At 38.5% G+C, this 144,179-nt stretch overlaps 1 pseudogene; it reads right to left on the bottom strand.

Annotated features, from left to right (window-relative positions):
- Positions 1-26,815: 26,815 nt before the first annotated feature.
- Positions 26,816-27,929, bottom strand: LOC129150612 (mitochondrial fission regulator 2-like; annotated as a pseudogene).
- Between the last annotated feature and the right edge of the window lie 116,250 nt (positions 27,930-144,179).

The raw sequence follows: 144,179 nt of genomic DNA on the forward strand, positions 1-144,179 counted from the left end.
ATTTGCATGTTACTCTATTATTAGGTAGGATGAAATAAACTTCATGGAGAAAATAATAATTTATGTTTAAGGTAGGACTTGAAAGAAGGATAGGAATTAGCCTGACAAATATTGAGAGTGAATGGGTATAAGGAATGCAGCATCATTCAAGTACAGAAACAGTATGTATAAATAGCAAAGCTAAGAGGAAAGAGAGAATAGAAGACCAGGAATGAGTGAAATGTATGAGACATAAGGCCAGAAAGAGAAATATGAGACAGATCTTGCAGCACTTTGTAAACATTAAGTTTTGAAATTCATTGAAGGATAATGAGAGTCTTTGACTATCATTAAGTAAGAAACTGATATGATCAGCTTTGTCATTTATTGATGTCATTTTGACTGTAGTGTGAGGAATGGATTGAAGATATTCAACCAAGGAAGGACACTAATGATGTGAACTAGAGTTGAGGCAGGGGAATGGAGAAATACAGATGGAAATCAGATAGAATAAGATAAATCCAGCCTTGGTGATGGATTTACTGGGGGTGGAAGAAGGGCAGAGAGAAAAAAATAAATTGAAGAAATAATGTTCAGGTCTGTGACAGGTAGAAAACTTTCAATATCATATAATAAGATGAAAAACAAAAGGAAAGGGATAGGTCTCAGGCCAAGAGAAGGATTCAATAATTGTTAGATGTGCTGAATTTGAAACATATTTGTGACCTCCAGGTGAAGATATCCAATAGGTTGAGCTATGGGGGTTTCAAACTCAGGAGTGAATGGGCTGGGACTGTGGATTTGTTGATCGCTGCAATGCTACATATACAGGATAATTAAAGCCTTGGAAACAGACTTTTATATAATATTTTAAGTAAAATGTTTATAAAATGTTTGAGGAGTGGAAACCATTGATACAGTGATCCCAGTGTGAACAAAACAGGCTTTTGTGTGTAAGATTGATCATATTTTTTAACATAAAACTGTTCAGAATTGAGAGATGGCATTAGATAAATGTTTACCTGAAAGAAATTTAAATGAAACAAATCTTGCATGTGTAGAAAGTTTTCAGTCTTTACAGTTTCTCATTTACAGAGCTGTTTCTCAGATAAGAGACCTTACAATTTTCTATAGAATTCACTAAAAGGCTTTTAAAATGAAATAGTATCAGACAACCCTTCTGACATGAGGGAAAACATACTCAAGAACTAGGAGAGGCCCTAACCGGTATGGCTCAGTGGATAGAGCATCGGCCTACGGACTGAAGGGTCCCAGGTTCGATTCCGGTCAAGGGCATGTACCTTGGTTGCAGACACATCCCCATTATGTGCAGGAGGCAGCTGATCAATGTTTCTCTCTCATCGATGTTTCTAACTCTCTATACCCTTCCCTTCCTCTCTGTAAAAAATCAATAAAATATTTAAAAAAAAAAAGAACTAGGAGAATTAAAAGTAGGTGACTAGCAGAAAGAAAAAAAGAAGAAAAAAAATAGCAAAAGTAGGTGACTGGAAAGCATGTGCAAGTAGAGTGATGACAGAAAACCAGTAAAGGATTATCTCCTGGACAGGCTGATGCCTATTCTGATGGGCTTGTGCCCCATAGTATGGATGGCTAACCAAGAAGTGTTTTGCTCTGTATTACTGATGAAATGTTACTCTAAAGAAATGGAAGCTTAGCATTGTAGGGCAGAATTTTTCAACCTGAAAGAACTTTATTATTGTCAACTGACAAGAAAAAGAGTTCAAAGTACTTAGAACCCTTGAAGAGATAAAAGGGAAGGAAAATAGAAAGAGTTAGGAGATAAAATTGTTATTTCTAGAAGAAGGATGATAGAGTTAGGTATATATCAGTGACTATAAAATGTTCATTGTAGGCGTTAAAATTGGAATTAAAACAAGCATACTGATATGCTTACTGCTGCCTGAATGGCAAGTGCACCTAAATTTGCAAATGAGATAGGCTCAAATCCTATCACAAGTTCTCTGTGAAACTAAGAATTCTGTTTTGATTGCTACTCTCTATTCACATCTGGCTGTGATTTTTAGCTTTTGCTGAATTCTCCTATTCCATTTCTGCACAGTTGTCTAGTGCTGACTTAATTGGGTGCATACAATTATCTTTGTTTCCTCTTTCTTATATTACAAATAATACTACCGAAAAGAAATATCAGGAGCTGGAGACTCAAATATAACTATAGGAGATACTAAATAACAGCGTTCTATAGAAGATAATTTTCAAATGACACCCAAATTCCCAGCTCCTAAGAAAGGCCTTTAGCCCCATCTGTCTACTCAAGCATCAGACTCCAGCCATACTGTTCTGCCTTTGCTCTTCCTGCACAACACCAGTTTTTTTCTCATTTTTGATCTACTGTATCTTGAGAAGACTGTTCATTTTTTAGTAGACAACTTAGCTAAACATTTTATGATCTCCTCACACCTTATGTCCATGAACCCTCAGTTTGTAGTCATAAAAGACTTAAAAAATACTTCCCTAATCAAAGGAAGTTACTTAAGAAAAGTGAACTTTGTCCCTGGCTGGTTTGGCTCAATGGATAGAGCGTCTGCCTTTGGACTGAAAGGTCCCAGGTTGGATTCTGGTCAAGGGGCTCGATCCTCAGTAGGGGGCGTGCAAGAGGCAGCCAGTCAATGATTATCTCATCATTGATGTTTCTATCTCTCTCTCCCTCACTTTTCCTCTCTGAAATTAGTAAAAATATATTTTTAAAAAAGAAAAAGAAAAGTGAACTTTGATATGAACCAGTTAAGATAGAGTTTTTACCCAGTAAACTCTCCTTTTAGTGGGCATAGCTCTTAACTCAGCTTTCGAACCATAAGTATATGAATTACCAGAAAGCCTTCTCAATTCTCTTCATTTCTGTTCTATTGGGTTTTATCACAATGCTTACCACACAGTTGATGCTTAAAAAATATTAGGAAGATAGATGAAAGAATGAGTGATTGATCTCTATATATAAAAGGCTAATGTGCAAAGTGTCCCCTCAGGAGTTCGACTGAGAGACCGGGAGTTCGATCGCTTGCTATGATGTATGCAGACCACCAGAGGGCGGCTCAGAATGAAGGAAGGCCATGGCCAGCAGCCAGAAGGCCCCGATCGGCCCTGATCACCGTCCAGGCCTAGGGACCCTACCCGTGCATGAATTTCGTGCACCAGGCCTCTAGTTGATTAATAAAACAAGGCATTGATAAATGTCCTTTGGGGATATTAGAAGAACTCATTCAGTGTAAATTATTACAGTACATTCAGTTTGCATTTTTTTTCTAGAAATCAGAGAATATGAGAATGGCAATTTTGCTGATAATGCTACATATATAGCTGCAGCATAGGTTGTATCTTGTAATGAAAATTTTTGTACTAGGGACAGTAATTTCACTGAGTACAGAGAGCTAGCTCAGTTTTCATACTGATCATTTAATCTATGCAGAGTGCCTACATTATCATATAGACACGAATATAAATGTGGGACTTTATTTTGGAATTTGAGGTAATCCTGGCATTTGATGTAGTCAAATGAAGGTCTCTGAAGTCCTCTCATTAGCATAACAGTTAATTGCTGCTCTGCTCTTACCCAAAGGACAATTTTAAACAAATTAGTAACCAACTGCCTTTCTAAAATCAGATTCTTCCAAATATACATATGAATGTTGACTTATGGAACTCCTAATTCTCCAATTTCTCATACAAGCTTTAGAAGCCTGTTTTTCTCCTTACAATTAACCTTGACTTCCTATGCCTGCAGTTTCTGTCAGATCTCTGTGTTTAACTTAAACATGGTTCTTTAGTCAATTTTGCCCCATTGTTTCCTTACCTACCAAAACTACCTGCTCATATACTTTCTTGTCTTCATCTGCTTTCTAACTCTAACCACTATTCTAGTAACCCCCTGGTTTATGTGCCTCTTCTCCTTTTTCTTAGGTCTCTATTATCCTCTTCCTTATATTATTTTTCTACATAATTTTATATTTATTCTTATCTAAATTTTAACTTTTTCCTGCTTACTTGTTTTTTATTCATTTTTTTCTTCACAAATAAACCACCACCTAATACTAGTGGCAGAAGTGGTTCTGAACACTCTGTTTCACTAGAAGTGAAATTATTTAATAGAGCACATAGCATACAGATTACTTGAGAAATTAAAGTATAAAAGGATCAACCAACATTATTAATATAATACATTTCAATAGTTGTTGTTAATAAGCTTTGGTTCATAATTCTTATTACTTTACTAATTCTGAAGTAATGTATGAAAAAAAAGAAATACATATGAAAAATATTACATGTTTAATTTCAAATATATAACACTTAGGGAAATGTTAATAACACAATCAACTAAAATTTTGAAAGCAGTTGACGCTTCTAATGAAACATTTGTTTTTCAATATATATTGTTTGATAATGTCAGGAAAATAAAGCTCGATGCTTAAATTATTGATAAGAAGTTAGCAATACTATTAGCCTACTTAAGGGGATTTCTGGAGTTCTCAGAATTTTACAAAAATGAAAGGTGTGAACCATTTGTGTTTCATTATGAAAGTAAACAGACACAGCCACTTTAGATTATCTATATATACAAAAGCCTAAGCAACCATTACGAAGGAACAACCAGTCGCTATGTCATGCACTGACCACCAGGGGGCAGACGCTCAAAGTAGGAGTTGCCCCCAGCCCGCAGACCCCGATTGCTGATGGGGGCTACCAGCAAACCTCCCAGTTCCTCCCACCAGCCAGCAGGTCCTGATTGCCCAATCGGGGATGGGCCCCCAGGATGGGACAGGGAACCAGGGGGGGGTGGTGGTGGATGTGGGCAGCAAGGGAAGGAGGAGGGGAGGAGGCAGGAAAACAGGGAGGTGGGGAGGTGGGGAAGCAGGGAGGCGAGGAGGCAGGGAACCTGATCGGTCCTGATCACAGGCCATGCCTAGGGACCCCACCTGTGCACAAATTTCATGTACTGGGTCTCTAGTCTTTTTATAAAAATACCAAAGATTATAGGAACTTGTCCTAGATAACAATAATTTAGGAGAAAAACACATTAGGGTATCTATGTACTGTGGAATAAATCTTTGATTTATGAAAGGTTTTATGAAAACACCTTCTTTTATCAAAAAGGCAAATAACAATGTCCATTTCAAAAGGACATTTTCAAGGGAATTGTAATCCATTGTTGTAGTTGAGCACATTATTGTATGTGCATGCTTTTAGCTCAAAATATTTTAGTTACTAAAAATGTACCACATTCTGCACCTGCTAATATTCCACTTTTCTGCTAATTCCTCTTAATTATATTTCTTTAATAAAAAGCTTTTTACTTCTACATTTGTGGACAAAACTGTCACTACCATATTTAACAACTACTCCTTAAGACACAGATTAAGATCAGGAACAGTTAAATAAAAGTAGTTTTAATATTATAGAGTCAATCAGGATTTGCTGAGGAGAAAGATCACATGACCGATATTTTCTTGTTTTTCTTACATTATTATTATTATTATTATTATTATTATTATTATTATTATTGTTGACAGTATTGCAGCTATCCCCCAATTTCCTCCATCTTAGCTCCCCTCCTCCCAGGTCCTGCTCCATGCCAGGCCTATACCACACTATTGTCTATGTCCATTGGTTATGCATATATGTATATAAGTTCCCCAGTTAATCACTCCCCTCCAACTTACCAGACTCTAGCCTTTCCTCTGAAATTAGCCAGTCTGTTCTATTCTTCTAGGTCCTTGGATCTATTTTATTCATCACTTCATTTTGTTCATTAGATTCCACATATGAGTGAGAACATGTGATACTTATCTTTCTCTGGCTGGCTTATTTCACTTAGTATAATGCTCTCCAGGTCTATCCATGCTGTTGTAAATGGTAAGAGGTCTTTTTTTTTTACAGCTGTGTAGCATTCCATTGTGTAGATGTACCATAGCATTTTTATCCACTCATCTACTAATGGGCACTTGGGCTGTTTCCAGATCTTAGCTATTGTAAATTGTGCTGCTATAAACATAGGGGTACATATATTCTTTCTAATTGGTGTTTCAGACATCTTAGAATATGTTCCCAGAAGTGGAATCACTGGGTCAAATGACAGTTCCATTTTTAATTTTTTAAAGAAATTCCACACTGTGTTTCACAGTGGTTGCACCAGTCTGCATTCCCACCAGCGACATACTAGAGTTCCTTTTCCCAACATCCTTGCCAGTACTTGTTGTTTGTTGATTTAATGATGATAGTAGCCATTCTGGCAGGTGTGTGGTGAAAACTCATTGTAGTTTTTAATTTGCATCTCTCTGATGACTAATGAAATTGAGTATTTTTTCATATGTCTATTGGTCATCTATATGTCCTCTTTGGAGAAGTATCTATTCATGTATTTTGCCCATTTTTTTAAACTGGATTTTTTGTCTTCCTTTTGTTGAGTTGTATGAGTTCTTTATATATGTTGGAAATTAAACACCTATCAGATGTATCCTTGGTGAACATGTTTTCCCATACAATGGGTTCCTGTTTCATTTCAATGGTTTCTTTTGCTGTGCAGAAGCTTTTTCGTTTGATATAGTCTGTTTGTTTATTTTTCCCTTAGTTTCACTTGCCCTAGGACAAGAGAAAATTGTGCTATGTGAGATGCCTGAGATTTTACTCCCAGCAAATAAAAGTCCTGGACCAGGGAAGTTTTACCAAACATTCAAGAAAGAAGTAACACCTATCATCCTCAAACAACTCCAAAAAAGTCAAGAGGAAGGAACACTTCTAAGCTCTTTTTATGAGGCCAGCATTATGCTAATCCCAAAACCAAATAAATACAGCACAAAGAAAGAAAATGACAGGCCAATATCCCTGATGAACATAGATGCTAAAATCCTCAACAAAATTCTAGCAAATTAGATCCAGCAATACATTAGAAAGATCAGACACCTTGATCAAGAGGAATTTATTCCCTGGATAAAAGACTGGTGCAATCTCAAAATCAATAAATGTAAAACATCACATAAACAAATTGACAGACAAAAATCACATGATCATATCAATAGAGGCAAAAAAACCAACAACATTCAATAAAATCCAGCACCCATTTTGATAAACACTCTCAGCAAAGTGAGAATAGGAGACCATACCTCAACATAATAAAGGCCATATATGACAAACCTACAGCCAACATTATACTCAATGGGCAAAAATTAAAGCATTCCCCTTAAGAACAGGAACAAGACAGAATGTCTGCTTTCACAACTTTTATTCAACATAGTACTGGAAGTCCTAGACACAGTGATCAGACAAGAAGAAAAAATCAAAGGCATTGAAATTAGAAAGGAGGAAGTAAAACCGTCATTATTCTCAAATGACATGATATTGTACTTAGAAAACCCTAAAGACTCCTCCAAAACACTACCAGACTTAATAAATGAATTCAGCAATGTAGCAAGATACAGAATTAACATCCAGAAATTGATGATATTTTTATACACCAGTAATGAACTCTCAGAAAGATAAACTGAAAAAAAAAATCCCATTTACCACTGCAATAACAACAACAAGAAAAATAAGTTACCTAGAAATAAACTTTACCAAGGAGGTAAAAGACCTGAACTCAGAAAGCTATAGAACATTGAAAAAAGCAATAGAGAAAGATAAAAACAAGTGGAAGCATATACCATGTTCATCAATTAGAATAATTAACATCATTGAAATGTCCATACTCCTCAAAGAGTAGAACAAATATTCGAAAAGTTTGATGGAACCAAAAGGACCTGATAACTGCAGCAATCTTGAGACAGACAGAAGGACAAATTGGAGGCATCATAATTCCAGATCAAATTATACTACAAAGCTGTTGTAATAAAAACAGCCTGGTACTGGCACAAGAACAGGCATATAGATCAATGGAGCAGAACAGGAACCCAGAAATCAACCCAAGCCATCACAATTAGTACTTGACAAAGGAGGCAAGAGCATACAACAAATTAAAGATAATCTCTTCAATAAATGGTGCTAGGAAAATTAGACAGGTACATGTAAAAAAATGCAACTAGATCACCAACATACGCCATATATAAAAATAAAATCAAAATGGATAGAAGACTTCAATGTAAGACAAAAAATAAAAATCCTAGAAAACATAGGCAGCAAGATCTCTGACCATTGTTTTTGTTTTTTGACATGGTATTTATTAGTAGTAATATGACATATACAAAAGAAAGTCAGTGGTTTGGAAGGTTTCTTTAATACTGTATAAATATTACTTGCTAACAAGAGTAAAGAATTTTGCAATAATTAAATAGCAGAGAGTCTGATTTTAAGAAAACAAATAATGAAATAGCAACAAAGGAAAATTTACCCAGAGAGAAACCTAGCACATTTTCAAATAAGCCATTTGTTATTACAGAGGAGGTATTTATAAAACAATTCCTAATATTTTTATGTTGTCAATGTATCTGGCTATCAATTGCTAATGACATGTCAATTGTCACCCTATCATTCACTTACAGGAAATACTTTTTCTTTTTTGGCATCATTTATAGCAGGTTTTTGGGGTGTTTGTTTTTAGTGTTTTTCAATTCTTTACCATATGTGCAAGTATAAATTGCCTTTCAATTATTTATTGGTACTCATTGGTGAATTCTCAGTCATTATCTTCTGAATATGCTCTGTCACATTCTCTTTATTATATCTGGCTCTATCTATCTGTGTTAGGGATTCTCATTCTAAACTTGTCTCTCAATTCTATATTTTTTAACATATTCACCATTTATTTATATCTTTGTATATATTAACATCATATATACATGTATCAAATCATCACATTGCATACCTCAAATTTACACAATCTAATATCTCAATAAACCTGAAAAAAATATAAATCGAGAATACTTTATTTATATAAATTTCTTCTCCATTATATTAAAGCAGGTTTTAATTTCACATTTAAAAATTTCCTGAGGTTTGCTTTTGTACTTTTACAAATCTACTTGAATATTTTAATTAATATTTTCAACAAGTGATCTGGCCATTTGTTGAATCTGCTGACTCATCTTATTATTTCTGCATTACTTTCTCTTTCCTCGCACCCTCTCTCTAATCCTCCCCCTCCGCACTCCTGCTCTTTTTCCTTTTTATCTCTCTGTCACTTCCTTCATCTCTCTCTTTCTTTCTTACTTTTTCTCTTTCTCACCTCATGTTTTTTGAATTTTAATTTGTGAAAATTATTTGATGTCTAAGTTGAATGCACATTCCTTTAACGACAAAGAATTTGCTTTTAACACTTCAGCTTCCACGGGACATGTAACACAGAAACACTTTTTTTTCGGGTTTATTGAGATATTAGATTGTGTAAATTTGAGGTATGCAATGTGATGATTTGATACATGTATATATTATAAAATATTTGTGACAATAAGATTAAATAAGACATACTTCATCTCACATAGTTACATTCTTTTGTTGTTGCTATGGTGAAAACATTAAAGCTCTACTCTCATAGCAACTTTCAAGTATAAAATACAGTATTGCTAATTATAGCCACCAAACTGCACTTTGAACCTTGGATTCCAGGAACTTATTTATCTTATACCAGAAAGTTTCCACCCTTTGAACAACTTCTCTTCATTTCCCCAACCCTTCAAGTTCTGTCAACTACCATTCCACTCTCTGTTAATAATAAACTCAGTAGTTTCAGATTCCACATATCTACATTAATAAAATAGAAATATGCAAATTGACCATACCTTTGTGATACCCACCAGCCAATCAGGAGTGAGTATGCAAATTAACCCAACAAATATGGCAGGTTAATTTGCATACACAGGCACCAAGAGGCCAGGGGCAGGGCAGAACACCCCACACCAGCCGCTCCCGGCCTCTGGGCAGTGTGGGGAGGTAGAAAGGCGGCTACAACCAGAGCAAAGGCGGTGCTGGCAGCCAGGGGAAGGAAGGCCCATTCTTGCATGAATCGTCATGCATCGGGCTTCTAGTCTATATATATAAAAGCCTAAGTGACCGAACGACCAAACGACTGGTCACTATGATGCGCACTGACCACCAAGGGGCAGATGCTCAACGTAGGATCTGCCTACTGGTGGTCAGTGCGCTCCCACAGTGGGAGCGCCACTCTGTTGATCAACAGGCACCAGATGCCGGGTTCGTGGCTGGCAAGCACAGCTGTAGCAGCACAAGCCTCTCCCATCTCCACAGCAGCGCTACTCAGCAGCAGCAGGCGCAGCGGGGCCAGGATGAGCGGGAGAGGCACAACACTGGCCCAGGCTCGGGCTCCTCTCTCGCTTCCTGCAGCTTCACACACTACTACATCCCTGGGGGATGTAAGACTGCAGGCCATGGCCTGTGGGGATCAGGCCGAAACCGGCAGTCCGACATACCCCGAGGGGTCTGGACTGCGAGAGGGTGCAGGCCATGCTGAAGGACCCCACTGGTGCACGAATACATGCATCGGGCCTCTAGAAAGATAATACAGTATTTGCCTTTCTCTGCCTGACATTTCACTTAGTATAATGCCCTCAAGGTCCATCCATAGTGTCACAAATGGCACCATTTCCTTTGTTTTTATGTCTGAATTATATTCCATTTGCACATATACATATGCATAACCCATTCATGTGTCAGTGAACACTCAGTTGTTTTCATGTCTTCACTATTGTGACTGATGCTGCAATGAACATAGGATATAGATATCTTCTTAAGATAATAATTTTGCTTCTTTTGGATATAAACTCAGAAGTAGAATTACTGGATAATATGGTAGTTCTAATTTTAAATTTTGAGAAACTTCCGTACTATTTTTCATAGTGGCTACACCAATTTATGTTCCCAATCAGGGCTCCCTTTTCTCCACATTCTTGCCAACATTTGATATCTCTTATCTCTTTCATGACAGCCATTCTAACAGGAATGAGGTAATATCTCATTGTGGTTTGATTATATTTCTCTGAGAATTAGTCATGTTGAGTATATTTTTATGTATCTAATTTGCCATTTTTACATCTTCTCTGGAAATGTGTCTCTTCTAGTCCTATGCCAATTTTTAATCAAATTAGTTTTCTTTTGTGTTTTTTACTTTGAAATTGTTGTATGAGTTACTTATATATTTAGGATATTAACACCTTATTAGATATAATTGTTTACAAATATTTATCCCATTCCATAGGTTGCCTTATCATTTCATTGATTGTTTCACTGGGCAGAAGCTTTTTTTTGTTTGATGTAGTCTCACTTGTAGATTTTTTCTTTTGTTGCTTCATGGATTCAAAAACACATGAATCAATATGATATGAGTAGTGGTTATTCAAAAGGAACATTCAAAATCATATGGAAGATGAAACAATACAGTGTCAACTAAACTATACAATTGCCATTATTCTTTTTCCTGCTTCCAACCAAAAAAAAAAAAAAATGATAACTGAAAAAAACACACATTCACTTGTATTTTTTAATGCATTCATGTGAAGACATACATAAAGCTTTATTTCTAATGATAAGCACTAATTTTTTTAGAAAATAAAAATAAAGACTTAAAGTACAAAATATAAGTTACATTCTATTTTATTTAAAGGTATATGATTTTTCTTAAGAGCTGTTCTGTCAGTGAATAAGCATTGTAAAAGTTTATGTGATTAGTTAAAAAGAAGACGTAAGATAATAAATAACCCAGTTGAATAGATAAATTGAAACATACTTTAAGCATAAAACACAATTCAATTCAGTAGAATGCTTTTATCTATAGATCTAGAGCAGTGGTTCTCAATCTTTCTAAAGCCGCGACCCTTTAATACAGTTCCTCATGTTGTGGTGACCCCAACCATAAAATTATTTTCGTTGCTACTTCATAACTGTAATTTTGCTACTGTTATGAATCATAATGTAAATATTTGTGTTTTCCGATGGTCTTAGGCGACCCTGCTAGCGGTTCTCAACCTGTGGGTTGCAATTCTAGAGGATGTTATGTTTTTCATTAAATCTGCTATTGACTACCAGGAATTTATGTTTGAAGGGTGTAGCCATGTGTAGATCATGCTATACATTTAAAAAATAATGTTTAAAAATACCTATTTTTTTTCTTTTTTAACTGAAAAATTTGAATCAATTTATTTTCTTGCCTTAATGATAAACTGAAAAACTCATGTATTAAACATGCCTTGCTTTATATGTATACAGTGTGGGGCAAAAATAGGTTTACAGTTGTTTGTATGGAAAATAATACAAAATAATTAATAGTATAAGAATAAACTGTGTTTTGCATACTCACAACTGTAAACCTACTTTTGTTCTAACCTGTGTATATATCAGTTCAAATTATTTAACTGCTTTGTATAATCACAGTGAGCATTACTATTTTTTTAAAATATGTTTTTATTTATTTTAGAGGGAGAGAGAAAGGGAGAGGGGGAGAGAGAGAAATATCGATGAGAGAGAATCATCCATTGGTTGTCTTCTATATGCCCACTTCTGGGGATTGAGCCAGCAACCTGGGTATGTGCCTATACCTGGAATCTAACCTGTGACCTCTGGATTCATGGGATGAAACAATTGAGCCACATTGGTCAGGGCTGAGTGTGCATTATTTTGCAGTTCAGTTAAAAGTGTGTATGCTTTGGAAACAGACAGGTTATTTTTTAAATAAATATTTATTATTGAAAATATTACATGTGTGTCTCCTTTTCCCCCCGCATTGACCTCTTCTAAAGCACAACCATCCCCACCCCAAGCCTTCACCACCCTATTGCCTGTGTCCATGGGTTATGCATATATGCATATATATAAGCTCTTTAGTTGATCTCTTCCCACCCACCCACCCTCATCCCGCCTTCCCTCTGAGATTCCACAGTCTGTTCCATGACTTTATGTCTCTGGATCTATTTTCATTCATCAGTTTATTTTTTAAATCTAAATCTGTCATTTAAAATTGTGCCATGTTGGACAGGAAATGTAACTTCTCTATGGTTCAGTTTCTTCATCGATAAAGTACAAATCATGAAATCTATCTCACAGAGTTGTCAGAATAAATTGGATAGAATATTGAAAACACCTAGTAAGTCTATTTGACTGAAATTATTAAAATATGTTTGCTCCTTTTCTTTAATTCATTATTATATTTTTGCCCCTTCTTCTCACACATAATTGCTCAACAGTACAAAGTTCAACTGCCCTACATTGTTCACCATTAGCTGTAATTTCTAGTCTCTATGACTTGGATTAAGACAGTACTTCACAGGCAATACAGAGACAACTCTTGCTTCAACTTCAAGGGCCATCTTTAAAGTGTTTATGCATCACTTTTACTCCCTTTCCTTAAATAATTCATTTTCCTCTTTGTCCTCCATAACCATCTTTGAGCATTTATCACATTCTTGCACATACTATAATTATGCTTGTAAATTTGTTTCTTTCAGCATAATAAATCACTAAAATAACAAGAGTTGTAGGAAAAACTAGGGAATACACATTCTTATATATGAGCATTAACTATAATTTTGTTTCTGTGCCTTCCAATAGAATCCTCCAATAAAACCAGTAATTTTTAAATCATTCCCACTAAAGGACATAAAAGCTTTTAGCATTGTGTTTACTATACAGAGAATGTCCACTAATGTAAGTTATTATTTAACAGTCATTAGAGCCAATGGGAGGCAGCATAGCTAGCATTTATGAGATGTGACTCTGGCGCAGTCTAGATTTGAATCCCCAGTTTGTCTACTTTCTGAAAGTGTGAAGTTACTATATTTATAAAATGGGATAATAATGCCATCTTCCTCATAAGATTGTTATAAAAATTCAATTATTAATTGCAATGACATTAGACAAATAAGTAGAATATAGTAAGCCCATAGTAAATAGGAAATGCCTAAAAGTTATACTTCTGGAATCATATTGTTCATCTGAGTTGGTTAACTGCAAGTATTAATTGAGATGGTGTTTGTATATTGTCTAGAAAAAGGTGAGCTCTGAATACAAAATAGTTGCTGTCATTATTTTCTATTAAAAAACAACAACAACAAAAAAAAAAACACCTTCTTACCTGCTCCATATTGTTTGTTTCTGCCACTGTGCATTTTGAGAAAACATTTTTCATCATTGTGTCTTATCTTCCAGTTATCAGAGTATGACATAATTTATAAGAATTAAGCTCCTTTTCAGGAATATTTAACTTTTAATACCTGAAATTTAGCTTCTCAAAGGCATATTTTTATGCTTATGTTCAAAGTAATTAAGTAAGCTACCTTTGAGACTGAGCAAAGCAGATTCAGCTGCCCATGTCAGTGAAAGCCAAACGTTTGAGAAGGTGCTGGTGTAAAGGAAAGAGGCCTATTCAGGTGCCAACTTCGATGAATGGGTGGAGTCCTGTCTCAAAGACCATCTCCCCTGGTCTTTGAGAAGGGAAAGGGAGGGAGACAGAGACACATTGATAAGAGAAAGAACCATCAATGAGAATTGAGTCCACAGCCCAGAATTGAGCCCACAGATTAGGGTAAGAACCTCCTCCTGCACCATCCTGGCCAAAGGCGTAGACTCCCCAGCATTCCCAGATTGTCTAGAGCAGTGGTCAGCAAACTCATTAGTCAACAGAGCCAAATATCAACAGTACAACGATTGAAATTTCTTTTGAGAGCCAAATATTTTAAACTTAAACTTCTTCTAATGCCGCATCTTCAAAATAGACTCACCCAGACCGTGATATTTTGTGGAAGAGCCACACTCAAGGGGCCAAAGAGCAGCATGTGGCTCGCGAGCCGCGGTTTGCCGACCACGGGTCTAGGGTAACATCTCCAGCTAAACAAATTCCTAGAAGAAACACTATTTTCTCAGCACTAGTCACCTGAAAATAGGTAATATATAATCCTTGAGTACAGTCAATACCCTGACACTTTAAATGTATGTGTATGGTAGCAGCAAGTTTCTTTTTCAATTATTTTAGGTTAATGTCTAGAAAGAAAATCACAAATAAAAATATAAACAATTTTGACATATAAAAATTGAATTACTTATTCTGTATTAATGGTGGCAGTTATATAGGATTCAATTGCCAAGCAATAATCACAGAACCTGCATTGGCTGATTTTTCTCAGTGGTTAGAGCGTCAGACCAAAGCAGGGGTCCTCAAACTTTTTAAACAGGGGGCCAGTTCACTGTCCCTCAAACTGTTGGAGGGCCGGACTATAGTTAAAAAAAAAACTATGAACAAATTCCTATGCACACTGCATATATCTTATTTTGAAGTAAAAAACAAAATGGCAAAAACACCCGCATGTGGCCCGTGGGCCGTAGTTTGAGGATGCCTGGTAAAGGGTCACTAGTTCGATTCCTGGTCAAGGGCATGTACCTGTCTTTCTCTCCCTCTCTTTCTCCCTCCCTTCCATTCTCTCTAAAAAATCAATGGGGAAAAAATATCCTTGGATGAACAAACAGAGATTCACAGAAGCCAAGATAACATTATTTAAAAATCCAGTTTATTGGAGGGAAAAAAAAATCAACATAGAAGTGTTACCAGAGAGCTGTCTGAGTTAGAGGGGGATCTCCCCTCCTTGGCTCTTGTCACCCTCACAAGAAAAAATTCAGACAAATAACAAGAAAGAGTGTTGAAGCAAAGGAAGCCAATTTATTAAGAAGCAAGGCAAGCAAACTTATTAAGAAAGCAAAGCAAGTAAATTTATTAAGAGTACACTTGGCATAAAGCACAAGTGGGCAGCTCAGCTAGTCTGAGCTCCCACCTGGTGGGGGTTCAAGGGTTTTATTATTTTTCCCCTTATTGGTTTCATGGCTCCCCTGCAGGATAGTCTAGATTTCAAGGTCCCCCTTTTACATTTTTTGTGGCTTTCTGTCTTACACACAGACCACCCAGCATGTTTCTCCCTGAACTTTTGAAATTTTCAGCTGTGCCTGAATTTTAATCTATTCCTCACCATGAAAACCAGAGCATCTGTGTTCCTTACTTTAAAAAGAGCCATCCCCTTTTACCAGCCAGCCTCCTATGTTTGCATATTGGGATAAACCAATCCCTATTAACCTGGCAGAATACTTCATTTACATAAAGAGGACCAGACTGAGTACAGCATTTACACCCTGAGCCTTTGTAATCCTGACTTTTTTTTTTTTTTTTTTTCCTGAAGTACACTTTAGGTTGCTATCTGAATCTGTCTCTTCCATTTGCAATCTCTGACCCCAAACAAATGTTTTTTTTATTTATCTTTTAGCTTAAGCCTCTTTCTTGGTTAACACTTCAACAGTTAATTTAAAATTCTTTCACAACTCCCAGACTTTAATCCTTCCCCCTGCCTTTCAACACTCCATCTCACCACCTCCTCTGCTTTCCTGAGAAACACAAGTCATCGCAATAGAAACTCAGTTCTCTGCTTATTGTTGGCTAACTCCAGGGTAGATCTCTGACGCTCTGGAAGATTCTGAACTGTTGAGTCTACTTGTTGTCTCACACATATTTCTAATTAACTATTTAAATTTTACCTTCCTTTTAGTATTTAAAGACCATAACTAAAAATTAAACAGGAGCTTCCTATCTTTACTTTTCTCTCCAAATAGTGCATTATATCATTATCCTTTCATACTAAACTTTTTTGAAAAATTATTTCTATTTATTATCTATTGTTAAAGAAAAATCCAATGACACTTCTTAAAGCATGGTAAGGAAGACTTTATGGGGGAGGGGGGCACTATCATAATAAGTATAAGGAACACTGAGATAAAATCTTGTGGTGTAGCATGGGGGAGAGATTGGGCTCAAATTGGAATATAGCATGGGCAATTGAAAATGTATAGCCAAAGAACAGGGTGGGGCCATTGGGTAAAATATTACTAAGAGCATGTATCAGGGATAAGGGAATTCTGGCTAAACTGACTTAACAGAATTCTGGTGAACAAAGATCAAGGTAATCACACATTACCTGGGGGGATGGTAAAGAATGAGGAATCTGATCTGCTATCTTAGGTGACCAGATATTGAGGATGGGTGAAATGGGGAGCAGGGGGTGGGGGGGGGGGGGGGGACAGTCTGGCTAAAATGACTTATCAAGATTCTTGCTAAAACTGGATTTTATTTTATTTTTTAAATATGTTTTTTATTGATTTTAGAGAGATAGAGAGGAAGGGAAAGGGAGGGAGACAGAGACACATTGATGAAAGAAAGAACCATCAATGAGAATTGAGCCCACAGCCCAGGAATGTGCCCTGACTGGTAATGAAACCTGTGACCTTTTGGTGCAGGAACTGACCAACACTGGCCAGGGCTAATGCTGGATTTTAGAAGGAAGTACACATATGGACCTAGGAGAAAGTTCAGAAGCCTGAGTAAAATTTAGTCAAGCAAAGAATATTGTCACTATCTCCTTATATTCTCCTCATAAGAACTCCCCTAAAAACTTAATTTACTTCATCAATCTACAGAATTTACTCTTATAATGACAAAAATGACCTGCATGTATGAAAATCTAATGTAAACTTAATGAACATTTTTCATTTCTTACTCATTTATTTCCTCCTTCTTAAAATTCTTTTGTAATGGATAAGGACAGCATAGGTGATTATAGAAACAGGGTAAAGACAGCTTTACCCAGCCCCAGCAGAGACAGAATACTTCCGTATCTATGTATAATCAGTCTAGCCCTGTGTGGAGCAAACCCACATCCTGGTAAACTAAGTTTGCAGAGGCTTGAACTAAAAACAGGTGGCAGCTAGAAGATTTTTTATGAGCTACTTTTCAGCAGAATAGCTTTTAGTTAGCCCCCCTGAAACGGAATCTGGGGATATATATTATCGGGGTTTAGCAGAATAGATTTGCTAAGTTTTGGGGGAACTGATTCCCCCTGAGCCAGCAGTGCGGCATTTGGAATGAAGGTGAACTGCATCTCCCGAGGGCTTGCTGGTTTGTTTCCTGGCTTTTGGTGACTTTGCCGTCAAACTTTCTCTCCTTGATCTTCTCTGGATTTTCTCCTGTCTGGACACTCTTTTTGTGTCTCATAATGATATTTTTATTTTTTAATTTTTACCCTTCCTATTAATATTAGTTATTCAAAGCTCAATTTTGTGACATTTTCTCTATGACTACAATTATACTCTATGTGTAAGTGCATAGCATCCTACCTAATAATAGACAAATATGCAAATTGACCATACCTCCGACACACCCACAAGCCACGCCCACCATCCAATCAGAGCGAGTATGCAAATTAACCCAAACCAAGATGGCTACAGCCACAGAGAGCAAGATTTCCTAGGTAACAGAGGAAGCCAAGCTTTCCGCCTGCCCTTGCCAGGCCTAAGCCTCCACTCAAGCTACAAAGTTTCAATAATAGAAGGTAAACAAATTCAAACAAATGGTGGCAGAATGGAGCTTGAGAGAGCAGGCCAGGGTTGCCGCCGGCAACAGGGGAAGCAAAGCTTTCCACACACCCTGGCCAGGCTCACCCGCTTAAGGCTACAAAGTTTCAATTATAACCCCAACAGAAATGGCTGCCAGCCTCAGAGGGAGCCCCAGGCTTGGCTCTGTTCCAGGCTACAAAGTTTCAATTGTAGAAGGAAAATAAATTCCAGATATCAGGGACTCCACTTGGGTTGCCAGGGGTCGTGGCCGGCCTGCAAACCACCACAGGCCCCTCGCTCAGGCCGCCCTATGCCCCAAGGGAACCCCCACCTGATCTGGGACAATCTTCAGGGCAAACCAGCTGGCCCCCACCCCTGTACCAGGCCTCTATTCTATCTAATAAAAGAGTAATATGCAGATTGATCATCACTGCTACATACAATATGTCTGCCCCCATGTGGTCAAAGATCCTGCCCCCATGTGGACACAAGATGGCCACCACAAGATGGCCAGCAGGAGAGGGCAGTTGGGAGGCACCTGGCCTGCAAGGGAGGGCAGTTGAGAAGGACCAGGCCTGCAAGGGAGGGCAGTTGGAGGTGATCAATCCTGCAGGAGAGGGCAGTTAGGGGTGACCAGGCCAGCAGAGGAGGGAAGTTGGGGGCAAACAGTCTGGCAGCAGAGTGGTTAGGGGGTGATATGGCTGGCAGGCAAAAGCGGTTACGGCCAATCAGGCAGGCAGGCAGGCAGGCAGTTGGGAGCCAGCTGTCCTGAATTGTGAGAGGGATGTCCGACTGCCCGTTTAGGCCCGATCCCAGTGGGATCGGGCCTAAACGGGCAGTCGGACATCCCTTGAGGGGTCCCATATTGGAGAGGGTACAGGCTGGGCTGAGGGACAACCCCCCTCCGTGCACGAATTTCATGCACTGGGCCTCTAGTACATTTATATCTATAGATTACCTATCCTTTTAACATACCTTGGTAAATAATAAGCCCTATATTAAAGTTTTCTCCTATTGTGGATATTTGCTTATTTTTAAGAGGCTCTCCTTAGTACCAGAACAACAGAAGCAGAGGGCACAGGGGAAAAGGCTCTGCAAAGGTATTAAAGTGTTTATTTATTTTCAGGTTCAGATTAGTTATGTGACCTTACACAAGCAATTCAGCCTCTGCTGACCTTATCTGTTCCCTTATCTATATGCAAATGAAGGATCTGCATTATTAAATAACTTTAAGGTCTTTCCAACTCTGAAATTTTATTATTCAATTTCAGCCTGGTGGGCTCCATGATCTAATATTGATATCGATAAGTAAAATGTCACCTTATATTGTAAACCACTGTAAGTCATGGCATTCATATAAATAATAGGAAATGCATTTAATGTCCATGAAGAGTTATAATTGCTTTGATGATCTTAAAAGTATACTTAGACATTTAGACATATATTTGATCAGAGAAAGGAAGAAAATTTTAAAAAGAATATTTGGAACAAGTTAAGAGGATGGGGAAATTGCTTAAGAGTGGAGAAAAGATGCAGAAAAAGGTTATTCTGTGCTTACCTATGCCAGGACTGCACATAGGGAATGGAAAACTGATTATAAAGTTTCTCACTTCAAAATGTCCTCTAGGATATTTTGGTCACTACAAATTAAAATCTAGTTAATAACATTTAGAGAAAAAGTACTTTTTAATAAGCTTATCTTCCTAGGCATGTTCTAAGCTCTGTTTTTCTTTTCTAGGCCATTATATAAAGATTTTTCCATACCAAACTCCAATTAAAAATAATAAATATAAATATATATGTATACCTTATACTACTAAATTCATAACATACATACAATAAATGATTTCCTAAACCATTTAATAAATTAGGCAGCACAATTTTTATAATATAGAATATTAAGATGTAGCAGGCTAAATTGGGAGACCTAAGTGGACAGAATATGGAACAAAAATAGAACCTACTTCAAAATAGTCATTATTTTATTCACTGATTCATAGTTGTGATGAATAAATAAATGTGCTAGTGTTGATATAAGAAATGTTTAAACCTGTAAGGAATTTTTATGAGTATATTTCAGTCAAACTGGAAATATGTCAGGGAGTAAGAACTAAAATGCTCTGGAGAATAATGTTTTATAGCTTTTATGCATTTGAAATTAAGGAGTTGCTGAAAGGAAGATTATAGAAAGTAAGGTAGGATTTGTATTACAGGAGAGTTAACAAGATTATGTGCTGTCTTTAGGGTTAATGCTCTCCTGACAGGCATGTGCCCTTGACTGTTCACAGGACAACGTCCAACAAACTGAGCTACACCAGCCAGGTCACTTCTGGCATTTCAAGGGTGTATTTACCCAGAAGCACAAGAACACTGCACAGGCTGGCTTAAACCTTTCACTAAAGAAGTTTTAGGCCTGGGGCATGACTACCCACCATGACATGCCCAATTAGGAATTTATGATCAGATCACCCTGTGAGGTTACTTTTCATAGAACCCCTCTATGTGGTCCACACTAGTCATTGATTTTACAAATGCGGTTATAGTTCTGCTCTCAAAAATGGAGTTCAGTAGGGAACATAAATGTGAAACAACTCATTACATTGCAATGAATATAAACAAGAAAAAGTAAATATACAACATTTGCAAGAGATTTAGCAAAGGAAAGAAAACCTTAAGAATCATCCTTTCAAATCACATGGATATATACAAAATAAAAGAGATTATGAGATTGGAGTGCACATTATAGGAAAAATAATAATAGTGTTTGTTAAGAGACAGAAATTACATCGAATGGCATGTTCTTGAAATGGTAAGTAGTTATATAAATTGAGTGCTACTCTTTCATTGCAACATAATGAGTTACCACAAATTTATTACTTAAAGGAACATTTTATTATCTCACTGATTCCTTGGGTCAGGAGTCTGGCATGTTTTAGCTGTGTCTTATGCTCAGGGTTTTACAAGGCAAAAACCAAGTATCAATCAATTGTGTTCTCACCTAGATGCTCAAGTAGAAAAAGATATGCTTACAGCTATACAGTAAGTTGTTCACTATTTTGGAAATTAAGTCAGCAAGGCAACACTGCTCAGGATATTTCAGTTGCCAATTGAATATGTTTGTAATAGTCTGCACCACTGATTATGAATCATCACTGTGCCTTCTCCTGTAGTGTTTTCTCAGCACTTACTGGAATGCATATTACTTTATTATAAGTGCCTTTCCTTTTGTTTTTCCTTTATGTTAGGATTTTAAGAAGTGATATGATATACAGATGCATTTTGCAAAATAACTTTGGCAGATCAGAGGAGCTACATTGAATATAGGCAGAGGCAGAAACAGAGTTAGTATAGTGCAATAGTACTTTTAAATTATTTTATAGTTTATATGTTCTATGAATTTTATTTCAGAAGAGTGAAGTGAATGTTACAAAAAGTTTGTTATAAAAGTGAGGTTTCCATCCAATAGAGTTGAGAATCACTGTCTTCTGTGGTAAAGGCGTAAAGTGGGGCCACAGTGGTATGAATGCAAGAGAGGGCTTTGAGTTAAATGTATCAAGCAGAATTAGACCCACTTATTGATTTTTGGGTTGAGTAGTAAGAGACTGTAGGAAATGTTAAAGCCCACCTGGCCTCCATGGCCTATTTCAGAAAATTCACATTCAGCTCCTGTAGATATTTCTTATACCCTCAGTCACTTTTCCTCTTAGCTTCTCTGCCTGAGAAATTTCTCTAGCTCACAAGAAAGTCCAAATTAAACAAGATTTGCTGGATCAATATTTAAGCTTTCCTGTTTCTCAGTGGGACGATTCTTAGACACATTCTACCCAACTTATAGAGGGTCTTAAGTTGCTCACTGTGTAATCTGACAGTAGTTCACACTTTATTGGCTTTTTTTAATCCCTCAACACATGTTCCACTTCCCACTCCTGTTCTTTAGGGTTATTTCCAAATAAAATACTGTCACCCAATTTTTTTTTTCCTTGGGGTGGGGTTGGGGGAACCCAAGCAAAGGCAAAAACAAAACAAAACACAAAAACACACAACCATACTTTAAACACTTTAAAACTTTTAAAATTGCATTTCATCAGCCTGGACTGTATTTCCCTCAAATATTTGCATAGCTTGCTCCCTCTCCTCTTCAATATTTTGCTAAAATCTCACTCTCATGTTGACTCACAACAAGCATTCCTTATCCGCCTCCCACATTTTAGTTTTCTAGAGGCCACAGGGCTATACATCTATAGGTGAATGTTGATTTAGAACCTCTTTCTGAGACAGGCTAGTAAACCAGGACAAGTGGAATAGGGAAACTGAGACAGATAATTAAATAGCCCTTCTTTTGTTTCACCATCCCTAGCTTTAATTAATGTACTCTCAAAATCACTTGGACTTGTTTTGTGAAATCTTTCCTGCACAAAGTAAAAACCCACACACTACTGGCCAGCCCGAGGCAGACCTGCTCCGGGCCTGGTCCCTTTCCAATAACCTTAAATGAGAGAGAGGTCCAGGCAGTCTCAAAGGTCTGTACGTCACAGTTTTGGGATGAATGAGACTGCATAGGGATATGAGCAAAGCAGGAGTCATTTCTAAGATAAAAGGATTTCCCACATCAGGGAAGGTTTTAGACAATAGGTACAATAAAAAGACCTAATTTACATGTTACTTTATCTCCAGGAAAGAAATGAAGAACATTCACACTAACATTTCAATGTTTAGCCCATCTAAATTTATACTAAACCTAAACTTCCAGCTGGCTTCTATTTCATGCTTCTACTAGTGCTATAACTAGCTTTTGTGTAGTTTTAGCTACTAAGAAAAACTTCATTTAATTTTTGTCACCATGGAATAAATTTAGAATCACATTAGCATCAGACTGTTCAACCAAAAATACTAGTTTTCATTTCTCATAACTAAATGAATTTTCAACAACTGTTGCCATTAAAGAAAAGTTATGTTCAATACTTATTCATTTTTGAGACTTCTTCCCAATCGCTTTTGAAGATAACCCTGCTGTGAATAACCACCCCTTAATGTCTCCATCTAGAATATCAAAATATACTTCTTTATAGATGTCTTTACTTCAGATATGTATATTGAATGAAAATTGGCTTTTGATTGTACTTCAGAAGATTAAATGCATCTATAAATGTAAGTATTAAGCTTTAGGAAATAAACTCACAGCTAAATTCTCAGAGTTCATAGTGAATACACTCCAATTTACAAATATAATTCTTAATGCAAAAATATAAATTATAATAAAAATTTTAAACATTAGTCCAAAAACATGTAAAATGAAAATATACTAAACCAAATAAAAGAAAATTAATTTTTCTGTAATAGATCATTGCAGAGAAGACAATAAAAGATGATGTAGTATAATCATTAATTTTATGTGTGAATTTGACTAGACCTAAGGATACCCAGATATTTAGTTAAATCTTATTCTGGGTGTATCTGTAATAGTGTTTCTGGAAGAGATTAGAATTTGAATCAGTAGTCTGAATAAAGCAGATTATCCTATGATCTGCTACTCATTTAATCCATTGAACTCCTGAATAGAGCAAAAAGATAAGTAAGGGAGAATTTACTCTCTGTCTGATTATCCTTCTTTTATAGTCTGACTCGGACTGGTACTTAAATTTTGAAATGTGCTGGTTTTTTAGAAAATTGAAAATATAGGAAGCAGATGAACAAAAACAGATCCAGAGACAGAGAAGTATTGATCAGATGCTCAAACCTCAGAGGGAAGGTAAGGGATGGTGGGGGTAAGGGGGAGAGACCAACCAAAGGACTTGTTTGCATGCATATAAACCTAACCAATGGACACAGACACCAGGTGGGTGAGGGCATGAACAGGGGGAGGGGGGAGAAATGGAGCAATAAGTACACATATATAACACCTTAATCAATAAAAATGTATATATATTAACCTACTGTTTCAACTTCTGGGGACAAATTATGTTAGTGTGGTTAAATTTCATTATAGTCTTTTTTTGAGTGGATATATTTGATAAGAACATAAGTATATCCCCTCTAATAAAAGAGTAATATGCACATTGACCATACCTCCACTACACCCACAAGCCACGCCACCAGCCAATCAGGAGCGAATATGCAAATAAACCCAACCAAATGGCTGAGGCCATGGAGAGCAGGAGGGAGGCTTGGGTTTCCCCGGTGATGGAGGAAGCCAAGCTTTCCACATGCCCTTTCCAGCCCAGGCCTCTGCTTAAGGCTACAAAGTTTCAATTATAGAAGGTATATAAATCCCAACAGAAATGGCTGCCACCACAGAGCGAGCAGAAGGCTTGGCTCTGCTCCAGGCTACAAAGTTTCAATTGTAGAAGATACATAAATCCCAGATACCAGGGCCTCCACTTGGGTCACCAGGGGTGTGTGGCCGGCCTGCAAACCACCACAGGCCCCTCACCCAGGCCGCCCCATGCCCCAAGGGAACCCCCACCCTGATCCGGGACACCCTTCAGGGCAAACCAGTTGTGTCCCCCCATGCACCAGGCCTCTATCCTATCTAATAAAATAATAATATGCAGATTGACCATCACTCCAACACTCAAGATGGCTGCCCCCATGTGGTCAAAAATCCTGCCCCCATGTGGACACAAGATGGCCAGCAGCGGAGGGCAGTTGGGAGGGACCAAGTCTGCAAGGGAAGGCAGTTGTGGATGATCAGGCCAGCAGGGGAGGGCAGTGGGGGGTGGGGGGACCCAGGCCTGCAGGGGAGAGCAGTTGGGGGGGACCAGGCCTGCAGGGGAGGGCTGTTAGGGGTGACCAGGCCTGCAAGGGAGGGCAGTTAGGGGTGACCAGGCCTGCAGGAGAGGGCAGTTAGGGGCAAATAGGCTGGCAGGGGAGCAGTTAGGCATCAATCAGGCTGGCAGGGGAGTGGTTAGGGGATGATCAGGCTGGCAGGCAGAAGTGGTTAGGGCCAATCAGGAAGGCAGGCAGGCGAGCATATGGGAGCCAGCAGTCCTGGATTGTGAGAGGGATGTCCAACTGCCCGTTTAGGCCCAATCCTTTCGAGATCGGGCCTCACCGGGCAGTAGGACATCCCTCAAGGGGTCCCAGATTGGAGAGGGTGCAGGCTGGGCTGAGGGACACCCTCCCCCGTGCATGAATTTTGTGCACCAGGCCTCTAGTATTGTTTATAAAAGAGGCATTCCATAGAATTGTTTTGCTAAAGAGATGATAAAATTTTTAAAGTATTTGGAATATATGCACAAGACAGTTAATTTTGTGTCAACTTGAGTAGTTAGCTAAGGGATGGCCAGAGAGCTGAGATGTCCGTCTTCTCCTGTCCTCAGACATTGGTGGTCTTGGTTTTGGGGCTTTCAGACTCAGGATTTATACCATCAGAAGCTCAATTTTTAGGCCTTTAAGCTCAGACTAATGATTCTCTAGTTTACAGTTGGATGACAAATCATGGGACTTCTCAGCTTCCATAACATGAGCCAATTCCTATAAAAATCTCCTTATGTATATTTGTATATCTTCTTTTGTTCCCGTTTCTCTAGATAATCCTGATATTTGTATGTATATAAAATTCAGTGTCTTAGTTGAACCATTGTAAGATATGATCATTGCACTTGTTTGTACATATCTTTGACTGCTTCTGTTATCTGGTGAATACTTGGAACATAAACATTTATTAGCTAATTTTCAAGTAATTTTTTTTTTCAAGTTACAAAAGTACATTTATTTTACATTTTATTTACAAAGGAACAGGGTATAACTATATTGTGGAACAAAAGAAAAAGGTAGGCATACATATTTACATAGCAAGTATAGGCAAAACTTATGAAGATTCTTTAAATACTAGCATTTATCAAATCAGTTTCTAAAATATAATTATCACCTTCAGGAAGAATTTTTAGGAGGCTCAACATATATGATTCAAGCTATGACTATCTGAATGAAACAATTATATTTTAAAAAAATCTCTCAAGGTTCTGGAGGCCAAGTAAACCAAATCACTACTAATTTTTAAAAGTTTCAAAGACTCTTAAATTAGGATGTCATAATTGCTTTAAAATTGTTTGGAAAGAACTCAAACATACTATAATTTGCTGAGTGATACAATATAGACTTAGCTTATGTTAATTTATTAATCCATTAAAATGGTTTCTATTACCTTACAGTGAAACCCTACTGTCTCTAATGAGAAACATTAAGTCACTTACTACTTAGCTCTTAGCAAAAACATTCCAAGTGTGTATTCAGCCTTTAATAACATTAACATACATGAAAAAAAAACCAATATTATATCTATCAACAGTAACCAGTTAACTGCTGTATCTTCCAAAACCAGAGGTGGGTATTCTTAAAAGTCAAGACTTCTCTATAATATATCCTGACACATAGACTTCCTTTAATTTAATTAACAGAAGATTAACATGTAGTGAAAGACGTGCTGGCTTATCTCTGCATCTCTCCTTGTAAGCGCAGATACAGCTTACATTGCTCACATCTTGGTCATGACACTTTTTGTGTTTGTCGGTTCTTCCTTTAGGTCACTGTCTTTTGGACTGTGAAATGTGATGTCCAAAATTATTAGAGCTCAGCCTTGAAGTTTCTAGACTAGAAAATGGAGAAGACTCCCAAGACCTATTTTTCTTTTTCAAAGGAATCATCTTCTTGGAACACAAACTTCTGCTTCGGTGCCTGGGAAATCAAAGACACTGGACTCACTGTGAACTGAGTCTCCTCTTATGAATGGGTCTGCCTTCAGGTGACCGTTCAATAGCATGAAGTTTAATCTTATTCATATCCTTTAGAACATCCAACATTTTTGGAACATCTTTTTTTTTCTGATTTTTTGAATGACGACTGTAATTGGTCTTACTAGCACCTGGGTGCTGTTTTTTTCATTTCAGTTGCTATATTATATGAGTCACAAATATGATTATATTCTAGCTGCACAAGAGAATATGGAGGATGCAAAGAAGAAAACTGAGGGGACAGAGGGGGTAGAGGAGGAGGAGCAGGAAGCACTGAACTTGAAAATGGAACTGGTTTGACACTCACTTGAGCAGTTCCTGATGATGGCACTTGTCCTAAACCATAGGAACATCAGTTGAGTCAAGGAGCCAGAATTAGTACTGTTTTTCAGTTCCTGCATTTGCACAATTGTAGCAATCTGAGAAGGAAGAAAAGTTAGTTTGTCTTCAAGGACAGCTATTTTTTAAATTGCAGCTTCATTTTTACAAGCTGAGAACTTTTCATTGGTTTGTTATGTCTTAGAGCAGGTGACAGTGGTTCCCGAACTAATTTCAAAGGATGGAAAACTTCAGTCTCCTCCTCATTCTGCCATATACCATTTTGAAATCGGAGATATCTGGATTCTTCATCATTTGCCACACACAAAATATCAGCAAAAGATGCAACTACAGATCCACAGTTACCAGAGTCTACAGAGTTCAAGTGTGGTATCAACTCAGAGTCAGGCCTGCAACAAGCTTCTAAAGAATTTTCCCAATAATGTGGATAATAATCCAAGCTGATCCATAACCTTTGTTTATGGGGACACCGAGATATACCAGTATTTCTCTTAAGATATTCAATATGAGAGACATTGATGAAGCAAACACAGAAGCAAATTCAAGGAAACATTATCAGTTTCTTCATACCTTCCTCCGAAGCCGAGCCTCTCGGCTAACTCGGGAACAGCAAGTTGCGATCGTTAAGGAACACAGCCTCAGAATCCTCAGTGGACTAAGCCCCGCGAGCACTGGACCTGGTTCAGGAATGCTCAGATCTGTTCCCGCCTTCCCCCGCCCCCCCCCCCCCCCCCACGCACCTCGGCCTACGGGGTGCAGGCAGTAACAACGCCCCAGCGACATGGGTCTGGACCCCGGAGTCCTCCCTCAGCCTGGGTGACTCCAGCTGCTCCCCTCCCATGATTTCTTTTTACCTATTTAAAAACATTAATATAATTAACTCAAACATGACATAAGCAGTTTTGATAGATTTTATCCAAATATAATTGTTTTACTATGATACAACTATCATAATCTCTTAACAATCTAAAAGTACTAAGTATTGTTAAATAGGTCAAATTATTTTGCCTTGAAATACCACAATATTTTCATATTTTGAGCTTTCCTTTCAAACTTTTGATATCAGTTATAATAAATACTAGAGGCCCGGTGCACAAAATTTGAGCACGGGGGGGGGGGGGATGTCCCTCAGCCCAGCCTGCACCCTCTCCAATCTGGGACCCCTCCAGGGATATCTGACTGCCCGTTTAGGACCGATCCTGGTAGGATCGGTCCTATACGGGCAGTCGGACATCCCTCTCACAATCCAGGACTGCTGGCTCCCAACTGCTTGCCTGCCTGCCTTCCTGAATGCCCCTAACCGCTTCTGCCTGCCAGCCTGATCACCCCTAATCACTCCCCTGCCAGCCTGATTGATGCCTAACTGCTCCCCTGGCAGCCTATTTGCCCCTAACTACCCTCTCCTGCAGGCCTGGTCCCCACAACTGTGCTCCCCTTCAGGCTTGGGTCCCCCCCAACTTCCCTCCTCTGCCGGCCTGGTCACCCCTAACTGCCCTCCCCTGCAGGCTTGATTGCCCCAAACTGCCCTCCTTTGCAGGCCTGGTCCCTCCCAACTGCCCTCCCCTGTTGGCCATCTTGTGGTGGCCATCTTGTGTCCACATGGGGGCAGTCATCTTTGACCACATGGGGGCAGCCATCTTATGAGTTGGAGTGACAGTCAATTTGCATATTATTCTTTTATTAGATAGGATTTGATAGGATAGAGGCCTGGTGCACGGGTGGGGACCGGCTGGTTTGCCCTGAAGATTGTCCCAGATCAGGGTAGGGGTTCCCTTGGGGCATGGGGCGGCCTGAGCAAGGGGACTGTGGTGGTTTGCAGACTGGCAATGCCCCCCGGCGGCCCAAGCAGAGGCCCTGGGATCTGGGATTTATTTATTTTCTATAATTGAAACTTTGTAGCCTTAAGCAGAGGCCAAGGTAGGCCAGGGCTGTGGAAACTTGGCTTCCTCCATCGCCGGGGGCAACTCAAGCCTCCTGCTCTCTCTGTGGCCTCAGACATCTTGGTTGGGTTAATTTGTATACTCGCTCCTGATTGGCTGGTGGGCATGGCTTGTGGTGTAGTGTAGGTACGGTCAATTTGCATATTACTCTTTTATTAGATAGGATTTGTTTATAAATGTGATCATGTTTTATTTTATTTTGAAATAAATGACTATACATGTAAGCAGGCTTCTTCAAAGAAACAGTAGAATATATACATATAATTTGTTATAAAATTGTTTCATGCATTTATAGAGACTGAGAAGTCACAAAATCAGCAGTTGGCAAACTAGAGACTTAGGAGAGCCAATGACACAGTTTTAGTTCAATTCTAAAGACCTGATAACCAGGAGAGTTGATGGCATAAGTTGTGTTCTAAGTCTGAGTCCAAAAGCTTTAAGAAAAGGAGGCAGGGAGAGAAAATTCTCCCTTATTCTGTTTGCTCTGTTCAGTCTTTTAATGGACTGGATGAGGCCCAATGTCTTCAGAGAGGGCAATATGCTTTACTCAGTCTACTGATTCAAATAAACACCCTCAGAGACGCACCCAAAATAATGTTTAATCAAATATCTTGACACCCCATGGCTCAGTCACATTGACAAAATTGACCATCACAAGTCTACCTCTTCTCAATTTTGCACCCATACACATCTCATTAACTCATACTTAGTCTTCAAATACAGACAATAACAAAGTCATAATTCTGCCTAACATGATATAGCTATCCTGGGTACATCCAAAAACACACTAACCCTTTCCCTAGAAAAGGAGGTAAAGTCCTGGTATGATATTTACTCTTCTCTTTGATATCCTATAACTTAAGTACTACAAATTAAAATTAACAATACTTAAATACTATGATATAGTCAATATATGTTATGTTACAGGATGAATAAATCAGGGAGAGAAAACAATGAAGCTATTGGAAAAAACATTTTCATTACAAAATAAGGAAGAGGAAATATTCATGACAATTACACTCCCCATTTCTGTAAATGGTTATTTTTAAACTACCTTCTCATTTTGTATTTCCTTTGCTGTTAGCAAACATCCCAGTTGGTTGTGGGTCTTAATCTTCTGAGGTGAACCAAACTTTCATTCCTGAAGGGTCTGGGCTACTAGTAGTCCTGTCTGGATTGGATTGTTATATTTTTTCATTCACCTTAACCACAATAATAGTAATACCTTTTTAGGGATCAGACAGAGTTGAACATTGTTAAGCACATGCATGGGTTCTCCATTCCTGCCCCTTGGCAAATAAACTCAAGGTAGTGACCAAGATGATCTTAAAGTTCATCTGAGCTGTACTAAACTTTAGAGAGCCCTGACCTCCCTTTTCTTAGAGCATTTACTTTAGAAAATCTGTAAAATTTGTAACTGCAAACTCTTTATCTGCCTCTTTGAAGTACACATAAACCTCCTTAGAAGCCTCTTGCCAGCTTTAGGACCCAGGTAACATCTTTCTAAGGGCCTGAGGATTATCTCTTTAAATAAATAGATATATTTAATTGATTTCATGATTTCAGAGAGGAAGAGGGAGAGAGATAGACACATCAATGATGAGAGAGAATCATTGATCCGCTGCCTCCTGCACATCCCCCACTGAGGACTGAGCTGCAACCTGGTACGTGCCTTGACCTGGAATGGACGTGACCTCCTGGTTCATAAGTCGATGCTCAACCACTGAGCCATGCTGGCTGGGCATAATTATCTCTTTGAAATATAAACATCGAAGTATGCAGTAATCCAGTGTCCCAGTCTCTGTTGGAGGGTCAGAGTTGATGGTCACCAATTAGCAAATACCAATGGCCTAATCACAGAGAAAAACAAATTCATGAATAACTCTTATTAATTCCCAATTAACTCACAAATGACTTCCCATTTATCAACCTTCACACTAATGTCCTCCTCCTTCAGTCATGTACAGCATAATGACATTCCAGTAAAGTACAGACACCAGTATATGATGGTGGTCCCATAAGATTTTAGTGGAGCTGAAAAACTCCTATCACTTAGTGACATAATAGTCATTATAACATGGTAGCAAAATGCATTACTCACATGTTAGTGGTGATGCTGATGTAAACATACTGTGCTGCCAGTCATATTAAAGTATAGCACATATTATTAAATTTAGTACATGATACTTGATAATCATAACAAACAATTATATTACTTGATTATGTATTTAGCATACTATACATTTTATTATTATTTTAGAGTGTATTTTTTCTACATATTAAAAAGTTTCCTGTCAAACAGTGTGCTGTGTTAATCAAGCAGCAGCCTCATACATCCCATTCACCACATCTCTTAATTGCATAAAGTCTGCCTATTTAATTTGTATAGTGCAAATTTCTGCTTTGACAAAGTAAGTAAATAAGCTAGTGTAACAGCGCAGAAACTTCATTTCTTTAATATGACCTTTTCTCTTTTTTCCTTTGGATTCAAACTGGCCTCATCCAGAACCCTGACTCACCTGCCTCCTCCTTTGCAAATCCATTCCCTCTGTCATTAAGTCCTCAGGACAGTGAAGTTCTGGTCAGCATCAAATAATCTTAAGAACAAAGCCTCGGGTCTATTGGCCACACAGACAGAGTTTCAATCAAGCTAGAGAGAATATCTAGGTTTCAGTGTGTTTAAGCTCCAGACCCAGAAAAGCTGCGAAACCACACAAAGTGTTGCGATGGCTGACATCAGGACCAGATGCAATGAACAACCACACAAACCACCCGAGCACAAAGCAATCATTAGAGACTACGATTCTGACCACCACGCTAATGCCCTCAGTCACCATGATTATTGATTTCCCCCCTAAATAACGCATATCGTGAAAGCCATTGGGGAACCAGCTCTTTGAGCATTTGCTTACCTGTGGCTCTGGAAGTGGGCCACTTCCTCAACTAATAATAAACCCTTCCTTTCTTTGCTGCAAACTCCTGTTCGTGTCTTATTGGCCTTTGATTCACGCAGTCAAATGGACCCCGTTAGTTCAGTAACACTAGGCAGTCATGAGACTCACATCACTTGTTTCTTATCTCCCAAGGGTCATTGTCATTCACTGTCTGAAGTGCAATATCTTATCTCAAAGCAGAAATATGTCATACAGATTGTATTCAATTATTAAAAGAAAACAAGTGTCAACTGGGAGCAATAATATTGAATTAGCTGGTAGTCTGTTGGTTGGATTCATTCAATAGCATATTGAACAGTTTGAATAGACTCATTTCATAGCACAAGAAGAATTAAAAATCTAAAATGCGTAGGACTTCTTTTTATTCATATAATAACACTAATGTGAAATCAATGAATGAAAAAATAGGCTTCTATTCCTGCAGCTCTCTGATTGTATCAAGTTCCCTCAGCTTTTATGTGTCACTCCATGACTGTTTTTCAGTCTAAAATGTTTTCAACTTCCTAACTGATTGTCCCTAACTTGGCTTTTAAGATAGCATTGTCAAAGGACTTTGAGATTACATATAGCTCTGTCTCCAGTAATTCAAGTTGGAAATAACTAGAGAAAAAAAGAAAACACACACACACACACACACACACACACACACACACACACACACACAAATGAACTTTGAAACATCAAAGGACATAAAACTTAGATGACAGATCAGGAGCAGAGATAGAGATAAAAGGCAGATGAGAAAAAAATCAACCCCTTAGAATTACTCACAGCAATTTCAGAAAGGAACTGAGCTAAAACCTGTGAGGCACTAAAGAGTTCAAGTTAAAGTGATTTTCCCTCTTTTAATAGGTAAGTTATTATAGAAAACTGTCATGGGTGGAGCTAAGGTGAAATTATACATTGAAAGAGACCAAAATTTTGACACCCCAAAAAGTGCCTTTTGTGATCGTGATTTTAAGTTGATTATTAAGAAACATGACTAAGAAAGAACCTTTGAACCTCCCCCTTCTTGCCCAAAAAAATTCAGATAGAAGATTCTGCTCCAGGGAGAGAACCTTAGCATATTCACTTTAGGATTTTCACCTTAACCTAATTTGAGTTACGTGTGGTAGAAGGGAAGGATCCATGTAAAAACCTGTTCCAAAGGCTTCTCCCCTCTGTCCCATTATTTCTGGGTTGCCTAACAGGACTCTGTCTGCCATGTGTTCTTTTTCTCAGCTACCAGTGAATTGCCAATTTCCCCTTTTAAATCCCAGATCTCTGTTCGTCTTCTTAACTCCAGAATGGCATATCCGCCTCAACTATGTAATGCCTCTTTGGGTCTTATTATAGCAAGCTGGGATGCAGAATCATATAATAAACATTGGACAGTTTCTCCTATTAATCTGTCTCTGTTAATTTGATTATTAGTCCAGCTAATGCCTCCATAATATTTATACAGTTGAATGGGAAATGTGGAGTAAGAACTTCTCTGGTAGGCAAAGATTTGTTTAAATATGGGTTTGAATAATAGGACAAAATATTTGAATCTAAAAAAAGAATTCAATGCAAAAAAGAGAAAAATATTACAAGCATCTTATAAAATTAGAATTTTAAATAGCAAGATATTTTAAATAGAAATTAATTTATTGATGCTAACTAATGGATTTTATAATTACAGATTTTTTTGATATTTTGTATCATTTAAAATTATACTAAATTATTTTCATTAACTTTTTTAAAATCTCTTTTTCCCATTAGTGTTTTAAGATCTTGATCTTGGTGTTTTTGTATATTGTGGAACGAAGAAAAGCTATTGTTGTTGTTTTTTTTTTTTTTTTTTTTCTGTGTGCATATATGTTTCAATGGCCTCACTCTAGAACATAGCTTGTTGGTAACAAACAATTATTAATCATCTGTTACTGGAGGAAATAGGTTCTTCAGCAGTGTCACAGGAAAAGAATTTCAGTGATATTCCTATAGGAGGAGTTTCAAGCGGTAGAGGCAAGATTTATTAGAACAAAAAGTGACAGTACACTCATGGAGAGGCAGAGGATGGCAGGCTACAGGGCAGACCATGCCCTCTGGTCCCTGCCAAGCCTCCATATATTTTTGGGGTTTGGGAAAGAGCAGGCTTTCTTTCAAACTATCCAATCTCTTTCCCGCTCTCCCAGTTGTGTTCCTGTGCCCTTCCTCTGAGAGGGTTAACTTGAAATGCAGGCAGACAGGGCAGGGTCCAGTGGACACAAAGGCAGGTGGAGCATAGGCAGGGGCAGACAGTGACATCTGAGCAGCCTAACCACAGGTTCCAAGCAAGCAGAAATAATAAAATGTTTCTGGACTCAAAGCGGGAGGCATGGGAAAACAAGGGGGCCTGCAGCAACAAGGGGTACAACTGCAGAGACACAGAGAAAGATCAGCATAGGAGCAGAGAGAGAACCCACAGAAACAGGGAAAGTTCGGATCTGTTGCTGGGCAAGAACAATGAGGGAATCAATCAGGTGAGGACACAGGGAGATATGGAAGCAGGCTTGTAGCAGGCATATACCCCTGGACTACAGGGCTTTAAGGGGCAGTCCATCATTGGGTCCCCCTCCACTTGAGGGGAGTCTGAATCTGCTTGTAATAAACTTTCCACACTTCTGCTTACATCTTCTGGTCCGCGAAGCTCATTCTTTGGTGTCTCAAGACACAGCCCCAGGAAAACACCTCGCCTCACCATTCCGGTTACCACCCCCATACAATCACTTTCCTGGGTTTTCTGTGGGCTTGTGCCCTCCCCAGTCTGATTTCCCCTCAGGCTTTCCCAGACAAATGCCCTCCCTCTTTTACAGTCACCATTTTGGTGTCTATTGAGCATGTCTCATAGTTCTGCTTTGTCATTTGGCTTCTACCATGCATGCACTCAATAAAAGGAATTCCCCCTGGGCATGTTAGCACCAACCCTCCCCCCATTATTCTCTGAAACAACTCTGGTTACTCCCCAGGATGACTGCTCTGTTGGTTCCTTCCTCTTTTGTTAATATTTAATTAATTGCCTAGTCTAACAATCTGCCTATCTTTGCTGGTTTATCTGTAGTAGAAATATAATAAGCTTAATAATTTCAGCTGAATCAAAATTATAGGAAAAATTATACTACTCAGCTGTAAAAAAAGATGAAATACTGCCACTTGCAACAACATGGATTATCCTTGAGAATATTGTGCTAAGTGAAATAAGTCAGACAGAAAAAGCTAAGAACCATCTGAATTCACTCATATGTGGGACATAAAACAAACTCAGATACACAGACAGACAGCAGTATGGTGGTTACCAGAGTGAAGAGGGTGGGAAGATGGTAGAGGGTAAAGTAGACCAAATACATGGTGACTGAAGATGATTTGACTTTGGGTGGTGGGTATACAATGCAATCTACAGTTCATGTGTTATAGTAATGCACATTTGAAACCTACATGACCCTATTAACCAATTTCACCCCAATAAATTTAAATTTAAAAAAAAAATAGGAATAAAACTAGAACTTAAAACTTGCATTTAAGTGCCAAAAAAAGTTATAGACAAAACACACTCACGTATAGGTTTAATACAGCATTAGCAATAAAAGTCAAAAACAACAGAAGTAAAGATCTTATAGGAGAAATAGTTTTCATATTCCAGAGTCTCTTAAAACTGTGTAATACAAACATTAAAATTATATTTATGTAAATTATACCAACATGGCTAATTATCTTATGCTAGAGGCCCGATGCACGAAATTCATGCAAGAGTAGGCCTTCCTTCCCCGGCTGCCGGCACCGGCTTCCCTCCAGCACCCAGGACCCGGGCTTCTCTCGCAGCCCCAGCTTCGTACGGAAGGTCGTCCTTAAAAGCATATTACACTTTTATTATTATAGATTAGGCAAATAAAAGTGATAAAATAGTGGGAACCTGAGACCTAAGCCAAGAGGGTTCATGGCCTCTCAAAGGAAATAATTAAAGACTCCAGCCAGACAAGAGGTTGAAGTAGAAAAGCAGGTTTTATTGAGCAGAGGGGCCAACCAAGAAAAGCCACTCCACAGACAGTGGCAGACTCTCCTCACAAGAGAAGGCAGAGAGACCCCAACCACCTCTAGAGGTTGATCTTATGGCTGTTTGTAGTTTCTATGGGAATTGCTGGTATGGGGAAATAGAATGGATAAAAGGTTGGGATTAACTTTAACCTTTAAAAGGTATATTTTGTGGCCTTGTGTTTTCCTTTTATGGGTAAACAATACAGTGTGGGTAAGTCGCTATTAATAAATCTTGCTGAAATTTTCTTTGTTTCAGAGGCTTCTTGTGTTCTGCTTTCATCTTTGTTCAGCTGAATTTTGTGTCAGGCAGCACGTAACAGGTCCTGGCTTAACTTTGTTTGACTTTAGTTAATTTATATAGTTCTCATGTCTGCCTCCTATATTAATGTCAAAAGACTTAATAGCATATGCACCTAAAACTAAGTGGAGGAAATCATACAACTTTACAATGGTAGTATTTTGAGAAGCATCTATTAAAGAGAAATCCATAGGCCCCAAATGGTGTCACTTGTGCTAAAGCCTATGAAACCTAACCTAGATGTAATACCTGACCTCATTGCAGTTTCAGCCTTTCCCAGGAATGTGACCGTAAACCAATGAGTCTGTAATTTCCTGACCAACACTAGTGAAGTAACCTCCCTGATAAGACCCTGGTTGCCCTTCCCACAAAGAAAGGTGCCCTTGCCTGAAGCAATCCTTTCTCTTTTTCTTCTTTTTATTATATAACTAGAGGCCTGGTGCACGAAATTCGGGACCCTCCAATCTGGGACCCTTCAAGGGATGTCCGACTACCCTCTCACAATCCAGGACTGCTGGCTCCCAACTACTCACCTGCCTGCCTTCCTGATTGCCCCTAACTGCTTCTGCCTGCCAGCCTGATCACACCCTAACTACTCCCATGCCAGCCCGATTGCCCCTAACTGCCCTCCCTGCAGGCCTGGTCACCCCTAACTGCCCTCCCCTGAAGGCTTGATTGCCCCCAACTGCCTCCCTTGCAGGCCTGGTCCATCCCAACTGTAATCCCCTTCTGGCCTGATCACCCACAACTTCCCTCCCCTGCTGGCCATCTTGTGGCAGCCATTTTGTGTCCACATGGGGGCAGCCATCTTTGACCACATGGGGACAGCCATCTTGTGTGTTGGAGTGACAGTCAATTTGCATATTACTATTTTATTATATAACATTTTTTTGAATTACAGTTGGCATACAATATCATGTTAGTTTCATGTGTGTAAAATAGTGATTAAATATTTATATAGCTTATGAAATGATCACCCAGATAAGTCTAGTACCCATATGATAGCATATACATAGTCCTTACCTTTCTATTAACTAGATGGGATGCCACCTGATTCATGAATCACTCAATAAAATCAATTAGATCTTCAAATTTACTTGATCCAATATTTTTTCTTTAACACATTAAAGGTATATTTTTCTCTATTATTTTATTTAATTTTCTTTATATTAAAATTATTTTAAATAGTTTTTAAATTATTTCTTCAGTTTGACCACATATGCCTACAACTAGGAAATTAAAATCATTATATCAAAGAGATAAAAAAACAAAGAATAATGTATATGATAGTATCCTAATAGTAAGAGCCAAACTCAACCAGCATATTATGGAATTGATATCAAAGTTTCATGGTACAAAGGCAGCAAAGACATAACAAGCTTAAGCTATTTTGCTTATGCATTTCAAAGTCTTTTGTTAAAAGAAAAACAAAACTGGCCAAACCCTCTGGGAAATGTACTCTATTCCCCAAATGTGCACATGTACAAAAGGCTGACAGTTGTCATTTTGGTTTTAGAATAAATAGAATGTGTGGGCTATTTAAGGACTGAAACAGTTCAGCGAACAACAAATTAGAATTTGTAAAGGATATCTAGGGGCCATAGACAGCCTTTCATCGTAATGTTTATCTGTCTTTTTTTCAATATCCGACAATAGCTACAGATTAGCACTGGGCCTGGACATCAAGTACTTGACTTTCTGTGCCACAATTTCTGTCCTGTAGTCTGGCTGAATCTATTAACAACGTTATCATACATTTTTCCATAATAATTTCTAATAAACTATTCTTCATTTACCCTCTTTATCTTAATCTATAGCCTTGTTTCTATTACAAAGAACAAATTATTGCCATTCTATGATTTTTCTTTTTTACCAGAAAACATGTAATTGTCCTTTCCCTTTGGGAACTGAGCTTTGTTCCTATGATAATAAAAAGAATATTAATATAAAAGTATACATTTTTATTATCTGGTTGAGGAAATACCTACTGTACCTTTTGACTTTTATGTTTTCAACACTCTGTTTTGAGATTTTACAGATGGACTCTGATTTCCATGCTTTTCTAAAGAGAATCACTCAAGACCTTCTTAGCCTTTAAAAGATTACAAAGAAGTAACAAATGTCTACATTCTTTCTGTTATCAGGTTGTGTGTATATGGGTGAGTGTATTTTCTTAGTGTTTGCTTAAAATATGATATGCTGTGATGAAGTCATAGCCATCTGCATCTCTCAGAATTAATATCATAAAGTAGTCAGTATGTTCACATCAATAACAAAACAATTAGATATTAAACCAGCAACTTAAGTCGATCAAATAAGGAAATGATGCAGGATAATTTATTTGAAAATTAGCATTATGCTTTATGAAATATTTTCATATTAAATTAAATTATCCAGCATATTAAATAGGTAACTTGTGATTCTCATATATAATTCATGAATCATTGAAAGGGATATTTTCAAATGTAAAGTAAAACAGTGTTAGTGAACAGTTTTATTTTTTGTTCTTAGTTTTGTTTTTTTTATCAAGTAGAAGACCTTAGCATTTAATTTGTTTAAAAGAACACAAAGCTTTATGAAACTTCTCACCATGTATAGTTTCAAACATAAAAGATATCCACAGTAAAGACAATTAAGAAATATATACTCTCATATAAATTTTAATTCATATGATTTATATGTAGTATCAAATAGTCTTAAAGAGTAAGTTCATGACTCAAACATATATAAATGAACATATGTGAATAATTTCATTTTGCTTAATTATTGAGAAAATCAGTAAGATGTTTCTAGAAATTATTCAAAGGAGAAATAAAAAAATGAACACATTTATAGGTAATCAGAACTGCAAAATTGACTTATTCCACCAGGGGGTTAATGAATTCTTTCTTGAACCATAAAATAATTCATTTGCATTTGTGGAAATAAAGATCAAACCCACTGGTCTGGGAGGCTGGTTTGAGAAACAAGAGTATGAGGCCTATTCCCATATTCTACACTGTGATTCTCCTTCTTGGGACAAACAACACCTTTAGACAGCACAATACAAACAGTTAACACTGTGGGCCCTGAAAACCCCCACACAATTCATTGATGTGAACCCGAAGAAGGAATTTATCTGCTAAAATAGTGATTAAATATGTACATAGCTTATGAAATGATCACCCAGATAAGGCTAGTACCCATATGTGTTCTGATTCCCCATGGTCAACCAGTGGCCCAAATGTTATAAATAATACAAGCCCAGGAGCCATCTGCGGACAGGGCTTCCTGTACTTTGTATACTAGGAAGAACCCCAGACTGAATAGTCAGCTCCCTGCACTGTGATTTGTTCCCTTATGCTATCTGGGTCAAATACTACGAGGGAGTCCCTGCTTTCATCTTTTCACCAATGGACTAAGACCTGCCCCGTCCAATCAGAACTGCTCCATAATGACAAAATAGGATACGCAACGCCAACCAGTCAGGACTGCGCAATTCAGATCAATCAGAAGTGTATGAATTTGGATACCTCACTTACATAAAACAGACCTCATTGGGAAACTGGGCAGGAACTTTTGCTATAAAAGATGGGCTCCCCTTTGTCTCAGTGGAACACCATTTAGGTTGCTACCTGAATCTGCGTCTTCTGGGCTGCAACGCCTTTTGCTCAAATAAATGCTTTTTATTTTTTATTACGGTCTAAAATTTATTTTGGCTCTTCACACAAAAGATAGTAGAGAAAAATGAAAAAGAATAGCTTGATTCTATCAAGGATAAAGATGGCAAGTAAGTGAGAATCAATAACAAAATCTAGGTATCAAACCAAAGAATAAGCAGCCTGGGAACTCAATGTAAAGAGTGGAGTTCAGAACTCCGTGCTGACTTACACATGTTCACAGAAAGGCTAGGTCTGTGGCCAAAGCAGCACAAACTGGGCGGGTCGTAGTGGGACTTCACCTATCTTTCCACCTGTGTGGAAATAAACAAAGGCCAACCAGACGAGAGCAAGCCAAGGCTATTTAGTCAGAGTTTGCTATAAAAAAGGGAGTCGGTCATATCACTTGTGTTTGGAACAGACTCCAAAGCAGGCAGAGGAGTGAGGAAGATTTATAGTGGAATAAAGAAAAAACTTCAGGGGTGTCCTGACTGGAGGCCACTGGCCTGGGAAAGCTGCAGGGAAGCTAAGTAGAACTGGGGCATTCTGAATGACTGGGGAGGGGTGCAAACTTGGCTTCCTCTGGTTGGTCCTGAGTAGGAAGCAGGGATAAAAATTAGGGAAGTTATCAGTTAATAAGGAAGCCCAGGCCATTTTAAGGTAATTGTTACAGAAGTTATTGTTTGGCTTCCTGAATAGTTAACGGAGACAACAGTCTGACGTCCCACAAGATTTATACACAGACTTGTAGTAGGTTGGCTTCCTGGTAGGTTCTTGTAGAACAATTTTCAAGATTTTCAACCTGTGTACCACAATAATTTTTAAAACAGGCAATGCCTGACTATTTAGTCAGGGGCACTGGTCACTTTTCCTTTGGATTGTCAAATAAAAAAAATGACAACAGTCAACACAATAGCTGTCCAGTGTGAATGAATCAAAATTATGCTTATTTTTTGTCACATTGGCAACAGATATAACATTTTGGTTTGCTGGAGACTTTTAATAATTACTTTATGTGTGCCATGAGATGAAAAAGGTTGAAAATCACTCTTGTAGAGGAAGAGATGGTTTCCAAGCATATTAGCAAACATTAAGGTATACCACTTATTGTAGTAATTAGGAAACTATTGAAAAATATATAAAATATGTTTATCCATTTAAAAGTCTGTTCTAAATTTTCATGAGTAGCTACATGTGTATTTAATATGTCTAACCTACATATGTATATAGTTAGAACATATAATACATACCTACCTTACATATGTGAGTATGTATCTATATGTACATATCTGTGTCTATATGTGTGTATGTGTACATATATATATATATATATAAATATATATATATATATATATAAATGCACTTTTAGCTGTTAAAATTGCCACTTTTTATTTGCCACCATATTTTCAAAGAAAAAGTCAGCATGTAAATTACATGTTTTTACTGAGTGATTTCTTCCTTCTTTTGTTAACCCTCACCCAATGAAATTTTTCCATTGATTATCAGAGGGAGTGGAAGAGAGAGGAAAAGACAGAGAGAAACATTGATGTGAGAAAAACACATCAATTGGTTGCCTCCTGCATGAGCCTGACCAGGGCCTGGGCCGGGGAGGAGCCTTCAAGGGAGTTACGTGCTCTTGACCAAAATCAAACCTGGGACCCTTTGGTCCACAGGCTGATGCTCTATCCACTGAGCCAAACTGTCTAGGGCTCTTCCTTCTTTTAATTCAAATATTTTTCTACTTATATCTTCGACATGATTAGTCAGAGCATGGAAGAGAGGATGGTTAATGACTTGAAATCTATCAGATGAGTAGCAGTTGTTTGTATTTTCCACATAAGAAACAATTAAAATATTATTATAATGTCAAATAATTTTCCTACTACTTTTTATTGTTTCTGTAAGGGAATTTCAGGAGTATAATGTGTGCGGAGTGTCAGGGAGAAACAAATGTTATTGTAATTAAGTGATGATAATTATTCCTCTCAATTATAAAAAGCATACTCTGTGTCTGTGTGGGGAAGCACGGGACCTGGTTGGAAAGTTTGTAAGGAGGAAATTCCGAATGAATTTTCTAGGGCAGTTGGCTGAAGGTAGCCACCCCTCATTGTTCCTTGACCTTTCCAAACAAGTCTGTGTACATGTCGACCCTTGGGTGTTTACCAGAATCATTATGCTTACTGCTGATGCCTGTGTCCTCCCAAGAATACTTACCCTACTAATAGTATCTAAAAGTTAATTTTAGTTCAAGCTGCTGTTACAATAAAAAACTGAAGAGGCAGGCGAACAAGGCTGCTTGGTTTCTCTAGCCAGGCGGTCCTTTAACCTTCTATTTCACGGAAACATGAGTCAGAGTAATCATTCATCCTCAGGGTCTGTTGGTCAGCTCCGGCATGTCTGAAACTAGTCTAAGTGTATTTTGTTAGTTTATTTCATCCTCAAAAGAATAATAATGATTAGCATTATTCCTGCTTTACAGATGGTAAAGATGATTTAGAGTTTTAGAGATTTAGATTAACTTGCCTTTGGTCACCTCTTAGTCTTAGAACCAGAATGTGAACTCAAGTATCTAGCCTTATAGCTGTGTGCTTAACCATTCTAGCACAGTACTACTATAAAGAAAGCAGTAAATAGAGTACTAGTTCCATGTACCTTTATTTTACTTTATTTTATATTCAAAACAGTTTGTTTATATTAATAAATAGAGAACCCACAATCAAAACAAGTTAATCAAAATAATGCATAATCCTATAAAATTCAGTATTGGAAAAGACAAGTAATTGATACCTACAATAACAATTCACATATAATTCATTCTGAAATCCTCAAAATACTAGCCCTTAAAAGGAAGTATGGCAGAGTGAGTGCACATAATTTATAGTAATAATTAATCTTTATTAGGATACTTACTATGGGCTAGCTTTTTTAACTCTAAATTTCCTTTGCTATGTCTCATGTAATGCTCATACTAACCCTATGAGTAAGATACTAGTATTATCCCTTATCTATAGATATGGAGAAGTTAAATAAGCTAAATAACATCATAGAGCTGGCATTAATAGAGACATGACTCAATGCAGGGTTGATTCTAAAGCTTAAACTTTGTGGTGAGAGCTAGGATTAATTCTAGTTTAGTTACATATTCAATGACTGACCTAGAAAATTTAGTTTTTCTTAGACTTAATTGCTCCCTCTTCTATAAGAAAATATCTATTTCAAAATATATTTTTAAAGACTGTAAGTATTAACATTCTTGTCAATTAATTGAAACCATTAAATAAATGGTAGACATTAATATTTATTAATATTCTGTGGCACAGTGATTATCATGTTACTTTTGTTTTTGAATAATCTATAATGTCTTATTGTAGATTATTGTTGAAATAATAGCAACAGTAACTAATAACCAAGACAGTAACATTCAACTCAACTTGAAACTTTAGGTATAATTCTTCCCCTTTAGACAGAGACAATAGGTCCCTGAACTCTCTTTTCTTGGAGCCTTTGTTGTAGAATCTTTGTAATAGTAAATTATCTCTCTGCCCCTGTGAAATACAAGCAAGTCTGCCAGATTCTTGCCAATTTTACAAAAATAACTGTCTTTCTTAAGGAAAAGGGAATTAGCTTCTTGAATGTAAACATGGAATGCCATAGTACTTCTCTCTCCTAGTCTCTGAGAGAAGGTAGAAGCCTAACTTTAATGGGTGCAAATTAGCAAACATAGCCTATTTACAGAGAAAAACATCTGCACACTCAGGAATAACTAAATGATTGACACATCTATTGATCAACCTTTCCTCCATTTCTCCCTGAATGTCCCCCAGTACTTTGTTACTGGCATACCCAGTAGTTAAATTCCCATCCCACACCCAGACTTCTTTCTCCCAGTGGAGTTGAGTTGGTCCACACCCCTGTTACAGTAGCATCAGAACAGAATCAACTTTTTTTTTTTTTTTCATCTTGTCAGGTGCCTTTTTTTCTTAATATCTGTAAGATATTGTAATGTGATACTTACCTATGAAAACAGTTTTCAGTATAAAAACTGCTGCCTAATTACTAGCAAATGATGTGAAATACACTTTGAAAAACAGATACATCCACCATGAGGATCTTTGTTTAGAGGCTGGAGCTTCAAGGTAGACATATAAGAATGGGAATTGCCTTTAGAGCACATTATGTTATTGCATTTTAGGATCCTCTTTAGGGCAACAAGCTCTAAGGTGTTTTCTAGAGTGATAAAACATTTAATAAAAGTAAGAAAAAGAGGCTCAGGAGACCTCAGCAGCTCTTTTGGCCTTTAAAATAAATTACTTGCCTGAAAACTATTAGCTTAATACTCCCTTCTAGTAAAAACTATAATTTATCCTGTTAAAGCAGAGGGGATTTACTGGATCTGTAAAATTTCTCTTCATCTTCATTCAAGGTCTTAGACCTGATCCAAAATAAAATAATCTCTTTGCATGCACAGGGTGTAATGTGAGGAACAGGGTACTAAAATAATGTCATTTTCCCTATCAACTAACAATCAACAAATATTCAGTGATAAAAGAACAGTGGTAACTTGGTCAATTTCCTCTCAATTTTGTGCACTAATAGAATCTGAGATGAGCATACCCCTGACCTTATGAGCTTACTCTTCCATGAATTGTTAATGATTATCTTCACAGAGTAACAGTATACATCCATTTCATTTTTCTTAAATAAGAGTTAAATTAATGAACTGACTAAACTCTGCCACCAAAACTCTCTAGAATAAAGAGTTACATTGTCCCTGCCATATCTGTGAATAGCAGTTAAGTTTTTTAACATTCTGTGTTTTCACAGGTCTTTTTTGATAATGTATAAAAACCAAAAAAAAAGTGACTAAATATTAAGCCTCTTTTTGAATAAGAGTATTTTTTGTCATACTACACAACCAATTCTGGAGTGAAAACAAGGAAATAATTTCAAGAATTAACTATGTAAAAGGAGACATAGGTAATACTTTAAACAATAAAAAAAGAAATTCATAAAATAAAAAAGTTAAATCACTACAGGTATAAAAAAGAATTAACTTTGTGAATATTCTGACTTTTTAAAATAATTGATGCATTTTATAATTCTAAAAAATTTTAATGTGTTGAAACTTGTTTAAAATATTTATCAACTTATAAATAAGTATCTTAAAAGTCAAAATAAATTGAGATTTACATTTTGAAAATTTGTAAGATTAATAAACGTAGGAATGATAATGATGTGTTAAGTAGATATTATATTCAAATAATTAGACATGCATTATCTAATTTAATCTCCAACAACCTTCTGAGGTAGTTATTATTATTTATGTTTTACATGTAAGAAAACATAGAATAATCCTATATAACAAAAGGCTAATATACAAATAGACTGAACAGTGGAACAACCTAACAACTAAACAACCAGTTGTTATGACGTGAGCTGACCACCAGAGGGTACATGTGGAACATGGCGGGTGCCAGCCGGGGCAGGATAGTGAAGCAGGTGAGTGGGGGTGCTAGACCAAGGCGGGGCACTGGTTGCTGTCATCAGGGCGAGCCTCTGGTGGTTACTGAAAATTTGCTCCTGTGCACCTGCTGCCAGAGCCGGCCCTGCTTGCACCTGCGGCCAGTGCTAGAGCTGCTGCTCGCACCAGCTCGGCAGCTGCCAGCCCCGATCGCCCCTCAGGAGCAGGGGGAGGTGGAGAAGCCCTGAGGGGCGATCAGGGTCGGTAGCCGCTGCTTGCACGCACTCGCCGGCACTGGAGCCGCTGCTCGCACTTGGTGCCGGCAACTGGCGCCATCCTGATTTACGTATTACATAGATTTATATAATTTAACACAGTTGCCCAGTTAATGAGTAGCAAAACTGGAGATTATAACTCACCCACCTCCTTCTAATGACAAGAGTACCTTATGCCTCTGACAGATTAAAATGTTTCCAAAGCCTTTCTGTTTAATTTGAAATAAGAGAATGCTGTTATGGCTTTCATATCTTTCTTTGTGTGACTTTGAAATGTCTTTATAATGAAAACATATGGACTTAGATCGTCTTTATTATAGCCTATCAAAGCAAAAATATATAGCTGGTGAATGTGTAAAGTGATATAGTCACATTGGCAGAAAACCTTGCAGCTATTAAAATGTATACTCTACTGAAAAAATACACTTATCATTCACTATCCTAAAGAACAACTTGCTCACCTCTACATATATACACAGGGTGTCCCAACAAATGATACACACTAACAACTGATAGGTCAATTTTGAAAATGAAATGTCTTTTAATAAACATCGCCTTTGCAATTATTCAAATTGTATGTGTATACATTTTTAGAACTATATATATATATATATACACATACACACACATATATAAATATATACATATATATAGTGTTGGATGTGTTAATTAAATTGATAGAGTAATCCTTTCACATTGTATATGTATCCTATCTAATAAAAGAGTAATATGCAAATTGACCATCACTCCAAGACACAAGATGGCTGCCCACATGTGGTCAAAGATGGCTGCCCCCATGTGGACACAAGATGGCCACCACAAGATGGCTTGCAGGGGAGGGCAGTTGTGGACAGTTAGAGGTGACCAGGCCAGCAGAGGAGGGCAGTTGGGGGTGACCAGGCCAGCAGGTTAAGGCAGTTGCGGGGGACCAGACCTGCAGGGTAGGACAGTTGGGGGGGCAGGCCTGCTGGGGAGAGCAGTTGCAGGGGACCAGACCTGCAGGGGAGGGCAGTTGGGGGTGACCAGGCCTGCAGGGGAGGACAGTTAGGGGTGACCAGGCCAGCAGGGGAGAGCAGTTAGGGCCAATGGGGCCGGCCGGGGAGCAGTTAGGCATTGATCAGGATGGCAAGGGAGTGATTAGGGGGTGATCAGGCTGGCAGGCAGAAGCGGTTAGGGGCAATCAGGCAGAGGCAGGCAAGCGGTTGGGAGCCAGCAGTCCTGGATTGTGAGAGGGATGTTCAACTGCCCGTTAGGCCCGATCCCACTGGGCGGTCTGACATCCCTCAAGGGGTCCCAGATGGAGAGGGTGCAGGCTGGGCTGAGGGACACTCCCTCCCATGCACGAATTTCATGCACTTGGCCTCTAGTATGTATATAAAACCATCATGTACATTCAACTCTCTTACAATTTTATTTGTCAATTATACCTCAATAAAGAAAAATAAATACATAAGTAAAACAAAATCATTTATCAACATGCTTAAAATAATGTATCTGTCCTTAAGAATATATTTATTCATTTATAATGATAAATCTCATCAATAAGAATAAGATTATAAAAAATTATAGATAGATAAAATCAAGATATGTTTATTTTTATCCATACTTTTGATTATCTTGATAAAATGAAAATGTATATTAATAAAATAGTATATTATAAAGAGGGCTTTCCCAGCCTAATCTAATCTAATAATAGACAAATATGCAAATTGACCGCACCTTCGCTACACTTAAGCCACGCCCACCAGCCAAGCCACGCCCACCAACCAATCAGGATGAGTATGCAAATTGCCCAACAAAGATGGCGGCTAATTTGCATATCCAAAGAAGCCAACAGCTGCAGAAGGGAGTAAAGCTTCGAAGAAGCAAGCAAGGGGGGGGGAGGGCGGGGCGGAGGCGGGGCCGGGGGGAAGGAGAAGGGCGGGGCGGAGGCGGGGCCGGGGGAGAAGGGCGGGGCGGAGGCGGGGCCAGGGGTGAAGGAAAACAAGGGAGGGCTGGAAGAGAAGGCGGGGCCGGGGGTGAAGAGAAACGCGGGCTGGCTGGAGGAGAAGGCGGGGCGGGCGGAGCGGAGGGGGGGCCGGGGGCGAAGGGAAACGCGGGCAGGCTGGAGGAGAAGGTGAGGCGGGTGATAAAGGTCGAGTGGAGGTGGGGCCAGGGGCGAAGGGAAACGCGGGCGGGCTGGAGGAGAAGGTGAGGCGGGGGACAAGGGCGGGGCAGGGGACAAGGGCGGGGCAGAGGCGGGGCGGGGGAGAAGGGAAACGCGGGCGGGCTGGAGGAGAAGGTGAGGCAGGCGAACAAGGGAGGAACGGAGGCAGAGTAGAGTGCAGCGGGAAATCCTATTGCAGGATTTTTTCCTGCAACGGGAAAGCTAGTATAAAATAATGAATAATTTTTTTTTCTGAATTCTGTTTCCCAAGTCCTAATTTTGGACACTTATTAGCCTTATTTAATTTAGTTAAATAATTTTCTATAAATTAAAAGTAATTAAATGCAGATTATTTCTTCAGCAAGTAAAATATAATCAAGGTACACTTAATGAGGAAACATTAGAGAAAAAGCTAGTCTTCAGACTCTGTGTATCTCTCTAGAATGGACCACACTATCACACTAGTTAGTATTAACTGTGAGCTTCACATATCACACTAGAAACATAAACATGAAAATTCAAGCTTGCTAAATCTCACTGGGTAGTGGTAATCCCTGAATTTGTGAAGAAAGTGGCAAATATGAATCCTAATGAGATGCATCAGAAAGCGTTTGGGGAAAAGACAGTCATTGAATAAATGCACATATGTGTTCTAATTTTTATGTCTTAGTTTGTTAATTTATAAAATGAAATTATTAAAGTAAGTGATACAAAATTTTCTATTAATTTTAAAATTCTATAAATTACAAATATTTTAATGAATATAATACAATGGTGACAAAGAATCTAAGAAATTTTATAGATTGTAAATAATGGATAAAAAGCCATAATTTTCTATATGTTCTAATTCAATATAATCTGTTATTTTCTGTGGTATAAAAATAAACATTTAATTATTCAAAGAAATCAATTAAAAGGTGTCTGACAAGTTACACTGAATTATAAAAATGTTTAAGTTAAAATTATAGTCACAAGGTATTTGAAATACTGTGGAAATCTGAATAGATGAATTCTAATTAAACTTGTCTGTTTAATTCAAGTAAACCATATATATATATATATATATATATATATATATATATATATCTACTGTCATGGATTAGTCAGATGAAATTCTATTTCCAAGGAAGATAGAGAAAGACACATAAGAACTTTGCTCTTACAATAATATGAAGTAACTTGACAAAATGAAATTCACACTCTTCTATGGCCTAACAAAGAAAATGAGAAGCAGGAACAGTAAAGCTTTGATAAATTAATTTCCAGAGATAAAGAAAGAATCAAGTGTTCATAGTAGATCAGAAGATCCTTCAAGTTAGTGGGCCGTGCAGCAGGCTGGTACCATGGAGGAAGTAAACTATGCAGAAATGAAGGGAACCAAGCTGGTGTTGGATCTCATTGTGGGATTGCAAAATTGGTTGGAGTCTGGAAAAGTCCCAAACACAGGAACAGATTCCTTCACCCAATAACCCCATATCCCAATCAATTTTTTAAAAAGTGCATTAAGCCCGGATGGCATGGCTCAGTGGTTGAGCGTCGACCTATGAACCAGAAGGTCACGGTTCAATTCCCAGTCAGGGCACATGCCTGGGTTGCAGGCTGGATCCCCACCCAGTGTGGGGCATGCAGGAGGAAGCTGATCAATGATTGCTTCTCATCATTGATGTTTCTATCTTTCTTTCCCTCTTCCTTCCTCTCTCTGAAATCAATAAAAATATACATATTTTTATAAAGCATTAAAAGAGGGTCAGGAAAAGTGCAGGTAACATCCTTCCAGATTAATTGCTAGCAGAATTATAAAGGCCACCCCTGGGTGATTGGAACTTGCTGGAATTACAATTGTAAAGCTTGAACCAGTTGAATTTGACTGTAATGTAGTGAAAACTATTAGTACCCCCTTCCCTTACTCCCCGCCACACACCTATACACTAACTCCCAGAGATGAAAGGCAATAAACATTTTGGGAAATAACAACAACAGAAAATTATGCTTCAGTTTTTTATGAACTTTTATATGCAATGCATATAATACAATAAAAGCTTACATGGATAGAAAATTTCAGGGGACATATGGATACTCATAAAATATATAGTTAAATCTAATATCTAAAATAAAAATTGTATTGGATAATCAAAAGAGCACATTAGATATTGAGAATAAAGGATAAATATGTTCAAAGACTGAAAATTTGGAAGATAAGAATTTTTCTAAATAGAGCAGGGAAAGAGTCTGAAAAACTGAAATGTAAATCAAAATAGAAATGTGGTATCACCTCACAACTGTTAGAATGTTTATTATAAAAAAGACAAAAAAATAAATGTTGGTGAAGATGTGGAGAAAAGGGAACCTTAGTGCACTGGTTGGTAGGAATATATATTGGTGCAGCCTCTCTGGAAAACACTACAAAGGTTACTCAAAAAATAAAAAATAGAATTACCATAATGTTACTGAATTAAGGGGTTTGCCACTGGGGTGCTATATTTTAAAAAAAGGCATAGTTGTCTCAGGATAGTTTTATTTACTTGCAGTAAGTAAGGAGACAGGACAAATGCAAACCTCCAACTCCCTGAAGGGAGGTTTAGCCATTGCTTATATACACTTTTTGGTCAATTACGTGTTGATTTCTTCTTTGCAGTTGGCTACGTTCATCAGGTTGAGTTCTTGTCTGCCAGCTCATCCTGTTTACAGCTGCATTAGCAAAATGCTGTTTTGTTTAGTTTTTAATCCTCACCTGAGGACATTTTCATTGTTTTTTAGAGAAGGAATGGGGGTGGGGGAATGTATATAGAGAGAAACATCGATTGGTTGCCAAACCCACAACCTTTCAATGCACAAGATGACATTCCTACCAAGAGTCATACTAGCCAGGGCTGTGCTACATTTTAACATTTAGCAAGAAATAACATTTAGGACTGACCAAACCTTAAGACCCTCGTCCTATCTATCAATTCTCCCCAGAGAGTTTTTTACTGCCAAGTATTTGAGGGAATAGGGACAAGGGTCATACTTCTATAACTGCTTCCTGCTGAACATGGATCGAGTATGTCTTTGAGTTCGAGGAGTGAAATTCTCTGGTCGGCCAACTTATGAAAGTCTTGGAGTCCCCAGGGTGCAGGGATTCCTGAGAGCAGGAGGGCAGAAAGAGAGTAGTACTCTATCTAACAGGAGACATGCTCCATAGAGGTGAGGCAGAGCAGGAGAAAAATCAAGGAGACCAAGACCTAGCAACTCATAAAATTATATCCTGCTGGCATCTAATGAGCAAGATGACCAGAATGACAGCTTCCCTAAGGACAAAGATGCAGCAAGGACACCTGTTGAGCTCCTGGGTCTCTCCATGACCAGGAAGGACAGGCAGGATCTGGGCAGACAGTGGAAACCCAGATGAAGCACAGCACCCCCGAGGGGGAAGGGATATCAGATGTAACAGTTCTAGACAATATCCAGGCGGTGTCCCATGGCTTCTCAAGTGCAGTGATACTTGTCATGTGGCCGAGTGAAGAGTTGCAGCTCCTATGGCACCATGGCGGGGGGAGGGAGGACAGCTGGGGAAGAAGTCCTGACAGGGCCCTATATTGGCTCTCTTGGGACAAAGCACCACAGAAAAGCCCCCTGTGATGGCAGGAGGCACTCCCGGGAATATAAACTCATATGTGTGTGTGGTGGGGGGGAGAGGGGGGTGTAAGTTTGGCTTTACCTCCCATAAGAAGGAGGTAAGGCCAAACTTGTGAGGCCATGCTGTTCAAGCCGACATAGCCCAAGGCCCTCTAAGATCAGAATACTGCACTGCGCAAACTAGCAGAGTCACCTCTTACTGCAGTTACAGGTCCCAGTTCCTCTCAGCCCTCTGGCTCCCGGACTCCTAGAGAAGATGGGCTGAGAAGGCCTCCCCAAGGCTTCTCCCTACACCCCCTCCATGTCCCAGACAGGTGGGTGTGTGAGAGGCAGAGGACAGGCCCAACATGCCTACTGTGCGCTTGGCTCACATGCCACTAGTCAGACCCAATCCACTAAAAAGAAGGTTCGAAGCTGTGTGGCCTCCCTGTACCTGCCTCCCTCCCAGCTCGCACCTGCACAGTGCAGTGTTCTGTTAACTTCCATGGCTGCCTCTGGCTGTGACAAAAAACTGGGTTACTCCTTGTTGCTTGTTCCACAGCAGGGCAAGTACCTAGTCAGTCCATTCCACAGCCAGTCAGCAGACCCCCCAAAGACATCAGGGCCCAGGCAGGATGGGGCCAATCCCCAGAGAAGTGATACAGCTCAAAAGCACCTCATCCTGCCTATGGATGCAGAGAGGGAGCTGTCTCACCCTTAGCTGCCCCATCCTCCGCCACAGCTTTGTTGGAAAGAGGGGGAGCTAAGGAGCTGCTGCTCAGAAAAGAAGCTGAGGGACTCGATTCGGCTCTGACACAGTGAAGTGAATGGCTGCACCTGCCCAGAGTCAATGCTCTCAAAACCATCCTTGCAGATAAATGCCCTTCTATCAATGCATTTGGAACCAGTGAATTACTTTTGAAAATCCTCCAGGACTGCTAGACACGGGTGTTGCCATATTAATGGATTGTGTCCTTGCTCATGGCTACTTTTTAGTCTCTGCAGGTACCAGACTCCCTGTTGTATCCAACTGCATACATTGACACGTGCATGCAGACCTGGGACATTCTGACCACTTCAAAATCTTAACAAATTTTTCATTAGACTAACAGCAATTCATTGTCCTGTGTCATTTCCATCTCCCTCCACACCATGTAGCTATGAAGCCCAACTACCTTCAGGATTCTGTTATTCAAAATACATACACGTGGTTGATTCTACCTGCTTCATTTTGCAAATCCAGTAAAGCTGACTCAAACTACATTTTCAAATCATAGCAGACTTTTCGGTTTTTCTGACACCAATCCACTCAAATAAGCTTAGTTTTATTCAGTTTCCAATACTCCTAGGGCAGTGGTCGGCAAACTCATTAGTCAGCAGAGCCAAATATCAACAGTACAACGATTGAAATTTCTTTTGAGAGCCAAATTTTTTAAACTTAAACTTCTTCTAACGCCACTTCTTCAAAATAGACTCGCCCAGGCCGTGGTATTTTGTGGAAGAGCCACACTCAAGAGGCCAAAGAGCCGCATGTGGCTCGCGAGCCGCAGTTTGCCGACCACGGTGGGTATTTGGCCTCTGTTAGCACTCCTTTGGTAAAATTTCTGAAATCACACGTACTAATAGAACATCTCTTTATATTAATGAAACTCTTTGAAAAGACGCGGCATATAATTTTTTTTTCCTTATCCCTCAGAATAAGGGAAGCAAAGGGAATCTTATTTAAACAGCTCATAGATAAAACCAGAAATTCTTCCCATAAAACCCCAAGCACATATCTTTGCATTGTTAGCCACAGACTGGCCCCAAGTCCCACAGCCAAACCTCTGCTGCTCAGTCTTGCTTGCCCCAGGCCACCTCCACAGGACAGCACGAACTCACTCCTGTCTTCCTCAGTGAAGGTGGTGCATCCTGTCTGAGGGAAACTTGTTCAGAAACCTGCAGGGGTGTCAGTCCCGTGTGCCAGTGAGTTTCCCCCAGGCTGCAGGGGCTCCGGAAAGTGTGTTCCCTGATGGAGACAGGGTGGGACTTGCAGGGGAGAAGCTTATGTGTGGTGAGTGAAGCAAATAACCTTCACTTAGAAAACAATGCCTCCCAAATCCATAATAAGCTCCCAGCCTCAAGCAAGGCTGCCTTGGACTCAGTTGTTATATTTCTTAATTTGTATAAGCACTTAATTTCTTTAAGTCAAACAAACAGAGCTTTTCTTAATTTTTTTTTTTTACCAATTCTATAGAATGCATGCCCCGAGGCTGCATTCGGGGATCAAATTTGAGTCTCCCAAAGTTGGCACATTAATATCTAAGACAAACAAGGCAAATGCAATGTCCACACAAAGCACAAGATCCAAATTCCGCAGGACAGACAACCGGACAACCAGACCAGAGGTTGTCACCCAGGGAAGTTTGGATTGTCCAGCAAGAGTTCCTCGACACTCCAGAACTAGACAACCATACCGAGAGCCTCACCCGAGAATGTCTTGCATCACCACACAGCCATTGTTCACCCCACTTTGCCCCCCAGAGTCTGACCTGGGTCAAGCCCTGAATCCAGTGCCTTGGAGACATTTTCTGCCCAACCAACCAGAAAGGAAGCATGCACCGGAACTAACAGTAGCTTTCAGGAAAGAAACATTGATCAAGGTGACCACAGGAACTGACCTACCAGCTTTGCTGTCAGGGTAGCCCAGGCAGTGGTTCTGGCGGTCAGCCCCAAGCAGGAGCCTCCCATAGGGCAGGTCCTCTGCCAGGCCAGTAAGTCCCAGTGATCTCTGCCAAGCGTCCTCACCAGGCTGAGAGGGAGCCCTATTAAAAGAGTCCCATCTGGAGCTGCCAAATTTGTTACCAAACTCAAGGGGTCTGGTGCTTGCCTTGCTCTATTCAAAAACAAGTAGTCTTGTTTACTTGTAGCAAGTAAAGGAGACACAGGATTCACATCCAAAGCCCTGCCTCTCCCCAGGGAGGCTTAGTCATTGCTCATATACATTATTTGGTCAATTACATGTTGATTTTCTCTTTGAAGTTGGCTACTTTCATCAGGTTGAGTTCCTCCCTGTCAGGTCATCCCGTTTACAGCTGCATCTGCAAAATACTGAGCTACATTTTAACATTTAGCAAGACATAACATTTGGGACTGCCCAGACCTTGAGACCCTTATCCTATCTAACAATGTGACCCAGCAATTGCATTCCTAACCATTCATCCAAAGTAAACAAAGACACTTGTTAACGTAAAAAAAACCATTGAAACCTGTGAAGAATTTTTGTGAGTTTATTTGAGCCAAACTGTCGACATATGCCGGGAAGCAGAACCTCAACGAATTGAGATAATGCTCCGAAGAATGGCGGGTTACATTTGTATTTATACATTGCCATCAAAGGAGGGACATAGGTGGGTTACATGAAATTCATTGGTGATAGATTAAGGAGGTGGGATAAAGCAAAGCTGGGAAAACCCCTGGGTTTGGATAAAAAGTGAAATGATGGACACATACTTAGGTGGGTGCAGGAACAATTAACATGATAATGAAGGAATTTGTGGTATCTGTCCTGGCACCCACATTTGGTTGTGCCCCAGGGGCTCCAGAAAAAGGGAAGTTACAAGTTACCCAGACATTTCAAGGGTATGTCATCATAGATGCAAAAAGACAGATAGGCTCAGTTAAGGTAAAGGTTGACCTTGTCAGTGAAGATACTGGCCTAGGATGTAACTGCTGACCATAACTGCGTTTAGTTAAAGTTTAATTTCAGACCATCCTTTGTGGTTACTTTAGGTCTCTGAGTTTGCAAGACTGTCATGCAGGCCTCCCCTGAGCTTGTCAGGTCAGCATGTGGCCTCTTTCGTCCACACACTCAAATAATATATGTACTCCCATATTGATTGCAGCATTATTTATAATAGCTAAATATATATAAAAAACCTAAGTGTTCATCAGTGGATACAGAAATGGTATTATATATGTAAAATGAAATATTATTTTGCCATAATAAATAATTCAATCTTGCCATTTGCAACAACATAGATAGATCTCATGGCATTATAAGTGAAATAAACCAGACACTTAACTAATGTTGTTGGTGGAAGTGGGGTATCCCCTTCCCCACTGAGTGCTGGGGATTGGGACCTTATGAAAACTACAGAAAAATTATTTTCTGAGACTCGCATGGGAGGATGAGTGATTTTTATTTGCATGGAGTTACATCTCTGGGTTTCCAAAGTCCCATTTCATTTAATCCGGTCCCTGACTAAGCACAGCTAGGGATTCAGCAGAGCTAGAAGCAAAGTCAGCATCCAAAGTTTCCTTTCCACAGTGGAGTTGGGTTCATTTTAGCATTAGGCTAGTTGCAGCCCATGTGGGGGCCATGTGGGTGAAGGCAGTGATACGGGATTTTTGGACTGGAACACCTGGTGTTCCCTGGGCAGAATGGCTTTCCCAGATTCTTTGTCCATTGGAGTTGAAAAATGAAACCACGGACAGAAGATTGTATAGCAAAGGTGGAAATTTATTGAAGAATAAGTACAGACTCCTACGTGGGGAGGTGAAAAGAATTCCACAGAGTTTCTCCTTCCATGGTTTATTAAGACTGCAAGTCCCTGTGTCCTGATATCCCCTCTGATTGCTCACTATTCCCTTCAGATTTGGTCACTATAGCAACTCCTGAGCTCAAAGGTCTAACCTCACTGGGGATGTGTGAGGCCCTCCTCCCTCATTATTCTCCCATTCCCTCTGGGCTTTCTTCCTCCTTTATTTTGTATATATAGACATTTTGCTACTCCTAGTTCCCTTGTCTTATGGAAATGTAATCTTTTGCAACTCTGTAGCCCTGTGTTGTTGTTGTTTTTTCCCATGGACCCCCTTAATTTAAAAAATTCCCTAAACCTGCCTTTTTTCACCCCTAAAAGTTCCTATTTCAGCAGGGGAGCAGGAGAATGAGGCCAGGAGTAAAGCTCAATATTCCAAGAGGCAAAAGCACAAGAGAGCAAGAGAGGGAACTCCTTTGTTTAGGGCGGTGATGGGCAACCTTTTGAGCTTGGTGTGTCAAACTTCGCTAAAAAACTGAGCATAACTCGGGTAGTGTGTCACTTTGAGGAAAAAACATTATTTCGCAATATTTGTAGTTTAAATAACATAAATGTATAATTGTTATATATAATCCTACCTAATAATAGACAAATATGCAAATTGACCATACCTCCAACACACCCACAAGCCACTCCCACCATCCAATCAGAGCGAGCATGCAAATTAACCCAAACCAAGATGGCTACAGCCACAGAGACCAAGGTTTCCTAGGTAACAGAGGAAGCCAAGCTTTCCGCCTGCCCTTGCCAGGCCTAAGCCTCCACTCAAGCTACAAAGTTTCAATTATAGAAGGTAAATAAATTCAAACAAATGGCGGCAGATTGGAGCGTGAGAGAGCAGGCCAGGGTTGCCGCCAGCAACAGGGGAAGCAAAGCTTTCCGCACACCCTGGCCGGGTACACACGCTTAAGGCAACAAAGTTTCAATTATAACCCCAACAGAAATGGCTGCCAGCCTCAGAGGGAGCCCCAGGCTTGGCTCCGCTCCAGGCTACAAAGTTTCAATTGTAGAAGGAAAATAAATTCCAGATACCAGGGCCTCCGCTTGGGTTGCCAGGGGGCATGTCCAGCCTGCAAACCACCGCAGGCCCCTCTTCTCAGGCTGCCCCACTCCCCAAGGGAACCCCACCTGATCCGGGACACCCTTCAGTGCAAACCAGCTGGCCCCCACCCCTGTACCAGGCCTCTATCCTATCTAATAAAAGAGTACTATGCAGATTGATCATCACTGCAACACACAATATAGCTGCCCCCATGTGGTCAAAGATCCTGCCCCCATGTGGACACAAGATGGCCACTATAAGATGGCCAGCAGGAGAGGGAAGTTGGGAGGCACCTGGCCTACAAGGGAGGGCAGTTGAGAAGGACCAGGCCTGCAAGGGAGGGAAGTGGGAGGTGATCAACCCTGCAGGAGAGGGCAGTTAGGGGTGACCAGGCCGGCAGAGGAGGGAAGTTGGGGGCAAACAGGCTGGCAGCAGAGTGGTTAAGGGGTGATCAGGCTGGCAGGCAGAAGCAGTTAGGGGCAATCAGGAAGGCAGGCAGGCAAGCAGTTGGGAGCCAGCAGTCCTGGATTGTGAGAGGGATGTCCGACTGCCCGTTTAGGCCAGATCGGGCCTAAACGGGCAGTTGGACATCCCTTGAGGGGTCCCATATTGGAGAGGGTACAGGCTGGGCTGAGGGACAACCCCCCTCCATGCACGAATTTCATGCACCGGGCCTCTAGTACTGCTATAAAAAAGAAGGAATTCTTTCCACTTGCAGCAGCATGTATGGAGAGCATTATGTTAAGTGAAATAAGCCAGGCAATGAAATAAAAATACCACATGATCTCACTCATTTATGGAAAATAAAGAACATTATAACCTGATGAAACAAAAGATAGATAGAGGCACTAAAGCACCGAACAGACTGTCAAATTACAGTGGGAAGGCAGGGGATTGTTGGGGAGGGGGGCAAAGAGATCAACCAAAGGACTTGTATGCATGCATATAAGGACAACAAATGGGCACAAGACACTGGGGGGCGGGGGGTGAGGGCATGCAACAGGGGTTAGGGGAGGCTGGGGGAAGGTCAATGGGAAAAAAAAGGAGATATATGTACTACTACATGTAATACTTTAAACAATAAAAAAATAAAAATATTAAATAAAAAATAAAATAACCTACACACACACACACAAAGAAAAAGATTTCAGGGACTGCTGAAGTATCCTGCAAATGTAGTCGTGACTGCCCCCAATTCGCATGCAATGAGAGCAAGGTAAGTAAAGTGAGGACTTTGAAACAGCTAGCCCATTTTGTTGGTGAGGGAGCCAAAATAGAGATGTGGACCATTTCTCAATAAACTTCTGGAAATAAAACATGTGCACTAAAAATGATCTAGCTTAACGGTAGCTTTCTGTAATGTGCTTGACTTCTCAGAAAAGCCTTCCTCAGTTACTACTGCTGGATGAGTGCCAAAGGTATACATACGGGGCATTAGCAGCAGTTTGCTATGTCATGTTTCTTAATTACCTGAGTGAGTCGTTACAAATTTATTCTGTTGAAGTGTGAGGTAATGTGTCTAATAAAACCACTCTTTTACATGCTAGTTTTGGACTAACTGAAAAGTAAAACATAAATAACATAGATGCAGATAAAGGCCTTTTAAAATGGACATTTGTAGGTGAGGCTTATTCATAAGGTCAAGTGAGCTTCTAAATATCAGAATTAAGTAGTGACTATAAAACAACTATTTATACTAGACTTATACACACCTCTCCCATAGGCAAGGCCACATCTCTAAGCTCACCTCATTACCGTGAGTAATTGAAAGAAAGAATATTCTCCAGGCATATCAGCTTCTAAAGAATAAAGGGGTTGGATGATACATTCCTGATTTCTCTACCAACCTCGCCAAAAGATAGGTTATTCAAGCAAAAGTGAGGAAGAAGCGGTTTTTTGGTTTTTTTTTCCCAACAGAAGAGCAGAGGTAGATGAGTTCATTATTCATTAAGCAAACAATGGTATTATGGCTTTAGGTTTCCTTCTCTTTGATATTCCACTTATGTTGCAAAATGGCTGCAACAGATCCAAGCAACATTTCCAATGAGTCAAATCATTTACATACAGATATAGAGGGAGAGAGATTCTATTTTTGCATCACTTTCTTTTTTAAGAGATTATAAATTTTTTCTAGAAGCACAATATATATACTAACACATTCTCTTTGTTGACCTAGGCCAGGATTCAATTGCATAATGATTATTCTACCTGCAAAGATAGCTGGGAAAGTGGGTGCCTGGCATTTTCATATCACAGAGGAAGATAGTCATCTCCACAAAGGATGAAGGGTAGGAGGTGAGCTCTTTGTAAACAAACAACAGTACCTGCTGCTGTCTTTGCCGATTTTGTATAAATAGTAATTACTTACAAATGTATGTTTTGCTCCTGAAATTAACATACTGTATATCTAAGACATTTGTAACATATCTATAGCTATCCTATATAATAAAAGCCTAATATGCTAAGTGGCCGACCATTCGTTCGACCGCTCAACCAGTTGCTATGAAACACACTGACCACCAGAGGGCAGATGCTCTGATTGGTACATTAGCTTGCTTTTGGCGTCCAGCCAATTGAGACTGGGCGAGAAAGGCTTGACATGCTCTGGAGCTCTCTGGTGGTCCCTCCCCGGCCCTGATTGTGCACCGGTGGGGGTCCCTTGGTTTGGCCTGCACCCTCTTGCAATCTGGGACCCCTTGGGGGATGTTGGAGAGCTGGTTTTGGTCCAATTCCCATAGGCTAGGCCGAGGGACCCCACCAGTGCACGAATCCGTGCACCGGGCCTCTAGTATAAAATAAGGTATGAGATTATTTAGTTAAGTATGTCATTAGTGCAGAATATAATATGGCATGAAAAGTACTATGTAAAGAGAGGTAGGTCCATATATCTGACTGAGAGACAGAGCCCAGAAGAAGAGATCTAAGACATTCTTTTGAGGAGCCCTCATAAAAGTTATGTGTGTTGGGGGGGAACTTTGGGAAGAAAGAAGAAGATAATATGGTAACAGGAAAAAATATCTAAAATTTCCCTCTTGCCATAAAGAACCTTATAGCTTCTGGTGTTCAGTGGGAAGGTCCTGGAAAGACATGGATTTGTATATTTTTTAGAGTCAGAACCAGTACCCGAGCTGAACAAATATCAGATGTCTGAGGACAGGTATTATAAATTTAGAGAGGAACACAGAAAAGATATAAGTTCCACATATTGAATTATTACAAATAAAATGTTTGAGTTATACCCATAAGACCTTTGACTCAAATACCTCTATTTTTCTACTGTTTGGGATACTACAGTAAATGAACTATATATAATAGTTATTCCTGAGTTTTCTCTTCAGCCTATTGGCAAATCAATTCTGTATCTAGCTTGTATAGAACTTGATATATTCTTTCAATTTTAACTATGTTAAGAGTCTCCAAGACCATCCTCGGGCTTCATGATTCACTAGAATGATTCACAGGTTTTAGAAAAGCTGTTATATTCATGGCTACAGTTTCTTACAGCAGAAGAATACACATTAACATCAGCAAAGAGAAAAGAGCATGGGATGAAATTGAGGAGAAAGTGAGCACCAGTTTCTAAGTGTTCATTTCCAATGGAGTCTCACAGATGCACTTACTTTTCTCAGTAACAAGGCAGGAAAGTGCATGTGAAGTATTGCCAGCCAGGACAGCGCACTGAGCCTTGGTGCTTATGGTTTGATGGGGGGTCACTCATGTAAGCCTGAAGCATCCACAGGACTGACCTCGGTTACTCAGACTCCAGGCCTCATAACACAAAAAGGCATTCACCATAAATCTTATTGTTAACATAAACTGTTAAGTCAAACTGGTTCCTGTGACTCAAGGCCTCAGGCACACAGATACACTCTTATGAAGCAGAATATTCTGTAAACTCAGAGCTTAACTTTCAGGAAGTGGTCAAGGACCAGTGGTGAAGACAGGCCTTCTGGGAGAGTGTGCAATATTTGAGCAACCCAGTCCTGCTGAATTATCCATTTCCTTCATAGTCCACTGCCCTCCCCATCTCCTCAAATAATCAACATTTTCTAGGCATCTATATTTAGTGAAGCATTTATATAACATATATAGAAATAGTACTAGCATAGATATGGCTAGCATTTGGTGGAGCTAGTGTGGGCTAGGGGTAGATTGAAAGAAACAACTAATTCATTATATAAAGCCATTATTTACATTTTCAGGAATATTTTTGCACTAATCTGATTATGTAATCTATAGTTATGTGCAATATTTAAGCACCCCAGTCCTGCTGAAGGAAAGGGTTAATTCAGCAGAACTGGATTGCTCAAATATTGCACATTCTTCCAGAAGGCCTGTCTTCACCACTGGTCCTTGACCACTTCCTGAATCCAGTTTTGATGCAGACCAGTCATTTTCCATCAGTATTACATCCCGAGGAAGCTTTAATTGGTCTTCTAATACATCTGATCATTCATATCAAAATTAAATTATGAATAATTTGCATAAAGTACTTGAATCTTAGCAACACCCAGTGTTATACCACATTACAGTATGCTCATGCTAAATTTCAGGTTCAAATCAGAAAAAGTAAGTAAGAATTCCAAAGGTATTTGTTAGGCCTTTATAGTAAAATTGACTTTTCTCCGTATATCAGACTAGAGGCCCAGTGCAAGAAATTTGTGCACAGATGCAGTCCCTAGGCCTAGCCGGTGATAGAAGCGTGAGCGTCTGGTGTGTAAGGGCAGGTCCCAGCTGATCTCTGGGCCCTGGGCAGCACCTGAGCCCCTAGGCCCCTGCGTGCCCCACGCTGCCCGAGTCATGGTGCCCAAGTCCCCACGTGGAGATGCAGTGAGCGCAGCATGGGCCTCTAGGCCACCCAGCAGCATCACACGGAAGCCGGGTGGGCAGCACACTCTCTCCTGGCCGGCCTCACAGGCCGGCTCCTGAGCAAACCCACAGGGAGCCTGACAGGCCCCTGTGGTCCCAGCAGCTATGGCCTGGCTCACCAGGAAGAGGACATGTGGGTGTGGAGCAGGCTCCTCGTGGGTGCCCGGCACCTGAGCGCAAGGGCTTCCCCAGGGTGCGAGCCCTGGCATCCCGGGGGAGGGTATCAGGAAGAGTGAGAGTGAGCTCAGGGGACACCTTGCATTCTCACCGCACTTCCATCCCCGACACTCCCTGCCCCAGGTAGCTGGCGAGAGGTTGCAGTGCGATGCTCATGACCGCCATGTTCCACGCCACCCCTTGGTGGTCAGCACATGTCACGGTGAGCCGTCAAACTCCAGGTCCAGGTCTCCCAGTCAAACTCCTATTTGAAAGACCGCCCGAGGGGACCATTTGCATATTAGGCTTTTATTATATAGGATATTACTATGGATAGGTGTCATTACAGTTGGATATGGTTCAGTTGTGTCTGGGTTTTAAGTCAGTTGAAGACAAACCAGTTCCCATTCTTTAGTTTTCCGAATGTGCTGTTAGAAGCCCATCTCTGCATTGCTGCAGCTTCCGCATGCCTCCTCACTTCATGAACCCAGTGGCCACTTCAGGCAAGTGCAGCAGGATGTCCACTGCATAGCTCCAGTCACCTTTCAATCTGAAAATAAGTTCCAATGGGCTTGGCATGCCCTACTTTAATGTGCCCTTTAAATACCCTTCAAATTTTAATAGACCCATGACCCTTAGAGGCCTCCCTTTAATGATCCATTTTTATATGGCCTAAATGCCTGACCAAATGGATAGGTCATTGGCCACCACCCAGGAGTCAGTATGTACCCAAACAGCAGGGCTCTTATATGTATTCAGTTATTCCATCCTTGCAATCCAGTTCAATTTACTAATTTGTATATTCCCTTATTATATCAGAGTTTTTCATTAGTTGGTAGAAATGTAGGAGTCTTCAAAATAGGATGCTGTCCATCTACTTTGGAACTTGCTTCTATAAACCTATAATGTTCTCTTGGCCACCGGTGCTTTGTGTTGTCATTGAAGTGGTCGGCAAACTCATTAGTCAACAGAGCCAAATATCAACAGTACAATTGAAATTTCTTTTGAGAGCCAAATTTTTTAAACGTAAACTTCTTCTAACACCACTTCTTCAAAATAGACTCTCCCAGACCATGGTATTTTGTGGAAGAGCCACACTCAAGGGGCCAAAGAGCCGCATGTGGCTCGCGAGCCGCAGTTTGCCAACCACGGGGTTAAGGGACTGCTTCCCCACTGGGGCCTGCCTCAGCATGGTCCCGGACTTTTCAAATCAGGCAACTTCCAGGTTCTTGACTCATGCAGGAAAAATTTCAAGATACCAGTCCAGATACAAGTGGGAGTAACTGTATGAATGCTTGGGACAGTGAGGCAAAGGAAGGAGCCCCTAAAGTCAGGATCAGGGATAAGCCCTGGACGAGCTAACGCTGCCCGCTTGTCCTCCGGGTGCTAGTCTCATCAGGACCCTTAGAGCTCAGGATCAAAAAGCAAAGGTACATGCCTGAGGAAAAGGGCATCAGGGTGCTCAAAGACCTGCTGGTGTTTTCTGTCCTGAGGGGTTTTATCTATTTTCTATAGGTGGGAATTTTATGATAGGTCTCAGGGGAAGATCTCAACAGAATATTCAGTAGGTTTTGGGTGTGTTGTTTAGTATACTAAAATATTAAAATGAGCATATAATGGGGTCATTTTTTGGTTATTTTACCTTTATCTCAGATTAGTCTAGCTCTAACTAGTTTTTGTTTGTTTTGTTTTGTTATCTATCTCCCTGACTAGGTGATTTAAATCACCTGCTCTTAGATATCTTTGGTTATGGAGGATAAATTTAGACCACCTGCTCTCAGGTACCTTTGGTTTGAAGGGATAGAGTCTTGTGATTTACCAGCTGGCTGTTAATTGCTCAGCCGTTCCAGCCATTTTTTTCAGCCACTTGTCTCAGTTTCACCATTCCAGTTGCCAGGGAATTTTCCTAGTTTCTTATGAACCTGCCTATATTTGAGAGCTGTTCACAAGGCACCACCCCTGTTGTAATAAGATCTTGCAGCTTAGTTAGGAGGCTCCAGAGTGGACCTTAGAGAAAGAGACGCTACCTGCTCATGAATACAATGAGCACCTTGCTAATCCCTTCAGTAGCATTGTGTTTGGACATTTTCTGGTCCAAAATCCCAGTATTTTCTGCTGGGAAGAAGTCAGAAGCTTTTGACATAAGTTTCTGTCTGCATAAGTGTAAGTTGCAGGTATTTTAAATCAAATTGGAGAGGAGTCATAAGGGCTAGAAGGCATGAAATGAGCCACCATTTTTTGAAATCCAGATGTAGCCTGTTATTGTTCAGGGCCCCACTGTTTCAGATATTTTTTGTAGATATGGAACCTACAATATTTCCAGATGTGGAATATGAATCCTCCAAAATCCAAACAAGTCAACCAGGCACTGTGCTTCAGTTGCAGGGGTTAGGTAGGCAATGGCAGCAGTTTATTTTTAGTTGCCTCTTTAAAGTCACAGGTAGCTTCTGCCCAAGTTATTCAAAGGAATTTCCCATTTGGATCTTTTATTAGATTTATCAACAAGCGTGAGTTAGTCTTGTGTGTCACCATTGAATTTAAGTTAGTCCTAGCTTCTTGTTCAGCTTCTGATATGATCATTGTATCACCAATGTAGGGTATTATCCCTCTGGAGACTATATCAGTCCCTTCTAACCAAATCAATACAGACAGCCAGTGAATTCAAACAATGTTCGGGGCAATACATAAATATAAATGTGATATGTTGCATGCAAAGATACACTGCCTTCTTTTCTAAGACTGACATAAATATAAAGCATTTGCAAAACCAATCACTAAGTATGGGTCTCCTTTAGATTGTTTTGTTGTTCTTTCTTCCTCTTAAAAACCATTTCAGAAACTGTTGACACTAGAGATGGCACTACTTTATTCAAGCCTTGTTTGTAACCTTCTGTTGGTCTCCATGAGCCATCCACATTTTGCCATGGGCCACATTGAGCCATTGTACAGTGAAGTAGTTAGAATCAAAAATATAACTTCTAACATGTCAGCAGTTAGAGTTGTAATATATTTTTTTATCCACTAGGTACCTGGATTTATTTCAATTAAAAACCTGTGGGCTTGGAAAACTCTATAGGTTCCTATTTAGCATGTCCAAGTAATAATGTCCAAAGAGAAAACACATGCCTTCTGCTTTACTGCTCTAGTCAGACATAATCTCCATAACAATAATACCTTCAAGTATAAGATACACAGCCACTTTACACAAAGTCTACACAAGCATTCCAGTCTTTATCCAAACTTTCACCTACGTGTCATCGATCACTTCAGCTCAGTACATTGCTAATCTACCTTCCGTTAGGACTTGTCTAACAGGTTTTATAATCACAGTACATTGGGATTTCACGTCAAGAAACCTGAGAAGCCGAGGCCGGTTTGGCTCAGTGGATAGAGCGTCGGCCTGCGGACTCAGGTGTCCCGGGTTCGATTCCGGTCGGGGGCATGTGCCTTGGTTGCGGGCACATCCCCAGTGGGGGGTGTGCAGGAGGCAGCTGATCGATGTTTCTCTCTCATCGATGTTTCTAGCTCTCTGTCCCTCTCTCTTCCTCTCTGTGAAAAATCAATAAAATATATTTAAAAAAAAAAAAAGAAAGAAACCTGAGAAAAGTTGCTTTTCCAATACCTGTCCATTTTATTCACAAGTGCATATGACCTTGAGTTCCCAGTCAAAGGTCAGGCCTGGAGACCATAGCCCTTTCATCAAACCTCATGATGAGTAATCTGCTAATATTACATTGCCATTTTCAGGTCAAGTTTCCAATTATCCTCTTTGTTTTCTGGCATCATAAATTCCTCCAAAGTGGAGTAAATAGAGTATATTTGTGTAGGAACCTTTAATATTGGAGGATCAGCAGAGCCTGCCATCAGTCCACCCAGGAACTGATAGTAGTGAATTAATCCCCTTACTACAACCCAATCAGTGCCTGCTATATTCATCACATTCCTTAAAGACTCCCATCTCCCATTCAGAGTTCCCTGAATGTACATTTGTATTTTCATATTCTCTTGTAGATCATTCTCATTTTTGTATCATATGTAAGTTTCATAAGTAGAAACTGAAACAAATTTGATATGGCTTGTAAATTTACATGGATGTCCATGCAATACAGTCCCTTAAATAGCAGCATTTATCTTGACCCAGGTAAGGGGCGTATTGGGTGGATAAATATCCTGATCCTTATAGAGCCACTTCTACAGCTTACATTCACAGCTTTTCAGTCACTACGTATGGGAGTCCCAGGTCCATAGTAAACACATACCAGGCTAGCTGTCTCCTCAGGAATAATGTACTGTGTGTTTGAATTATGTACATGCATATTTAATTGTTTAATTGTAAACTGTGTGTCTTGCTTCAATCATACATTCTGAAGTATGCCAAACAGGAAACCGACCCTTTTAGTCACTCTCGCAACCCATTTCATTAAAGGTTACTCAGGAAGCTGACAATATTGATTTATATTAGAGTTATAATACATATTTGTTGGGAAAACGAAGAGGCTCTGATTCAATGCAGCTTGCAAGTAATGGTGGACAGGAAAAAAATAGTACTTCCCTTGCCTTGCAATATATTTTACAGTTAAACTACATATAAAATCTGAATCATTTATGGCTCTCTTTCCCTCTCTCTTATAGATATACTAGAGGCCTGGTGCATGACATTTGTGCACTGGGGGCTTGGGAGCCCCATCAGTTCAGCCTGCGTCCTTTAGCAGTCTGGGAGCCCTTGGAGGATATCCAACCATGGGAAGCAGACCTAAGCCACAGGCAGACATCTTTAGCACTGCCACGGAGGTGGGAGAGGCTCCCGCCACAACTGCTGCACTCCCCAGCCATCAGCTCGGCTTGTGGCTGAGTGGTGCTCTGTGGGAGTGCACTGACCACCAGGGGGAAGCTCCTGTGTTGAGCATCTGCTCCCTGGTGTCAGTGCGTGTCATAGCAACTGGTCATTCCACTGTGAAGTTGATGTGCATATTAGCCTTTTATTATGTAGGATAGGTTCTTATCCTACATAATAAAAGGCTAATATGCAAATCGACTGAACAGCAGAATAACCAGTTGCCATGAATTTCATGCACTGGGCCTCTAGTAGATATAAATTTAGGTATAGATACAGAGATATAGATGAGAAGCATATATTAATGCCAACAAATTCATTGAAATATTATATTAAGGTAATGAAATTTTTATTATATATGTCATTATCTTATGATAAAATTTATTATAGCATAAAGCCGAGGAAGTAAACTTAGTATACATAATTTTTCATTTTTGTTTATGGTTATTATTTCCTTTGGTTTTAATTTTTTCTAATGATTTTGTGGGAAAGTGTAAGAACTATGTGCTATAACCAAAACAAGGACATTAAAGGATAGTGAGCATTTCTATCTTGGGAACTACCATACCACGCTCTACAGCTATTTGTTTAAAAATCTAACAATCTTCCTTCTAAAATAAATTATAATGAATAGGGAATGGATGATGTGGGACACAGAACATCATGATGAAATAAAAATAAAGGAAAATCTGCTTCCTGTTCTAATTCAGGGAAATAAAGACTGGATCACAGCACATTGTGGTACCATCCTATATAATAAAAGGTAATATGCAAATTGACCCTCACGTCCTCACACAAGATGGCTTCCCCCATATGGTCAAAGATGGCTGCTCCCATGTGGACAAAGAGGGCTGCCATAAGATGGCCTGCAGGGGAAGGTAGTTGCGGGCAATCAGGCCAGCAGGGAAGGGCAGTTGGGGGCGATCCGGCCTACAGGGGAGGGAAGGCAGTTGGGGGGGACCAGGCTTGCAGGGGAGGGCAATTAGGAGCAATCAGGCCGTCAGGGAAGGGCAGTTGGGGGTTACCAGGCCAGCAGGGGTGGGCAGTTGGGGGCAACCAGGCCAGCAGGGGAGAGCAGTTGGGGGCACTTGGGCCTGCAGGGGAGCAGTTAGGCATAGATCAGGCTGGCAGGGGAGTGGTTAGGGGGTGATCAGGCTGACAGGCAGATGAGCGGTTGGGAGCCAGCAGTCCCAGATTGTAAGAGGGATGTCTGACTGCCTGATTGGGCCTAAACTGGTAGTCAGACATCCCCGAGGGGTCCCAGATTGGAGAGGGTGCAGGCTGCGCTGAGGGACACCCCTGACAGCGCATGAATTTATATATATATATAAATAAGCATCCGAACGACCAAAAGGCCAGTTGACTGGCCCTAAGCTATGACATTCACTGACCACCAAGGGGCAGATGCTCAATGCAAGAGCTCCCCCCTGGTGGTCAGTGTGATTCCACAGCGGAGTGTAGCTCAGTCAGAAACCGGGCTCAGGGCTGGCAAGTACAGCTGTGGTGGTGTGAGCCTCTCCTGCCTCCAAGGCAAGCGCTATTGAACAGCGGCAGCAGCAGGTGCAATGGGGCTGGGATGAGTGGGAGCGGAGCCCGGCCCCAGCTCAGACTCCCCTGAGGCCGCCTGCTGCTTCCCACACTGCTATATCCACTGAAGGGTCCCAGATTGTGAGAGGGAGCAGGCCAGGCTGAGGAACCCCACCAGTGCAGGAATCTGTGCACTGGGCCTCTAGTTAAAATATATTTTGACCCACCTTCAAATTAGTAGGCATTGTGAGACTGTGGCCTTGAGAATGAGAATAGCTGTAGGGTGAAATTCTATGAAAAATCTAAACGCATAGAAAAAAATTGGAGTAGTGTATAAAATAGAAACAAAAATACACTTGACTATGTTTCAATAGGAGACCAAAAAGGAGAAAATAGCAAACAGGAAACAGAATAAAGATTGATATTAAAATATAGCGCACATGAACTTAGAGGCATACTGATGAAACATAGAGCCCCTATATGTACATGACTATATTTGGACATTTGGACACTCTATACTGAATCATTTATCAATTTGTCTACCTTCAGGCCAATACCATACCATCCTTTTTAGTGTAACTTTATATACTTGAAATCATATAGTGTTAGTACTCCAACTTTGTTTTTTCATCACAGAGATTTTTGTGCAGAAATTTTGCTTGAGATTATATTGAAACTATAAATCAATTTGTAGATACCTGTCCTCTTAACAATATTGAATCTTTCAACCCATAATAAAGATATACCTTTCTAGGCAAAACCGCTTTGGCTCAGTGGATAGAGCATTGGCCTGTGGACTGAAAGGTCCCAGGTTCGATTCCGGTCAAGGACATGTACCTTGGTTGCGGGCACATCCCCAGTGGGGGTTGTGCAAGAAGCAGCTGATTGATGTTTCTCTATCATCGATGTTTCTGACTCTCTATCCCTCTCTCTTCCACTCTGTGAAAAATCAATAAAATATATTAAAAAAAAGATATACCTTTCTATTATTTAGGTCAACTTTAACTTGTCTCAACAATATTTTATAGCTTATGATGTATAGCTCTTATACATCTGTTGTCAGATTAATTCCTATGTATTGCACATTTTTATGTCATTATAAACTGTCATTTTATTAAATTTTATAGCAATACAGTCAATTACTGTATTTCAATATTTTATAAAGTTTAGGTACAATTGTCATTTTTCAGAATGTTAAATATAGTTTTCATTGTTGGGTTGTTTTTACTTGCTTGCATTTCTTTCTTAAAGGATATCTGCTGTCACTTTATCTTGGCTCTTCTGTAGTTAGCATGTTTATTTCCTAAGGAAGCTTTTGTAAGTTTTGAGCAGCTTAGGGTGTGTGTGTGTGTGTGTGTGTGTGTGTGTGTGTGTGTGTTTATGTTCTTGTGTTTGAGGTTGTTTGAGCTTTTTGTATTTGCAAATATATGGTTATCAAATTTGGAAATTTTCCCTTCTATCTTTTTGTGGTTTCTGCCTTCCCCCACAATTTTCTCATGCTGCCATTTTACATTAATTAAGCCATTTGAAGTTTCCCTTGTGCTTACTGATAATTTTTATTTTGTTTCTTTTGTATATCCTCTGTGCACCTCTGTAATATCTTCAAAGTCACTAATATTTTTTCTATAATATTGAATGTACTATAAACTTAACCTGTATATTTTTTATCTTGATTTCATCTTTTGACTTGTGTCTTTTTATTTTTAATTGTTGATTTGAGAGATTGATATATATATCAATATATATATCACGAAATTCGTGCACAGGATGGGGGGGGGGGCCCTCAGCCCAGCCTGCATCCTCTCCAATCTGGGACCCCTCGAAGGATGTCCGACTGCCCGTTTAGGACAGATCCCACTGGGATTGGGCCTAAACGGGCAGTCGGACATCCCTCTCACAATCCAGGACTGCTGGCTACCAACTGCTCGCCTGCCTGCCTTCCTGATTGCCCCTAACTGCTTCTGCCTGCCAGCCTGATCACCCCTTAACCACTCCCCTGCCAGCCTGATTGATGCCTAACTGTTCCCCTGCCAGCCTGTTTTCCCCTAACTGCCCTCCTCTGCCGGCTTGGTCACCCCTAACTGCCCTCCCCTGCAGGCTTGGTCACTCCTAACTGCCCTCCCCTGCAAACTTGGTCCCTCCCAACTGCCCTTCCCTGCAAGCCTGGTCACCCCCAACTTCCCTCCTCTGCCAGCTTGGTCACCCCTAACTGCCCTCCCCTGCAGGCTTGATTGCCCCCAACTGCCCTCCTTTGCAGGCCTGGTCCTCCCAACTGCCCTCCCCTGCTGTCATCTTGTGGTGGCCATCTTGTGTCCACATGGGGGCAGGATCTTTTTTTTTTTTTTTTTTTTTTTTTTGTGAGACGAGCAATAATATTTATGCTGACAGGCAAATGAATCAATCTTTAGCGAGCTTCCCCCTGGACCAACAGTTCTTTTGAGACCCAATTTCGATGTCCAGTAGTTCCTTATGTGTACATGTCAGCACTGACCCCTCAGCTCTGGGTGGTGGACAAATGGTGGTAATGGAGGTCTGACTCCCTCTGGTTTGGTCTCGGCCGATCCCAGGGGCACGGCGTCACCTGGACTAAGGGGCACGTGGCCTCACCCATACCCAAGGGGCGCGTGGTCTCACCCGGGCCTGGGACCCAGCCTCACCCGGATGGATCCAGGGGCGCACGGCCTCACCCGGACCCAGGATCTGGCTTCACCCATATCCAAGGACACTTGGCCTCTCCCAGACCCAGGGGCACGTGGCCTCACCCGGGCTTAGTTGCACAAGGCCTCACCTGGATCCAGGGACACATGGTCTCTCCCGGACCCAGGGAGGCTTGGCCTCTCCCAGACCCAGGGCCACTTGGGCTCACCCGGGCCTAGGTGCACGAGGCCTCATCCGGATCTAGGGTCGCATGGTCTCACCCGGACCCAGGGACTCTTGGCCTCTCCCAGACCCAGGGGCACGTGGCCTCACCCGGGCCTAGGTTCACGAGGCCTCACTCGGATCCAGGGACACATGGTCACACCCAGACCCAGGAACGTTTGGCCACTCCCACATGGGGGCAGGATCTTTGACCACATGGGGGCAGCCATCTTATGTGTTGGAGTGATGGTCAATCTGCATATTACTCTTTTATTAGATAGAATAGAGGCCTGGTGCATTAGTGGGGACCGGCTGGTTTGCCCTGAAGGGTGTCCCGGATCAGGGTGGGGGGTTCCCTTGGGGCATGGGGTGGCCTGAGCGAGGGGCCTGAGGTGGTTTGCAGGCTGGCCACACCCCCTGGTGACCCAAGTGGAGGCCCTGGTGTCTGGAATGTATTTATCTTCTACAATTGAAACTTTGTACCCTGGAGCAGAGCCAAGCCTTTTGCTTACTCCGTGGTGGCAGCCATTTCTGTTGGGGTTTATGCAACTTCTATAATTGAAACTTTGTAGCCTTCAGCGGAGGCTTGGGCCGGCCAGGGTGTGTGGAAAGCTTGGCTTCCTCTATCGCCAGGGGCAATCCTAGCCTCCTGCTCTTTCCAGCTCCATGGCTCCCACCATTTCTGTTTGGTTTTATGTATCTTCTATCATTGAAACTTTGTAGCCTTGAGTGGAAGCCTAGGCCAGCAAGGGCAGGCGGAAAGCTTGGCTTCCTCCATTGCTGAGGAAACCCAAGCCTCCATCCTGCTCTCTGTGGCTGTAGCCAACTTGGTTGGGTTTATTTGCATATTCACTCCTGATTGGCTTGTGGGTGTGGCTTGTGGGTGTGGCTTGTGTGTAGCCGAGTGATGGTTAATTTGCATATTACTCTTTTATTAGATAGGATATATATACATATACACACATATATACATGTATATATACATATATTTTTTCCATTTATTTATGCATTCATTGGTTGATTTTTATATGTGCATTGACAGGGCATCAAACCCACAAACAACAGGTCAGGGCTTGATTTGTGTGATTTACACATCCAACTTCTCTGTACATTTTGCACCTGAGGAATGTCATTATGATAATTGTTTTAATGTCCTTAAATGCTAATGTTAGCTCTGGTAGTTCTGGGTCTATTTTAAATATTTTTATTACTGTATTTTTGTTTTGCTTTTTTGTATGCCTCGCAACTTTTTATTGGTTGACAGACATTTGTATTTTACCATTTTGGGTGTTGGAAAGTTTTCTATTACTACAAATATTCTTCATCATTATTATTGTGAATGATGCTGCAATGCTAATTTAATCTTTATTATTGTGAATAAAGCATTATTGTGCATAATGCTGCACTAAACATGGAGACACAGACAGCTTTTCAAGATTATGATTTTTATTCTTTTGGATATATATTTAGGATTCAGCTTTGTGAAAACTCTTCAAGACACTAAGCAGGTGCAGTTTTGGTCTCATTTCATTTTTTTATCATATTGCAATTTTTATCCCATATGCTAGTCTTTCTGTTTGTTGTTTTTCATTTGCATTAAGAGAGTGAATTTTATCTCTCTTGCTTCTTATTGTTTGAAAACGAATATCTCTTTCTGTATTTTAAAGGTTTTTAAAAACATATTATTATTGTACTAGGGGCCCAGTGCACAAATTCGTGTACCTTGAAAGGAACTGTGGGCCTAGAGGCTGCGGAGGGCACAGGGGTGGGTCTCAGCCCATCCTCTGTGCCCCCACCTGGCCCCTCCTGCTGCAGCCCCCAGGTCCCCTGTCTGCCGGCAGCCCTGCTCCCATTGCTGCAGCTCCCATGCACTGATGACACGGAGCAATTGGGGCCAGCACCATCTGTGGGTGAAAGCGGGGCTGGGCGCTGCCAGTGGGTGTGAGCAGGGTCATTGCTGGCAGTGGGTGTGAGTGGTGGCTGCTCCGCCAATTGCCCCTCAGGAGCAGGGGTAGGTGGAGAAGCCCTGAGGGGCGATCTGGGCTGGCAGCTGCCACTCACACCCACTGACAGTGCCAAGTGATTGGGGCTGGTGCTGGGTGCTGACAGCAGGTGCAAGCAGCGGTTCTGGCGCTGGCAGTGGGTGTGAGCAGGGCCAGCACTGGCAGCAGGTGCAAGTGCCCGGTGGGACCACAGCGCACCAGAGCAAAGAATTTTCAGTAACCACCAGAGACTTGTCCCAATGACAGTGACCAACCACCTGCCTTGGTCTGGAGTGCCCACTCATCTGCTCCACCATCCTGCTGCAGACAGTGCCCGCCATGTTCCACGTGTGCCCCCTGGTGGTCAGCACATGTCATAGTCACTGGTTTTTCACTTGTTCGCTTGTTCCGCTGTTCGGTCTATTTGCATATTAGGGTTTTATATATATAGACTAGAGGCCTGGTGCACAAAATTCATGCATGGGGGGAGGTGTCCTTCAGCCCAGCGTGCACCCTCTCCAATCTGGGACCCCTCAAGGGATATACGACTGCCTGTCGGACATCCCTCTCATAATCCAGGATTGCTGGTTCCCAACTGCTTGCCTGCCTGCCTTCCTGATTGCCCCTAACCCCTTCTGTCTGCCAGCCTGATCACCCCCAAACCACTCCCCTGCCAGCCTGTTTTCCCCCAACTTCCCTCCTCTGCCAGCCTGGTCACCCCTAACTGCCCTCCCTTGCAGGACTGGTCACCCCCAACTGCCCTCCCTTGCAGGCCTTGTCCCTCCCAACTGCTTTCCCCTGCTGGCCATCTTGTGGTCGCCATCTTGTGTCCACATGGGGGCAGGATCTTTGACGACATGGGGGCAGCCATCTTGTGTGTTGGAGTGATGGTCAATCTGCATATTACTCTTTTATTAGATAGGATAGAGACCTGGTACATGGGTGGGGGCCAGCTGGTTTGCCCTGAAGGGTGTCCTGGATCAGGGTGGGGTTCCCTTGGGGCATGGGGCGGCCTGGGCAAGGGGCCTGTGGTGTTTTCAGGCTGGCCACACACCCCGGTGACCCAAGCAGAGGCCCTGGGATCTGGGATTCATTTATCTTCTACAATTGAAACTTTGTAGCCTGGAGCAGAGCCAAGCCTTCTGCTCGCTCAGTGGCTGCCGCCATTTCTGTTGGGATTTATTTATCTTCCATAATTGAAATTTTGTAGCCTTAAGTGGAGGCCAAAGCAGGCCAGGGCTGCATAAGCTTGGCTTCCTCCATCGCCGGGGCAACCCTAGCCTCCTGTTCTTTCCAGCTCCGTGGCTGCCACCATTTTTGTTGGGATTTATTTATCTTCTATAATTGAAACTTTGTAGCCTGGAGTGGAGGCCTGGGCTGGCCAGGGTGTGCAGAAAGCTTGGCTTTCTCCATCGGCGGGGAATCCCAAGCCCCCCTCCTGCTCTCTCTGTGGCTGCAGCCATCTTGATTGGGTTAATTTGCATACCCGCTCCTGAATTTTTGTGGGCGTGGCTTGTAGGTGTGGCTTGTGGGTGTAGCAGAGTGATGGTTAATTTGCATATTACTATTTTATTAGGTAGGATTGCTGTTATTGCAACAAATTAATAGAAACTTGGTGGTCTGAACAATAAAAATTTATTACCTTAGATTTGTGTTGTGTAAAAGTACAAAATGGGTTTCTGAACTCAAGTGTAGGCAAAGCTACATTTGTTTCTGGAGGGTTTAGGAGAAAATCCACTTCCCTGCCTTATTCAGATTCCAAGACCTCCAAGATGCTGAGCTTCATCACCTCCAGTCTCATATTCAGACAGCCTCTATGGGCCAGGCTCTTCTCATGTGGCATCACTCTCTGACATTGCCATCTTCTCATCAATTTCATTACTCTGACTCTCCCTTTGCCTCTCTTACACATTTAAAGGTTTTTGTGATTACATTGTACCCTCCGGAATAATTCAGAGTAATCTTTCTGTCTTCTGACTAGCAACTTTAATTCCATATGTAATTTTCCTTTGCTACTTAATATAACATTAATCACATGTTCCAGGGTTTAGAATGTACACGTCTTTGTGGGACCATTATTCTGCCTATCATGACAAGATAATTAGGTCCTGCTTTTTTAATCCATTGTTAAAATTCCCACCTTTGACTAAAGAGTCTGAACATGTTATATTCAATATGAATATTTATATAATTGTTATGTTAGTAATTTTTTTTTTTAATTTTCCATTGTTATTTTCTCAAATTTTCTGTGGTTAAAATAATTCCATATTTTAATTTCATTTAGGTTTTCCAATGTGATACTATAACTCTGTTATTTGTTTTATTTTATTTATTTACTTGTTAGCTGTTGCATCTGTTATGTTGACTAATTTTTCTCCTGCCTATGGGTTATATTTGGAATGCTAATTTTTTGAGTGCCTGAATTTTGTTCTGTTCACTTAAAGGGTTTTGCTTTTTGTTTTAACAGGAAGGTTACTCACATGAAGATCAGCGTGATATTTTCAAGCCTTATTTTTAAGCTTCATTTTGTGGCATGATTAGGAAATTTTGTTCTTGAGCTGGTTCAGTCCAACTCTCTAGCTGATTTAATCACCTTCCTTGTGATCTGCTCAGATTTTCTATTTCTTCATAGTTAATTCTGAGTAGGTTGTATGTTTCTAGGACTTATCAATTTATTCATGCTTGTTACTGATTTCTTAGTTTATAAATGTTCTTATTAATTTTTAGAGGGAGAGGAATGGAGAGGGCTAGAGAGATAGAAACATTGATGAGGGAGAAACACCTTCAATTGGCTGACCAGGAACCAAACTGGTGACCTCTTGGTTTATGGGTCCATGCTCAACCACTGAGCAATACTGGCAGGGCAATTTTCTAGTTTTTAAAGTCTCTATTCTGATTGCCCAGGACTAGAAAATCTTGCCTTGAATGACTCTGGGAATTGTAGTACTTACATATTTGCTGTTATTGCTCTTTCTCTAATAGTTGTTCTTTACTTAGCTTAATTCATTTCACCATGTGCATGAGCAGCTTAATTCTCAGTTTTGTTGCTTACTAAGGAGGCCTTGTTGCAGTTATGCTATTCTGAGCATAATCATATTATGATCCTCTCAGTGCTTTCTGTTATATTAGTCAGTAAAAATATCTTAGTTTTTCTATTGTATTCCAATTGTATTTTCACAAAAATGTGTTGCTTTACAAAACACTTATATATTCTCTTCCCAGCTATAAAGGCAGTGCTGCCTCTATCTTATATTTTGCCTGTCTGTAGAGTAACTCTGAATTAGTGGTTGATAAAGAAAATTTATAGAAGTCTATTTTAAAATTGTTGACTAATGTAAAAAACATTGGGCTTTAAACCATGCTTTCATTTTATACCTTACAGGCACATGATATAAAAGCCTAAATTTTTATGACATTAAGTAAATGTAAAATGGAAGAGACAAGGTTTCAAATAAAAGATGATAGCTTTGAAAAATGGATAACTATACTGCATTCATTTATGTAATAATGATTTTTAAAATGTTCTTTTAATAGTATGTTTCCAGTCATTGCTAAGTTTCAGTTGACACTAATCTAACCTACTGATTATTCAGAAAGTAAGACTGATTCTACTTCTTAAGGAACAGAAGTGGTTAATCATCCTATAGCAACAAAGCATAGATTTGGAAAGCATTTTCCATTTGTGTATTTTTTTCCAGAGAGCTTACAAGATGCACACAACTAACAATAGTAAAATACTCACTAAAATATTTATTAAAATAAACGTCAAAAATGAAAAATTATGTTAGAAAGAAAATGACTGTAATCCAAGTCATTTCCTTGATTCTCTAATGAAGTAGAACTATTTAAAGCTCTCCCAAGCACATTCATTTGATCTGTCAATAGGAATTACCCAATGTCTTTAGAGAGCCTTTCCTAATAAAGCAATAAAAGTTTTAAAAATTTAAATCTCCCCAAGAATTTCAGAAGTGAAAATGTGAATAAGAGCACAAGACTAAAGGCCTACATGATAATTTTCTATCAAGAAAAAAATTTTGGCTTTAGTAGATATTATAATAAACAGAAGTAAAAACATATTTAAGGTTTACATTTCAGAATACTAAAGATGAAAAGAGTAAGATTAATAATAACATGGAAAAATAGAAGTTTCTTGACAACTCTTGTAATACCTTCCTTGGTTATCGTATATAATAAAGAGGTAATATGCAAATTGACCCTCACTCCATCACACCATCACAAGATGGCTGCGCCCACAGCAGAGGTGGGGTTCCCATAACGAGCTGTAATGAGTAATCAGCAGGGACCTGAGGCTGCATGGTGCCAGGCATGGACCTCAGGCTGCACCCCCCACCCCAGCGCTGGGCCGGGGGACCTCAGGCCACACCCTCTGCCCCGGCGCCAGGCCCAGGGACCTGAGGCCATGCACCCAGCCCAGTAGGGCTTGACAGGGGACCTCAGGCCATGCCCCCCCACCTGGCAGGGCTTGATGGGGGACCTCAGACCACATCCTCTGCTCTGGGCCAGGGGACCTGAGGCTGCACCCCCTGACTTGGCACCGGACTGGGTGACCTCAGGCAGTGCCCCCCACTCTGGCGTCAGGCTGTGGGACCTAAGGCTGTGCCCCCAGCCCAGCGGGGCTTGACGGGAGACGTCAGGCTGTGGCCCCCACCCGGCAGGGCTTGAAGGGGACCTCAGGCTGCGCCTCCCACCCCAGCACCAGGCCGGGGAACCTGAGGGTATGCCGATGGACCTGAGGCTGTTTCCCCCTCCCCGCACTGGGCTGGGGGGCCTGAGGCTGTGCCCCCAATCCAGCGGACCTTGACAGGATCCCTGAGGCTGTGCTCCCTGCCCGGCGGGTCTTGACAAGGGTGGGGCTGACCAGGTCTGGATCTTGCCCAATGGGGGTAGGGCCAGCCAGGTCTGGCTGTCGCACAAGTTCGAGGTGCATGTGGATGGGCGGAGACATGGTGTGCCCTGGACTCTGACAGGAAGAAGATTTTCATATACATTTTACTAATTTTCTTTCATCTCTGACACTTCTATTATAGAGAAAGGGCAAATAGCAATATTAAAATATTTCCTCTAATTAATTCCCTTTTAATGTGCATGAATTTCATGCACTGGGCCACTAGTTTTAAATATTAGGATTTTCTACTTTTTCTTTTAAAATTATTATTAAAAGTATTACATATGTCCCCTTTTTTCCCCCCATTTACCCCTTGTACCCACCCCACTCCCCACCCCAGGCCTTTACCATCCTATTGTCTGTGTCCGTGAGTTAAGCATATATATGCATGTAAGTTCTTTGGTTGATCTCTTCCCACCCACCCATTCCTTCCCTCTGAGATTTGATAGTCTTCCCATGCCCTTTATGTCTCTGGATCTACTTTTTTCATCAGTTTATTTCGCTCATTAAATCCCACATATGAGTGAAATAATGTGATACTTGTCTTTGTCTGAATAACTTATTTCACATAGTATAATACTCTGTAGGTCCCTCCATATTGTCTCAAAGGGTAAGAGATTATTATCTTTTAATGCTGTATAGTATTCCATGGTGTAGATGGACTACAGTTTTTTTATCCACTCATCTACTGATGGGCACTTGGGCTGTTTCCAGATCATAGCTCTTATAAATTAAGCTGCTATGAACATAGAAATGCAAATGTTCATTCTCATTGGTGTTTCAGAGGTCTTAGAATATTATTCCTAGAGGTTGGATCACTGGGTAAAATAGAAATTCCATTTTTAATTTTTTGAGGAAATGCCATACTGATTTTCATAGTGACTGTGCCAGTCTGCATTCCCACCAGCAGTGTATTATGGTTCTTTTTTCTCCACATCCTTGCCAGCAATTATTGTTTGTTGATTTATTGATGGCAGCCATTCTGACAGGTGTGAGGTGGTACCTCATTGTTATTTTAATTTTCAACTCTCTGATGATTAGTGACATTGAGCATTTTTCCATATGTCTCTTGGCCATTTCTATATCCACTTTAGAGAAGTGTCTATTTAGGTCTTCTGCCCATTTTTGGATTGCATTGCATGTTTTCCTTTTGTTGGTTTGTATGAGTACATTATATAATTTGGATATTAACCCCTCATCAGATGTATCATTGGCAAATATGTTCTTCCATACAGTGGGTTACCTTTTCATATTGGTGCAGAAGAATTTTTTTTAAAAAATGTAGTCCCTCTTGTTTATTTTTTTTCTTTATATCTCTTGTGCTAGGCATAGCAGGATACAAAATTAACACCAAGAAATCAATATCATTTTTTTATACACCAACTAGAGGCCCGGTGCACGAAATTCGTGCACAGAGGAGGTTGTCCCTCAGCCCAGCCTGTACCCTCGCCAATATGGGACCCCTCAAGGGATGTCCGACTGCCCGTTTAGGCCCGATCCCGGTGGGATCGGGCCTAAACGGGCAGTCGGACATCAATCTCACAATCCAGGACTGCTGGCTACCAACTGCTTGCCTGCCTGCCTTCCTGATTGCCCCTAACCACTTCTGCCTGCCAGCCTGATCACCCCCTAACCCAGTGATGGCGAACCTATAACACGCGTGTCAGCACTGACACGTGTAGCCATTTCTGATGACACGTGGCCTCTGAGGCGGCCGCATGCCGAGGATGAAACATTTGCTGCTCCTGAGGATGAAACATTTGCGAAATAATGTTTTTTCCTCAAAGTGACACACTACCCGAGTTATGCTCAGTTTTTTGGCAAAGTTTGACACACCAAGCTCAAAAGGTTGCCCATCACTGCCCTAACCACTCTGCTGCCAGCCTGTTTGCCCCCAACTTCCCTCCTCTGCCGGCCTGGTCACCCCTAACTGCCCTCTCCTGCAGGGTTGATCACCTCCAACTGCCCTCCCTTGCAGGGCGGGTGCCTCCCAACTGCCCTCTCCTGCTGGCCATCTTGTGGTGGCCATCTTGTGTCCACATGGGGGCAGGATCTTTTGACCACATGGGGCAGCGATATTGTGTGTTGCAGTGATGATCAATCTGCAGATTACTCTTTTATTAGATAGGATAGAGGCCTGGTACAGGGGTGGAGGCCAGCTGGTTTGCCCTGAAGGGCGTCCCGGATCAGATGGGAGTTCCCTTGGGGTGTGAGGTGGACTGAGCGAGGGGCCTGTGGTGGTTTGCAGGCTGGCCACGCCCCCTGGCAACCCAAACGGAGGCCCTGGTATCTGGAATTTATTTTCCTTCTACAATTGAAACTTTGTAGCCTGGAGCGGAGCCAAGCCTGTGGCTCTCTCCGAGGCCCGCAGCCATTTGTGTTGGGGTTATAATTGAAACTTCGTTGCCTTAAGCGGGTGGGCCTGGCCAGGGTGTGTGGAAAGCTTTGCTTCCCCTGTTGCCAGCGGCAACCCTGGCCTGCTCTCTCAAGCTTCATTCTGCCACCATTTGTTTGAATTTATTTACCTTCTATAATTGAAACTTTGTAGCTTGAGTGGAGGCTTAGGCCTGACCAGGGCAGGCAGAAAGCTTGGCTTCCTCTGTTACCTAGGAAACCTTGCTCTCTGTGGTTGTAGCCATCTTGGTTTGGGTTAATTTGCATGCTCGCTCTGATTGGATGGTGGGCATGGCTTGTGGGTGTGTCGGAGGTATGGTCAATTTGCATATTTGTCTATTATTAGATAGGATAATGAACTCTCAGGAAGAGAAACTAAAAAAGTGATCCCATTTACCATTTCAACAAAAAATCAAGATACTTAAGAATAAACTTAATCAAGGAGGTAGCCTAACTGGTTTGGCTCAGTGGATAGAGCGTCGGCCTGTGGACTGAAAGGTCCTAGGTTCGATTCCAGTCAAAGGCATGTACCTTGGTTGCGGGCACATCCCCAGTAGGAGGTGTGCAGGAGGCAGCTGATCGATGTTTCTCTCCCATCGATGTTTCTAACTTTCTATCCCTCTCCCTTCCTCTCTGTAGAAAATCAATAAAATATATAAAAAAAAAAAAAAAAAAAAAAAAAAAGGAGGTAAAAGACGTATACTCTGAAAACAATAGAACATTTTAAAAGAGATAAAAGAGGATATCAATAAGTAGAAGAATATACCATTTTTATGATGGGTAGAATTAACATCATTAAAATGACCATATTACCCAAAGCAATATATAGATTCAATGCAACCCCTATAAAAATACCAATTTTAATTCACAGATCTAGAACAAACACTCTAAAATTTTATATAGAACCAAAACAGATTCTGAATAGCCGCACAGCAATTTTAAGAAAGAAGGACAAAGTTGGAGAGATCACAAGACCAGATATCAGTTATACTACAGAGTCACTGTAATCCAAACAGCCAGGTGCTGGCACAAGAACAGGCATATAGATAAATGGAACAGAGCAGAGAACCCAGAAATAGACCCAAGCCATTATGCCCAATTAATATTTGATAAAGGAGGCAAGGGCATACAATGGAATCAAGACAGACTCTTCAATAAATGGTGTTGGAAAAATTGGACAGATACATTCAAAAAATGGAACTAGACCACCAACTTACACCATACAGAAGAATAAACTCAAAATGGATTAAATGTTTAAATGTGTCATAAAACCATAAAAATTATTGGAAAAAAAACAACACATAGGCAGCAAAATATCAGACATCTCATGTAGCAAAATTTTCATTGGTACAAGATTTTCTACTTTTTCAATTTTAAAGTTCTCTTTACTTTTTCCTTTCCAAATAAAATTTTTGAAACATTTCAGACAGAATTAGTTACTGAACATAAGTTAGTGCTGGATCATTTCACAAAAGCTGTTTCTTTTATTTGTCTATCTACTTTACATAAAATCTACAGCTTTCAGGACATTCCCTGAAAGGGAAAGATCTTCCAGATTTCTTCAATAAAGCTATAAATAATTCTTAGGAACATATATTTTATTTTTGCATTCTTTACTGATACATCCACAAATAGTGCTATAGCAGAAGCAACATTATTGTCTAAGGCACAACTTTTCATATAGAAGGGTATGCTCCTTTGACTTTCTTTAATTCAAATTTCCATTGCCTTAAAATCTCATAGTTGGTACATTTCTGGAACTCTAAGCATATCTAATTAAGGAACCATGGTACACTGCTGGTGGGAATGCAGACTGGTGCAGTCTCTGTGGAAAACAGTATGGAGTTTCCACAAAAAATTAAAAATGGAACTCCCGGATTGGGAAAATGGCTGCCGATAAGAAGGCAGACTGCAAGATAGTGTGTGAGTGACAGAATGAAAGGAGAGTGTGTGGTTGCATGGGGAGTGTATATTTGTGGGTAAGGGACAGCTATACTCCAAGGGACTGTTGGGGATTGCCAGACGGGGTTCCCCTGACCGGGCAACCTCCACTGTAGCTGAAATCTCTCCCAGAGCAACTGGCTCTGATGCGGAGAACACACCATCTTGAAGGGGAGACTGGCTGTTATCGCAAGCCTATACATACTGGAAATCTACAACAACAACATCCAGGGAACAGCTGTGAACCCAGGAACACTGAATCTCAAGCAACACAAATATGCTGTCTCGATGAGCACTGCAACTTCTCATGGAAAGGTCAGATTTTGCCTAGGAAAAGGAGAGAGAGAGCTACATAACCACATACACGGAGAAGAGAGATCATGGGGAGACAAAGAAACAGCCTGCATATGAAAGAAAAAGAGGCATCACCAGAAAAGAAAGTAAACAAAATGGAGGCAAGCAATATGTCAGAGAAAGAATTCAAAGAAATGGTCATAAGGTCACTGAAAAGAATGGAAGACAAATTCAACAATATGTGTAAGAACCAAGAGGAAATGATGAAGAACCAAGAAGAAATGAAAAATGACATCGCTGCTCTAAAGAACTCAATAGAAAGCATCAAGAGTAGACTAGAAGAAGCTGAGGACCACATCAGTGAGCTAGAAGACAAGGTAGAAAAAAATATCCAAGTAGAGCACCATCTAGGAAAAAAATTTAAAAAACAGGAGGAGAGCCTAAGGGAACTTTGGGACAACATGAAATGAAACAACATCTGCATAATAAGGGTGCTAGAAGGAGAGGAAACTGAGCAAGAAATAGAAAACTTGTTTGAAGAAATAATGACAGAAAACTTCCCTGATATAGGGAAGAAAAACCCCACAAAAATCCAAGAAGCTCACAGAGTCCCAAACAAAGTGAACCCCAAAAGACCAATGCCAAGGCACATTATAATTAAATTGGCAAACACCAATGACAAAGTAAGAATCTTAAAAGCAGCCAGAGAGAGACAGAAAGTTACCTACAAAGAATCCCCCATCAGACTAGTGACTGATTTCTCAAAAGAAACATATTAGGCCAGAAGAGAATGAAATGAAATATACAAAGTCATGCAAAGGAAGGGTCTGAATCCAACAATACTGTACCCAGCAAGGCTATGAATCAAAATTGAGGGTGAAATAAGGAGCTTCACAGACAAAAAATGACTAAGGGAGTTTATTACCACCAAACCAGCAATGCAAGAAATGCTAAAGGGTCTGCTGTAAAAAGAAGAGATAGGAAGCAAAGAAGGAACACAGGCGTAAAGAATAAAAATATCGACAAACAAGTACCTATCAATAATAACTTTAAATGTAAATGGATTAAATGCCCCAATTAAAAGACAAAGGTTAGCTGAGTGAATAAGAAAACATGATCCATATATCTGCTGTCTACAGGAAACCCACCTCAGAAAAAAAGACTCACACAGACTGATGGTGAAGGGATGGAAAAAGGTTTTAAAGGAGAATGGAAATGAAAAAAAAAGCTGGGGTAGCATTACTTATATATGACAAATTAGATCTCAAAGTGTAGGAAATAACAAGAGATAAGGAAGGCTACTCCATGATACTAAAGGGAGCAATCCAACAAGAAGAAATAACACTGGTAAACATATACACACCCAATACAGGAGCACCCAAATACATAAAAAAAAAAAAAAAAAAAACTTCTGGAGGCTATCAAGGGAGAGACTGACAGTAATACAGTCATAATAGGGGACTTTAATACCCCACTATCACCATTGGACAAATCCTCTAAACAAAAAATCAGCAAAGAAACATTAATCATAAATGACTCACTAGATAAGATGTAATTAATTGAGATCTTCAGAACATTTCACGCCAAAGCCACAGAATATATATTCTCAAGTGCACATGGGTCATTTTTAAAGATAGACCATATATTGGGTCACAGACAAAGTCTCTTCAAATTCAAGAAGATAGAAATCATATCAAGCATCTCTCATCACAACGGCATAAAACTAGAAATGAACTATCATAAAAACAATAAAAAAAATTCAAACACCTGGAGAGTAAATAGCATGCTATTAAACAATGACTGGGTTACCAGAGAGATCAAAGAAGAAATAAAAAACATCATACCAACAAACGACAATGAAAACACAGCAATCCAAAATCTATGGGACTCAGTGAAAGCAGTCTTGAGAGGGAAGTTCATAGCTCTACAAGCCTACTGCAAAAAACAAGAAACAATGGTAATAAAGTACCTAAACCTACAACTCAAAGAGTAAGAAAGAGAGCAACAAGAAAAACCCAGCATAAGCAGAAGGAAGGAAATAATAAAAGTCAGAGCAGAGATAAATGAAATAGAGACCAAAAAACAATACAAAAGATCAACAAAACCAAGAGCTGGTTCTTTGAAAGGATAAACAAGATTGATGAACCTCTAGCCAGGCTCACCAAGAAGCAAAGATAGAGGACCCAAATCAACAAAATCAGAATTGAAAGAGGTGAAAAAATAACAGACCCCACAGAAATACAAACAAATATGAAAAAATACTATGAACAACTCTATTCCAACAAAATGGACAACCTAGATGAAATGGACATATTCCTAGAAAAATACAAGCTCCCAAAACTCAACCAAGAAGAATCAAAAAACCTGAATTGGCTGATAACTACCGAAGAAATTGAAACCACAATCAAAAATCTTTCAGCAAACAAAAGCCCTAGTCCGAATGGCTTTACAGGAGAGTTCTACCAAGCATTTAAAGAAGAACTAAAACCTATCCTCTTCAGACTATTCCAAAACATTCAAGAAGAAGGCACACTTCCAAAGTCTTTCTATGAATCCAGCATTACCCTAATCCCCAAACCAGATAAAGACACCACACACACACAAAAATAGAACTACAGGCCAATATCCTTGAAGAACATAGATGCTAAAATCCTAAACAAAATTCTAGCAAATCGGATTCAGCAATACATTAGAAAGATCATGCACCATGACCAAGTGGGATTTATACTGGGCATGCAAGGATGGTACAATATGCACAAATCAATAAATGTGATACATCACATAAACAAACTGAGAGACAAAAATCACATAATCATATCAATTGACGCAGAAAAAGCATTAGACAAAATCCAACACCATTTCTTGATAAAAACTCTCAGCAAAGTGGAAATAGAGGGATCATACCTCATCATAATAAAAGCATTATATGACAAACCTACAGCCAACATCATACTCAATGGGCAAACACTAAAACCATTTCCCCTAAGATTAGGAACAAGACAAAGATGCCCACTTTCACCACTCCTGTTTGACACAGTATTAGAAGTATTAGCCATAGCGATCAGACAAGAAGAAGAAATAAAAGGCATCCAAATTGGAAAAGTAGAAGTAAAACTGTCCTTATTCACAGATGACTGATACAATACATGGAAAACCCCAAAGTCTCCATCAAAAAACTACTAGATCTAATAAATGAATTTGGCAATGTAGCAGGATGCAAAATTATCTCCCAGAAATCTATGGCCTTTTTATACACCAACTAGAAGCCCAGTGCATGATTGAATCATGCATGTGTAGGGTCCCCTACACGCTTTCGCTTTTTGCGGTGGAGCTGGGTGCCTGTCCCCTGGTGCCAGCCCCCCACTTTTGATGGTCCGTAGCCCCTGAGGGGGGCTACCCTGCTGTTGAGAGGTGCTGAGGGGGCCTGCCATGGACACCTGGCTACCCTGCCATTGAGAGGCGCAGCTGGGTGTCCACGGCAGGCCCCCTTAGCAGCCGTGGATCTGGCTGTTGAGAGGCACTGGGGGCGGACACCTGGCTACCCTGCTGTTGAGAGGCACAGGGGGTGGGACTCCCGCCCCCTGTGCCTCTCAACAGGCCAGATCCACTCCCGCCTCCTGCGCCTCTCAACAGCAGGGTAGCCCCCCTCAGTGGCCGCGGATCCATGCCTCTCAATGGCCGGATAGGCCACCCAGAGTCCTGCCCCCCAGCCTCCTGCCGCCCAATCGTGGGCGTAGTGGAGTGATGGTAATTTACATGTTACTCTATTATTAGATAGGATAATGAACTCACAAAAAGAGAAATGAATAAGAAAAAACACCATTTACCATTGTACCAAAAAAATTAAGATACCTAGGAATAAACTTAACCAAGGACAAAAAAGACCTGTATCTGGAAAACTACAGTACATTGAAAAAATAGATAGAGGAAGACATGAACAAATGGAAGAACATACCATGTTCATGGATTGGTAGAATCAACATCATTAAAATGTCCATACTACCTAAAGCAATCTATAGATTCAATGCAATACCTATTAAAATACCAATGGCATATATCAAATATCTAGAACAAACTCTCCAAACATTCATCTGGAACAAAAAAAAAAAAAATCCAAATAGTCACAGCTATCCTGAGAAAGAAGTACAAAGTTTGAGAGATCACAACACCAGACATAAAGTTATATTACCAAGCCAAGGTTCTCAAAACTGCCTGGTACTGGCACAAGAACAGACATATAGACCAATGGAACAGAATAGAGGACCCAAAAATTGACCCAAGCCATTATACTCAATTAATATTTGACAAAGGAGACAAGAGCATACAATGGAGTCAAAACAGCCTCTTCAATAAATGGTGCTGGGAAATTTGGTTAGATACATGCAAAAAAATGAAACTAGATCACCAACTTACACCATACAAAAAAAAAACCCTCAAAATGGCTAAAGGACTTGAATGTAAGATGGGAAACCATAAAAATCCTACAAGACTACATAGGCAGCAAAATTGCAGACATAAGTTGTAGCAATGTCTTTACAGACACAGATCCTAGGGCAAGAGAGACTAAGGAAAAAATAAACAAATGGGACTACATCAAAATAAAAAGCTTCTGCACAGCAAGAGAAACCATCAACACAACAACAAGAAAGCCCACTGAATGGAAGAACAAATTTGTCAATGTTATCTCCAATAAGGGTTTAATCTCCAATATTTACAGGGAACTCATACAACTTAACAAAAGGAAGATAAACAACCCAATCAAAAAATGGGCAAAAGACCTAAATAGACACTTTTTGAAAGAGGACATTCAGAAAGCCAAGAGACACATGAAAACATGCTTAATGTCACTAATCATCCGAGAGAGGCAAATCAAAACAACAATGAGGTACCACCTCATACCGGTCAAAATGGCTATCATCAACAAATCAACAAATGACAAGTGCTGTAGAGGATGTGGAGAAAAAGGAACCCTCATGCACTGCTGGTGGAAATGCACACTGGTGAGGCCATTGTGGAAAACAGTATGGCGTTTCCTCAAAAATTTAAAAATGGAACTGCCATTTGACCCAGTAATACAACGTACAGGAATATATCCCAGGAAAACAGAAACACCAATCAGAAAGGATATATGCACCCCTATGTTCATAGCAGCACAATTTACAATAGCTAAGATTTGGAAACAGACTAAATGCCCATGAGCAGATGAGTGGATTAGAAAACTGTGGTATATCTACACAATGGAATACTACGCTGCGGTAAAAAAGATGGAGCTCCTACCATTTGCAACAACATTGATGGAGATGGAGAGCATTATGCTAAGTGAAATAAGCCAGGCAGAGAAAGATAAATATCACATGATCACACTCATTTGTGGAATATAATGAATGGCATAGACTGATGAACAAGAACAGATCCAGAGACTGAGAAATGTCGATGAGAACCTCAAACCTCAGGGAAGGAGGGGATCGGTGGGAGAAAGGGGGAGAGATCAACCAAGGGACTTGTGTGCATGCATATGAGCCTAATCAATGGACACAGACAACAAGGGGGTGGGACAGAAATGGGGGATGGGGATAGCGGGGGTATAAGGACACATAAAAATAATTAATAATAATAATAATAATAATAATAATAATAAATTAAAAAATAAAAAAGAAATTGTGAGGTAACCAGAACCCCAAGAATGCCTGAGAACGTCTTTCTTGCCATGCTAGCAGTCATCAACTGTACGGTAATATTACCTGGGGCAAATGGGGAAGTATTTTGGATTTATGTTCCTGACCCTTCATGGGTAAGAGCCCTTACGTGGGCTGATCCCCCGCCTAATGTAGTCACCAATAATACCAAACACCTTGGTCATCCAGGAGGACCATGGGTGGGGCAAGGAAATATAATTACACAGGGGTCGCCACCCAGCTTCCCTTTTGTATGACACAAAATCAAACCACTGCTCCTTTGTGTGTAAAATTAAAGAGAGGGTTCTGGCTTGTGTGGACACCAAAGGAAGGGACTACCACTACTTGCTCCTGGGAGAGGTGCAGAAAATGTAACTAAGACCTTGTCTATACAAAAATAAATTGACAGCCAGTTTGAAATGAAATTGCCATGGCCTAGAGCAAAGAATATCCTTACATGGTATTATTCTACAATGTCATTATAATGTTTCCCAGATTTGTGTTACCCCTATTACCTATAATAGTACCTCACACCCTTGGGGATCAATAAAATATCATCATTTTGGTGCTTGGAGACAAAGGTAACACATCTCTTGATATTTTAGAATTACAACAGCATAATATACAATTATCCCAAACAAACTTACAAACTAATTCTTTGAATGTCTGGCAGCAATTTAAAAAGGACATGAAAGGATTTAATCCCTTCCACTGGGTAGAGGGCCCCCTGGGAAGGCACCTGAGAATTCTATATTGGCCCCTCTTGCCCTTTTGACCAAGAGGGACCGTCTTCTCACAATCCAATTGCCCACAGCTGTTGCCTGAGCTTGTTGTTCATGCTGAGATTGAAGCCTCGTGGTGGCTGGTACTATGGATCTGTCTCTTGCCCAGTGGGGTGAGCTGGGCCCTCCCTGGAGAAGAAACCTGGGTTCCACAAGATATGTGATCAGTGCTTGGGGCCTGCCAGCAGGTGAGGGGATCCCAAGGCAGGTGCTGGGTGTGGAGGCCATGGGGGCATAGACTACCAAGGAGACAGAACTGAACCTCACTTCACCCTGCTTGGCTCCGGAGGATGGCTGGTTAGCCAGAGATGGGTAAGATTCCTCAGGGAAGGAACAACCTAAGACACGCACAGTCGCAGAGGGGCCATCAGGAGAGAACTTGGGGGTCAACAGAGGTGGGGCACAGACCCTCACCCCCCCAACTTTGCATGGGCCTGAACCCTCACCCCTTCTGAGGGAGGTCTCCTGCCCCCATGGCTGCTTAGCTTCCCATGCCCAGCTCAAATCAGGACCCAGGTAACAGACAGAGACTTGGCCGACAGCAGCTGGCCTCTCACTGCAACAAGACTTGTTTGAGTTGTCTTGTACCCATGATGTGGGGAAGTGGGTTTTTGATATCTAAATCCAGCTTAGCACCAGGAATGCTCAGGGCCTACTCAAGAAGGCAAATAATCCTTTCCACTAATATTTACAGGGTAAAATAAGATGGTTGTTAGAGTATTAAATTTGACAGTAAAATAGTAGTCAAGTTTTCAGGCTATTTTAAATTGGCTAATTGAAATAAGCGAATATTATAGAAAAATTAATTGTACTGGACAAAAAGCTGTTCCTAAAGTGTTAACTAAAATTTTTATTGGTAGTTCATCTCATGGTAAAATTGTGTAACATGTAATGAACCTAAAGCAGTCATATTTTAGTGTGAAAAATTAAAATTTAAAAGTTATCAAGACTACATTATAAAATTTCCAAAAGCCTCCTAATATTTAAATAAAAAAGGGGGGATAGTAGAAGAATATCATGTAATGAAAAATATCCTGTAAGTAAATTAAATCTAGAAAATTTTTACTTTAGAAAATTAACTTTCATTTGTAATGCTAACAGCAAGACACCCAGGTAAAACATACATGGTGTCAAAACAAGCCAAAGGAAAATCGTATGGGCAAAAAATGAAAAAGGATCGCAAGTCAAATTTATAGAAAAGATTCCTTTATTAAATTTTGGTCGAGAATATGTTTGTATATTTTCAGAAAACAACTCCAAGACCATGTGGATTCCTGCAACAGAGAGGAATTGACAGGACTGCTGCAGCCATGAAGACAGAAGAGAAACAGTCCAGAGATGGAAGACGCTGACGTCGCCTTGCCATACTAGCAGACAGCAGCTGTGCGTCACTGCAGGTTGCCCAGGACCAAACCAGAGAGGGTCGGACCTGTATTACCACCATTTGTCCACCATCCAGAACTGAAATATCATTGCTGACATGTACACATAAGGAACTATTTGACATTGAAATTGGGACTCAAAAGAACTGTTGGCCCAGAAAGAAACTCACTACAAACTGATTCATTTGCCTCTCAGCATAACCATTATTGCTGGTCTCATTTTCAGTTCTTATAAGTGTATTTCTAGTATCACATGAGCTCACTCATCTAGGGGAAATGATGCACAATATAGACTGATGAAGAAGAACAGACCCGGAGACAAGGAAGCATAGATCAGACTGTCAGACCTCAGAGGGAAGGTAGGGAAGGGTCGGGGTAAGGGGGAGAGATCAACCAAAGGACTTGTGAGCATGCATATGAGCCTAACCAGTGGTCACAGACAACAGGGGGGTGGGGGCATGCATGGAGAGGGGTTTGGGATGGGAATGGGGGGATGATGACAAATATGTGATATCTTAATCAATAAAGAAATTTTAAAAGAATTAAAAAATAAAATGCTGTGGTACATCTACACAATGGAATACTATGCTGCTGTAAAAAAGAAAGAACTCTTAGCATTTGCAACAGCATGGATGGACCTGGAGAGCATTATGCTAAGCAAAATAAGCCAGTCAGAGAAAGATAAGTATTACATGATCTCACTCATTTGTGGTATATAATGAATAAAATAAACTAATGAACAAAAATACATCCAGAGAGAAAAGCATCGAACAGACCGTCAAACCTAAGAGGGAAGGCAGGGGAGGGCTGGAGGCAGGTAAGAGATCAACCAAAGGACTTTTGTGTTTGCATATAAGCCTGACCAATGGACACAGACAATAGGGGGGTTAGGGCATGTGCTAGGAGGTAGGAGCGGGCTGGGAGAGGTGAATGGGGGAAAGAGAAGACATATGTAATACTTTCAACAATAATAAAAAAGAGATTATGGCAAAAGAAGAGAAAACACTCAGATTGGAAAAAATATAAAAGAATCTTAGTGAAATTCGAGGGTATTCAGCAATTGCATGATATGTCTATAGGTGGGGTCAGGGATCTTCCAGGTTGTGTATTACACAAACTGAAGAAAAATAATGAAAAACTGCAAACTGATTTGCCAGTTTCTCTGCTAAAATATTTATCTTATTTACTGCAGACTCCAGTGCTCCTTTATAATTATTTTATCCTAGAGGCCCACTGCATGAAATTCGTGCACGGGGGTGGGGGGTCCCTCAGCCTGGCCTGCACCGTCTCGCAATCTGGGACCGCTAACTCCTAACCGCTCACCTGCCTGCCTGTCTGATCGCTCCTAGCCACTCTGCCTGCCTGCCTCATCGCCCCTAACCATTCGCCTGCCTGTCTCATTGCCCCTAACCCCTCTGCCTGCCTGCCTGATTGCCCCTAACCACTCTGCCTGCCTGATCGCCTCTAAAGCTCTCTGCTTCAGCCCCCCGCCCACAGCAGCACCACAGCTTTTTCTGGTAGGTCATCCAGAAGGATGCCTGGAAGGTTGTTTGGCTGTCCGGTCTAATTAGCATATTACCCTTTTATTATTATAGATTAAGTATACCTTTCCTAATTACTACCAGTCCCTGGTTAGAGTCCTTGAACAATTCTGTTATTGTTCTTTATTTCTGCAAAAGCAATGCCTGTGCACACAATTACATGTGTAACACTAGATGAAACTAGGAGTCTATCTACCATCTTTAAATTTCTATATACTTTCTACATCAACTGTCAAGGTACAAGTCTTAACAATAGGGGTTACTGCTATTTTAGAAATAATCTTCAGATTCAAGGTTTCTTTCAGGTATGACTCTCTCACAATCTCTTCATCGGTAGCTTCCAATGTTATTAATTTTAAAATAGAATTTGAATAAACTTTTATTCTTCAATTCAAACCAATGACTAGATAAGTCTATTAAAAATGATCAGGGGTTATAGAGAGTTATTATTCATATTTTAATAGCATTTGATTAGACTATAATCTGTATAAATTCTGATGTTGAAATAGATTTTTCTCTGAATCCTTTATAATATCAACAATTTTATAAACATTTGCTGTTACAAAGGAAAATCAACTTATGTGGTATCCAGATATATATTAGACATTTAATTAAACTTGTTAATTGTATCATATAAGCTTCTAGATTTTTCTACAATTTTAATAATAAATTTGAGTCAATATTTGAAATGAGTACATTAAGTCCGTAAACTTTGATTTTATTCTACAAATTTATTAAAACTTTTTTATATTTCTTAATTTTCTTCTTAATTATTATTCTATTTTGAATAATTTGCAGGTATGGTACTTCAATGTCCTTTTATCTCAATTGTTTTTATCCTCAAACTTTATAAAGTTAAACTATTTTGTAGTAATATTGTATGTTTTTCCTTGATTTTCTTCTTTATATGTCATATGTCTCATTGAATACCTACTTTTACATTTTGTTATTTATATTTAGTTTGTATTTTCTTATTATAATGTTATCTTTCTTATAATTTTCAATTTGGGGGTCATTTCATTTTACATGTTTTATTAAGTGTATATTCTATTAATTCCATTTTAATATTTTTTATTACATTCAACAAAGTAACATTTTTATTTTTGTTCTGTTTTGTACATTCATATTCTGACACCTTTAAATATATAGTTTAGAGGCCTGGTGCAGGAATTCATGCACCAGTGGGGTCCCTCAGCCTGGCCTGCTTGCAATCTGGGACCCCTCAGGGGATGTCAGACTGCTGGTTTCAGCCTGATTCCCTCAGGCAGGGCCGAAACCAGGCACCGTGTCACTTCCACTCATCCTAGCCCCGCTGTGCCTGCTGCCGCCACTTGGTAGTGAGCTGCAGAGGAGGCGGGATTCGCTTGTGCCACTGCAGCTGTGCTCACCAGCAGTGAGCCCAGTGTCTGGTGCTGTCAGTCAGCTGAGCGGCGCTCCCGCTGTGGAAGCACACTGACCGCCAGGGGGCAGCTCCTGCATTGAGCATCTGCCCCCTCGTGGTCAGTGCACGTCATTGCGACCAGTCAAACGGTTGTTAAGTCATTCGGTTGTTTAGGCTTTTATATATACACTAGAGGCCCGATGCATGAAATTCGTGCAAGAGTAGGCCTTCCTTCCCCTGGTTGCCAGCACCGGCTTCCCTCTGGCACCTGGGACCTGGGCTTCCCTCCGGCTGCCGGCAAGAACCTGGGACCCGGGCTTCCCTGACAGTCCGGGCTTCATCTGGAAGGTCATCCAGAAGGACGTCTGGCCTAATTAGCATATTATGCTTTTATTATTATAGATACTAGAGGCCCAGTGCATGCGATTCATGCACTGGTGGGGGGCGTGGCCTGTGGGGATTGGCCCACTGTGGGAGTGCTGCTCATTCTGGTCAGCTAAGTGGCTGCCGTGGGAGCAGCCACTCATCCTGGTCAGCCAAGCACCTGTGGACCTGCCCTCCGAGCGCCTTCTTCACTATGGGAGTGCCGTTCATCTTGGTCCGGTCAGCCAAGTGGCGCTACCTCTCTGGGAGTGCACTGACCACCAGGGGGCAGCTCCTGTGTTAAGCATCTGTCCCCTGTTGGTCAGTGCATGTGATAGAGACTGGTTGACCGATCGTTCTGGTCGTTCCGACATTCGGTCTCTGGGCTTTTATTATATACGAAAATATACACATATATGATATTTTCTGTGCTATACTTATTTCTGGTATTTTAAAACTCATGGATTTTGACTTTCTTCTATTAGTGTTAAGTATTTCTAAAATTTTTCTTAACTTCAGAATTAAGAGTGTGGGAAAAAATCTCTAGAATTTTCCTATATACAACACTGTAATTAACAAATCTTGATTTTATAATCTCTCTGAACTTAACTTTGTATATTTTAATGGTGCTTTAGATATACTTTTTGTTACATTATTATTTATACCTTCCATATTTTCTTTCCTAAGAAGAAATATTATAATATTTATATTCAGTATTAATGTGAATTAATGTGAATAAACTTTATTTTATTTTGACTTGGTTTCAATGTTAACTTTTTATTTTTAATTCTATATTTCCTAGTTATTGAATTGAATTTTGTTTCAGATTGGAGCACATCTTCAAGTTATTGCTGAGTTCCAAAAATATTTAAAATTTTTAAATTATTATTTCATATATAAAATTTATTTTGAATAATGTTTACCCTATGTTGCTACATACTTGATAAATCACAGCTATTACCTATCTTAAAATTGGAGGTCTGCCTGATTCTTGTTGTTATGTAAGTATATGCTACCCCCCACCCCCCAGCAGTTTATAAGACATTTCCTTCATTCTTGTTCAAATCAGAACTCCCGACCGTGTGGCTCTAAGCTAGCTCCTCCTGCATGTTTCTGCAGCTCTTCTATAGCTCAGCTCCAAATCTTAACATCTTTTTATCTCGCCAAATCCTTTCAGATGTACATGAAATATACATCTACTGTTCAAGACCTTTTCAGCACTTCCCCTGCTCTCACCCAGGACTAAGGCAACATCACTTGGTGTAACTACTGCTGCCTTTGTCCCTCGTGAATCTCTGTTTAAAGCAGCAGGCATAGTAAGTCAATTAAAATGTAAGTCACATCATGGCTTTACTTTCCTTCCTATAGTATTTAGAATATAAATGATGCTCTTCACAGTGGCTAATTGGTCCTATAGCATTTGCTTCTCTGTTATGTCTCTGATGCACTCTCTTATAACATTGCCCTCTTTAGTGCCACTGGACTCCTCCTACTTCTCAAACACATCAGGCTCTCTCTTAGCACATAGCTTTGCAGTAGTTGTTCCACCTGCCTAGAACATTCTTTCTCTAGTTATTGCATGGCTCCCTTATCCTGTACTCCAGATTTTATTTTAAAACTACAGGCCTGGTGCACAAATTCATGCATGGGTAGGGTCTGGCTGGCCCACCCCAATTAGGGCCGATTGGGCTGGGCCAGCCAAGGGGAGGGGCCGTGGGTGGTTGGCTGGCTGGCCTTGCCCCCAATTGGGGTGAGGAGACAATCAGGGGCAGGGGCAGCCAGCGGAAGGGGCCATGGGCAGTTGGTCAGCTGGCCCTGCCCCCTGGTTGAACTCCCAGTCAAGGGGACAATTTGCATATTATCCTTTTATTATACAGGACTGGAGGCTCAGTGCATGAAAATTCGTGCACTGGAGGGGGTCCCTCAGCCCGGCCTGCCCCCTCTCACAGTCCAGGAACCCTCAGGGGATGTCCTACTGATGACTTAGGCCTGCTTCCAGGGGGAGCAAGCCTAAGCTTCAGTCTAGCCTCCCTCTGCGGGAGGCAACCAGGCCGATCAGGGGAAGGCACCGCCCCCATCTCCCTGCTGCTGCTGCCACTGCTGGCCCTCCTTGGCCCTTGCAGCTGTTGCGGCTTTGTCCATAAGGACATCAGGAAGACGTCTGGTCTATCCATTCTAATTAGCATATTACCCTTTTATTAGTATACATGACTCTTTGATTAGAGAAACTCACCATTCAGCCCTCCCTTAGTCCCCTTACCAGCTTTACTTTCCCCTGATATCTCTTCTAGGAGATAAAATCTCTAGGGATGTTATAATATGTATAAAACTATTGCTTTATAAAGATGTAGTCAATGTTCATCATGAGAGTAAGGACATTACAAAGATTAAGGATAAACAGGAAAACCAAAACTTTCAATATTTCAATTTATACCATCATATGTACTGTAATATCTTTGATAAATGAATGCATTGGAACCCAGTAAACTAGAAACAGAATCTTACTGTAGGCATTTGGGTGTCAATCTTTTTTTTATAAGTAGCTAAATATGCTCCTGATAAATATATAATATATGAATATGTTCCTAATAAATATAAACACTGAATTATTGATTATTTTTACTAATACGTGGAATGACTAAAATTATTTGTTCTGATTGATCAGAATTTTAAAGACTATTTTTTAGAAGTTCTATAAATTCAAGATTACTTTCAATAAAATGTTGATAATATGAAATTGAACTAGTTATCTCTACTATGCTTTATTTTATAAGTTGACTGAACAAGTATTTTCTATGTGTGGCCATTTCAGGAGATCTGGATTAAGTTTGTTTTAAAAAGATAGCTTAACAATTTTTTGTTTGTTTTATTTTAATTTGAAAGAGTGGCCTAAATTTGGAAAAAACACAATAAAATAGTAGTATCAAAGGAAACAAATACAAAAATAATCATATTTTTCAAAGGCAAAGCAAAGTGATGTAGTTAATATTTTAAATGTACAATAATAACTAAAAATCTGTACTAGAGAATGTTATTTTTAAAATTGACAAGTTTTCTTTTTTTAAATATTTTTATTGACTTTTTTTACAGAGAGGAAGGGAGAGGGATAGAGAGCTAGAAACATCGATGAGAGAGAAACATTGACTAGCTGCCTCCTGCACACCCCCCACTGGGGATGTGCCTGCAACCAATGTACATGCCCTTGACCGGAATCGAACCAGGGACCCTTGAGTCCACAGGCCGACGCTCTAGCCACTGAGCCAAACCGGTTTCGGCTAAAATTGACAAGTTTTCTAACAATGAAAGTTTAGTTCAGACTTAACATAAAATCTGGATGATAAAAAATACAAAATTCAAATTGTACTTTTTAATATACCTGTGATATAAAAACTGACAGTTTAAGATTCATAAGTACTTTTCTTTATTAACATATGCATTAACATTAAATCAATTGTCATAATATTTATGTATTACAAACATGGATTCCACATTACTCAGAAAATTTATATTTGAACTATGTCCTCAAATTTGTGTTTTTAAGTTTCTTTTTTTAAAACCCCAAATTTATCTTAATATACATTACAGGTATATGTTTAGATATACACAATATGTGAATATGTAAATAATAATAACATAGTCATTTAAATTCTGCTTAAAAATAAATAAACTTTTAAGCATAATAAATAATTTACCCTCTTAAAAATTATAACCATTTTCTTGAAAAGCCAAACAACAAACATACTTATTATCTGTGATCATTTTTAAATGTAAGCATTGTACTTACTGATATAATGAGCCATTTATATTAATCTCAGCCTTTAACCAAAGGAATCAATTTTTGTTTTGTTTTTCTGGACAGGCGCACAAATTAATATCAGTTTATGTATCATTTAAAAGTTTTAAAGTAAAGACATGTAAGGCATTAAATTCCATGTTCTATTATTCTGTAGCCTGTCTATATGAAAATTAGAAATACAACTAAATGTATAGCTATGTTTAATAACTGATGTTTTATCTTTATTTGTCTGGAAATTGTCTAGATATCCAAATACTATATATTAACTCAGTTTAATATTAAAATAATGCTGTTTCTAGAAATTATAATTTAGAGCAATAAATCATTTCCTTATTGTAGCATTAAAATAACGTACAACAGTGAAATCTTTTCAAAGGATCTCAATGCAATCTTATTTAGTTAAACATATTTATATTTTGTAATATAGAAACAATGATTATTCAGTGAGGTCATAGAATTAATGTCGGTATAATATGAAATGTAAATCATAAGTAATAAAACCAAAATTTTGTCTTAAATATTAAGAGAAAATTATTTTATATGGTGAAGACATTAAGAAGAGGACAGAGAATATTTTATAAGTTAAACTATAACTATTCTAATTTTCCAGCATCAACTTATTATCAAAAGTATTATGAGTTATTTTTAATATATATTAAGATGTATATAAATATATTTATATATCAAAAGATTCTAACTCTTGAATTCATACTAAAAGCTTTAAGTGAATAATTTTTCTTCTTATATAGGAACCAGAAGTATTTTCAGACTTACAAGTGATTTTTTTTCTAAGTTCCAGTTTTATCAAGAGAAAATATTCAAAGGAAGCACTGTAAGTTTAATTTAAATTGACCATTTAAATTGACTAAATATTCCTGGAGTGTATACATAATGAAAGAAAAAAAAAAAAACAGAGGAGAGGAAACTCTTGCTTATGAAGTTATCTTCATAATTTCCCCAGTGAAGGTAAAAAGATTGAGCAATAGAGATAGGAGAATTGAAATAGAGCCAAGTTCAGTTAGGTATGGCATTATTACCATAAAAGCCTAAATTATATTCCCTCAAGGAGAGGAAGTGCTATTTGTGTGTAAAAGTACATTTTAAAACATGCATATGTAGCCTATCTGGTGTGGCTCAGCTGGTTGGGCATCTCCCATGCACTTAAAGATCACTGGTTCAATTCCCGCTCAGCACACATACCCAATTTGTAGGTCCGATCCCTGGTCAGGGTGCATATGGGAGACCAGCAAACCAATGTTTCTTTCTCTCCCTCTTCTTTCCTCTCTCTAAAAAATCAAAATCAATAAAAACACATTAAAATTTATGCATACGCACAAGAGAAGGAAGCACTGTACTTCATTTAAATAACGGGCTTTCCTAGTAATCCCATCAAGTGGGAGGATTAAGAAGTCCTTAGTTATTAAAGCAGATGACTTTTCTTTTAGAGAATATCCTCGAAAGGTTCCTCCCCATTTTTTTTTTTTACCCATTGTTTTTTCTCCTCAAATTTTCCTTAAAATTTGCATGAAGAGAGTAGGTGTTTGGCCTATAGTGTCAAGTGGATTGAGAATACCCTATGAAAACTACACCTGTTGGTAAGAATAATGCCTGTGCAATTTCTGTCTCTAGAACCTGATCTAGACTGATTTCTAGAACCGGATTTGGACTAGTGGTAACCAATTGGGCAGGAGGGGTTTGGGGTGGGGCCATGTCAACAATGCACCACCCCTAACTTCAAATAGATAAAATTTTTAAAAGTGGTTTTCAGGAACACTATCACAATACTGAAGAGAAACTTACATGGTCTCAAAAAAGTGGCCAAGGCAAAGTTTGTTCTCAAGTTGTTCTGAGAAAATCTTCTGAACTCAGTGTTGGGGTCAGCTTAAGAATAGGTTCACATGATCCATACAATCTCCCTATCGGCTTTCTTAGAGTCTCACAACACAGAGTGGCAGAGAGATAAACAATAGTGTCACAAGTAACAAGGCAGATTATGATTCAGGATTAGATCAGATCAGGTAATTAAAGGTTTTCTAGAAGTGTTCTTCATTCCTTGGAACAACAAACAGCATTGTGAACTCAATGCAGGGAAATTAAAGTTCAAAGCCTTTTCAGGGCATATCTAATGTTTCTGGTCAGAAAATCCTGAATCAGAGGCTCCAGGAGAATCAGATCGAACAGCTCCACCTCCAGGGTCTTGATCTATGAGGATTTACTGATTGGATCTTTGTAAGGTATCAATGCACATAAGCCTCTAGAAAAATCACCAGGAAAATGTATGCACCAAGCAGGACTAATTTTATTACATTTACTGCAACATGGGGTCCAATACTTTTATAGTCTTAATAGGGTTTTGGAGTCTAGGCTGGATAATTGGTAAATGTGCATTATAATAAGGGATCAGATAGGGCCTGCCTAGAGTTTATGGTAAAACAGCTTTGGATTAGTGGGCATACTGAGGGAGGGTCTTGAAGCAAATCTTAAGTCATGAAGCCTAGGCCACTGTGGGATAACGGCTCAAAGTTGTCTGGGTCCCTAAGAAACCTGGAGTGAAGCTACGTGGGAGTAAAATCACACCACGACTGCTTATATTCAGCGTCTTTCATGTAATAAACTTTTATTTTGAGTAAGTCATTGTTATTTTTGTTCTTTCTGCTATTTGTAGTCAAATTTTTTAAAACTTAGAAATGATTATTTTCATTAGAATCAATACAACATCTGCAAAATGGGCCAATTTCTACTGAAATCTGCAGAAAATCTTCAAGTAAATAGGAAAAATTAATGCCTCCCCAAAACACACAACAGAACTGCATTCTATAATTAGTTTCATCATATATTTAAACAAATGAAGCTTCCGTTAAACTTAGTCATTAGTATATTAACTGTGAAAGTATTTCAAGACATATAACCAGTGTTAACCTTTACCTTGAGGTTATGCTTATGAACAAATTTGTGGGGTTTTTTTACCAAACATGCTTATGAACAGTGAAGGGATGGAGGCTCATTGGGACACCCACAAAAGGAATATCATGGGCTTGCAAACCTAATTAGTTCACAGTGATCGTTATGCCCAACCATTCCCTGCTATTTAAACATATTCAGAATTAAAATCCCCAGAGTGATACAATTGTCGCCCAGGATGAAGTAATCTATTTTCTTTCTGGAATATAATTTATTTCAAATCACTTTGCAAGAAACTTAAAATCTCTGCACATTATATTCCTATGGAATTCTCTAACTGAATCTTTTAAACTATTCTTAATGTTTCAATATGCAGTTTGGAGCCTTTAAAGGGAAATTGAGCCTAGTGTTTGCTAGATACTTTTCTATGTTTCCAAATAGCTGTGCCATTTATATTATTTATTATTCCCGTGGATCCTCAGTAGTTATATCAGAAATGTATAGGTAGTGTTAAATTTTTAGGAAATGAAGTATAGAAATCCCTAAGTTAATGGAATGGTGAAAAGCAAACAGAAAAAGGTTTCTGGCTCTTTTTATATTTCTAAAGAGCCAACTTCAAGTAACAATGGTTCCAAGTTTATTTAGACTAAGTCATTTATTTTTTCTCTTCAGAAAATATTGAACCGAGACAGCAAACTAATCTTCACATTCTGAAACTATAATTGTCCACAGCTGTGATTAGAGGGATGAATTGCTTTCCTGCCTATATAGTATTTTAGATGCATTGGTAAAGAAATGGAAATCTTTTGCTTTGTGATACAAATGATAGTGTATATGAACTGAATAAAATATGTGGCAACTCTAGGTAAGTAATTGCTATCTTTAAAAGACTTCTTTAAAAAATAATTGAAACCCATATGATCCTATTAACCAATGTCACCCAAATAAATTTAGTAAAAATTAATTGAAATGTGTGAAATTAGTGGAAGATGAAGCTAATGTATAGACAAAAGCAGTTTGGGAAAAATAGATATGGTTTAGAAGTTTAGCATTCCTAATTTCTATCCATTCAGAAACTCATTTGAATGTTGATACAGGGCTGATTTGAAATGGATAAAGTTTCTTTTGTGTCAATAAAAAGATCAATTATAATTTGGAAAAATGGTGTTTTCAATTTGAAACAAATGGAAGAGATGTTAAATATGAAATCTACAAACAATACTTAGAGTCACAAGGACATGTTTCCTATTTGATGATTGTTGTGATTTAACTTGATTTCTGAATAGCTGATAAAGAATAATAACAGCTGCCCTGGCCAGGTGGCTGTGCTGGTGGTGTGTTGTCCCATACATGAAAAGATGTGGTTCAGTTCCAGGTCAGTGCACATACTTAGGTTTCAGGTTGATCACTGGTCAGGGTATGTACAGGAGGCAACTGATGAGTTTCCTCTCACCTGGATGTGTCTCTTTCTGTCTTCTCTCTTCTCTCTCTCTCTCTCCCTCTCTTTCTCTCTCTCTCTCAACATGTCTTTGGGTGAGGATTAAAAACAAAAGAATAATAACAGTTGACATTTTTAGTTTTGGGTCAGTTCCAGGCAACAGACCTGCCTAGAAGTTTTGTGATTCACTACAGTTCTGCATGACGAGGAGCATAATGAACACTATTATAAGAGTTATTAATGATCACACAATGATCATAAAACAAACACAAAAGTGATATGCAAATATGTGTCATTGGAAATTTGGCTAATTTTACTTCAGAATCAAATTCCGACATTATGGAACTGTAAACGTTTTTAAATGATGGTGTAGTTTCTCATTTAAATAAACACAAACATATTTAAATATAATAAACAACTTTACTTTTTCAAAATTCTTTATTTTCAAATAGATTACATGCCTTAAATTATTTAATTTTTATGACTAATCATATGAAGAAGAATTGATATCCTATTCAAATGAGGAATCTGAGGCCTAAAGATTTCAAAAATTTTTTCACAAGGGCACAAATCTTGATGGTATAGCATAGGTCTTGGAGGCTTTGTTTATTTTTTTGTTCTTTTTTCTTTCTGTCTTCATTATTAATTCATTTATTATTGACACTATTATATTTGTACCGCCCCCCCTTTACCCACCTCAACTCAGTTGCTGTTCTCCCCTCCCCCCCAACCCCTCTGCCTATTCATTCTTTTTTCTTTCTGTTCCTCAAGCTGGATAATATCAATTGATGTATCATTAACTTTACTGATTGTTTTCACTGCCATTTAAAATTTGGTGGTTTGGGGCCCCTCCAATAAAATTTTCATTTTAGTTATTATATTTTTCAAATCTGGAATTTCTATTTTTTTAAATAACTTCTAAATTTTTATTGACATTCTATATTTGCTGATGCACCATTATCCTACTTTCTTTATATGTGTTCTCCTTTAATTTTTGAATTTATTTAAAATATCTATTTTAAAGAGCCTCTCGATACATCCAATATTGGTGTTATTCAGAAAAAAAAATATGTTGACTGCTTTTTTCCCCTTTCATGGGTCATACTCTTATTTTCCAATAATTCCATTTTCTTCTTTTTTTATTAATAGTATTTTTTTATTTTTCAATTAGAGTTTAGGTACTGTGTAGTTTTAGGTGCACAACCCAGTGATTGGACATTTATATAGCTTACAAAGTGATCATCTGGATAAATCTAGTACCATCCAACACCATACAAAGTTATTATAATACTAGAGGCCGGGTGCATGAAATTTGTGCACTGGGGGTGGGGGTCCCCTCAGCCCAGCCTGCACCCTCTCCAATCTGGAACCCCTTAGGGGATGTCTGACTATTGGTTTAGGCCCAATCCCGGGGATTGGGCCTAAACTGGCAGTCTGACATCCCTTTCACAATCCGGGACCACTGGCTCCTAACTTCTCACCTGCCTGCCTGCCTGATCAACCCTAACCTCCCACCCTGCCAGCCTAGTTGCCCCAAACTGTCCCCCCCACCTGCCTGGTTGCCCCTTACTGCCCGCCCCCCGCCAGCCTGGTCACCCTCAACTGCCCCCCTCTGCCGGCCTGGTTGCCTCTAACTGCCCCCCACCCCCGCCAGCCTGGTTACCCCATGCAGCCTGTAGTTCAGTCATTTGGTCATCCCTCACTAACACCCCTGCTGGCCTTGTTGCCCCAGGAAGCCTGCCGGTTGTTACTATTACTGTGACAGCATCCCAGACAACTTGCATATTCTTCTATTATTAGTATAGATTACTGACTATTGGCTTTTGAGAAGTGTACTTTACATCCCCATGACTATTCTGTACCTGCTAATTTGTACTTCTTTTTATTGTTAATTCTTATTATTGAAAGTATTACATATGTCCTCTTTATCTCCCATTGTCCTCTCCCAGCCCTCCTCCAGCCCCAGCCCAGGCCTTCACTCTCCTACTATCTGTGTCCATTGCTTATGCTTATATGCATACGAGTTATTTGGTTGATCTATTATCACCTTCCCCCATCCTCCCCTGCCTTCCCTCTGAGATTTGATGGTCTTTTAGATGCTTCTGTGTCTCTGGATCTATTTTTGTTCATCAGTTTATGTTGTTTATTATATTCCTCAAATGAGTGAGATCATGTGATATTCATCTTTCTCCGACAGGCTTATTTCACTAAGCATAATGCTCTCCAGGTCCATCCATGCTGTTGCAAATGATAAAAGTTCCTTCTTTTTTTATAGCAGCATAATATTCCATTATGTAGATGTACCACTGTTTTTTTATTCACTCATCTGCTGATGGGCATTTAGGCTGTTTCCAAATGTTAGCTATTGTAAATTGTGCTGCTATGAGCATAGGAGTGCATATATTCTTTCTGATTGGTGTTTCTGATTTCTTGAGGTATATTCCTAGAAGTGGGTTTACTGGGTCAAATGGGAGTTCCATTTTCAATTTTTTGAGGAAAATCCATACTGTTTTCCATAGAGGCTGCACCAGTCTGCATTCCCACCAGAGGTGCACTAAGGTTCCCTTTTCTCCACATTCTTGTCAGCACTTGTCATTTGTTGATTTGTTGATGATAGCCATTCTGACAGGTGTGAGATGGTACCTCATTGTCATTTTGATTTGCATCTCTCTGATAACTAGTGACTTTGAGCATTTTTTTCATATGCCTCTTGGCCTTCTGTATGTTGGCTTTTGAGATGTGTGTATTTAGGTCCTTTGCCCATTTTTTTATTGGATTGTTTATCTTTCTTTTGTTAAGATGTATGAGTACCCTATAAATTTTGGATATTAAACACCAGATGTAACATTGGCAAGTATGTGTTCTCCCATGCAGTGGTCTCTCTTATTATTTCGTTGATGGTTTCTTTTTGCTGTGCAGAAAACTTTTATTTTGATGTGGTCCCATTTGTTTATTTTCTCCCTAGTTTCCATTGCCCTAGGAGATGCATTGTTAAACATATTGCTACGAGATATGGCTGATATTTTGCTGCCTATGTATTCTTCTAAGATTTTAATGGTTTCTCATCTTACATTCAAGCCTTTTATCCATTTTGAGTTTATTTTTTTGTGTATGGTGTAAGTTGGTCTAGTTTCATTATTTTCCATCTTCTTAATTACATTTAAATCTACTATATGGTATATATTTTTGGATTGAACTGTTTGTAAAGGAGAGAGATTTGTTAATATATCTCATTAATGTAATGAATTTTCCAATTTTTCTTATAAGCTTTCAATTTTTGTTCAAAATATATATGTATATTAAATCTTCTAAATTATTAAAACATCTTTATAATGATGTAGTAACTTACTATTTCCCTAATATTTTATACCTTAAAGACTGTTTTACAGGAACATCAGTCTATCTGCTTTCAGTATATGCTTTACTATCCATTTTCTTGTGGCCTCTTTTAAAGATGTCTTTCATAGATGAAAAAATTCTGAATTCCATTTTTAATCCAATTAGATAATCAGAATGTTAAGAATAAATGTAATGATTTTATCTTTATCATGTTGTGCTTATTATGTTGTTTTATAATCATTCCACCCTTTTTTATTTTATAGTTTTTATCTTTTTAAATTAAAATTCACTCTTTAAAAACTTTTGAGTTTTATGCTATTTATACTAGATTATTTAATTTATGTGTGGAAATTTTACATAATATTTGTCTTTTAGAAATTATCCTTTAAATTTTGTCTTAACTAAATAAATTGATAATAACTATATCTTTTTAAAAATTTTATTTTTTAATTATAATTTACATTGAATATTATTTTATATTAGTTTAGGTGTACAGCATAGTGGTTAGATAATCATATATTTTACAAAGCCAAAGGGTTCCCCTGATATTTACAGTACCCACCTGTCACCATACATAGTTATTACAATATTGTTGACTATATTCCCTATGTTGTACTTTATATCCTCATGACTCTGTTGTAACTACCAATTTATACTCTTAACCTTTTGCACTCGGATGTCAAGTGTGACTCGACATGGTTAGCATCGGTAGCAGCTCTTTTTATACTCTTTAAATGTATTAATAATTTGAAATATAAAAAAATCCAAATGAATAAGTTTGTATGAAAAGAAACTCCAGTTTTTTATTGTACTGCCGCGCTTTGTAAAATCTGGGGTTTTTAAAAAATTAAATCCCGAGTAGAATAAAGGAATTGAGAAAAAAGCAAGCGAGTGCAAAGGGTTAATCCCTTCACCTTTTCTACCAGTTCCCCAATCCCTCTCCCCTCTGTCAACCATCAGTCTGTTCTCTCTGTCTGAGTTTGTTTCAGTTTTGTTTGCTCATTAACTTTAGTCTTTAGATTTCACATATGGGTGAAATCATAAGGCATTTGTCTTCCTCTGACTTATTTCACTGAGCATAATAGCCACCGGGTACATTCATTCTTTATTATGGCCAAGTAATATTCCATTGTATGCACGTACCACCACTTTTTAGAAAAATTCTCACCCAAGAATATATTTTACTGATTTTTAGAGAGAGGGGAAAAGAGAGAGAGAGAGAGAGAGAGAGAGAGAGAGAGAGAGAGAGAGAGAGAGAGAGAGAGAGAGAGAGAGATTGAGAGAGAGAGAGAGAAACATCGATTGGATGGCTCCCATGTGTGCCCCCACCAGGGATCTAACCTGCAACCTGGGTATTGCCCTGACCGGGAATGAAAGCAGCAAACTTTCTACGCACAGGAAAGAACTCCAATCAACTGAGCCACACTGGCCCGGCCTGTATCACCACTTTTTTATCCACTTGTCTATTTATGGGCACTTGGGTTGCTTCCACATCTTGGCTATTGTAAATAACACTGCAATGAACATAAGGGACATATATTCTTTTGAATTAGTGTTTTGGTTTTTTTCTAATTTATACCCAGAAATGGAATCACTAGGACATAAGGCAGTTCCATTTAAAAAATTTTAGAACACTCCATATTGTTTTTCATAGTGGCTGCACCAGTCTGCATTCCCACCAACAGTGCAGGAGGAGGGTTCCCTTTTCCCCCTTCTCATAACATTTCTTGTTTGTGGATATATTGGTGATACCCATTCTGACGGGTATGGGGAGATATCTTACTGTGCTGTTTTAAATTCATTTCTTTGACAATTAGTGACATTGAGCATCTATTTATATGACTATTGGCCATTTGTATATCCTCTTTGGAGAAGTGTTTATTAGGGTCTTGGCCTATTTTTTAATTGGATTGTTTGTGTGGTATTTTTTGATGTTCATTTTTGTGAGTTCTTTATAAATTTTGGATATTAACCCTTCATCAGATGTATCATTGATGAATTTGTTCTCCCATTCAGTAGGTTGTCTTTTCTTTTTGTTGATAGTTTCTTTTGCTGTGCAAAAACTTCTTAGTTTAATATAATAGTTAAAGGATGTAAATAATATTTAATTAACTTGTCCATAGTCATTCAGTTAGTAAATAGCAGACATGGAATTTAGTATTGGCACACCTAGCTAGAGTCAGTTTTGTTAAGATCTGGTTATCTACTTTCTACTGCTTTTGTTGAGACATCAGCAATCGGTCTAATTTTTGTTCTTCTTTTGAATATGAAATAATTTTAGTATCTTTTATTTTCATTTGTTATTCTTCTCTTTAGGCAAATAGGTCTACAGATTTATTTATCCTACTTAACATATAATATTCTTCCTATATCAATAAATTTATGGCTTTCTTTAGTTCTCATTTACTGTTATTACGTTTTCATATATTGCCTCTCATTTATTTCTGTATTTTATTTTTTAGAGATTATGACTAAATGTATGTCCTAACTTCTTGCTTTATCTCCATATATTATTGACTTCACTTTTATAAATTCCAGCAGCTTCTATTTCTGCTGTAGTTTTGGTAGTTACTTATGTTCCAATTCACAAGTCATTAATTCTCTGCTTAACTCTGTCTAATTTATTGTTCAACTTATCCACTGAGTCCTTTTATTTTTAATGTTTTAAAAAACACATTTTTCTTATATAAAACCTTTTTTCAAAAAATTAATCATATCTATAGTTTCTTGTGATGTGCTCATTTCATAACTCATCTTTTATTCTTCAAGAATTTGATACAGCCCAGCTGGCATGGCTCAGTGGTTGAGTGTCAACCTATGAACCAGGAGATCACGGTTTGATTCCCAGCAGGACACATGTTGCGGGCTAGAACCCAAGTGGGGGGCGTGCAGGAGGCAGCCAATCAATGATTTTCTCTCATCATTGATGTTTCTATCTTTCTCTCCATCTCTCTTCCTCTCAGAAATCAATAAAAATATAAAAATAATTTCATATTTATCTATCTGATAATGTGTGTGCTCAGAAAAAATATTAATCCATTATTTAACATTGCTATTGCATCCAGAATAACTTCTTTTATTTATAAATAGGAGCAGAATCACTTGGGCATTTGGGGCCATCCTAAGTTAAATATTTTTGTAAATATCAATTTTCTATGAGAATGCTTCCATAATTTTAATTAATTTTCTCAAGAAAGATGAGTCTTGGAGTTATATAATTTAAAAAGCATGCCTAAGTGTGGGGGTCATATATGTCTACCTACTTATACCCATAAATTAGTCTATGAACTTTACAGGTCAGTTGTCCAAAAGTTGAAATAGGTTATATTGATTACAGAGTCAACTTTTCACTAATTTGAATATATCATGTCTTATAGGGTCACAGGATATCAGGTAGCTAAGAAAACGTGTGGATGCTCCTTCAGACTTGGGAGTTCTCCCTCAGACTTGAACAGAATTATAATAAACCTCTTAATTCTGCTTCTGTAATTCAGAATAAATGAATTTTACTACACATATCAATAAATATTATTTAAATTGTATCTTATAGATGACAAGATGGAAAACACATGAAAAATTATTTAATTTAATAAATGAATTTATGTGTATAGAAATGAAAGCTTGAGATGTATTCTAATGAAAAATAAAATATACCCATCAATAAAGAAATACAAACTTTGCAAAATGTTACAATCCTAGGGAATGTGAGGTATACCTGTTTAAACTCCTTGCTTTTACTATTTTCTAGTTCTGAATTAGTGCTTCTCATCAAATGTAGCACTAAGGTTTAAGAGTACAAAACATCTGTCCCCAGTCATAAAGTTTGTAAGAAAAAGGGTTTTATTCAGAAAATTACATGCTAGCACAAGTCACAGGAATTAAAAGATGTATAGAGAGGCCATTCATTCTTTTTTTTTTTTTTTTAAATCAAGAGATAGAGGCCTTTTTAATCTTGAAGGATACAGCCAAACTTCCCTCTCAAATGGCTTTACCCATTTATGCACTTCCACCAGAGGAGACACCTTCATCCTCATCAACTGGATATTATCAGTGTTTACAATTTTCTCAGTATGATAAACAAAAACATCTTGTTTTAATGTGCATATTCCTTGTTACTAATGACACTGACCATCTGTTTATGAGTTTGTTAGCTATTTATTTTTATTCCTTCTATGTGTATTTTCACATTTCTCTATTGAGTTGTTTATCTTTGGATTCATAGCATCACACTTAATATATTCTGCATATTGCTACCTGTTATATATTTAGTAAATGCTCTTCTTATTATTTTGCTTGTGTTTTAACTTTAAAATTCATTTTATAGTTACTAGGACTCACCTCCCTGGACAAGGTCACATTGTTTCAGCCACAGACTCTGAGACTCCCACAGCCCCAGCTGCTGGCTCCTGGACCCCCTCATGATTCAGAGAGGTAAATCGCTTTGGCCAGAGTTCCCCTGCCTCAACCACAGACTATGAGACACCAGCCTCCACTGCCACAAGCTCCGGGACCCTCGTAGTGAGTTGCAGAGCGATGCTACTCCAGCAGGAGTCACACAACACCGGCCAAAGTCAGTACCTGAGGCCATTCATTCTTTAAGGGTTCCTAAATACTGTATACAAAATAGTGAAACCTAGATTTGTTTCCATATCAATTTTCATATGAGAGTTTAAAACTCTGTCACCTGCTCTGCTCTTCATTTTCTCTTTTGAGAAACAGAAAAAAAAAAATTAAAATACCTACTAAACCACTTCATTGATCTTAACATAAATCTTGATTTCAGAAATAAGAGTTTTACATAAATTATTCAAATAAGGAGCACATTCTGTTAAAAGTAATAAATCTGCACAGTTATACCGGCTCACATGCTGAGCATATTATTATTATCGTGGGGAAGTCTGGCAATATATAATGTTATTTAAAATGCAGCCTCCTTTCCTGCTGACTAAGTCTTGAGTATATATACTAGAATTCAACGTGTATCTTGAGAGAATAAAAATGAAGTAGAAATTAATGAGTAGAATTGAAATTTTTGTACCCTATCTCTCAGTTTGCTCATCAAATGGTTTAGATTAGACTGGATCTTTTCTAAAGACTCTTTTGCCTAATAATTAGTTTGATATATGTTTCAATGTGGGAAGAAGTTCTTTCATTTTTGTCATACACAAAGAATGGCTCTACTTAAACCAGATGGATGCTTTCATTATCATTGCAACTTTTCAATGTAAGAAAAAGAATCTTGCCCTAAGTAGAAATATAGCTCCCTACTGACTGTAAAAATTATGTAGTTATGGTTGCAGCTAAAACACATCTTTCTCATTAGTGAATCACCAAGGGAATATATAGAATAGATGTTCGTGTGACTCTTTGTTGTCAGATGTAGGGAAGGGTATTGTGCTCAGACAGCTGGGTTTAAATGATATATTTTACATTTATTCAGTACCTGCTGGGTGCATCCCACACCAGTATTGTGCTTAGGAGAAATATAAAATTAAAAGGATAAAGAACTGAGAAAGATAATATTCTTGTCATCTCTGAATTTAATATCTCATTAATTTAATTAATTTTCTCTCTTTTCTCCCCTTTCTATCCTGTAGTGCTTACTTTTCTAAGACACAGAAAAAACATATTATCTTCCTTCTCAAAAGCTAAACTCCTTCACACGAATTGTAGTTTTTTTCTGATCTTGTTCCTATGCAACCTAACTATAATGATCGATTTCTCGTTCTCAATTCATTCCCAGCCCCTGATACGAGCTTCTTTCTTTTAGGCACAGCTCAAATAAAATATGTCTTAATTCCTTAGTTGCAAATAATTGAATTTCTTTTTTTCTATAGTATAGTACCTATTTTATTTACATACCTAACACCAACCCTCCTCCCCTCCTGCACCCTCTCTACCCTGTCAATACTGCACAAGCAAGACATTAAGCACTTTAAGGTTTTTGGCAGTTTTTCATTGATTATGATTTTGAGCTTGCTTATATCTGGAAACACAGTAGGTGTTTAATAGATATAGATGTTCAATTAAATGACTTAATCATCAAAAATTTATATTGGGCCCCGCCAGCGTGGCTCAGTGGTTGAGCGTCAACCTATGAATGAGGAGGTCATGGTTTGGTTCCCTGTCAGGGCACATGCCCGGGTTACAGGCTCCATCCCCAAGGTGGGGCGTGCAAGAGCAGCCGATCAATGATGCTCTCTCATCATTGATGTTTCTATATCTCTCTCCCTCTTCCTTCCTCTCTGAAATCAATTTAAAATTTTTTTAAAAAATTTATTATTGGGAGACCAAGTTCGAGGGGAAAAAAGTTATATGAAGTTAAAGTTTCTAAATGTTAACCATATTTAAAAGAACATCTGCTAAATAGTACCTATACTCTGAGTCAATTTGTGATTAAATAAGAAAAAAATCACAAGCATGTGTTTTCAGATGGCAATAAGCATATTCAAATACACAAAAACAGTAATTCAGTCTAAATGAAGCAGACTCTGCTTCAGTAGGTTGCTTTATTGTAGCCCCTCTAACATCCATTAATCTTAAGGATGAGGAAAGGAAGGATGTTTTGCAACAACTAAGTTTCCAAAGTTAAAACACTTACTGTTAATCAGAATGTAATTTAAAAAACTTGTCATAGTCATTCTGCTTATGTTTTTTAACTTCTTTTAAGAATCTCCACTTGAGCCTAGGGTTTGGGGCTATAATATTGGACATCCCATTAAGATGCTGGTCTATGTGCGTTTGCCTGAAGCACTATTAAAGTATAGCAAAAACACACAAAAAAGTCTCAACATGGGGAAGTCCTAAGGGAGGAACAAGCTTTTTTCCCCCATACATTTTACAGTTCATGCCTCTCAAGTGCACCCTTCCTTCCCCACCCAATTGGGGTGTCTTAGTAACTGACGGGATGTTGCTAAGCAGAAAGCCTGCAGATAACCAATCCCAAGGATGTTGCTAAGGCAAAATTCTTTGAAAAGACCAATCATGAACTAGCAAGGCTGTCTCCAACCCCTAAATTAAAAGGTGTGCGCTTCCTTTCACTCTCTCTTCTCTCCTGCATGCAATGGGCACCCGACACTCATTCCCATAGCAGGGGAGCACATCCCTGCGCACCTATCTACCTAGCTTTTTTCCATCTCCTCACTATGACTTAGACCCAAATCTACTTTAAAGAAAACCCAGGCTCTTTCTGCTATGTATTATTTCCTTCCTTACTTATTGTTTAAAAATCTTAAGATATTATCAGAAGATAATATTGTTTTCCCTTTGGATATAATATTATGTTAAATGACATATATGTAGCCTAATATGTCTAATATGTAGTATACCAATCAAGTATTGGATGTTGGTCAAAGGATATAAAGTGGCAGTAATGTAGGATGAGTAAGTCTAGAGATCTAATGTACAGCATGATGATTATAGTTAATAATACTATATTATATGCTGGAAAAATAAATAAAATTATATATATATTATTTATATATACATATATATATACATTTATGTATTAGTTCTATATATGCATATATATATAATACAGAAATATTTAATTAAATTGCTCTCTCCCCCCTAAAAATTACAGCCTGGAAAGAATTGAATACAGAGATAAAAATAGATCCCCATTTGCTTTGTGTTGTCTGTTTATTTTTATGATAAAAGCATTAGTAACACAAAAGTGAAAAATAATATCTAATTCAGTGAAAATCATTTTCTTTTTAAAGATACACCACTGTGAAACCACCTCATCTGGATTTGGTGGAACTCATCATTCTCAGTTACCATTGAACATGAAATGGCAGGGTGCTATCCATTGAGACATAAAGTCTATCCTTTGCTCCTCCCCACCCGCTTTCTCTGGGTCTGCATTCATCTTGAAACTGGAGTGACAGTCATGCTTAGAAGTCCTTATACCAGCTAGATTGCTCCTGCTGACTTTGTCCAGCTTGAAGTTAAATTTCATTCCATACCAGCCTGAACCATAATCCTGGTCTTTCTAAAGTAGTTGAATCTATCAATGTCCAAACCTCATTTATAAGAGGGAATACAATTTCTGCCTATTTGTGGTGGATTACTAATATTAATTGAATAAATGTAAAACCATATGGACTTATTTTGTGGACAAAGACCTTCACATTTTTCTCCACTGAAGAATTATATTATTTTAAAACAGCCCAATATTTTAGATGGATAATTATTTTTAAAAGCTTAAATAGGGTTTTGTAATTATGCATAGCCACCTGCTCTGAGTCATATATTTAGTTTAGAATGATAAGCCTACAGATTTACAGTTTTTCCATTTGGACTCTTAAATTTTGGCCTGAATCTGTCACATAATTTCTAAGCAGTTTTATACATAGAACAGCCTAAAACACAGTCCAAGTCACCGAAAGCAAGTCACCAGCCATGATGGAGGCTAATGTTTCCAAGCCAGAGAGCTGTTACCTGCTATTTATATCGCAGCATGTCCAGAGGCTGAGTCGCTATAGCAGTGCATGAAAAGTGAAGTGGATAAACATGTTCTCTTTGTTAGTTCATGCCCTTCACATATATAAAATTTTATTTTTAGTAATTTGTTAAGCTATAGTTATTTTATTCCCCTGGAAAAATACAGGAATGAAGCTTGAGACAAATGTGAATAGAGAAATAAATTAGTTTTACTTATCTGGGTTAAGCTACTAATAAATCTCAAAATTGATTTTCAAAATAAGTTATTAACTAGGAAATATAATTTGAAACGATGTGTGTAGAAAATATGAGTGCAGAAATGTGGATAATATACATGTGAATACTTCTCATTTTACAATTCTCTGGTTTTATATGGGAATATAAATGTTACCTTCTTTTAAAGGTGACTAAAGCCTCAAATTTCTTTAATTGAAATAGTTCCCTTTCTTTTCAGCATTTTACCCAAATCATTGGAGCTGAAAGTTTAAATCAAGGACACATCACCAGTTTCAACCAGCTAAAGGTTGATGCTAATATTTCAATTTTATCTTAAATGCTATTTTAATGGCAAGGTATTTTAAACTGAACATATAGGGAAAGTGAAGTGAGGTGATGACTTATTTTAGTAATGTGACAGAAAATAATAAAAATATATATGATTTCTAATTCTTATGTAAGCTGAGCATCCCTCTTTTGGTTAAATATACTTAATCTGCTCTTAAAAGCAGTGTAAACAAGCCATCTTCTACTTTAATACCACAAGGGTAGCTGGAATATTCCATTTTATTGCACTCTGTGTTAACTCTTAATGCCATCTGTAACTTTTCAAATGTTGAGAAGTCATTGTTATTTGTTCTCATTCAGCTCCCACCGCAATGCAGCATTACCTGTGAGTGATGCTTATACGTGTTGTCCAGGATATTGTAGTTAGATGTAAGCCTGTGGCAAAGAGGTAATCATATTGATTTTTCACTACTGCAGCAAATACTCTTGTGTCCAACTGCTAAGCTTTAGCAAAAGATAAATAAAACCACGACTATCAGATCCGCTGTTGAAGCAAGATTTCAAGTGCCTCCAAATCATCCACTGCAAGGTCATTTCAGACCATATTGCACTCTTAAGTGGGATGCATTGGGTAATATTTGCAGCTTTCCAGGCTTTCCCCTGACTGGTGATTCTGGGTTATTTTCTTCCTGACTACTTTTATAGATGTCAACACAAAACGTTAAGGCACAACTTGTTTTATAAATCAATATATAAGCAAAACACTTGGTATTCTGAGTACTAGGAAAATGGAGATAATAAAGAAATAATTAGGGAAGATAAAAAAATATGTATTTTAGTTTTCTTAAAATAACAAATTGTTTTAAAGCATTCACAAAATATGTTTTAAGAAAGACAGAACTGTTTAAATATTTTGAAAAAGTATTGTTTTAAGTGTGGTAAAGAAAGAGTCTAATTTGTTGATTCTGAATGTCTTTTTTTTTTCTGTTGTATTGTTGGTACTTTTGTTCAGAAATATAGTAAATAAAATCTGATTTCCTTCTGACTGGAAATTATAAAGTATTTTAGCAGATTGCATTTTTGAATTTAGTATATCTATATTTGAGAAGAAATGGTTTTTATAAATAATATTAGCCTTTGTTCAGGCCATAAGTAGCAGTATAAAAATCACTCAAGCTCTACTTTAAGGCCCTTGAAGTTATTGACATTCATTTATTCATCAATTCCCCAGTTCTAAATGTACAGGCTGTGTGCATAGGAGTCTCTGTGCACTCAAGGAGCATCCTACATGGGAGGATAATAGACATGTAGAGAAGTTAGTGCAATATCGAGTCCAACTGCAAAATAGAGCTATGTAATGATGGTGACAGATCTTGTCCCTTCTCTAGTTAGCACCGAGTGGTGCTCTGGTCCTGCTGAAAGTCTATCTTCCATCGTAGATTACACATGGCTCTCTGTGATCTGGGCCTTGTTTGCCTGTCTTGTTACTGTTATTGTCATTATAATCCAGGCACACTGACATTTCTTCTTCATCTCTTCCTTGTCCACATCCTGGACCTCTCCCTCTTTCTCTTGTACCTCCTCCTCCTCTTCTCCTTTTTCTCTTTCTCCTCCTTCTGTCTCGATTAAATGTAATTCTTCCTTTTCTCAGTGATGTGTATCATATTCATCTTTACCTAGATGACCCTATTTCTGAATCTTCTTATGGTTAGTAATCAACTCAAATATCATCTCCCCAAAAGATTCTTTTATATATAGCCTTTTGCTCTCCATTCATTATCATATTACCTCTCTTAATTTCTTCTATTATAGTTAAAATCTTATGAGAGGATTATATCTATCTATCTATCTATCTATCTATCTATCTATCTATCATCTATCATCATCTATCTATCATCTATCATCTGATCTACCTACCACCTATCTCTATGAACTATCAAATAGCATCTGTCTGTCCATTGAAATGTAAACCTGATAGGACCAATACCCTACCTAGAATGTCCCCAGCTATATCACCACTGTCTAGAACAGTGCTTGGCTCTAAGTAGGTAATCAATAAATACTTGTTAAATAAATGAATATGTAACATTTAAAAACAATTCTCTGTATCCCCAGTGCCAATTATAGTACTTCTTAATTATAGGTGCTCAATAAATATTTAGCAAATGATTGAACTCTATTTCTAGAATATTCATAAAAGATGAGTCACCATTTCAAGTTAGATAGAAATATGACAGACAGACATTTTCAACAGGCTTAACCTATGAGCAGAATAAACTTTTGCATAAGTCATTGAAAAAACACACAAAATAAAAATAAATGGGAATAATGCAAATATGTAAACTCAATGTTGTAAAAAATGAAATATTTTCCTAAGACAGACAAAAGTTAAACAGATATGATAGAGAGATGAAAAAATATACTTAGAAATACAGAGCCTGAATGATTTATATAACTGGGAACTGTATGTTAACAATATAGCTCAGGCATCTAGACTGATTTCAGCATAAAACAGTGATGGTAAATGGACTATTGTGCCAGAGAATTAGTTAGGAAACATGAATGTAGAAGATGTTATAGAACATAATGAAAGTAAATTTGGATGTTGTATGACAGCAAAGATTTATAAACAAGTAAGAAACAGAGGAGAGTGATAAGGAATTGTTATTTGTGTTTTTATTTAATTTTCCGCCCCTCAGGAAGAAGCTGAAAAGATAATTTTACTGGAAGTGTTGAGGAGAATGTGAGTAGAGGAAGGGAAGACAATTAGAAGTCTACTATAACAGTCAAAGGAAAAGATGGTGAAGGTCTGAACTGAAGCATTGTCAGGGAGGAGGACTTGCATTTGAGACACAGTACTGAAGTAACATTAATAAAATATAGAGAACCTATTGTGAAATAACATAAGGAGAAAATAGTCAAAGATGAAGCCCATGAATTTGGTTAAGTTCCTGGGTATATGATTTAGCAATGAAAGAAAAATATTTAGAGGATAAAGGATAATGAGACTGATCTTGACAATTTAGAGTTTGAGTATCTGTTGTCATCTCAAAATGAGGGTGTCCAGATAACCAGTCGGTACTGGACACGTTAGAAATTAGATTCCATGTGAAGCAGAACAGTGTCTCTTTGACTGCAACCCAGCATCATGCATAGCTCCTGAAATAAAATATAGGTTCAATAAGTAATTGTTGAGTGCAATTAATTAATAGGAATTTTTGCAGGGAAAAATAAGATAACCTCAGCAGATCAATTATACTTTGAAAATGTCTGTATCTATATTTAGGTTCACCATTGTCTCTTACAAATAGTAATTGTAGATCTAATTTTTGGTAAACATAAATTAAAGAATAATTTTATTAAGTTACTGTATGAAACTTACTTTACTATTTATACATAGTTAAAATATTGTCTGGATAAAAGAAATTACAAATTTTAATGATATTAGTGAATTTTGTCAAATGCCACCATACAATGTATAATATATCATTCAATTTTACATAGAAACTTAAGGACACAATTAAATGTCCCCTAACTCTGAATATTTTTGCATTTGATATGGATAAAATTACTTCCTAATTACATGAAAAGACACATTAATGTGTAATCTAAACAACAGAAAGTGGTTAACTTTTACAACTTTTTACCTATATTATAGAATGGGCTTGTTGCTCAAATGATGAGGAAACCTTTTTATGGGAGCCATCCTTTTCTTCATCCAGACATTTTCAACAGGCTTAAACTATGAGCAGAATAAACTTTTGCATAAGTCATTGAAAGAACACACAAAATAAAAATAAATGGGAATAATGCAAATATGTAAACTCAATGTTGTAAAAAATGAAATATTTTCCTAAGAATCTTTTACTTCACTTCTATGCCCCATATCTACAAATCTAATAGTGAAAGGCAATTTTATTTATACAAGTCTTCTGAAGAAATGTCAATGAGAAAAATAATAGCTCGAAAAGAATGTTGCAAACAGAGAGCTACAAGGTAAAATTCAATCAATGACCCTAGGTTGTGTTTTTGCGTTTGTCACACAAAATCCAGAAAAGTGTTGCCAAAAGAGCACTTTGGGTGAGACTAAAAAGTCCAGACTTTCTTGCCCAACCAAAAAGTCATAATACCAGTCTGCACAATAAACAGTTGTTGGAAATTCATGACTTATTGATTCAATTATTAATTTAATAGCAATAACCTACTAACTATTTCATTGAATTGAGGAAATGGCCAAAATACAGATGTCTTATTTTACTTTATACTTGTCAATCTTTAAATTTGCTTTGTATTCTATGTAGATATAATGCAAGAATATTATTATAGAACATATTTTAAAATAAAAATACAAGTATACCAACCAATTAAAAAGCATCCATTATAGGATCATTTAATCATGTGTTTTACTAACATATTTCAATAAATTAAAGCACCCAAACTAACCTCTTCTTGAGCTTTGTTGTTCTTCAGCAGGATGGGGAATAGCATGAGCCATTTGTGCAGGTGGAAAGAGTAGGTCTCAATTCACATCTTTTCGGAAGAAGACATGAAAGGAGCCACTGCTGATTTAAACTATATATTATAGAATTATAAATTATACTAGAGGCCCAGTGTACAAAATTTGTGCACAGGGGGTGGTGTCCCTCAGCCCAGCCTGCACCCTCTTCAATCTGGGACCCCTCAAGGGATGTCCAACTGCCCTTTTAGGCCCAAATCCAGTAGGATCGGGCCTAAACGGGCAATCGGACATCCCTCTCACAATCCAGGACTGTTGGCTCTCAACTGCTCGCCTGCCTTCCTTCCTGATTGCCCCTAACCACTTCTGCTTGCCAGCCTGATCACCCCCTAACCACTCCCCTGCCAGCCTGATTGATGCCTAACTGCTCCCCTGCCAGCCTGTTTGCCCCTAACTGCCCTCCCCTGCAGGCCTGGTCCCCCCCAACTCCTCTCCGCAGCAGGCCTCAGTCCCCCCCCCAACTGCCCTTCCTTGCAGGCCCAGTCACCCCCAACTTCTCTCCTCTGCCGGCCTGGTCACCACCCCTAACTTCCCTCCTCTGCTGGCCTGATTGCCCACAACTGCCCTCCCTTGCAGGCCTGATCCCTCCCAACTGCCCTCCCCTGCTGGCCATCTTGTGGTGGCCATCTTATGTCCACATGGGGACAGCCATCTTATGTGTTGGAGTGATGGTCAATTTGCATATTACTCTTTTATTAGATAGGACAAGGAGACACTGATGGATGCATTTATATTTTTATAAACAAAAAGAGTGAACTTACCCTGTGATGAACCATCCCACTCCTGGTTATACTTTACAGAAACAAGTACTTTGTGTAGCAGGAAGCACACACAAGAAGGATCATAGGGAAAGCTGTTTACTGGAAGCATATTGGTTAAATAATGTGTACTATGATCAACCGTGGAATAGTATGCAGCAATAAACATGAGTGAAGGAAACAGTTGCATACAATGATATTGCTAATGCATATGGCATAAAGTAAAAAAAATATATGAAGTAACATTTACTGTATGATTCATGTATATAAAATTTAAAAACTGAGAAAATTTAGGATAATTTAGAAATAAGTAATTGGATATTAACTGCTATGGGCTATGTTTGTAACTCCCCAAAATTCATATGTGCAAACCCTAATGCCCAATGTAATACTATTTGAATATGAGCCCTTGTAAGGTAAGTAAATCATGGGAGTGACGCCCTCATGGTGGGATTAGTGCCCTTATAAGAAGAGATAGGAGCAAAAGCTTGCTTGTTTCTCATTGCTCTCTGTCATGCGGTGAGGAGAATGAGAAGACAGATGTCTGCAAACCACGACATAGGCCCTCACCAAGCCCTGAATCTGCCAGCACCTGGATCTTGGACTCACCAGCCTCCGGAACTGTGAGAAGTAAATGTTTGTTGTGGAAACCATCCAGCCTATGGTAATGTGTTACCACAGCCCGAGCAGTCCCCTAACATGTGAAGTAAGAGAGATTGGAAACAAATTCAGCCAGGGAGTAGTTTTAGAGGAAGGGCTAGTTATTAGGAAGAGACATATTGGGGGAGGGGTTTTGATTTACTGGCAATATTTGATTCATTGATCTCTCTGGTAGGTATATAGTTGGACATTTTTCAATAATTTATTAGGCAGTACATTTGTGGTTTTATGTATCCTTCCTCCTGTGTGTTACCCTTCACAATAAATCTGGTTGCAAACAAAAAGGAAGACCAAAAAGGAAATGAGAATAGGATACTTTTCCCGGTAATATTTAAGGGTAGGAGGAGTAAGTACATGGATTAGACTCAAATATGATAAAGTAGAACTGAAAATTATCTGGGCATGTTGTCCATCAGTGGGCAGTCTTATCTTACCAGGATGTGCTCAGTCTATTACTTGGCACATAAGCTAGTTAGCTAGAATATAAAGCATGCTACAAATTACCTGGATGCTAAATGTAGAGTTCTTGTAAGACACATGGCAAGCAAATGTAAAGCAAATTAGTTACTTGCATAAAATTATTGAGAAAAAAAAAGGATTATAACAAGAAAGGAAAGCAAATTAGAAGAAAAGTGGCTAATTTTTAAAAAGTTAATAACGTTGAGGCAAAACTAATTATTGTAGTTTACCTTTAAAATAAAACAGTACTTATAATGCCCTTAATTTACAATGTTTAAATATTTATGAGCTATTTCTAAGAATCCAATTATCTTCAAACTCCACCACACATATTTTTGTAATTATGGATTGTTAATAGCACAGATGTCACAGTGGTCAATACTTCTTAAATATCTAAATAGAGAGAGAAAAAAATGTTACAGATTGACATTTTACTAGGATGTTGTTTTATTTCTTGATATTAGTAAAACAAATTTCCAAAATTTCTTAGTGTTCAGGTTTATTTTCTGTTGTATGAAACAATCTATCAAAATAATTCCTCTGAATAGTGAGGCCATGTAAACAATTTGCCTCCTTCTTATTACTTATACATTACTGAACTTACCAGTTAAGCAATAAGTGTTTCTAAATAGCATGTATCCATGAAACTGCTTAGTGACTTGTGACAATAAAAGTACAATTAGGAAGGAAGCCAATGAAGTGTTTGTCTCCATAGCCAAAGTGAAAAGAAGAGTTTAAACCAGCGATTCTCAGCTGGTGTGCCACAGGATTTTTAAAACATACAATATGTGACTATTTAGTCAGGGGCACTGAGCTCTTTTCCGTTAGATTGTCAAATGACAGCAGCCAACACAACTATAGCCATCCAATGTGAATGAGTCAAAACTATATGAATTTTTGTCAAATAAAAAAAATTATATTTTTGGTGTGCCATAGAATTTTAGTAATTAATTTATGTGTGTCATGAAATTAAAAATGTTGAAAATCACTGGTGTAGGCAATTAGTTGCTTAATTCAAGTATTCAAACTATTTTTGCTTCAGTCACCTAGATAATCAAAAATCAAGTTGCTGGGAATTTTGCCTAAATTTTCTAAGCAGTTTGTTCCATCTTTAAGCAGATTTGGCAAAAGAAATGTAATATCTGAATTTTGTGGTGTCATTATTTATTGGGAAAGCAATGGAACTTGCTATTCTCAGCACTCATATGCTAGAGTGCTCTGGATTAAATGAATTACTTAAATTATCTTCTGTTCTTTGCCTCTACCACATATCCCTCCTTTGTTCTTCTCTTTCTCTCTTATTTCTCTTATTTCTAACACATTTACACAAACACACATTTTCTTGCACTAACTCCTCCAAGAAAAGAAGGTCACTGACATATGTTTCATCTCATGTTTGGAGGTATGCACATCTTGGTGGAAGAGTGCAAGTTAGTAACTATTGTCTGAAGAATCTAGAAGTATTAGAGGCAAAAGCTTGTTGGAATTACTCAGAAAGAGGAAAACAAGCAACTTTCAGATGATGGATATCATGATATCATCAAGCATCAGTAAGACATTCATTCTAGACAGAATGCAGTAATGTTTGTAGCACAGGGGCAGACAGAATACAAAGCAGAAATGTCAATAGCTGATCATAGAGAGAAGTACAGGCTTCTGATTAAACTGTGTGGAATTCCTGGTCTGTTGGATAGGTTGCCACTAAAATTCTTTATGTGGGAAAGAGACATGTTCAGAGTTTTGAGAGAATTGCATAGGCAGCAAGGAGAATGGACTAAAACAAACAGAAAAGAGTGACAGAGAAGCCAATTAGAAGATGGTTGAAATAGCCCAGGCTTGAAATAAAGAAATGGCAATAGGTATGGAGCAAAGAGCACAGATTTTTAGAATAATTCTGAGACATAATAAAAATAGTAACATATTGGTTATAGAAGATCTTCCAGAGGAAGTGTGTATAAGCAAGAAAAGCAGAGTGGGGGGGGAAAGGCGACATCTGTAATAGTATCAACAATAAAAATAAAGTTTCAAAAAAAGGAAAGAAGGAAAAAATACATACCTATAAAGTGAATGGGTGAAATATATAAATATAAAATGGCAAATTATTACCAGTCTTAAGTATATAAAATAGCAACATTTATTTGTTGTTTATATTTATTGGAATTCTTGGCAAAACTAATAATAATTTTAATGGATTATATATGAAAAAATTTGCAGTACTTTGATGTAGACATATATACTTTTTCAAATTGAAAAATTTTGAAATTTTAAGTTATCAGAGGAAATGGGAACTTCTCTTCCAGACAAACAACTTCTAAGCTTTTACATCTCAGTAAAGTTGAATACATGTTGTGAACACTACATAACACACATCTATTCTTCTGTATTCATACAGTTCCATTACTGTTTCCCTACTATTGTGCTCATTACAGGTAGTATCATTTTACACATTTATCTTGGCATCCTTTGAAACAATCATAGTGCCTGGTGCTAATATTATTTATTGAATAGCTAGGCTATTAAAATACATATGAACAGTTTTGCCAGACTCTTAATGACTCTTAGATAGTATACTAACAAAAATGCAATCCTAGGCAAATAAAGTAATGTGACCTCTAAACTTCCTAATAAATTGTTTTAACATTATTATTTTAGATGTATGGTTTTAAATAATTAGCTTAGATTTCTTTTACATTTAGTAATCAAAATTATAGTGTGGCTTTAATATACAAGTTAATTCTAGACTTGATATAGTTATTACCTCATAACAGGAACCACCCTTTCATTATCATTTAATTCCTGTGGTGCCTGTACTAGAAATGTTACAATTATAAATAAAAGTTGTTGCTGATCAGAGCACAAAGAACTTTGCTGGACAAAAATTCAATAACTAATGAATGACCCAAATGCTAGTTAAATTTCCCTAAGGAGCAATCCCTTGCATGAAGCTAGCTAAAGAACTCATGTCTTTTTCATGTTGTACCTATATTCCATAGAAGAATATTGATTTGTACATTAAATCTCAGAGAGCCTGACCTCCTTATAACAGTGCATGTGTGTTTCCATCTGAAGTGCCACTGAGAGGGCTGTGCCCTTGAATCATTCTCTCTACTTGCTCGGGCTCTCCTTGAGAATAAACACACATCCATATTTATGATATGGTTTCATTCAGTTAGGAGTCAAAAATAGCTGCATAATAAAAGCAATAATGTGTTTTAAAATGAATAGCAAATCTCATCATGTTTAATACGGATGCATGCTGTGAACCCTAATTCTCTAAGCTTCTCTGGAAGCAGCCTGCTCTCATCACTCCCATAAGATAAGACATTTAACTTTATGCCTACTGACCTGGATTTAGGAACACGGGATGTAAGAAACACTACATGGAGATAGTCCTATATTCAGCTCTGAATTCTTCTGCTATTTTGCCTATGGAAGTTGTAGATAGTGGCATATTTTCAGGAAAGTATGGAAACTGAATCCAACCTTAGTTAGAAATGTGAACTTGGTCATCTTTATATTTAGTTCCCTTTCTTCCATAGCATGGAACTTTGATTCCACATCTCTTTCTGCCATAAGTGTACAATGCACCAAGCTCTCTCTTTCTATGATTTCCTTAACCTCATTTACATGCTATATATATTTTGGTTTGAAAATTAATTAATGGAAAGTTTTATATGCTTTCACAAAGTTATTTTATCTCATACAAGCAAAGCCTAACTGACAAAGTAAACATAAATAGTGGAATTTGTCTTCAGGGCCATGTATGGGATACACATATGGTAGTAAGCTACTCTCAAGTAATTATACATATTTAGACATATACCCCAATAATTGCCTTATTGGATCCCATTATCCCTCAGAATCATTCTGACAATGTTTCTTCTAAGAGCTCTCACCTAATTAAGTCAGGGGCATTAAATTAAATTTTTCTTACTAACTCAAAACTAATTGATTTAAGACTTTGATTGTGTTGGCAAAATTCCTCACTTTTGCTGTATTTCACTGGCTAGAAGAAAATCACAGGTCTCACATTCAATAGGAGGGCACAACAGAGCCTGAGCAGGAGATGGTGACCATGGGGTTCATCTTATATTAATGCCTACCACAGAGGCAGAGCCAACAGAAATTCCCAATAGCTTAGAAAAATGTTTGGAAGTAAAATAGGGTCAATATACAACTCTTAACTTTTTGCCTGACCAGAAGGAAAGATGTTGAGTAATTCCATTTACTGAGATGAGGTTACTAGGGGAAGAAGATATAAATGTATCTAGAGGAAAGGGGAAATGAAGTAATTTGTTTTGGACATGTTAAGTTTAAAATATCAATTAGACTTTAAATTGTGGTACTGAGCAGATCATTCACTATGCAAGTCTGGAGCTCAGAGGAGTTCAAAAGGAGGGTTATACATTTGAGGCATTATAGGATAGGTAATAGTTACAGTCACGTACCTAGAGGAGCTCTCTTATGAGAATGCCAACTGAAGAGAAAATGATTGAAGGCTAGGGACTGAAACACTCCCAAGTGTAGAGGTACGAAAGAGTAGACAGAGCTAGTTCAGGAAAATGGGCTTCCTCAGTGCATTCTGAGGAAGGTAATCATAATTGTATTGGAAACCAAACCAATAAATTTTTCAGAGTAGAATGAGGGATTAATTGCTTCAATCATTGTTAAGTGATCAAAAACAATGGGATTTAATATTGGCCTTAGATTTGGCAAGCTCATGGTGACTAGTTATTGGAATATGTAGGATGTAAGTGTGGTTGAATTGGCTTCAATAGGGAATGGAAGATGATGTAGTATAGATCTAGTGGGAATTCAATGAGGTGTTTTTCTTCTTTTGTTATTATTGCTTTTATATGTAATTATTACAGTATTTTTTATCTTGTGGAAGTGAACCATTACAGAGAAGAGTGTGTACTTACATAGTGGACTGCAAATTGTACCCATTGAAAAACAGGAAGGTTGTACTTTAGATAAGAAAAAGGAGAATTCATCCAGTGAAATACTAGGGAATACCAACAATATGGCAGAGATGAAAGGCAAACCAGAAGGCATGGTATTGGGCTCCAAGTGGGGTAGGCTGATTTGTGTTCTCTATGCACATGATTAATGACTTATAATTTGTTTTTTTTTTTTTTGTTTGTTTTTTTGTGTTTTTTTTGGGGGGGAGATTTGACATTTGAATTTTTATTTTAAATCAATTCCATGTAGAACTTAGATTGAGCAAAAGGTGATACAAATGTTTGTTTTATAGCAAATGCTTTAAAGCAGAGGTCGCCAGTCTTTCGGACCTCATGGACCACCAGTTGGCAAGTGCTGCTTTAAGGGATATTGTTTTTTTTTTTAAATATTTTTATTGAGGTATTATATGTGTACATATCTTTCTATTACCCCCCCACCCCACACCCACACATGCCCTCCCCCGCCCAGAGTTTTGCGTCCATTGTTTATGCTTATATGCATGCATACAAGTCCTTCGTTTGATTTCATAACTCCCCCACCTTTCCCAAACTTTCCCCCTGTAATTTGAAAGTCTGTTTGATGCTTTACTGTCTCTGTATCTATCTTTTTGTTCACCACTTTATAATGTTCTTTACTATCCCTAAATGAGTGAGATCATGTGGTATTTTTCTTTCATTGACTGGCTTATTTCACTTAGCATAATGTTCTCCAATTCCATCCAGGTTGCTGCAAATGATGAGAATTCCTTCTTTTTTATGGCAGCATAGTATTCCATTGTGTAGATGTACCACAGTTTTCCAATCCAGTCATCTGCTGATGGGCACCTAGGCTGTTTCCAAATCTTAGCTATTGTAAATTGTGCTGCTATGAACATAGTGGTGCATATATCCTTTCTGATTGGTGTTTCTAGTTTCTTCGGATATATTCCCAGGAGTGGGATTACTGGGTCAAATGGGAGTTCCATTTTCAGTTTTTTGAGGAAACTCCATACTGTTCTCCACAGTGGCTGCACCAGTCTGCATTCCCACCAGCAGTGCACGAGGCTTCCTTTTTCTCCGCATCCTCGCCAACACTTGTCGTTTGTTGATTTGTTGATGATAGCCATTCTGACAGGTGTGAGATGGTACCTCATTGTTGTTTTGATTTGCATCTCTTGGATAATAAGTGACTTTGAACATGTTTTCATGTGTCTCTTGGCCTTTCTTCTGTCTTCTTTTGAAAATATTCTGTTTAGGTCTGTTGCCCATTTTTTTATTGGATCATTTATCTTCCTCTTATTAAGTTGCATAAGCTGCCTGTAGATGTTGGAGATTAAACCTTTATCAGTGATAGCATTTGCAAATATGTTTTCCCATGCAGTGGGCTTTCTTGTTGTTTTGTTGATGGTTTCTTTTGCTGTAAAAAAGCTTTTTATTTTGATGTAGTCCCATTTGTTAATTTTCTCTTTAGCTTCCATTGCCCTAGGGGCAGTGTCAGTGAAGAAGTTCTTGTGGCATATGTCTGAGATTTTGTTGCCTGTGGATTCCTCTAGTATTTTTATGGTTTCCCGTCTTATGTTTAAGTCCTGTATCCATTTTGAGTTTATTTTTGTGTATGGTGTAAGTTGGTGATCTAGTTTCATTTTTTTGCATGTATCTGTCCAGTTTTCCCAACACCATTTATTGAAGAGACTGTCTTAACTCCATTGTATGTTCTTGCCTCCTTTGTCAAATATTAATTGAGCATAGTGGTTTGGGTCGATATCTGGGTTCTCTATTCTGTTCCATTGATCAATATGTCTGTTCTTGTACCAGTACCAGGCTGTTTTGAGAACAGTGGCTTTGTAATACAGCTTGAAATCTGGTATTGAGATCCCACCTACTTTATTCTTCTTTCTGAGGATTGCTGAGGCTAGTCGGGGTCTTTTTTTATTCCAGAAGAATTTTTGGGGAGTTCTTTCTAGGTCTGTGAGATATGCTATTGGTATTTTGATGGGGAGTGCATTGAATCTGTAGATTGCTTTGGGTAGTATGGACATTTTAATGATGTTGATTCTACCAATCCAGGAACATGGTATGTTCTTCCATCTGTTTACGTCTTCCTCTATCTCTTTTTTCAGTGTCCTGTAGTTTTCTGCGTATAGGTCTTTTACCTCCTTAGTTAAGTTTATTCCTAGGTATCTTAATTTTTTTGGTGCGATGGTAAATGGGATTGCTTTTTTAGTCTCTCTTTCTGTGAGTTCATTATTGGTGTATAGAAAAGCCATAGATTTCTTGGCGTTAATTTTGTATCCCGCTACATTGCCGAATTCATTTATTAAGTCTATTAGTTTTTTGATGGAATCTTTTGGGTTTTTTATGTACAATATCATGTCATCTGCAAATAAAGACAGCTTCACTTCTTCTTTTCCAATTTGGATGCCTCTTATTTCTTCTTCTTGCCTAATTGCGATAGCTAATACTTCCAGTACTATGTCAAACAGGAGTGGTGAGAGTGGGCATCCCTGACTTGTTCCTGTTCTTAGGGGAAATGGTTTTAGTTTTTGCCCATTGAGTATGATGTTTGCTGTGGGTTTATCATAAATAGCTTTTATTATGTTGAGGTCTGAGCCTTCTATTCCCACCTTGTTGAGAGTTTTTATCAAGAAAGGGTGTTGGATTTTGTCAAATGCTTTTTCTGCATCTATTGATATGACTATGTGATTTTTATCTCTCAATTTGTTTATGTGATGTATCACGTTTATTGATTTGCGGATATTGTACCATCCTTGCATTCCTGGAATAAATCCTACTTGGTCATGGTGTATGATCTTTCTGATGTACTGCTGGAGCCGATTTGCTAGAATTTTGTTGAGGATTTTGGCATCAATGTTCATGAGGGATATTGGCCTGTAATTCTCTTTCATTGAGTTGTCTTTATCTGGTTTTGGTATTAGGGTGATGCTGGCTTCATAGAAGGAGCCTGGAAGTGTTCCTTCCTCTTGAATTTTTTGGAATAGTCTGAGGAGGATAGGTTTTAGTTCTTCCTTGAAAGTTTGATAAAACTCTCCTGTGAAGCCATCTGGCCCCGGGCTTTTGTTTGCCGGAAGCTTTTTGATGACTGCTTCAATTTCTTCCATAGTTACTGGCATGTTGAGCTGTTTAGAATCTTCCTGATTGAGTTTTGGAAGGTTGTATTTTTCTAGGAATATGTCGATTTCCTCTAGGTTGTCCAGTTTGTTGGAATAGAGTTGTTCGTAGTATTTTGTAACAATCCTTTGTATTTCGTCGGGATCTGTTGTTATTTCACCTCTTTCATTTCTGATTTTGTTTATTTGGGTCCTCTCTCTTTGCTTCTTGGTGAGCCTGGCTAGAGGTCCATCAATCTTGTTTATCCTTTCAAAGAACCAGCTCTTGGTTTTGTTGATCTTTTGTATTGTTTCTTTGGTCTCTATGTCGTTTATCTCCGCTCTGATCTTTATTATTTCTTTCCTTCTGCTTACACTGGGCTTATCTTGTTGCTCTCTCTCTAACTCTTTGAGTTGTTGGGTTAGGTAATTTATTACCATTAATTTGTTTTTTTAAGGTTATTTCCTATAACATGAAAATCTACACTTTTGTGACTAGAAAGAATACTTTAATTTTTCAGTCATTTACATTAGAGTTTAAGGAAAATGTTTTGAAATAAACCAGTCTCTCTCTCTCTCTCTCTCTCTCTCTCTCTCTCTCTCTCTCTCTCTCTCTTTCTTTTAACTCTACTAGTACAAATTCTAAGCCAGCCTCTGTATCAGGGCACTTCTGACATAATATAATTCACCTAAGGTATGCAAAGTGCTTTCTAGATTTTTCATTGACCACAAAAATGAGTAAATATACTGCTTCTTATCTCATGCAAACACAATTCCATAGTGAAATAAAACATATATAATGACTTAATACAATGCAAATAAAGCTAATATATCTATTATAATTTTAATAAATTTATCACAGCCTTTATTTCCTATTTATGATCTTTCTCATTCATTTTTTCTTTATGTATTCATTTGTCTTTAATAAAATCCTAAGTTAATGGCAAACTTTGATGGAGATTTTAATTCATATTATTTTATTAAAATTATTACTATAAAGTATTATAAGGTAAGATTAAATCTAAAAATATATATAAACTATACAGATAATAATTTTCATGTTTATAATTTCATATATATTTATCTTTCCATATCATGTTTTGTCTTATTACCTTGTCTATTTCATTTGATTTTTAAGAGTTACAATAATATAATAATTTGGATGTATATTTAAACATTAAGGTTATGAAGTTACTGGATTTGATTAGGGTGTTTTGTTATCCTAGGTGAACAGATTCATTTTAATTATTTTTTGAGAATCAATACATGGTGGATGAAATGAGGGAAATTTTTTGATATTTGTTTACCTTACTTTTCAGAGAGAAAGAATTTTTGCTACCAAAACTTCTCTATTTATATTTTACCAAATTAAATTGTTAATGCTCAGAGAACAAATTGGACCCTGTTATTAAATTAAGCATCATGATGATGTAGAAATGAAAGGAAAGTGTGTACTGTCAGTTGGCATTTCTAATCGCTAAGCTCTGATGACATTCCAGATAGCAAAAACATTCACATTTAGAGTGATGTGGAAACAATGTATTTCTGGCAAGAGTGACCTAAATTCATGTGTTTGTTCGAAAGCTCTAAATAAATATATTTTATTGTAATTTTATTTTTTGTGTGCAAAACTTATCTTGTGAGCAGAGAACCAGATCTTAAAGATTACTTAAAAATATTGTGTCACTTAGGACTCTTTGGTAGAAAGTGACAAACATTGACTTTGCCAACCTAAGCATAAAAGGACCTAAAATATTATAGCTTTATTGGGAAGATAAAATGAGACTCAGTATGTAAAAGCAATCATCATTGCTTCACAACTGCTCAGTAAACATTAATTCTGAATACCAATACTTGTTAGATGTGCGAGTCTGGCATTGTGAGATGGTAGGAAGGGAGAATAGAAAGGGGAAGGCTCCAGCCAAGTCTACTCAAAGACTATCGCAAAACCTCATTTAGATTCTAAAGGCAGATGCCATTAAATGAAAATTAACAAGATATACAAACTGAATAGATATTAAGGTGTTAAGAAGAAATGGTCAGAGAAAATAATACTGATGTTCCATTGAAACAATAGCCTGTTCAAAACCCAGTAAGTGTCTACTCTGAAATGTCTGCTAAGTTTAATGGCGTAGAATATCAATCTCCTAACATCTAGGGAAGCCATGGGGCAATCACATGAGAAAGCTTGAATTTTAAAGTATGAGCATGACTCTACTAAAGTTCCCAGGAGGCTTTGCTCTGTGTACACTTGACTAATCCTAAATTACTCTAATCTTTTCTAAAGATTTTAGTATTTCACTCAGCAGATTGGCCCAAGACAGAATTACACAATGTAGCAAGTCCCTACCCTTTCTGAGCTTCAGTGAAGCAGGAAAGAAGGGAAAACTTTAGTGATTTTTAAATACATTCTTTAATCTCAAGTTGAGAGTCTTTGGGAGTGTGATGATGTACCCAGATCCATTCTAACCATACAGATTATAATGTATATCTCTGTGTGCCATAATTCATAAATTATACTTTTCTCCATACCTTATATAAATACTTGCCAAAATAAAGTTTCCAACTCATTCATTTTCCCCATCTAACTGTGGCTAATACCTAGAATAGACCCAATCCTCTACTATTCCTAAACATTCTGTAAGGTAAAAATTTAAATACTTTTCTTAACAGTTGTTCATAATAAATCTTTCTTAGTTCTGATTCTCTGAAAAGAGTGCAACTAAATAATATTAAATTCATTAGTCTATGAAAAAAATAATCAAGTATGCTGCTGCCACTTTATTCAGAATTATTTATTTATTGTTTCTTTGTAAATAGCCACATTAATTTAATTCATTTCTTCATTTAGGTTATTAGTTTGCTACTTATAAGTATTTGATAAGTGTCCAATCTTTTTGGTTTCCCCAGAATTTAGTTAAAACATGAGTGCTACCAAGATGAGAGTGAGATGGAGGTGTAAGTATTCAGTGGAGACTAAGCATTTTCTTAGCGAGTGATAGCTCTGAAACAATACTGCTCTAATTAGCTAAATAGTGTCGCCTTATGCTTTCCTGAATCTATGTGACACTGATAACCATCTGGCTTTATCATGAAAGGGCACTTTCCTAATAAAAAAAAAAGACAAAAATCACTAAAAAAAGTTTCTATTGCAAAATTTTAAAGCATAGTAAATTCTATGAGAAAAATAATCATTGCCTAAGTGATTAAGAAAACAAAAAACTTTTTTTTTCTTTTCTAAATTGTATTTTACTGTTTAAAGTATTACACATAATAGTACATATATCTCCTTTTTTCCCCCATTGACCTTCCCCCAGCCTCCCCTACCCCCCAGCACATGCCCTCATCACCCCCCCAACCCCTGCCCAGTGTCTTTTCTCCATTGGTTGTATGCATGCATACAAGTCCTTCGGTTGATCTTTTTCCCCACCTCCCCAACACTCCCCAACCTTCCCGCTGTAATTTGACAGTTTGTTCAATGCTTTACTGCCTCTGTATCTATCATTTTGTTCATCAGGTTATAGTGATTTTTATGTTCCATAAATGAGTGAAATCATGTGGTATTTTTCTTTCATTGCCTGGCTTATTTCACTTAGCATAATGCTCTCCAGTTCCATCCATGCTGCTGCAAATGGTAAGAATTACTTCTTTTTTATAGCAGAATAGTATTCCATTGTGTAGAAGTACCATAGTTTTCTAATCCACTCATCTGCTGATGGGCATTTAGGCTGTTTCCAAATCTTAGCTATTGTAAATTGTGCTGCTATGAACATAGTGGTGCATATATTCTTTCTGATAGGTATTTCTAGTTTCTTGGGATATATTCCTAGAAGAGGGATTACGGGCTTAAATGGGAGTTCCATTTTTAGTTTTTTGAGGAAACTCCATACTGTTCTCCACAGTGGCTGCACCAGTCTGCATTCCCACCAACAGTGCATGAGGGTTCCTTTTTCTCTACATCCTTGCCAGCACTTGTCAGTTGTTGATTTGTTGATGATTGCCATTCTGACAGATGTGAGATGGTACTGCATTGTCTTTTTGATTTGCTTCACTCAGATAATTAGTGACATTGAGCATGTTTTCATATGTCTCTTGGCCTTCCTTCTGTCTTTTTTTGAAAAGTATCTATTTAGGTCTATTGTCCACATTTATTGGATCATTTATCTTCATTTTATTAAGTTGTATGAGTTCCATGTAAAAGTTGGAGATTAAACATTTATCTGTGATAACATTTGCAAATATGTTCTCCCATACAGTGGGCTTTCTTGTTGTTTTGTTGATGGTTTATTTTGTTGTGGAAAAGCTTTTTTATTTTGATGTAGTCCTATTTATTTATTTTCTCTTTAGTTTCCATTGCCCTAGGAGTGGTATCCGTGAAGAAATTGCTCTGGCATATGTCTGAGATTTTGCTGCCTGTAGATTCCTCTAGTATTTTTATGGTTTCCTGTCTTATGTTTAAGTCCTTTATCCATTTTGAGTTTATTTTTGTGTATGGTGTAAGTTGGTGGTCCAGTTTTATTTTTTTGCATGTATCTGTCCAGTTTTCCCAACACCATTTATTGAAGAGACTGTCTTGACTCCATTGTATGTTCATGCCTCCTTTGTCAAATATTAATTGAGCATAGTGGTTTGGGTTGATATCTGGGTTCTCTATTCTACTCCATTGTCTATATGTCTGTTCTTGTGCCAGTACCAGGCTGTTGTGAGAACAGTGGCCTTATAATACAGCTTGAAACCTGATATTGAGATCCCACCTACTTTGTTCTTCTTTCTCAGGATTGCTGCAGCTAGTTGGGGTCTTTTTTTATTCCAGATGAATTTTGGGAGAGTTCTTTCTAGGTCTGTGAAATATGCCGTTGGTATTTTAATGGGGAGTGCATTGAATCTATAGATTGCTTTGGGTATTATGGACATTTTAATGATGTTGATTCTACCAATCCATGAACATGGTATGTTCTTCCATCTGTTTATGTCTTCCTCTAACTCTCTTTTCAGTGTCCTATAGTTTGCCGCCTATAGGTCTTTTTACCTCCTTAGTTAAGTTTATTCCTAGGTATCTTAATTTTTTGGTGCAATGGTAAATGGGATTGCTTTTTTAGTCTCTCTCTTTGTAATTTCACTATTGGTGTATAGAAATGCCATAGATTTCTTGGCATTAATTTTGGATTCTGCTACATTGCTGAATTCATTTATTAAGTCTAATAGTTTTTTGATGGAGTCTTTAGGGTTTTTTATGTATAATATCATGTCATCTGTGAATAAGGACAGTTTTACTTCTTCTTTTCCAATTTACATGACTTTTATTTCTTCTTCTTGTCTTATCGCAATGGCTAATACTATGTTGAACAGGAGTGGTGAGAGTGGACATCCCTGTCTTGTTCCTGTTCTTAGGGGAAATGGTTTTAGTTTTTGCCCATTGAGTAGGATGTTGGCTGTGGATTTGTCATATATGGCTTTTATTATGTTGAGGTATGATCCTTCTATTCCCCCCTTGCTGAGAGTTTTTATCAAAAATGGGTGTTGGATTTTGTCAAATGCTTTTTTTGCATCAATTGATATGACTATGTTGTTTTTATCTCTCAATTTCTTTATGTGACGTATCACGTTTATTGATTTGTGGATATTGTACCATCCTTGCATTCCTGGGATATGTCCTACTTGGTCATGGTGTGTAATCTTTCTGATGTACTTTTGGATCTGATTTGCTAGAATTTTGTTGAGGATTTTGGCATCGATGTTCATGAGGGATATTGGCCTATAATTCTCTTTCATTGTGTTGTCTTTATCTGATTTTGGTATTAGGGTGATGCTGGCTTCATAGAATGAGCTTGGAAGTGTTCCTTCCTCTTGAATTATTTGGAATAGTCTGAGGAGGATAGGTTTTAGTTCTTCCTTGAATGTTTGATAAAACTCCCCTGTGAAGCCGTCTGGCCCCGGGCTTTTGTTTGTGGAAGCTTTTTGATGACTGCTTCAATTTCTTCCATATTATTGGCCTATTGAGCTGTTTAGATTCTTCCTGATTGAGATTAGGAAGGTTGTATTTTTCTAGGAATATGTCCATTTCCTTCAGGTTGTCCAGTTTGTTGGAATAGAGTTGTTCATAGTATTTTGAAACAATCCTTTGTATTTTAGCGGGGTCTGTTGTTATTTCGCCTCTTTCATTTCTAATTTTGTTTATTTGGGTCCTCTCTCTTTGCTTCTTGGTGAGTCTAGCTAAAGGTTCGTCAATCTTGTTAATCCTATCAAAGAATCAGCTCTTGGTTTTGTTGATCTTTTGTATTGTTTCTTTGATCTCTATGTCATTTATCTCTGCTCTGATCTTTATTATTTCCTTCCTTCTGCTTACACTGGGCTTTGCTTGTTGCTCTCTTTCTAACTCTTTGAGTTGTAGGGTTAGGTAATTTATTACCATTGTTTCTTGCTTTTTGCAGTAGGCTTGCAGAGCTATGAACTTCTCTCTCAATACTGCTTTCACTGTGTCCCATAGATTTTGGATTGTTGTGTTTTCATTGTCATTTGTTGCCATGATGTTTTTTATTTCTTCCTTGATGTCTCTGGTAACCCAGTCATTGTTTAATAGCATGCTGTTTAGTCTCCATGTGTTTGATTTCTTTGGATTGTTTTTATTGTAGTTGATTTCCAGTTTTATGCCACAGTGATCTGAGAAGATGCTTGATATGATCTCTATCTTCTTGAATTTGGAGAGACTTTGCCTATGTCCTAACATATGGTCTATCTTTGAAAATGACCAATGTGCACTTGAGAAGAATGTATATTCTGTGGCTTTGGGGTGAAGTGTTCTGAAGATGTCAATTAATTCCATCTGGTCTAGTGAGTCATTTAGGATTGATGTTTCTTTGCTGATATTTTGTATAGAGGATTTGTCCAGTGGTGATAATGGTGTATTAAAGTCTCCTACAATGATTGTATTGCTGTTAATCTCTCCCTTGATATCCTCCAGGAGTTTTTTTATGTATTAAGGTGCTCCTGTATTGGGTGCGTATATGTTTACCCAGAGTTATTTCTTCTTGTTGGATTGCTCCCTTTAGTATTATGAAGTGGCCTTCCTTATCACTTGTTATGTCCTTCACATTTGAGATCTAATTTGTCAGATATAAGTATTGCTACCCCACCTTTTTTTCATTTCCATTTGCCTGGAAAACCTTTTTCCATCCCTTCACCCTCAGTCTGTGTGCGTTTTTTTTTCTGAGGTGGGTTTCTTGCAGACAGCAGATATATGGGTCTTGTTTTCTTATCTAATCTGTTACCTTACGTCTTTTGATTGGGGCATTTAATCTATTTACATTTAAAGTTATTATTGATAGGTATTTATTTGTCGCCATTTTTATTTTATATTCCTGTGTTTCTTCTTCGCTTTCTAGTTCTTTTTCTCTAGCAGACCCTTTAGCATTTCTTGCATTGCTGGTTTGGTGGTGATAAATTCCATTAGTCGTTTTTTGTCTGTGAAGCTTCTGATTTCACCTTCAATTTTGATTGATAGCCTTGCTGGGTACAGTATTCTTGGATTGAGACCCTTCCCTTGCATGACTTTGTATATTTTATTCCATTCCCTTCTGGCCGGACGCGTTTCTGTTGAGAAATTAGTTGCTAGTCTGATGGGGGTTCCTTTGTATGTAACTTTCTGTCTCTCTCTGGCCTCTTTTAAGATTCTTACTTTGTCGTTGGTGTTTGCCAATTTAATTATAATGTGCCTAGGCGTCGGTCTTTTGAGGTTCATTTTGCTTGTGACTCTGTGAGCTTCTTGGTTTTGTGTGGGTTTTTTCTTCCCTATATCAGGAATGTTTTCTATCATTATTTCTTCAAACAGGTTTTCTATTCCTTGCTCAGTTTCCTTTACTTCTGGAACCTCTATTATGCGGATGTTGTTTTGTTTTGTGTTGCCCCAAAGTTCCCTTAGGCTCTCCTCCTGCATTTTCATTTTCTTCTCTAGAAGCTGCTCTACTTGGGTATTTTTTTCCATCTTGTCTTCTTGCTCACTGATGCAGTCCTCTGCTTCTTCTAGTCTACTCTTGATGCTTTCTATTGAGTTCTTTACAGCAGTGATGTCATTTCTCATTTCTTCTTGGTTCTTCTTCATTTCCTCTTGGTTCTTACTCATATTGTCGAATTTGTCTTCCATTCTTTTCAGTCACCTTATGACCACTTCTCTGAATTCTTTCTCTGATAGGTTTCTGGCCTCTAATTTGTTTATTTCCTTTTCTGGTGATGCCTGCTTTTCTTTCTTATGCGGGCTGTTTCTTTGTCTCCCCATGGTCTCTCTTCTCCGGATGTCTGGTTATGTAGTTCTCTCTCTGCTTTCTGTGGTGGATTGAAGAGCGCCTTTGAGTCCAAGTATTCACGCCTCCTGGGATCGATGCTCTGGGGCAAACGTTGTTAGGCGGTCGCTGCAGTTGTTGATTTTCAAGCCTCGGATAAAGTCCACCTTCCCTTTCAAAATGGCGAGATTTCGCTGTCCATGCCCATAGCTTCGGGAGGGGACCCATCTGCCGTGGGGGCTGCCCTGTCAGGGGAACCCCGTCCAGCAGTCCCCCACATTCTCCTGGCATTTAGCTGTCCCTTAGCTTGCTAACAAACACTCCCAGTACGACCCTCAGCTGTTCTCTCTTTCTGCTCCAGGACCAGGCTGGGAACACATCTGCCTACTCTGCCACCATTTTCTCCTCCGGAAACCTACTTTTATTTTTTGAGACAGCATAGGAAGAAAGAAACTAGGGCTACAAGAGGAGAAAGTGGTTCCCACAGTGAAAGTAGCCAATCTTTTGCATTAGTAAGAAATAAAATAATGCATAAGGAAGTATTATGACCCAAAGTCCCCCATGGACCTGAGATTAGTTGATTAGTTGATTATTTTTCTGTGAATATATTCCTTACTGCCTCTACCCTCCAATTTGCAAAAAGGGGAAGAAAAATTTCAGCTTCCAAAATATAATAGAAAATATTTTTGCTAGTGGCACAAATGGAAGATGTCTGATGTTCATTTTAATTTTATATTTCCTCCTCTCTCAAATATTCATCAACTCCCTCCCTACCTTTTTTTTTTTTAATTGTTGGCACTATTACATATGTCCCCATTTCTTCCAGCCCCTTTTCCTCCTCTAGCCAAACCCTGTCCACCCTCCCCTCTGGTCTTTATCACACTATTGTCTGTGTCAATGGGTTATTCATATATGTTATTTGGTTAATCTCTTCACCTTCTTTCATCCAGTTTCCCCCTCTCTCCCCAGCCCATCTGACAGCTGCAAGTCTGTTCCATGTACCCATGTCTGTTTCTATTAATCAGTTTACCAGTTAGATTCCACATATAAGTGAGATCATATAGTGTTTGTCTTTTCCTGATTAGCTTAGTTCACTTAGCATAATAATCTCCAGGTCCATCCATGATGTCTCAAAAGGTAAAAGAGGTCAAGCCAGCATGACTCAGTGGTTGAGGGTTGACCTATGAATCAGGAGGTTAGGACACATGCCAGGATTGCAGGTTTGATCCCCAAACCGGGTGTGTAGGAGGCAGCCAAACAATGATTCTCTCTAATCATTGATGTTTCTATCTCTCTCTCCCTCTCCCTTCCTCTCTGAAATCAATAAAAAAAATATTTTTTAAAAGAGTTCCTTCTTTTTTTACAGCCACATAGTATTCCATTGTATAAACGTATCACATCTTTTTTATCAACTTTTCTACAGATGGGCAGTTGGGCTGTTTCCAGATCTTAGCTATTTTAAATTGTGCTTCTTGAAACATGAGTGCATCTATTCTTTGTGATTGGTGTTTCAGGATTCTTAGGATATTTTCCCAGAAGTGGGATTGCTGGGTCAAAAGGCAGTTCACTTCCATTTTTAATTTTTTAAGGAAATCCCATACTATTTTCTACAATTTGTTTTAAAAATTAGTTATACCGAATGTCTTTCCATTCTGAAAGTGATAGACATTGAAGTGTTTGCTTAAATTGGTTATGGATTGAGGTTTTATTATTATGCCAACTCACTTTATTCTTTATTGCAGATATGCATACCTAACACCCTGAGAGGCCTTAGACAGAATAATCCTTCTATTTGCTCAGGCCATTGTAGAAGTCAAAAAGCCCCAGCTGCTTTCTGTGCTGCTGCAGCCACCACTGAAATCAGAGCCTGCACAGGCTGTGCCAGCTGACAAGAGACTGCTCTGCTTTCTCTCCGACCCGCTGCACACAGGAGCTCTGGCTTCTTCAGCGGGTGCCGGGGAGGGCTGTGCAACAGCACACAGAAGTGCCAGGGACGTAATGTCGCTTGGGGTGACTCTGAACAAGGGAGAAGGGTATCTAGGCCAGCTAGAAACCTGATAGTTCTGTAATACCTTGCTGGGGCAAGGCTGCTTGACTGAGAAAACAGATGGGTTTACTGGGAAGCTGCAGCCAGCTGGTTACACACTACACTATATTTGCTCTTTCCTGCCTTTCTTTCCAATTTTTCAATCTATTTCCCAGGATTGCATACCTTCAATAAATCATTATCATGTGAGCTTGGCTTCAGGCACTCTTTTTTTAGGGAACCCAGGATGAGTCTGTCATCCATGCTGTTTTCCCCAGCCTCTCCTCTCAAATTGACAACAGGGTTAATGGGTAGAGGCTGTTAGGTTAAAATGGAGATTTTCTGATTTAGAAGCCAGTTAATCTATATAGTGATAAAACAGTAACTTTTTGTTCATTATCTCATAAATCATCTGTATTAGGCAAGTGAGCTAAATGATTCAACCAATTTTAGAAAAAATATTTTAAAAATAACTGAAAGGAAAATAAATTTCTAGTGTTTGGTAAACAATTACTATAGAATTAAATGCATGAATAATGAATCTGATATGATAGCTACATCTTTTTTCTTGCTGGTTACATGTTTCTTAGCAGTTCAACAATGTCATTAATCCCAAATTATCATATTGTAAAACAACATATTACATTACATGCACTATTTTGGACTTAACCTCATTTACTAGACAACCTTGGGTTAAGGCCTTACGTACACAATTTTATTGTACGGTCTTTTTAAAGCTTCATAGAGCATTAAGAAAATATGCTTACCCATCAAAGGAAGATGACATGAAGATCAGTGACAGCTCACTGGCATTCAGTCATTTATCAAAGGCTGACAAATTACTGATAATTTGTATTGATTCACCAGCTGGCTTAGTGAACTGAAAAGCCAAATCCAAATATACACTGTACTGGAATTGAAAACTTGACTGCTTTCATCAAATCAAAGTCAAATTACATTTTACCTTATTTCTATACATTCAGTTCTGCTTTTTTATTAAGTTGAACAAAATCTTTGGTATACGAGTAAGTGCTGTTGCTACAACTAACTTTTTGCTCTTAGGAACCAAAGGTTTATTGAGAGTTTTACAAAGTTGCAGGAGCATCCAACTTTGTATTTTCAAATGGAACCTTTCTATAAGGGTCAAAGTTCAATTGCCTGAAGCCAGCAAAAATTTACTTGTTTAAGCATAATTTCAAAATATGCCTCTTGAAATTCGTGTTTCTTTTTTTTTTTTTTTAATATATTTTATTGATTTTTTACAGAGAGGAAGGGAGAGGGATAGAGAGCTAGAAACATCGATGAGAGAGAAACATCGACCAGCTGCCTCCTGTACACCTCCTATTGGGGATGTGCCCGCAACCAAGGTACATGCCCTTGACCGGAATCGAACCCGGGACCTTTCAGTCCGCAGACCGACGCTCTATCCACTGAGCCAAACCGGTTTTGGCTCGTGTTGCTTTTTAACACATGCTATGAATTGATAAACTTAACATATTCCTTTGTAGACTGAAAAAAGCTCACATGTTTTTACCAATAACCTATCATTTCATATGTGCTATAAAAATGTAAATAAAATAGTCTCCCTTATCTGTGGGAGATACTTCCAAGACCCCCAATGGATGCCTGAAACCACAATAGTCCCCAAATTGAATATAATATGTTTTTTTTCTATACATACATACCTATGCTGAAGTTGCATTTATAAATTAGTCATAATAAGAGATTAACAATAATTGTGGGTAATAAAACAGAGCAATTATAAAAATATACTATAATAAAAGTTATGTGAATAGCTTTGGGGCCATCATTAGGAAACATAATGTTTATTTAAATACAAGCACTGTGATACCATGACAGTCAATTTGATAGATGAGAAAGCTACTAAGTGACTGCAGTATGGGTTGCATATGCAGCATGCATTCACTAATGAAGGAATAATTCACTTTCCATGGGGATTGAAACGAGATGGCCAGAAATTTCATCACATTACTCAGAAGGCAGCACACAATTTAAAACTTATGAGATGTTTATTTCTGGAATTTTCCATTTAATATTTTTGGGTGAAGATTGACATAGGTAACTGAAACTGTAGAAAATGAAACCTATGAAATTTGATTATTTTCCAATGTAATAAATGAAGATATTGCCTTAGTACTCTTTATTTAAGTCAGTGAGCATCCAGAAATAGCAAAATTTGAAATACTATTTCAATAAAATTGTATTTAGTAAAAGTTTATTATTTTTTTATTAAAAAACTTTAATGTTCACATTATGGCAGGTGTTCCCCTTTCCCCCTCTCTTTGTCCACTTCCACCCTTCCCGCTTCCCCCTCCCTTGACATTTACAAAGTATGGTATCAGTAAACCTCACATGTGCCAGAATGGCTACTATCAATAAATCATCAAACAACAAGTGCTGGCAAGGAGGTAGAGACAAGGGAACACTTGTGCACTGTTGGTGGGAATGCAGACAGGTGCAGCCACTGTGGAGTTTCCTCAAAAAAAAAACAAACAAACAAAAACTACCTTTTGACCCAGCAATCCCACTTCTGGGAATATATCCTAAAAATCCAGAAACACCAATCAAAAAGAATATATGCACCTATAGGTTCATAGCAACATTATTTACAATAGGCAAGATCTGGAAACAGCCAAAGTGCCAATAAGTAGATGAGTAGATAAAAAGGCTGTGGCACATTTACACAGTGGAATACTACACAGCTATAAAAAAGAAGGATCTTTTACCCTTGAGAAAGGATGAATGGATCTGAAGATTATTATGCTAAGCTAAATAAACCATTCAGAGAAAATTTTAGTCTGCCTATAAGAATAGTTTGTGAACTGGGAGCTTTCAAACCCAAACTGATATGAAGGTCAAATGCATAATGTTATAGGATGGCTTATAAAGTGAAAATGAAGAAGTTGTTTAACCTTTACAATGATTGGTTATTACAAGGGGGTTTCCAGATGGCAGAGGATTAGTTTAAAATGTTTATCTTATACTATTTTAGGAAGATGACTTAAGATTGTTTTGTTATCAGAAGTATTTATAAGAAATCACCTAAGTTAAATTTCACTTATATTCATAAGATAAGCCAGATTTAGTTTTGTTTACAAGGCTTACCTGATTTTGTCTGCTTGGGGGATTCTCAACTTTGGTCTTCATTTTGTTTATTTCAATATCAAAAGGCTGCTTATTAAAACATTCATTGGTTTTGAATGACCAAAAATGAATGTCATGTCTTTTATATATTAATCACTATATAAAGGCATTAAACATCTTCAATTCAGAATGGAAATTATTTATAAAGATATAATATACTAATTTTTACATATTGGGGTCACAAAATATTTCAACATGCCTTAACCATCCTAAAGTAGCATACAAAGATGTGATGTTATTGTGGTTTGCTCTATTGGCCCAGAGAGATTAGAGTAAAATAATGTAGACTTTTCTTTAAAAAAATTAATCAAGTAAACACAAGTCAGATAGAACTTAGTATTGTGTGACTCCATTAGGCATAGAATATGCTGTCCGCAACCACATTTGGTCAGTTTTTCACATTGGCATCACTTGCACAGACTCTTATTTGTGCTACAAGACTTCTTTAATTTAAAGGATCTTTTCAAGGTGTATTTGATGTTGATTATCTTTTCATAAACGTAAAAATGTCTTCTATCCTCTTAAGTTATTTGTATGTTTGAAATATTAAACAGAAAACATCTATTTATAAAGTAAAATTCAAAGACAGAGAAGGCCTTTTCTTCTTGTGGTTTTAATGTCATAAAGGATTTAAATTATATTTCACTAAACTTCTCCATATTATAAAAACCACATTTCCTTTGAAAATAGAAACTTTCTCAAAAAAAATGGTAATGTTTATAGAATTAAGACAAATACATATTATCATGGATCAATAGGTCCCTTTAGGGCTACCAGCTGTCACAGGTTTGGGTGATGGTTCAAGGAATGAGCTTTTTTGGAAAAAAGGGGGAAAAAATCATAAGACCAGGTTAGCAGCACGAAGATCTCTCAGTCTATCAACTCATGAAGAGAGCTCCCCAGCCAACTAATGAACATGGTGTGGGGTTCATTTTAGTGGGGAAGACCCTTTCTCACTGTGAGTTCCCTTTCATATGGCAATTGAGGGGACGATACTTTCCCATTTGGAGACCACTCTGGCAGCTCAGCATTGGACAGTGCCAATTTAGGTGGCAGCTCTTTAGAGGAATTGCCTGGTTAGCCAGCTGATCTGCACCAGGAGTGTGTAGCCATCAGCCCTTTGGAATCTGCACGTGTTTACCCCTGTGTGTTGAGGAAGCCAAGAATATTGTAGGAAACGAAGCTTGGGCACCAACCCTGCTGTTGGGAGAAGTGGGAGCCTCCTCCATTTAACGTGTGGTCTCGGCAACCTAGGGTCCTCATTTAGGTCATTTTTCAGAATATTCTGTTCCTTGCAAAGCATATTTTATTTTACCTGACAAACACACAGGCTTTTTAAAGCTAAATAGACAAAACTAAGCTCTGGTGAGATTTGTTAAGTACATTTTAATTAATTTACTTTGACCTTTACAAAATAGCTGATGATTCAAAACAAGATTTTTAAAAAAGGAAAAACTACATTTTGAAGTTAGATAAGCTTAGCTAGTTGCTTTAGAAATACTTCAGAAATAATAATTACTCATTAATTTTTTTAGTTTTGTGATGAACAGTACTATTAATTTTTTTTGTTTTGTTAATCCTCACCTGAGGATATTTTTTCATTTTTTTTTTTTTTTTTAG

This window comes from Eptesicus fuscus, chromosome 2 (assembly GCF_027574615.1).
Source record: "Eptesicus fuscus isolate TK198812 chromosome 2, DD_ASM_mEF_20220401, whole genome shotgun sequence".
Lineage (NCBI taxonomy): Eukaryota > Metazoa > Chordata > Mammalia > Chiroptera > Vespertilionidae > Eptesicus > Eptesicus fuscus.